The sequence below is a fragment of the Oryctolagus cuniculus genome, chromosome 20, assembly GCF_051225735.1.
Source record: "Oryctolagus cuniculus isolate XC-2025 breed Fujian yellow rabbit chromosome 20, ASM5122573v1, whole genome shotgun sequence".
NCBI lineage: Eukaryota > Metazoa > Chordata > Mammalia > Lagomorpha > Leporidae > Oryctolagus > Oryctolagus cuniculus.
In genome coordinates this window covers 20,898,650-21,020,545 of record NC_142886.1, presented here as the reverse complement: position 1 = coordinate 21,020,545, position 121,896 = coordinate 20,898,650, and the positions used below count along the sequence as shown (strand labels likewise).

Here is a 121,896-nt window from a genome sequence, read left to right as displayed (position 1 = left end):
GGAATGTTATGGGCGGAGAGATAGATTGAGACGAGACTTTTACTCTGCCCATCTGTCCTGCTCAGCAGAGCTATGTGTAATGTCTGGAATTGTTTTGTTTGCTTGTTTGTAGTACACTTCTGTCTATTGAAGGCACTCATCAGTAAGTGCGTTCTGGCTTCTCAGAAGAGGCCTCCTCCCTTCGAATGGAATTAAATAGGTGCCAACAAGCATTCATTAACTGTTGACCATATGCAGAGCATTATTTTAGGAAGTGAGCAAAGATTCAAATGACAAAAAATTTGAGAGTCAATTTAGGAATCAGAGACTCAGTGCATCTCAAACATTAACCTGTGTATGACCAATTCTGTTAATCTAGGTGGGGCCCAAGTTTCTGCTTTTCTAACAAGCTACCCAGCAATACTGATCCTGTTGGCCCATTCTTTTTTCAATTAAATATTTATTTATTTTAATTTCATTTGAAAGGCAGAGAGACACAGAAAGAGAGAGAGATTTCACCTTTTGGTTCATTCCCCAAATGTCTGCAACAGCCAGGGCTGGGCCAGACTGAGGCCAGGAGCTGGGTCTCCCACTTGAGTGGCAGGGATCCAAGTAGTTGAGCCATTACTGTTGCCTCCCAGAGTGCATTGGCAGGAAGCTGGGTTGGAAGCAGAGGAGCAGGTCTTGAACCAGGCACTCTCATAAGGAACGTAGGTGTCCTCAATGGTGACTTAACCACTGTGCCAAACGCCTGTCCCCGCCATGGCCCGAGTTTCAAAGGTCAAGTGTTAGAGGAAAGGGAGGCCCCACATCTCCCATTCTCTCCTAGTTTTCACGTTTTCCCAGAGAGGAGTTGTTGAGTAGATCAGTCATATTCCAGGAAATTCACTGATTCACATTTAACAAGAGCAGAGTGATGATCCTCCAATCAGCTTCCTCTCCTACTTCGTGTTGCAGGAATAGGTGAACGGATCAGGGCCTTCTGTTGGAATCTGGCCATCCTTCCTCAGGTTTCTCTTCCTCAGGTGCATAGCAAGTGTACCTTTTCTTACTTGGATTTCTTGTCTGATGTGGTAGAACAGTGGGCAGGAAGATTTTAGTGTGTCATGGGGAGGGAGAGGTGCTTGTGGGCCTTTTGTGTAGATCCTTCCTCTAATTTTTTTCTTTTGGTATCTTTTCTGGAGGGGAGGGAGTTGTGAGGGTTTGAGAGGTAGAAAGACAGAAACAGAGCTCCTATCTGCTGGTTCACCCCGAGATGTCCAGGTTGAGCCAGTGCTGAAGCTAGGAGCCAGGAACAAAATCCAGGTCTCCCAAGTGGGAACCAGGGACCCAAATACTGAGCCATCATGCTGCCTTTTAGGGTATGCTTTAGCAGGAAGCTGGAGTCAGAAGCCAGAACTGGACATGGAGCCCAATGTGGGATGCTAGGCTAAACACTGGCTCCCAAATTTTGTTTTAAAAAGAGCTTCACACTAAGAAATCGGGCATTTATTCAGGTGGTTGTACTATTTTGATTTCTCACCTGAACGTCACAGGGAAGAAGGATGAACAAGCTGCAGCAGGTCTCTAGTCTTCTCAGTCCCTTGGCCCAGTGTCATCAAAACCTCTCCATTCCTCATAGGCCAGCCCTGAGCACGCATCAGTGAGTCCATGCATGGAATAGCTCTTTACTGCTGAGATACGCTGGAAGATTTCTTAGAGAAGATGTGTGTGGCACTGTTTTGAAGGAAGGGACTTTGCGTGCCAAACAGCTGAAAGCACAGTGTTCTGCTGGCTTTTACGAGCCCCAGACGCTGTCTGCCTTGGTCTTGATATTCTTTATGCAGCTTAGAGTCTCTGACCTCTTCACTGCCCATGATCTTAGAAGACTGAAGCTCTCTTCCTTTGCACACTCACTCTTGGATCTTGCATACCTTCCAGGCAGATGGCTTGTTCTGCCTTGTCTCTTCCTGTAGCTCGATTTCTTAAGCATATGTAAGACATGTATTTGAATCTCCTTTATACCAATCTAAGCTTTTCAGGGTCTGGCCACCTGCCAACAAAAGCAAAGCTATTTTGGAGATGTGTTTCTAATTGCATCGAACTCCACAATTTACCTGAGAAAATCCCAGCACTTTCCATCATCAGTCTCTAATCCATATTCAATTTTGAAATATTCCTTTATGGAAAATTGAGATATTTTATTTTATTTATTTATTTAAAGATTTATTTATTTATTTGAAAGAGTTACACAGAGAGAGAAAGAGAGGCAGAGAGAGAAAGAGAGAGAGAGAGAGAGATCTTCCATCCACTGGTTCACTCCCCAGATGGCTACAATGGCCAGAACTGTACTGATTTGAAGCCAGGAGCCAGGAGCTTCTTGCCGGTCTCCCACGTGGGTGCAGGGCCCCAAGGACTTGGGCCATCTTCTACTGCTTTCCCAGGCCATAGCAGACAGCTGGATTGGAAGTGGAGCAGCCAGGACTTGAACCAGCGCCCATATGGGATGCCGGCACAGCAGGTGGCGGCCTTACCCGCTATGCCACAGCGCCAGCCCAAAAGTGAGAGAATTTAAACTACCTCACGCATACATGTAGCTAGCATAAGGTTCTTATTTTCATGCATCCCACCTTCTGCCCCCTCCACATCTACCCTAACAACAACTTTATAATCCCATAGCCTAGTTCAGCCTGGTCTTAGAAAAATAGTGCTCCACCTATCCCTGCTGTCTCCTATCACTGAATTCATTCTCCAACCTCCCCATCTCCAATATTGATTGTCACCTTTCTTGGCAGCCATGGTGTTAGTTATTTGAATCTATTGGCATTCCTTCCAAAGGAGACTCTTCCTTGCTCTGTTCCATGTAACCTGGTACAACTGTCAATCACAGGCTGTCTCATTTCCAGCACTGCCCCCTCTTTCCACCTGCTACCACCTATTTCAAGCTTGAGCCAATTGCATTACCCTAGCATCCTTCACCATAGTGATGGGTTTAGGCAGAGGCATGCAAACCGAGTAGAGATAATCAGAATTTCCTCTGAGATTTCTATGTCTGTTCCCAGACATTAGGAGAGAGCAGGCCAATGCTGCCGCTCACTTGGCTAATCCTCTACCTGCGGCACTAGCACCCCGGGGTTCTAGCCCCGGTTGGGGTGCCGGATTCTGTCCTGGTTGCTCCTCTTCCAATCCGGCTCTCTGCTGTGGCCTGGGAGGGTAGTGGAGGATGGCCCAAGTGCTTGGGCCCTGCATCCGCATGGGAGACCAGGAGGAAGCACCTGGCTCCTGGCTTTGGATCGACGCAGTGCGCCGGCCGTGGCAGCCATTTATGGGGTGAACCAACAGAAAAGGAGAACCTTTCTCTCTCTCTCACTGTCCAACTCTGCCTGTCAAAAGAGAGAGAGAGAGAGAGAGAGAGAGAGCGAGCGCAGTCCTTTTTCCATCTGGTTACTTATTCTTATTTGGTTATTTATTTATTTGAGAAACAGAGAAACCTCTCCTCTGCTGGGAGAAATCTCCCAAATGCTTGCAATGGTGAGAGCTGGGACAAGCTGAAGTTGGGAGCTGGGAACTCCATCCAGGTCTTCCACATGTGTGTCAGGAACAAAACCATTTGAGCCATCACCCACTGGCTACCAGGGTGTGCATTAGCAGGACTCTGGAATCAGGATTGGAGCCAGGACTTGAACCCAGGCACTCTAATATGGGATGCAGGTGTCCAAGCTGATATCTTCACTGCTAGACAAAACACCACTCCTTCTGTTTAATTTTGGAAGGATAATTTTGGCAGATACAGTGTTTCTGATTCAGTTTTTCCTTCAGTATTTTGAATATGCTTTTCTATTCCCTTTTACTCTGCTGAGAAATACATTTATAATCTTACAGAAACTCCATTTTATGTGACAAATTGCTCCTCTCTTGCTATGTTTTAACAAAAAAAATTCATTTTATTTATTTGAAAGGCAGAGTTACAAAGAGGCAGAGGCAGAGAGAGAAAGAGAGAGAGAGGAGAGAGATTTTCATCTGCTGGTTCACTTCCCAAATGGCCATGATGGCCAGAGCTGGGCTGATCCGAAGCAAAGAGCCAGGAGCCTTTTCTGGGACTCCCACGTGGGTGCAGAGGCCCGAGGACTTGGGCCACCTTCCACTGCTTTCCCAGGCCATAGCAAAGAGCTGGATTGGAAGTAGAGCAGCTGGGACTCAAACTGGCGCCCATATAGGATGTCAGCACTGTGGGTGGCAGCTTTACCCGCTTGTGCCATATTGCCTTTGACTTTAGGTGTTTGATTATGTGTTTTGGTGTGAATATTTTAAAATTTATCCTGATTTGAAGTCTTTGAGAGTTTTTTTAACCTAGAAACCTTTTATTTAAGGTATACAACTTCATGCATTTCATATATACAAATTTATCAGCATAGTGATTCTTCCCATGCTACCTTCTTTCCTTCTTTCACTCCCACCTTTCTTCCTCCTCCCTCTCCTATTCCCATTCTTATATTTTACAAAGACCTATTTTCAATTAACTTTATACATATAAGATTAACCCTATACTGAACTCAACAAAATAATATATATAATATAGTATATAATATGTAATATATATATATATAAATCTGTTCCTCAACAGGTGAGAGAAAGGGCTGTTCAAAATCATCGCATCTCAAAATGTCAATAAGAGTCTTAACATTTTAAGTAGTTGATTAGAAAGGCACAGAGAGAGAGAGAGAGAGAGAGAGAATCTTCCATCCACTGACTCTCTCCCCAACTGCCCACAGTTGCCAGGGCTGGGCCAGATCAAAGCTAGGAGAGCAGAACTTGATCTCCATCTCCTATGTCAGTGGCAGGGACACAGTTACTTGAGTCATCACCTGGTGCCTCCCAGGGTTCACAATAGCAGGAAGCTCGAATCAGAAGCAGAGCCAGGACTCAACCCAGGCACGCCTATATGGGATGTGGGTGTGCCAAATGGCATCTTAACCTCTGCCCCAAATGCACACCTCTCTTTGAGTTTTTGACTATGTTTTCCATTCGTATTTGTATAGTTTTTGGCCATCATTTCTTTTTTTAAAAGATTTATTTTATTTATTTGAAAAAGTTACAGAGAGAGGTAGAGACAGAGAGAGAGGTCTTCCATCTTCCGATTCACTCCCCAGATGGCCACAATGGCTGGAGCTGTGCTGATCTGAAGCCAGGAGCCAGGAACTTCTTCTGGGTCTTCCATGTAGTGCAGGGGCCCAAGGACTTGGGCCATCCTCCACTGCTTTCCCAGGCCATAGTAGAGAGCTGGATCGGAAGTGGAGCAGCCAGGTCTTAAACCGGTGCCCATATAGGATGCCGGCACTGCAGGCCAGGGTTCTAACCCACTGCACCACAGCACCGGGCCCTTGCCATCATTTCTTTAAGTAAGTTCTCTGTTCATTTTTTTTCTTTTTCTGTGATTTCCATAAGATGTATATTAGTCACTTGACAGGGTCCTATGAGTCGCCTAGACTCTCTTCACATTTATTTATTCTTTTTCATTTTGCTCCTCTGGTTTTAGAACTTCACATAATCTCTTATTTCTTCTGCATGATCAAGGGTGCTGTTGTACCTCTCTAACAATTTTTCAGTTATCTTTTAAGCTCCAAAATTTCTGCTTGGTTCTTTTTAAAATCATTTCTATCTCTGTTGATATTCTCATTTTGTTCTTGCCCCACTTTCATGATTGTATTTAGTTGCCTCTCTGCCTTCTCTTTAAACTCACTGAGCATCATCATGATAGTTATTTTAAATTCTCTGTCAGGGGCTGGAGCTATGGCACAGTGGGTTGAACCACCGCCTGCAGTGCCAGCACCCCAGATGGGAGCCAGTTCGAGTCCTGGCTGCTCCACTTCCAATCCAGTTTCTGGCTAATGTGCCTCAGAAAGCAGCAAAAGATGGCCCAAGTGCTTGGCCCCTTGCATCTACGTGGGAAACCTGGAAGAAACTCCTGGCTCCTGGCTTGGCATGGCCCAGCCCTGGTCACTGAGGCCATTTGGGGAGTGAACCAGTAGATGGAAGATCTCTCTATCTCTCCTTCTGTCTCTCTGTAACTCTACCTTTCAAATAAATAAATAAATCTTTAAAAATATTTTATTCATCAAGCAACTCATAGATTGCATAAGAAATGGATTGATTACTGGAGTTTTATTTTGTTCAAATATTTATTTATTTATCTGAAAGTCAGAGTTACACAGAGAGAGAAGGAGAGGCAGAGAGAGAGGTCTTCTGTCCACTGGTCCACTCCCCAGTTGGCCACAATGGCTGGAGCTGTGTCGTTCGAAAGCCAGAAGCCAGGAGCCAGGAGCTTCTTCCGGGTCTCTCACGTGGGTGCAGGGGCCCAAGGACTTGGGCCATCTTCTGCCACTTTCCCAGGCCATAGCAGAGAGCTGGATTGGAAGAGGAGCAGCCGGGACTCAAACCGTCACCCATATGGGGTGCTGGCACTGCAGGTGGCAGCCTCACTCACTATGCGACAGCGCCAGCCCCTGGAGTTTTGTTCTGATACTTTATTTGGGCCGCATTTCCCTGTTTCTTTGTATGCATTTTAGCATTTAGCAGGATTTGTGTCCATCTTCCCCATTCTTTGGTTTCACGCTGAGAAGACCTTTCCCAGACTTGTTGGAGAGCCGAGGATGGCCAAACCTTTTCTGATCTCTTGCTCCTCCTAGTGTCTTCCTCTGGAACTGTAGGTTCAACCTGCCATTCACCTGTTGTCCGTGGCAAGATTCTGTCCTGGTCCTGTCAGCACTCTGTCAGGTGAGACAGAAGCTATGAAACCAAGGTTTGATAACCGAATAGGGCATTTGAGGCCCAACAAGAGAGATCTCTGAGTAGGTGGCTGGTTCCATGTGCCTCAAATTACATTGACTGTTATAAATGTTTGAATGTATAGCAGCTGTGGAATGTGGGCTCATAATCAGGACCCCTGAAGATGGCCAGGTTTGCTCTCTCTTCTCTTACATCAAAGATCCTTCACATCTGCTGAAATGCATCCAAATTCCTGCAGATTCTGCTACGGTGGCAGCAATCTGTCACCAGTCAAGCTAATTATCCCTTATTTATTTCTTTTCCTTACATTTGGCCCCAGCCTTCACACATTAGGCTACTGAGGCTTTGTCAGTAAACTCAGGACTGATGGGTGGGACCAGAAGGGATATAGTTGGGTACAAGAGAAAAAAAATTTAGATGAGCATACAGTTTTATTTCTACACGATCTCTTTCATTGGAAAGGAAATTACCTGAGCTGTCAAGACCAGAAATCCAGAGCTATTTGACATTTATCCAATAAGTCAAAGTTCAGGCTCACTGTACGGATTAAGGGGCCAGCATAAGTCTACCATCAGGAGAGAGACATGTGAAAGAACACATTATGCCACTGAGGGAATTCATTAATAGTTCCCTGTCCTTCTGCACTGCTATCTTCTCTTCCAATCTTCCTTGACTTTCTATTTTCCAGCAACTAAGTTGCATTACAGTTGGTAGATTTTCTCTGTCTTCATCAAAACCCTTCTGTTCTGAGAAGTAGCAGTATTGCATTGTTTTGAGTTAGCTGTTATTTGATTCCCAAATTAGTAGCATCATCATGGTGGTGTTAGCATGTGGGAGAAAGGTGGGAAAGTTTGGAGAAGAGTTCAGAATCCGAATGAATTGACCCAAATTGGGGGCTGGGAGAGCAGCTGAAAGTTATTGTGCAGATTGAGGCCTACGAGACAGCTAGAGCTGCAAGCACACAAAAGTAGGCCAAGTGTTCAGGTGCAAGTCTAGTTCATTACCTGGGAGACTTTGGGGAGTACCATGCTCAGGATTTATTTTAAAAATTTTTGTTTTTTGACTATGGTTGCCTGTACCAATCCTCTTCAGTAATAATTTTTGAAAATCCAGAGAAAAGTGAAATTTTTATTTATACTGCAGAGGCAGAGAAACAGAGACAGATAACTCCTATCTACTACTGGTTCACTCCCCAAGTGCCCCCAATGGCTGGAGAAGGGCCAAGCAGAGCTGGGGACTGGGAACTCAATCTAAATCTCCCAGATGGGTAGCAGGAATCTGATTACTTGAGCTATCATTGATGTCTCCCATTGTGCACATTAGCAGGAAGCTAAATGGGGAGTGGAGCCAGGACTTTAACTGAGAAACTCCAATATGGGAAGCAGCTGTTAAAAACTGGTATCTTAATCGCTAGGCCAAATACCCATTCTGGTTTTTTTATTTTTGGCCCCAGTAAATCTGGGCTCTAGAATTCCTCTTGAGCACTAAGAAGGTAATCCAGCTAGCCATGTTTCTGGAAGCCCAAAGAGGCGCCGGTAGAATACTGCTTAGTGAAACAGAGGCTGCTGCCGGCAAAGGTGGCTTCTGCTGTTTAAGGACACACTAGGCTCTCCCAAGATGTTCATTTTACTTGAAAATAGATATACAAAGAGATTTTTCCATCCACTGATTCAAACCTCAAATGCTCAGGGCTGTGGGCCAGGCTGAATCTGGGTCTCCTATATGGGTGGCAGGGACCCAAGTACTTGACCATCACCTGCTGCCCCCAGAGTGCATAGGAGCAGGAAGCTGGATTAGATGCAGAGGAGCTGGGACTTGAACCAGGTGCTCTAATACAGGATGTAGACAGCCCCAAGGACACCTTAACTCTGTGCCAAATGCCCACCCCTACAAAACCTGTCAGTTCCCCACAGCTCTCCATTCCTCAATGCGGTTTACAAGGATCTTGTCCCTCATTTCTGCTCTAATCTTCTCTCTCCCAGTCTTCTATATATTTCATGCTCCAGCTGTTCTGAACATTTTTTTTTCTTATTCTCTCTTGCCCTTTTAGCTTTGGTTCATATTCCTCTTTTCACTTATTTTGTCTTCCCTATTATTTTAAAAGTTTTTTACGGGCTGGTGCTGTGGCATAGTGGGTAAAGCCGCCGCCTGTAGTGCCGGCATCCCATATGGGTGCCAGTTCGAGTCCTGCCTGCTCCACTTCTGATCCAGCTCTCTGGCCTGGGAAAGCAGTAGAAGATGGCCCAAATCCTTGGGCCTCTGCCTCTCTGTAGCTCTGACTTTCAATTAAATAAATAAATCTTCATAAAAAACTTTTTTATTAATATAAACAGAACAGATTCCATGTATTTTTTTAGTACAATTCTATTTCCCTCCTTTCCTCAACTCCCCTCCTTCCTTCCTTTCTTATTTGTTTTTTTAAATTTTTTTGCAAAGACATAATTTAAATCCACTCTATAATCACAGGCTTAATGCACCACCAACCATAATAATCAATAAATAAAAGTTCCACAGGGGCATAAACAAGAGCTAAAAACAATCAAATCACAAGATGTCCATTTCATTCCTATACATTTTTTTTGTATTCAATGTTAACTATCACATGTCAGAGAAAACATGTGATATTTGTCTTTTTGTGACTGGCTTATTTCTTTTCCCCCCATCTATATATCTATCTTTATTTTCTTTTCAGATTTTACTGGTGTATAATTGGCAAATAAAAATTGTACATATTTAAGATGTACAATGTGATGTTTGACCATCCATGTTGAAATATCACTACAATTAAGCTAATTAGCATAAATATTACCTCACATAGTCACATAGTTTTTTTATTTTTTCAATTTTTATTGATATGAAGAGAATAGACTTTATAGGTATAATTCTAAGAAGACGATTCTATTTCCCTCCCTAGGTCTCCCTCTCTCAGCCCCCCTCCTTTCTTCCTTTCTTATTTTTAAAATTTTTGCAAAAATATAATTTCAATCCAGTCTATAATCACAGGCTTAATGCACCACTAAGGATAATATTCAACAAGTTTATAGGAGTGTAAACAAAGGCTAAAAACAACAATCAAATCAGAAGATATTCATTTCATTCCTAGACATTTTTTGTATTCTGTATTAACCACCACATATCAGAGAGAACATATGACATTTATCTTTTTTTAATTTATTTTTTTTGACAGGCAGAGTGGACAGTGAGAGAGAGAGAGACAGAGAGAAAGGTCTTCCTTTACCATTGGTTCACCCTCCAATGGCCCCTACGGCTGGCGCACTGCACCAATCCGAAGCCAGGAGCCTGGTGCTTCTCCTGGTCTCCCATGTGGGTGCAGGGCCCAAGGACTTGGGCCATCCTCCACTGCACTTCTGGGCCACAGAAGAGAGCTGGACTGAAAGAGGGGCAACCGGGACAGAATCTGGCACCCCAACCAGGACTAGAATCCGGGGTGCCAGTGCCACAGGTGGAGGATTAGCCTATTGAGCCGCGGTGCCAGCCGACATTTGTCTTTTTAGGACTGGCTTATTTCACTAAGCATAATGGTTTCCAGTTGCATCCATTTCGTTGCAAAAGACAGGATTTCATTTACTTCATGGCTGAGCAGTTTTCCATAGTATATATACATATATACACCACATTTTCTTTATTCAGTTTTCAGTTGATGGACACCTGGGTTGATTCCATACCTTAGCTATTTGAATTGAGCTGCAGTAAATATGGGGGTACAGATATTCCCTCGTCTTCTGGTTGGCTAATGCCTTCTGGCTTCTCATCATCTCTGCTTAAGCATCCTTTTCTCCAGGAAGCCTCCTCTTCCTCCACGTGCTTGGTGCTATCTCCTTACACTCTCAGACTTCATGGCTTCCTCCATCACAGCTCTGATTACCATGTAGTTTAATTATTGGAGTTTTCCTCTGTGTCTAGACTTAAATTATGAGATTGTGTCTTATTCATAGTGATTTCACCATAACTGAGCCTGTTGTAGTTGGTACAGGAGGTTGCATGGTAAATATTTTTTGAATGAGTGAATGAATAGCATGAAAATATCCATATATCCACAGCTCTTTTCAGGTTAAACCACTCCTATATCATGTCAACATGTAATCAGAAACTTCAAGATCTAAAGTTCTCTCTTGGCCTGTATTTTCTGAAAACCCATCACTGGGAATGATGGTCTCCTTACATGCCTGGTGCAGTGGATACAACTAATAGAACAGAGGGAGTGAGCCAAGTGCTTGATGGCTCTGACTGTAACCACAGCTTGAGATGTCAAAGGTTTCCATCTCTTACAATTTAAAGAACCCATAAAATCATTGGGTTTCTTATGCAAATATCTAGAAATGACATTTGACAGCCTATGCTTGCATTATATAACCAACAAATATTTATTTACATACTCATGTGTTGTCCTCTGCCTTGGACAACCAAAACTTGCCTTAAGGAGCTTTTATTCTTGAGGTTCACTTAATTCTCTGTCAAATAAAACTTGCTGAATCCTTCATTACTGATCTTAGTGTAATGTCAGAGGGAAAGACCATATTAGACTTGTAGATTTTGGTCAGCATGTGGATTTCTGGAAAGTGGATTTGCTTATAACCTGGAGAACGGAAAATTCTCCCTGTGTCTGTGGCCCTTGTATGGGTTCTGAAGAGACCATAACTAAACTGATAAAGAATATCTTTCCAGGAAATTTATATATTTTTGTCTTTTCTCTCATTCCTTATATGAGCTCAGCTGAAGTAATTTATGGTAGAACTCAGGAATTTTTCCTACTCCAAGAGGGAGAATACAAGTGGAAAAGGAAATGTAGCTGGAAAATGGAAAGTTCAGAAACCAAGGCAGCACAGGTGTCATGAGGGAGCCGAGCGAGAGGACTGCTGCGTGGGACTTGACAGTCTTCCTCAGGAAGGGCAAGGCACAGAGCTGCAGATGGATTGGTTCATTTTCATCTCATTTAAAAGGCAGGAAGAGAAAAAAAGACAGAGACGGGTAGAGACAGAGATCTCCCGCCTGCTTGTTTACTCTCCAAAGTGCCTGCAACAGCAGAGGCTGGGCTGGAGCTGCAGTCAGGAGCCTGGATCTCAACCGGGGCTCCTACACGGGTGGCAGAGACCCCTGTACTGGAGCTTTTACGTGCTACCTCCAGAGTGCACACTGGCAGAAAGCTAGAGTTGCAAATGGATTCAGGTCGGAATCCATGACAGTCCCATCTGGGATGCGGGTGTCCCAAGCAGCATTTTAACCAATGTGTCAAGTGCGCCCCCGGCACCCAATAGTCTGTCTTTTACATAAACCTTATCGAAGGGAGGGAGTAGCAGGAAGTCTCACACACTGCAGATGGGAATGTAAAATAGTACAGGCACTTAGATAATCTTGTATTATATTCTAAATCTGAGTATGCTCATAGACATACCCCATGGCCCAGACACCCTACTTCCAGGTTTAAACCTTAGAGGAATGCATGCTCAGAGACACGGAGGCACAGGTTCAAGAATGTTGTACCAGAATTATCCAAAATATCCTAAAATTAAAAACTCCAAGTGTTTATCAATGGCAGAAAGAATAACTAAATTGTGGCATATTCATCTAATCAAACACTATTCAGTGATGAAAATGAGCAAATTACTGCTGTAAGCATTTAGATCAGTTTGAAGCAAAGTTGAACCATTGAAAAATCTAGATGTGAAAAAAAGACATCTTTTATGATCTCAGTTGTATAAATCATCTCCCTTCCTAAAGGCAGACTTAATGAATGGTGTTCAGGAATTCATCAGTACATGGTAAAAATATAAAGGAAAACAGGAATACCATTATCATTTAAGTCTGGACCTTATCACCTTCAGAGAGGAGAGGGGCAGTTAGGATAAAGAGATGTCAGTATAGCCATGCTTTATTTTTGTAACTGCCTATTGTGGTAGTTAGATGGTGTTCATTTTTGTAATCGTTAACTAATATATACATGAAATTTTTGTAACTTTCCTGTGTGTGTGTGTGTGTGTCTGTATGTATGAGAGAGAGAGAGAGAGAGAGAGAGAGAGAGAGGGAGAGAGAGAGAGAATCCTCTTGCTTACAAACAATATGGTAAAAAGTCAGCCTTACATAGCTTGGAGGAAGTCAGGTTTATAGCCTAAGAGTATGAGCCAGCTGTTGAATTCACATCAGCTGCCTGACTTTGGGCATTTTAGCCTTGCTAAGACTCAGTTGCCTATTCTGTAAAATGGGACTAGTAGTAACATCCATCTCATAGGCTTATCATGAAAGTTCAAGTGAAATTATTTATATGCTCTTTATCCTAGTGCCTGATGTTTGGTTCAGTACACAGCAGTGACACCTAAAAGACAAACATTTATTGCTAAATAAATTTTTGCTTTGCTTATATAATTTGTTGGGTGACTTAGTCCGTTCCTGACACTATAATAAAAATCCATAAATTTGGTAACTTATAAACATGAATTTATTTCTCACAGTTCTGGAGGCTTGCATCCACATGGGCAAAAGCTGCAGGAACAAAAAGGGCCAAGCAGCTTTCTAAAGATTCTCGCTTTAATTAATTGATTTTATTTTAGAGGCAGAGGGAGAGAGACAGATGGAGAGAGATCTTTCCTCTGCTGATTCACTCCCCAAATGCCTGCAACAGCCAGGGCTGGACCAGGCCAGAGACAGGAGCCTGGACCTCAATCTTGGTCTCCCATCTGGATGGCAGGGGCCCAAGTACTTTAGCCATCAATTGCTGCTTACAGGATGCACATTTGCAGGAAGCTGGAATGGAGAGCAGAGCCAGGACTAGAAACACGCACTCCAGCATGGGATGTGGGCATCTCAAGTGACCACTTTTTGCACTTCGTCAAACACTCACCTGTGAAGCCTCTTACATATTGAGGCTCTGCCATGGTGATCTAATCACCCCTAAAGGCTCACCTCTTCATCCTATCACATTTGCAATTAAATGTCAACATAAACATTTTGTGAGACACATCCAGGCCACAGGGTTCGGCCCCTGGACCTGAAAATTCATGTTCTTCCCACCTGCTTGTCTCCTCTAACACTCATTCCATCCTAGTCTCAAAATTCTGAAACTCATTCCAGCACCAACTCTAATGTGTCAAGTCCAGAGTTTCATCAAAATCAGACATGGGTGAGACTCAAAATTTATCCTTGCCAATTGCTCTCCAGTTATGAACAAGTGAAATCAAACATGTGATATACTTCTAAAATACAATGGTGGCACAGGCCTAGGATAGTCATTCCCATTCCTACAGGGAGGAATAGGAAAGAAGAATGGGATAATAGGACCCAAGGGAGTCTAAAACTCAATAAGGCAAACAGCATTCAATCTCAATTCATAGGATATTTTTCTTTCATTATTTATTTTTATCTGGGGGATGCAGGCAGGAGAGGTGGAAAGAGAGAGACATGTGGACAGAGGCAGCATTCTCATCCTTTGGTCTACTCCCTAAATGCCTGCAATGGCTGGGCTGGGCCAGGTGGAAGCTGGGAGCCAAGAATACTGTCCAGGTCTCCCACATGGGAGGCAGGAACCCAGCTATTTGACTCATTACCTTCTGCCCCTCTGAGTACACATTAGCAGGAAGTTGGAATCAAAATCAGAGCCAGGACCAAACCCTGGCATTCTGACATGGGCTGTTGTCCCGTCTGGTGGCTTAACTGCTAAGCCAAACATGATTTTCTTTGACTCCATGTTCTGTCTTCCAGATGCACTGGGATGGGGGTTGGGCCCCTGAGGCCCCCAGGCAGGCCCATCAACCACCGTGGTTCCCCAGGGCACAGCAACTTGGGGTCTGGAGCCTGCGGCTCCAGGCTGGTGTTAGTTATGTGCTGGTGTGGTTGTCGTTACAGATTTGGGATCTCAGGAGCGGCCCTCCCTCATGACTTCACCAGCTGTTTCCCTGGTGGTCCCCAGTGGTCTGCAGTGGTTCTACCTCTTTGGCAGTTCTCTGCCTGGGCCCCAGAGTTCTCCGCGGGCATCATTTGAAATCCACATGGAGGCAGCCTTGCTCCCTCCCCCCAGCTCTTACACACTGTAAGCCTGCAGAGTTGGCATGGCACAGATGCCACCAAGGCTTAACACTGTGCATACTGGAGGGACAACCCTGCTTGTACCTGGGTACACTTGAGCCACAGCTGAGGTGGCTGAGGAGTGCTGTGCCTGGATATGTGGAGCAGAAACCTGGGGCAGTTCTGGGATATGTGCCCGGAGTTACCTTGGGTGCCCAGGGCCATTCATCTGGACCCATTCTTCCCCAGGTCCTGGTATTTGGCCCTGTGAAAGGCGGGGCAGCTCCCGTTTTCCCGAAGATGAGCCTGTGGCTTCCTTTTAACAGTAATAATCTTCCTATCAAAGAGTTGGTTGGCTACATCTTCAGTGTTTTCTCCTAAAATGGCTTTTTCCTTTTTAATTTTTTACAATCTGGCAGGTCTGATAATTTTCCAAATCTTCAAAATCTGTTTCCCCTTTCATCTTAAATTCCATCTTTATTTTTTTCTTTTTGCATTTTACTTTAAGTAGTCAAGGGAAGCTATGCAGGACCTTGAATACTTCGCTTAGAGACTTCTTCTGCCAAGTATCCTAGTTCATTGCTTTTAGGTTTGGCTTCGCTCAAAGCACTAGGGCACAGATGCAACTCAGCCAAGCCCTTCACCTTTGCAACAATGATGACCTTTTCTCCAGCTTCTAACACTTTGCTCGTTACTGAGACCTTCTAAGAACAGCCTTTGTGGTCTACATTTATAGCAACATTTTGATTATCGTTAGTTAAACCATATTTTGGAAGATTCAGGCTTTCTCTACAGTTCTCTTCTGAGTCCTCACCAGAAACACCCATCATGCTCACAATGTAGACTTTTCTGGCCTGCTCCTCCAAACTCTTTCAGCCTCTGCCTATTACTCAGTACCAAGGCCACTTCCACGCGACTTAGGTATTTTTTCATAGCAATGCCACACTTCTTGGCATGAATTTTTTTTCTCCTTTTTTGACAGGCAGAGTGGACAGTGAGAGAGAGAGAGAGACAGAGAGAAAGATCTTCCTTTTCCGTTGGTTCACCCCTCAATGGCCACTATGGCCGGCGCACCGCGCTGATCCGAAGCCAGGACCCAGGTGCTTCTCCTGGTCTCCCATGCGGGTGCAGGGCCCAAGGACTTGGGCCATCCTCCACTGCACTCCCAGGCCATAGCAGAGAGCTGGACAGGAAGAGGAGCAACCGGGACAGAATCCGGCACCCTGACCAGGACTTGAATCCGATGTGCCAGTGCCACAGGCGGAGGATTAACCTATTGAGCCGCAGCACCGGCTTGGCATGAATTTTTATCTTACTTTGTTCCTGATGCTGTAACAAAATACCACACACTGGGTAATTTATAATTAATATTGTTAAGATGTCCATCACTCTGTGGCACAATCTACAAATTCAACACAATTCCTATTAAAATACTAATTACTTACAGAGGTATAAAAAAACACTCCTAAAATTTGTATGGCACCACAAAAGACCCCAAATAGTAAGAAACCCTGAGAAAAGAGACAAAGCTACAGGCATCACAATACCTTATCATAAACAGCATAGCACGGTCATGAAAACAGACACACAGGGGTGGCATCTGGCATATGGATTACGTCATCACTTGGGACATACACATCTCATGTCCGAGTTCTTAGGTTCAAGTGTCTGCTTCCTCAATTCCAGATTCCAGCTAATGTGCAGCCTGGGACACAGCAAGTAATGGCTCAAGTATTTGGGTCCCTACTCTCCACATGGGAAACCTGGATCGAGTTCTGATCCAGCATTTGGGGAGTGAACCAGAAGATGGAATTAACTCTCTGTCTCTTTGCCTTTCAAATAAAAATTATGAATCAATTAATGTTGTTCAAAAACATATAAGCCAATGAAACAGAATACAGAAACCACAAATAAACACATATATTCACAGTCAACTGATTTTTCACAAAGGGTACAAGAACACACATTGGAAAAAGGTCAATCGCTTCAATCAATGGCATTGTGAAAACTAGATACAGGTCTGCAGAAGAAAGAAAACTAGACCTTCCTTCCTTCCTTCCTTCCTTTCTTCCTTTCTTCCTTTCTTAAGATTTATTTGTTTTAAATTCAGAGTTACACAGAGAAGGAGAGGCAGAGAGAGCGAGGTCTTCCATCTGCTGGTTCACTCCCCAGATGGCCGCAACAGCCGCAGCTGCATCAATACAGAGCCAGGAGCCAGGAGCCTCCTCCAGGTCTCCCACACTGGTGCAGGGACCCAAAGACTTGGGCCATCCTCCACTGCTTTTCCAGGCCATAGCAGAGAGCTGGTTCGGAAATGGAGCAGCCGGGACACGAACCGGCGCCCATATGGGATGCTGGCACTACAGGCAGCAGCTTTACTCGCTATGCCACAGCGCCAGCCTCCCCTAATTTTTACTATACACAAAAATAAACTCAAAGTGGATCAAAGACATAACTGTAAGTCCCCCAAACTGTGAAAATACTAGAAGGAAAGAGAGGAAACTCTTCAGGACATTGTTCTGGGCAAAGAATTTTTTTTGAATATGACCCCAAAAGCACTGGCAACAAAAGCAAAATTTGACCAATGAGATTACATCAAACTTCTGCACAGCCAAGGAGGCTACCAACAGAGTGAAGAGAGGACCTACAGAATAGGAGAAAAGATTTGTAATCTATTTATCTGACAACAGATTAGTATCCAGAACCTATAAGCATTCAAACAACAGCAGAAAGAAAGTAGTCTGATTTTAAAATGGGCAAATTACCTGAATAGACATGTCTCAAAAGAAGGTATATAAATGGCAATTAAGTTTATAAAAAAATACTCGCCAGTAATCATCAAGGAAAAGCAAATCAAAACCATAGTGAGATATCATGGCTATCATTTCAAAGACAAAACAAAACAAACAACAATAACAAAAGCAAACCAAAAACCCCATCCAGAACATCCAGAACCAGAAAACAAAAAAGCAAATGCTGGTGAGGATGTCAGGAAAGGGGAACTCTCATATACTGTGAGATATGCAAATTAGTCCGGCCATTGTAGAAAACAGTGTGGAGGTTCCGCAGAAAATGAAAACTAGAACCAAGTATGACCAAGTTGTCCCACTTCTGGGTATAAATTCCAAGGAAAGGAAGTCAGCAGGTAAAAGAGATAGCTTCACTCCCGTATTCACTGCAGCATTATTCATGACAGCAAAGATATGGAATCAACCTAGGTGTCCATCAACACACGAATGGGTGAATGGACTCAACTCAAATGCCCATCAACCAATGACTGGATAAAAAAAAGTGGTATATGTACACTATGGAATATTACTCAGCTGTTAAAGAGAATGAAATCCTGTTTTGTGTAACAAAATGGATGCAACTGGAAACCATTATACTTGATGATATAAGCCAGTCTTTCCCCCAAAACAATTATCGTGTTTCCCCTGATCTGTGGTAACTAATACAGTACAAAAAATGTAATGTATAATTATTTGCATTGCAGTCTCTATAAAATTATTCTTGTACACCAACTGTTGAGAAGAAATAAGTTAAAGTTTAAATGAACTTAATTATTGTCTTGTAACCCACAGGAAGTATTTAGTTGGTTCTATTTCATTGACGGAAATATGAATAACTAACCAAAAAAACTTGTATTTGGGTGAGATGATCATTTTTCCATTCAATTATTGTTTATAGCAATTGTGTATATTCCCACTAAACTAGGATCATCTTGCCTTTTACTTGTTAAACTTCTTATTTGATGAAGTAGTAAGCCTTTACAATGTAATGTAAATTTAAAATGTTATCTCAAAAACTAAAAAAAAAAAAAAAAAAAAGAAAGGAAGAGAGAAGGAAGGAAGGTGAGATGCAGGGAGGAAGGAAGGGAATATCATTATGTCCTTAGACTTGTATCTCTAAATAATATTGAATCTGTTTAAAATTATAATAAAAAATGAGAGAAAAATAGAGCAGGTGCTGAGTAAACTTTACTCCTGGGTGGATTATTTGTGTAGTAAAAAAGTTGAAGGGGCTGGCACTGTGGTGTAGCAAGTAAAGCCACCACCTGCAGTGCTGGCATTCACATATAGGTGCCAGTTCAAGTCCCGGCTGCTCCACTTCCAATTCAGCTCTCTGCTATGGCCTGGGAAAGCAGTAGAAGATGGCCTAAGTCCTTGGGTCCCCGAACCTGCACGGGAGATGCAGAAGCAGCTCCCGGCTCCCGGCTTCAGATCAGCGCAGCTCTGGCCATTGTGGCCAGTTGGGGAGTGGACCAGCAGATGGAAGACCTCTCTCTCTCTCTGCCTCTCCTTCTCTCTCTGTGTAAACTCTGACTTTCAAATAAATAAATAAAAAAAAAAAGTACTGAGAGAAGGCCTGAGTTTTACTTGTAATCCTGCTACTAACTAGCTTTGCACATTACTTCCCCTTTCTGGCTGCTAATGTTTTCATCTGTAAAATGAGAAAAATGAGCCTGATGACATTTAAGGCTTTTTCCTGTTCCAAACTGCTCTGCCTAATGCTAATTGTTCTATTTTAAGCTACAAAGGGTCCTTGAAACTTTTATAGGAGTTTTGTATATCAGCTAAATAGAATGGATTAAGAATGCTGCCCCATTCTTTTTTTTTTTTTTTTTCAAAAAGATTTATTTATTTTTGGAAGTCAGAGTTACACAGAGAGAGAAGAAGAGGCAGAGAGAGAGAGAGAGAGAGAGAGGTCTTCCATCCGCTGGTTCACCCCCTAAATGGCTGCAATGGCGAGAGCTGAGCTGGGCTGATCTGAAGTAGACTTGGGCCATCTTCTACTGCTTTCCCAGGCCATAGCAGAGAGCTGGATCGGAAGTGGAGCAGCTAGGACTCGAGTTGGCACCCATGTGGGATGCTGGCACTGCAGGTGGTGGTTTTTACTGGCTATGCCATAGCACTGGCTCCAAGTGCCATTATTGAGCCAGTTAATTCTCACTGAACAACTCTAAAGAACGAATATGTATCAACCAATTCCTAGGTGCTGGACATCGAACAAAACTAATATATTTTACCCTCATGGAACTTAGAGTATTCTGGAGGGAAAATAGGGGTTAAAAAGTAGACAAAGGAAAATATTTACAATCAGTGACAGGTACCATAAGGGAAAAACAAACCCCCACACAGGGCAGGACACTTACAGAGGGAGGCTGCACTTGGAAGAAGTAAGTATCACAGAGAAGTTAATTCAATAACATTCAACAAATGTTCATTGAGTTCTTCCTATGTTTTAGGCACTACGCTTGGTGTTAGAATAGAGCAGGGAAGAAAACAAAGTTTTGGAAATGAAAAGGAGGCAGAGAGAGATTAGCGGCTGTGTGTGTGTGTGTGTGTGTGTGTGTGTGTGAGTGTGAGTGGTGACTGGAATAGAGGCGCATCTCAGGCCAAGGGGAAGATCCTGCAGTTAGCAGCGATGTCTTCCAGGAACTGAAAGCAGACCCCCCTTGCTGGAGCAGAGAGACGGTAGTGAGCGTGACTTGACTCAAGAGGTGGACAGGAGCTACAATACAGGAGGTCTTAGGCCATGCAAAGGCATTATGGAGATTTAAACGAGGATGGTCTATGGAAAGTACCCAGTGTGGATTTGAACTGCGCTGGCTTACTCTAGCATTTCCAGCTGTGCTAGGCCAGCAGGTTGCCTGGTGATGGGGCCCTGATTCAGGTAGCTTTGTCCTTGAATCTGGAAGTGCAAGAACTTCTGCAATGTCTAGAGTGTGGTTCCCTCACAGGGCTGCTGTGATACTAGCAGGACCATGGCTGTGATGGGTACGTGTGCATCTCTTGCTTGAGGGATGGGGCTGTGGCCTGTCTGAATCCTTAAAATTAAAAAAAAAAAAAAACAACAGGAGGGCCAGTGCTACAGCGTAGTGGGTAAAAGCTGCTGCCTGCAGTGCCAGCATCCCATTTGGCCACCACTTTGAGTCCTGGCTGTTCCACTTCCAATCCAGCTCTCTGTTATGGCCTGGGAAAGCAGTAGAAGATGGCCCAAGTGCTTGAGTCTCTGTGCCTGTGTGCGAGACCTGGAAGAAGCTCCTGGCTTCAGATTGGCCCAGCTCTGGCTGTTGCAACCATTTGGGGAGTGAACCAGTGGATGGAAGATCTCTCTGTGTCTACCTCCCTTTGTAACTCTGCCTTTCAAATAAATAAATCTTTAAAAAAAATTCAGGATCCATAAAAGAAGAGGTCAAAGGATTGGAAAAAGAGAGGTCTGAAAAAGCCCTGGTAAGCATATTTGGGCAGGTTTTCATTATTCCACAAAGGACGTTTTTGCTTAACATATGATTACTGCCACAGGAACTGGTCAAAGAAGAGAGACAGAAAACTTGATTGTTACAATGGGATGTGAGAGGTGCTGCCATAGAGATGTGCCCCAGCTATTACGGGAGCATCCAAGAGAGGAACCTAGCTCACAGGAGTGAGGGGAGGGTCTGGGAAGAATCCCAACTCTGGAATGGAGACAAAGTTGGAGAGTAAAGTAGAGGCCAGATTGTGAAGGACATTGTAAACCATGCCGAGGAGTTTGGACTTCATCTTGAAGACACGGGAAAACCAGTCCACAGTTTTCAGCAAGGGGGTGATGCATTATTATTTCAATATTGAATAATAATAACTCACATTTGTCAATCTGCTTGTTTTTGCTGTGTGTCAGACACTCTTTTGGGATCTGAGAAATATCACACACAATGACTCAATCTCTTCTGGAATATTTTGAGTTAAGAACTATTATTAGCACCATTTTGAAATGAGGAATCAGCAGCACAGATAATGCAGGAACTTTTCCCAGGCAATGTTCCTACTTGACAACTAGTAAGTGACTGAACTGAATCCAAAACCAGACTGTTAGTGTCATAGAAAAGTGCTCGATTACTACGCTATCTCCCTGAATCCTTGCCACTGCAAGGGTGGTTCCTGGGGCTGGAAGTATTAGCATTGCCTGGAAGCTCGTTAGAGATCCTCCCAAGACCTGAATCAGAATCTGAATCTAATAAGAGTCTCCAGGCGAATTGCATGCTTACTGATGGCTGAGAAGCACTGGCTAGCCCACATGATTGAACTGGGCCAGCTGATGAACTGCACACCAATCACCCCATCTACAGAGGAACACTGCTGCAGTTTCAGTTGCCTGGCAAGTGTCAAGATGCAAAGAGCAACCCCATCCCTGCTGCCGACTCATTTTTCACATTTCAGTAGAAAGAAAGAATAAAGGTTAAAAAAATCACATTGGGTGGGCGCTGTGGCACAGTGGGTTAAGCTGCCACTTGGACTGCCTGTATTCTATATTGGAGTGCTAGTTGGATTCTTGGCTACTCTATTTTCTTTTTTTTTTCTTACTTTCTTTTTCTTTTTTTTTTAATATTTATTTATATGAAAGGCAGAGTTACAAAGAGAAAAGGCGGGGGGTGGGGGTGGGGGAGAGAATCTTCCACCCATTGGCTCACTCCCCAAATGGCTGCAATGGCTGTGGCTGGGCCAGGTGGAGGCCAGGAGCCAGGAGCTTCTTTCAGGTCTCCCATGTGGGTGCAGTGGCCCAAACACTTGGGTTATCTTCTGTTGCTTTTCTAGGCACATTAGCAGAGAGCTGGATCAGAAGTGGAGTAGCTGGGACTCAAACTGGTGCTCATATGGGATGCTGGCACTGCAGGTGGAGGCTTAACTTACTGTGCCACTACACCGGCCCTGGACTCCACACCTGGGAAAGCAGTGGAAGATGGCTCAAATACTTGGGTCCCTGCCACCTATTTGGGAGACCAGGATGGAATTCTAGGCTCCTGGCTTTAACCTAGCCCTCCCCTAGTTATTGTGGGAGTGAACCACTGAATGGAAGATCTCTCTATGTATCTTTGTTTTTTTTTTTTTTCTTTTCTCTTTCTATTTCTTGCTGTCACTCTGCCTTTCAAATAAATCAATCAGTCTTTTTTTTGGACAGGCAGAGTGGATGGTGAGAGAGAGACAGAGAGAAAGGTCTTCCTTTTGCTGTTGGTTCACCCTCCAATGGCCGCCGCGGCCGGCGTGCTGCAGCCGGTGCACTGCGCTGATCCGATGGCAGGAGCCAGGTACTTATCCTGGTCTCCCATGGGGTGCAGGGCCCAAGCACTTGGGCCATCCTCCACTGCACTCCCTGGCCACAGCAGAGAGCTGGCCTGGAAGAGGGGCAACTGGGACAGAATCCGGCGCCCCGACTGGGACTAGAACCCGGTGTGCTGGCGCTGCAAGGCGGAGGATTAGCCTAGTGAGCTGCGGCGTCAGCCTCAATCAGTCTTAAAAATAAGACCATATTGTGCAGGGCATCACTGTGTTGACTAATACAAGATGTTTGCAAGTAGAAGGCGGCCTAACAGCTGCCACATGGAAATCTTTGGGCTACATCTTAGACTGAGGAAGGGGGAGCTTCTGTTCTCCAGAATCAATGTTAGCTACTGTTTGTAGTCATCACAGTGATGAAGATTTGAGGAAATGATCAGCGAGCATTTCTAGGACTGAGGGGCTGAGGAAGTCCCTCCACCTGTGTTTAATTTAGCATTTTTAAAAACTGCCTATTCTAGATGACCTGACCTCCTAGATCCTGTCTAAGACTTCAAGGTGAAAGAAGACACTGTGTCAAGAATTTAGTAGGTGAGGCAATGTTCTGGCATAGTGGGTTAAACTATGGCCTGTGACACCAGCATCCCATATGGGCCCCAACTCATGTCCTGGCTGCTCTCCTTCCAGGCCAGCTCCCTATGAATGTGCCTGGGAGGCAGCAGAGGATGACTCAAGTTCTTGGGCCCCTGCCACCCACATGGGAGACCCTGATATCCTTCCTGGCTGCTGGCTTCAGCCTGGTCCAGTCCCAGTCATTGCAGCCCACTGGGGAGTGAACTAGTGCATGGAGGATCTCTTTCTCTCCATCTTTGTAACTCTGCCTTTCAAATAAATAAATAAATAAATAAATATTAAAAAAGAATTTGGGGGCTTAGGGAGGGGTTAGCTGTCAGGACTCAGCCCCCCCCAGAGAGCAGTGTGTCTGCATTCCCAGCCCAGGAACCTCCATCCAGAAGCCTCTTTATCTGACCTTATCTGAGATACTTCCCAGGTAACCTCCATCAGGACTTTGTTCCTGGGGGTCTTGCCTGAGGCAGTTTTCTCTATTTGGGATCAGTATTTTCTGCTCCAAGCCCTTCCCTCTGTTCTCATGGGCCATAGGTCCACAAAAGGCAGGAACCCTTTTCCAGGGCTCCCTGGTGGTAGGATGGTTTCTGACATCTGTGCTTCCATTTGACCTCTGCCTGGTACCATTCCAGGAGGAAAGATGAAACCCTGGGGAGCCAGTGCCTACCCTTGTGCCTCTTGCTGGAACTGTCCCAGAATATTAACAAGAAATTTGATTACAACGTTCTGCTTGGCTTGCTGTCCTAACTGTCCACCTCAGCACCTGGAATCTTGGCACACATCTGTTTGGTTTCCCTGTCTGAAAGTAGGTATAGGACTATTCCACCCAACACCCTTCGGTTAAGGGCTCTGGGCTCCTGAAATGAGAGCTTTTATTATATCGCGCGTATTCTAGTTTTTCTTTGAATTCTAGAAAGATTAAATTATTTCAAGAAAAGCAGAATGGATAATTCAGATGCACACGAGGATACATTTGATAGTTTATAGAAACCTCTAAAATCAGGTATTTTTTCTTGGCATACAGAATAAAGTGACTAATTTCGGACAGATGGAGCATGATTATGATTAGCTATGCGTAGATGTGGGACACTAAGCAATGACCCACTTCATAGCTTTAAATTATACAGATGAGGCTCTTGGCCCCATGGTTGTTTAATTATTTTCTTGGAAGATTTTGCACTTCCTTATTTAGGAAGCCTAATGAATTTTACAATTACTCTTTCCTCTGAAGTCACAAGTGATGATTCCCTGTCTGGATTGGTAAAGAACTCACAGCCAGAAATATTATTGGTGTGTAAGAAACTCAGGACAGAGTTCTCTCACTAACCCCTTAACCACTTTTGCGTATACTCAAGAGCTGACTGAAGTGCTTGCACTTGTGGGCCTGGAGAAGGAATGCTGCACATTTTTTTTTACCCCTGCAAGGTTTATGTCTGTATTACTTTAATAGTCCCTGCCTTAATTTAGTTCACTTCATCACTCATCTGGATTGTTTGGAATCAATATTTAATATGCATCTAATTTACTGTCCACACTGACATCTGAATTCTCATTCTCCAATATTAAACCTCCATCAACTAATTAGTCCCTTCTGGATCAAGTCAAAATTCCCAAACAAATAAGGTGTGTAACAAACTGAGCGCAAGCATCCCCTCCAGCCTCATCTGCCGGCACCACCACATTATGTGCTCAGGGCACAAAGAAAAGGAAATGTGCTCATACACTGTTCCTCTTTGAACAAAATCCCTCCCACCTGTCATTCCATAACACCTACTAACCCAGCTAAAGCAAAACGACCATTCTCTTCCTTCTACAAGGAAAGTCATACAAGCTCAAATTTCAGTCATTGTGTTTCACGCCTACTTCAATTTTCGGTTGCTGTGTTCAGTATGTTAAAGGCAGAATGGCAAAATTAAACAGTGGGTGTTGGCAGACTTGGGCTCCACTGATGATCATGTTTATAACTTTCAGTGACTTATTGAACTTCCTTAAGCTTCTATTTCTGCTATTTAAGTTGGCGATTTCATAGTAACTACATCAGGTGTTGGGAGGATTAACTGTAGTAATTTTTCTTTTTTTAAAAGATGTATTTATTTGAAAGGCAGAGGAGAGAGAGTGAGAAAGAGAGAGGGAGGGAAGGAGGCAGAGAGGGAGAGAGGAAGAGAGGGAGAGAGGGAGAGAATGAACAGGTGGAAGCCAGGAGCTTCATCTGGGTTGCCTATATGTGTGGCAGGGGCCCAAGCACTTTGGCCATCTTTGCTTTTCTAGGCATATTAGCAGGGAGCTGATCAGAAATGGAGCAGTCACGACACAAACTGGCACTCATTTGGGATGCTGGCATCACCAGCATCAGCTTACCTGTGGCAGCCCCACTGTGACAACTTTTCTAAAGTGTGGAGGGCTGTTCCTGGTGTGTCATGGTATTCAATGTGTAAACTTCAACTATTATTTCTATTTTTGCTGACATTTTCTTTAACTCAGTTATATTTTAACTTTGTTATATTTTAGCTTAACTGACTTGTATGCCTAGAATTATATTAGCTTGGTGAACTGAAAGATCTATGTAATGATATTACCAACTCTACTTCATTTATTCCTTTAATATTTATCACTGTTATATGGCATGGAGTGTGGCTGAACAAATTATACCGAACTGTAATGTGGCAAAGATCCATGAAATTATAATTATATCAAGAACTATTAAGCCAGGATCAAGTTTTTGTATTTTGGGAATTCTTAGAGTTGTTCAGGTATTTTTAGTACTGAGTTTGAACAATAAGCAACATTAACATCACCAAATAGTTTAAAGACGCGTCTTTTGTAAAACTCTTCTACCTATGTTTGCTATACATGTATGGGGAAAATACTTTCATTAAACTTATACACACAAGGTTGATTTTTAAAAATATTTATTTATTTTTAATTTTAATTTTTTTGACAGGCAGAGTTAGACAGTGACAGAGAAAGACAGAGAGAGTTATAGACAGTGAGAGAGAGACAGAGAGAAAGGTCTTCCTTCTGTTGGTTCACTCCCCTAATGGCCGCCACAGCTGGCGCTGTGCAGAGGCAAAGCCAGGAGCCAGGTGCTTCCTTCTGGTCTCCCATGTGGGTGCAGGGACCCAAGCATTTGGGCCATCCTCCACTGCACTCCCGGGCCACAGCAGAGAGCTGGACTGGAAGAGGAGCAACAGGACTAGTACCTGGCACCCCAACCGGGACTAGAACCCGGGGTGCCGGCGCCGCAGCGGAGGATTAGCCTAGTGAGCCACGGCGCCGGCCAAAATATTTATTTATTTCTTTGAAAGGCAGAGTTACAGAGAAAGAGGGAGAGATTTTCCATTTGCTGATTCACTCCCCAAATAGCCTCAATGGACAGGGCTGGGCCAGATGGAAACCAGGGGGCAGGAGCTTCATTTGGGTCTCCCATGTTGGTGGCAAGGGCCCAAGTACTTGGACCATCCTCTTCTGCTTTCCCAGGTGCATTTGAAGGGAGCTGGATTGGAACTGGAGCAGCCCAGAATAGAAGTGGTACCCACATGGGATGCCAGCGTTGCAGGTTATGACTTAACTTGCTGTTTCATTGGCCCCCAGTTGTTTGTTTTTTTTTTTTTTAAAGATTTATTTATTTATTTGAAAGGCAGTGTTACAGAAACAGAGAGGGAGACACTGTTTTTTTTTCAAAATACCATTTTGGATTTATTCTAATTTCAAATTTGACTTATTTCAATTTTGACTATGAATTGAAATCAAATTTCTTCCCATTCTGTTTCAAATAACCACAGGTATTGAAATTTCTAATCTTGCTTTTGAGATCTGACAGACTCTCATAGCTAAGTACAGTATTCTGGTAGGAGAGGTAAAATATTTACAGAAGAAAATCGGAATGACTTGTTTCATCTTTGAGGCTATGCAAGTGTACAAGTGTATCTTATATTAAAATGCAGATTTAAATATGTGGAGAATAGAAACCTTCTCCCATCATCCCACACTTTCACAGCAGCTTTATTGTTCGCCTTCTGTAAACCTGTAACACCTATGACATCACTTTTTAGTTTGTGTTACAGTATTGGTTTACATGGCCATTCTGTACCCATCACTCCCCACCCCATCCCACCCTGCACACAGTAACAGCTGAGAGACTCAATAAATGAAAATCCAGGAGACAAATTGTTTCTTTGACATATTTGTCCATGAATCACAAAGCAGTTCTCAGGTTTGTATATAGCATATATATTTTTAAAAGCCCCAAATGGGGGTTGGCATTGTGGTGCAGTGGGTTAAACCGCCTTCCACAGATGCTCCGCTTCTGATCCAGCTCTCTGCTAATACGCCTGGGTAAGCAGTGGAGGATGGCCCAATTGCTTAGGCCCCTGCACCCATGTGGGAAACCTGGAAGGAGCTCCTGGACTTTGGCATTAGCCTGGTGCAGCCCTGGCCGTTGTGGCCATCTGGGGAGTGAACCAGTGGATAGAAGACTTCTCTCTCTGTCTTTTCCTCTCTCTTTGTAACTCTTTCACATAAATAAAAAATAAATCTTAAAAAAATCCCTCAATGTTAGCACACACACAATTTGTTTTTACATTTCACATGAGTATTATGTGCAACCTGATATTATATGCATTGATACTCTTCATCTGCATGTAACTGCAGAATAACTTATGGCATGGACTGCTGTGTGAGAAAAAACTGTTTTACCAAGTCTACTTTTTTCTGTTATTAAGGTTTATTTGATCTAATACTCATGTGTGAAGTGACATTGAGTCTTAGTCTTTTTATTTTTATTTTTTATGTATGTATGTGTGTGTGTGAGAGAGAGAGAGAGAGAGACAGAGAAAGAGAGAGAGAGAGAGAGAGAGAGAGAGATCCCATCTGTTGGCTCGCCTCCCAAATGCCTGTGATGGCTGGGGCTGGGTTGGGACCAAAGCCAGGAGCCAGATATTCAATCCAGGTCTCCCATGTGGGTGGCAACCACCTGAGCCATCACTGGCTGTCTCTCAGGGTCTGCACTGGCAGGAAGTGGAGTCAGGAGCTGGAGCTGTGAATTGAATCCAGGCACTCTGATGTGGGTCACTGGTGGCTTAACTGCTGGGATACCTGCCTACCCTGACTCTTACTCCTGACACCCAGAGAAAAATCACATTATATGTCAAATTTACATAAAACCATAACAAAGATAGAGACCTGTTCATTTAACAGAAAGTGGGCAAACCCATACATTTTCCTCTTCCAATAAATATATGGTAAATGTTTCTACATAAAATATATTCTATATATGGGTCTAAGAAAATAAAATTATTTCTTTATGTTCACATATTACAGGTTTAGAAAGAAATAAAATGTAAAGTGTGGGAAACCTCAGCAGGAGACAATCACTGGAGAACACAAAGAGCATAATAACTAGGAGAGCAGGGAGGGCAGGTCTTGGATCAGGGTTACCAGGCAACCAATCCCAGGAGAAAGTAACATGACAGGGGACAGGGATACAGAATCATCCAGTCGTCCAAATTCCTGGACAATTAGGTGTTTGAGAAGAACTGGAAATGATTCATGGAGGCTTAAGCAAATTTTCTAACAGCTCAACAGAGAAAGGATGAAGATAATGAGACTCTTGGCTAACAAACATTATTAACTATTTCCCGCCTTCTCTCTACTCACATATTCCCCTGCAACTAAAATCCCATTAACCACTAATTACCAGCATCTGCAGAATAATATACTTTTCCCTAAGTTCTTCTCTTATTCTAATCTTGCTTTTACATGAATAGAATTTTCCAGACAAATGCCTCTGTGTGTGTATGCATGTGGGCACATACACATTTGCTTTTCTATGTATTTGGCTGAGGGTGTGAGACAGAAAGGGAAGAGAATACAATTCAAAGTTTCCAAGTAGAACAATTTCCAAAGGACCATGTAATTGTGGAATCTGGGAGAATCCCACTGTTGTAGGGGTCCAGTGTATGGGGTGGTGGTTTGGGTGGACAGATAAAATTCAAGAATAGGCTGGGGCAAAATGAAATGATATAAATTTCATCCCAAGGGCAAAAAAAAAAAATAGAGTCAGTAGAGATTTTAGAGCAAGAAAACATGATTGAAAGAAAAATTACCCTAGCAACAGTGTTCATGCAAGAAATAATGAGTCTTAGAATTAAAGACAAAGCAGTAGAGATGCAGAGGAGCCACCTGATTCAAGAAGGCTCCTGAAAAGCACGCATAAGTTTTGGTGCAGACTGTATGTTGACAGTGAGGAAGAGGGAGAGGCAAGGTTTCTTATTTAGGAGTGAAAATCTTTCAGTTGGGACCAAGAACAACAGGCTGGAGCCATCCAGTAGGCAGATGCATACATGTTCCTGGAGCTCAGGAGAAAAGTCTGAGTTAGACTACTTTGGCAAGCCAGATGACATAGATGGCACTGCAACCACAGGGAGAACGAGGTCTTCTAGGGGAGGAGAGAAAAGCACTAAGATGAACTAGAAGAGGGATGGGACTGTGGATGAGAGAACGTGCTTGGGTAAAACAGGAGAAGAGAAGGAAATACAAGGGATGAGGAGGGATGGGTGTTGGGGTGCAACAGTTAAACTGCTGCTTGGGATGCCTGCCTCTGCTTTGCTTCCTATCCAGCTTTCCTGCTAACGCGCACCTTTGGGAGGCAGCGGATGATGGTTCAAGTCTTGGGTCCCTACCACCCATGTGGGAAACTCAGATTGAATTCTGGGATCCTAGCTTTGACTTGTTGGGGGCATTTGGGAACTGAGCCAACAAATGGGAGATATCTTTGTCTCTGTCATACTGCCTCTGAAGTAAATAAATAAAACTTAGGGGGAAAAAAAGGAGACAGGTAAGAAATGTTCTGAGAGACAGCCAGGGTGCTAGGGGAAGCAGTCCTATGGAGACAAGGAAAAGACACTCTTGAGAAATTGGGGGTTTCTGATGTTGCTAGCTTCTGCATCCCACATTGAAAGGTGTATTTCCTTCTTGAGCATAGATGGGTTATGATGCATAGAGCAAATCTACACAAATATCAAGGACAGGTATCATGTATGAGGGGTCTCCAAAGAGCTCATGGAAAATGTGTTATGAAAAAACTATGCATGGATTTCCAAACATTTTCTGCACCCAAATAAACTTATCTTTTAATTCCATTTCCCAGGAAATTTTGGAGGACCTCATAGACTATATATTCTAAGCACATGGCAATTAGATTAGAAGCTAATAACAAAAAGATAAATGTTAAAATTCCAAAGACAATGGAAAAATAAGGAAATGGGAAGAGTGGCTGCCTGGTTTGAATTGTTTACATTGTGTACATGGGTCAGGAAGTGGGAATATTGCACTGTAATACTGAAGTTGAAATATCGTACTGCACTCCATAAAAATGTAAAAATAGTGCATGCCACCTCTCTTTTCTTCCAAACATGTTCTCCTTTGGTTTCTTACTATTGCTTACCATTCAACTGAAGCTATTCTTGTTGGGGACACCCTATTTACCAAATTCAATCCCTGCTTCTTGCCTCGTTTGTATGCTTGACACTGTCCAGTGCTCCTCTCTTCCTGAAACAATTCTGCTTTGCTTCGATGCTCCTACAGATACCTAAGCACATGAGCAGCTCTCAGCTGGGGAGTTTCGTGGGAAGCTGCTACTGGTTTCCAATGCACAGGAAACCTTGATTTACAGGCTGTCTCGCAAACACTTCACACACAACGCAGGCTAAAAACATAGATCATTATTGCCCTTTCATTTCACCTAGTTACTTGTTATTCCTTCTCTGATTAATGGCACCTTGTTTGATAAATCAGTAACTTGCGAAATATTTTTAATTCCTCCATCTTACTCATCATGTTCATCTATTAGTTACCAACTCTGCTGTGTTTCATCTAAGTATCTAACTACATATCACCCCGCCCAGCCACTTACCTTTATATTAGTGTAGACATCATTGAGTTTGCAACAACCTTCTTCATGTATTCTCGGCTTCCAGACTCCAACTCACCATCCTCAAATAAACTTTCTAAAAACAGAAGCTTGATCACATTTCTTCCATTGCCTGCAAGACAAAGATGGAGATCCTAGGTCTGGTTGACCACGTTTTTTATTGTTTACAGATCCCGGATCTGTCAAAATTCTTCCTAATCTCTCTTCATAAAACACAAGGAAGGAGCTGGTGCTGTAGCGTAGTGGGTAAAGCTGCCGCCTCCAGTGCTGGCATCCCATAGGGGCGCTGGTTCGAGACCCAGCTGCTCTACTTCCAATCCAGTTCTCTGCTATGGCCTGGAAAAGCAGTAGAAGATGGCCCAAGTCCTTGGGCCCCTGCACCCGTGTGGGAGACCCTGAAGAAGCTCCTGGCTCCTGGCTTTGGATCAGCACAGCTTCGGCCATTGTGACCACTTGGGGAGTGAACCAGCGGATAGAAGACTTTGCTCTCTCTCTGCCTCTCCTCTCTCAGTGTAACTCTGACTTTTGAGTTAAATAAATAATTTTTTTTTTTTGACAGGCAGAGTGGACAGTGAGAGAGAGAGACAGAGAGAAAGGTCTTCCTTTGCCATTGGTTCACCCTCCAATGGCTGCTGCGGCCTGCGCACTGCGGCCGGCGCACTGCGCTGATCTGAAGCCAGGAGCCAGGTGCTTCTCCTGGTCTCCCATGGGGTGCAGGGCCCAAGTACTTGGGCTATCCTCCACGGGCCACAGCAGAGAGCTGGACTGGAAGGGGGCAACCGGGAAAGAATCCGGCGCCCCAACTGGGACTAGAACCCAGTGTGCCGGCGCCACAGGTGAAGGATTAGCCTAGTGAGCAGCAGCGCCGGCCAAATAAATAAATCTTGTTAAAAAAAAATAAAACACAAGGAAACAAGACCAGCACAACAAACAGCTTGATGTTTCACACTCCTGTTTATGGGATATGCTATTCCCTTTTTGAAAAGGCCTCTCCACCAGGCCCCCAAATCAGTTCTCCTGAAAAATTTCCTCCTGGAAACATTCTCTTTCACAACTCTGTTCTATGCTACTTCTTCTTCTTCTTCTTCTTCTTTTTTTTTTTTTTTTTTTTTTTGACAGGCAGAGTTAGTGAAAGAGAGAGAGACAGAGAGAAAGGTCTTCCTTCCGTTGGTTCATTCCCCAAACGGCCGCTATGGCCCACGCGCTGCACCGATACAGTGCCAGAAGCCAGGTGCTTCCTCCCAGTCTCCCATGCGGGTGCAGGGCCCAAGAACCCGGGCCATCCTCCACTGCCCTCCCGGGCCACAGCAGAGAGCTGGATTGGAAGAGGAGTGACCGGGACAGAACCGGTGCCCCAACTGGGACTAGAACCCGGGGTGCTGGTGCCGCAGGCGGAGGATTAACCTAGTGAGCCATGGCACTGGCCTTGTTCTATGCTACTTCTGTCAGGACACTTATTATTTTATGCAGAGCACTGCAAGTACAAATCCCAGTTCAAAACTGGAAGTGGACAAAGCCATATACTTTTATCCCACGGAGATTGAAGCATTCTGAATTCCCAGTTAAATTTATAAGCCCCTCTCGCCTTGGCCCTGGGCTGTGTTTTGATTCTGGAGCAGCCTCCAGATTATCCAAGTTTTGCAGAAGATGTAAGCACCCACCCTTCCTTGCTCCTCCCGGTTCTGTCTTGTTCCGGATGCTGCCATCATTTTGCTTTTGCAGAGCCACACTGGAGCTTGAGAATCTGAGGTTTTCTGCAGCTTCCTGTACCGCAGAGTCACTCTCTAACTGCAAACTACCTGGAGAGCACCTACTGCCTCTCTGGGCATTCCTTTCTCTTCCTCTTGTTGGCATTTCACTTTAGAAGCATTCCTGTCTTGTGAGCACGTTTTGCCTCAGAGGCATGAAATGTGCAATTGGCTTATTTTAAATAAATGGCAACGATTCTGGAATTCTGTTAAGTCCTGTCCCATTTGCCACTTGAGTCAGGGTGAAAAAAGTAGATCCAGATTTAGGCCAGTAGTTCCAAACTCCAGTCACTCATGGGCTATACCTGAGGGGCTTTTAAAACTGGAGATGTTCCCAACTCCCAACTATTTCTGTCTCTATAATTTTTTAATATTTATTAACTTATTTGAAAGGCAGAGTTATAGAGAGGTCTTCCATCTGCTGGTTCATTCTCCAAAAAGGCTGTAATGACTGGACCTGAGCCGACCTGAAGCTGGGAGCCAGGAGCTTCTTCCGGGTCTCCCAGGCGGGTGCAGGGGCCCAAAGACTTGGGTCATCTACTGCTTTCCCAGGCCATAGCAGAGAGCGGGATCAGAAGTGGAGCAGCGGGACTCGAACCGGCACCCATGTGGGATGTCGGCATTGCAGGCGGTTTTTTTACCCGCTAAGCCACAGCGCCGGCCCCTCAAATTGGAGCTGTTCCCAACTCCCAATTCTATGACATCGGAATTTGGTTTTTGACAATCACAGGAGATCAAGGTGAAATTCTCGAATCCTTCCATGATAAGCCCGAGACTGGTCTTCGCTCAATCTCCTCTTCCTTTAAATTTCCTAATTTTTTTCCCCACTATCCCCCGCCCCCCCCCCCCCCCCCTTTGGCTCTTCTCGGGCTCTGGGGTGCCTCCCCAGCCTCAGCCTGTTCCTCGCAGCAGCCTTTGCATCCCCCGCCCCGCCCCTCTCTCACCTTTGGGTCACGCCCATCTCCTTTTCATGTCTCTTCCTGTCCGCTCTTCCAAGCTCCACCCCCGTCTTCCGTAGTTTTTGTCCCTCCTCACCATCCGTACTATCTTCAACCAGCCGCTTCCGTCGCCCTAGTCATTACGTTTACTCTGCGCCGGAAGAGGAACCCGGGGGTGGTTAAGAGCGATGGCGGCGGTGGACATCAGAGGTAGCGTATATTGTTATTCTTTGTTTTCTGGTTTCCTACGAATTGGTCTGGTGATTTATAACTTACGGAGGGAGGCAAGGTTCCAATTCTTTTGTGAGGTCTCGCAATCTTTTCTAAATGGTTTGTGTGGACAGCCTGAGGCTGTAATCTGGGGAAAGTTGCCGACTCTTGCCGGTTTCGGAGTTTTTTAAAAGCGTCGTAGCGAAAGGTTTGGAAAAAGCTTTGGGGTTTGTGCCCCAGACCTAGAGCATTGCCGTGCACACATATCCTTGCAGCAACATTGGGCTTATTTAGATGTGAGAGAATGGCTTTTGGGCAGAGAGGAGAAGGATTAAGGAGACGATTTGATTCACCCCTTAGCACTTGACAAAGAGGCGGTTTATTCTTGAGATCACACCCCACGGATCCCTGGGCGTAAATCCCTAAGATCTATTGCAAGTTTTGTTTTTGAATCCGGAACGCCTTCCGTCAAACACCCAATTCTGAGTGTGCTTCTCCCCCCCGCCCCTCCGTCCGGGTCACCTACATGGGTGACAGGGACCCAATTACTTGGACCATCAGCTGCTGCCTGCCAGGTGCATCTGCAGGAGGCTAGCTTGGAAGTGGAGGTGCTGCTAAATCTGAGGTGCTCCAGCGTGTGATGTGGGCATCCCAGGTGGTGGTTTAACCTGCGCAATGCACACGCCTCTCATAGTTCTTTTTAAACACTTAAAATTCATATAAAAGGAACAAATTTCATGTGTTTCATATATATAATTTTAAGAGGATAGTTCACACTCTACCCCACCCCCCTCCCCCGCTCCTACCATCCTTCTTCCTTCCTTTCCTTTCTTTTAGTATTTTACAAAGATACACTTTCAATTTACTTTGTAATCTCAAGCTTAACCGTCCACTAAATAAAGAATTCAACACATAGTGAACATAGTGAGTGGAAAAATCACTGTTCATCTCACAGCTTTTTTTTTTTTTTTTTTTTTTTTTTGACAGGCAGAGTGGACAGAGAGAGAGAGACAGAGAGAAAGGTCTTCCTTTGCCGTTGGTTCACCCTCCAATGGCCGCCGCGGCCGGCGCGCTGCGGCCGGCGCACCGCACTGATCCGATGGCAGGAGCCAGGAGCCAGGTGCTTCTCCTGGTCTCCCATGGGGTGCAGGGCCCAAGCACTTGGGCCATCCTCCACTGCACTCCCGGGCCACAGCAGAGAGCTGGCCTGGAAGAGGGGCAACCGGGACAGAATCCGGTGCCCCGACTGGGACTAGAACCCGGTGTGCCGGTGCCGCTAGGCGGAGGATTAGCCTAGTGAGCCGCGGCGCCGGCCCATCTCATAGCTCTTAATGTTACTTTAGTATCTGTTGTCATTTTGAGGCAGCAGAGGAGTGTGGGCTATACACCCTTAGCTTGCCTGGATTCAAATCTCAGCACCACCGTTTAGCAGCTAGGCGATCTTAGACAAGCTACTTAGCCTCAGGCTTCAGGTTCTTAAAATGTAAAATTGTATGAATACTGCCAGACTCTTGAGTTATTGTGTAGTAAAGAGGTTAGAACAGGGCCAGGTATACATTCAGGGTTCAAAAGTTATAAAGGTAGGACCTCCCTTTGCACTGATTTCATGTTATACTTATCCTTGTTTTCTTCTTTGAGTGGTTTACTAAAAGAAATAATTCATCTGATAAAACTGCTGATCAAGAAATTTGTGAAAATTAAAATAGCTTGGTGAGGAAAACTAGAGGGAGAACTCATTAACAATCACTTTGGACAGTTGACATTTATGATTCCTTCTGATTTGGGGAGCTGTATTCCATATTTAAACTCAGAATATCCAAGCCAAATTCATTATCATTACTTTCTAAAATGAATTGTTCTCTGAGTTTATGACTGGCCCTTAAGGAAATTGTCTTTCTTTCCCCTTGAAAAATGTTTTTTATCTCCTTGTCTCTGTGTACTGCTATTGCCTTCTACAGCTCATCACTTCATTCCTGTATTTAGTGACTTTCCATAATTGTTGATAAATAGCATCTATAATTAACTATTTGTCTCAGTAGAATATTCTACCAATGCTGAGCTGATCTGTAATATTATAATCCTATCATCAGTGACTGATTTTGACACAATATAGGCATACAAGGTAATTAAAAATTCATGGAAAATGGAACTAAAAGGTAAATTTATTTTGGTTCATGAAAATTTGGAAGGCATGCATATGAAGAGCCTTCAGAAAGCTCATGAAAATGTGTGTTATGAAAAATTGTGCATGGACTTCAAGGTTTTTTGCACCAAAATAAACTTAACTTTCAATTCTGCTTTCCATGAGCTTTTTGAAGTGTCCTCATAGTTTCTATGAAATGCTTTTATATATCCATTCCTAAGGAAATAAAAGATATGTAAGTACTTTTACTCTAGATAAAACTATATTAATAATTGGATAATAGTATTTAAAGCTGAGAGTGATTGTCTGTAGTTACTTTTTGTTTGAAAACATTATTTCCTGATCTGCTGTACAAGAGTACTTTAAAAAGTTCATGGAAAAATGTGCATTATCTTTTAATTTCATTTTCTGAGAACTTTTTGTAGTTCTCTCATATTTTTGATTGTGGCATAATCCATTTATGATGATCTGTCTAAACAGTCTGTGAATTATTTTGATCATCATCACTTTATCTATCTTATCCTTTATAACATACAAAACACATTTTACCTTTATATTATTACTTTTTGCCTTTTGATTCATTCATCTCAAAACTGCTTGTCTCTTTGAATTAGGTTTGACTTCTCATAGCTGCCCAAGTATTTGTAGTATAAGAGAGATTGAAGTTTTTCAAGCAGTTATATAGATATTTTAACTTACACATAGTACAGTTTAGTAAATACAGTGTTCTGAAACATCATCACAGTCAGTAGCCAATAAAAACTTACTAATTAAAGATGTCTGGGAGGGGCCAGCTCTGTGACATAGCAGGTGAAGCTGCTGCCTGTGGTGCCAGCATCCCATATGGGCGCTGGTTTGAGTCTCGGCTCCTCCACTTCTGATCTAGCTCTTTGCTATGGCTTGGGAAAGCAATAGAAGATGGTCCAAGTCCTTGTGCCGCTTTACCCGCATGGGAGACCCGGAAGAAGCTCCTGGCTCCTGGTTTTGGATCAGCCCAGCTCTGGCTATTGCTGCCATTTAGGGAGTGAACCAGTGATAGAAGACTTCTCTCTCTTTGCCTTTGTCTCTCTGTAACTCTGCCTTTTAAATAAAATAAATAAATAGGTATCTAAGAGCCAGCATTATGGCACAAATTAAGCTGCTACCTGTGACAACGACATTTCTTGTGGGAGTGCGGGTTCGAGTCCCAGATGCACCACCTCTGGTCCAACTTCCTGCTGATAAGCTTGGGAAAACAGTGCAAGTACCCCCAGCCACTCATGTGGGAAACCAGATGGAGTTCCAGGCTTCTGGCTTAGGCCTGGCCCAGCCCTGGCTGTTGTAGTCATTTGGGAAGTCAACCAGTGGGTGGAGTATCTCTGTCTCTATCTCTCTCTCTCTATCACTCTACCTTTTGAATAAATAAAGTCTTTTTTTAAAGGTATCTAACTCTGTTTTTCATGTTTTCTTTTTAGTTCGAGATATAATTCTCTAATATAATAAAGTATGTATGTAATTAAACTAAACTGTTTAGGTTTTCATCAGTCTCATTTATGGTAAATGGCTTCCCAGCATATTTCTGTGCCTCTTAATGATATCAAATTGGTAGCTATGAATGTTTTCTTTGTTATGCATGCTGTTTGAACATTTTGAATTAGTTTCCAGTATATGAAAACTCATGCTTTGCAATTTCTAAAAAAACTGTTTAGATTTCAAAGCTTAAGAGTTCTTTACTTAATCACAGAGACAGAGAGGGATCTTTCATCCCCTGGTTCACTTCCCAAATGCATGCAATAGCCAGCACAAGGCCAGACTGAAGCCAGGAGGCTGGAACTCCATCCAGATTTCTGATGTGGGTGGCAGGGGCCCAAGTTGTTGAACCATCATCTGCTGACATCCCAGGGTGTGTATTAGCAGGAAGTAGGATTGGAAGCAGAGCTAGGACTGGAACCCAGGCACTACAGTATGGGATGTGGGCATCCCAAGAGGTATCTTAACCTCTGTGCCAAATGCCTGCCCCCAGTCAAATTATTGTTTATTTTTTTTTTTAATTTATTTATTTATTTGAAAGTCAAAGTTACACACACACACACACACACACACAGAGAGAGAGAGAGAGAGAGAGAGAGGTTTTCCATCCTCTGGTTCACTCCCCAATTGGCCACAACAGCCAGAGCTGTGCCGATTTGAAGCCAGGAGCCAGGAGCTTCTTCTGGGTCTACCATGTGGGTATGGGGGCCCAAGCATTTGGGCCATCATCTACTGTTTGCCCAGGCCATAGCAGAGAGCTGGGTCAGGAGAGGAGCAGCCAGGACTAGAACCGGTGCTGATTGGGATGCCGGCATTGCACTGCAGCTTTACCTGCTACACCACAGCGCCGGCCCCTCAAATTATTCTTTAAATGTGTAGTATACTTCATATGTTCATACCTCTGTGTATGCGTTCCTCTCTCTCTTCTTTAACATGCATTGCTAAAACTTTCCTCCTCAGTCCTTGAGAAATCATTTACGGTCTCCAAGGCAGAGTATTCTGTTTCCTCCTCTGTGCTCTGAGAACACATTTACCCCTGGCTTTATGTAGCAGTTGTGTAGTGTTGTCATTGCTTTCTTGGCATACTTCTCTTTTCAGTTAGTCAGTGAGAGTATGTAGACAAGGATCAGTGTCATCCTGATTTATAATGCTACTACATTGGATGCATAATAAATATTTGTTGGATTATGTTCTTTCTTTTTTCTAATAATTTATTGTTTTCTTTCTTTCCTGTAGATAATCTGCTGGGAATCTCTTGGGTTGACAGCTCTTGGATCCCCATTTTGAACAGTGGAAGTGTCCTGGATTACTTTTCAGAAAGAAGTAACCCTTTCTATGACAGAACATGTAATAATGAAGTGGTCAAAATGCAGAGACTAACATTAGAACACTTAAAGTAAGTTATTTTAAAGAGGTAGCATCTTTGCCAACTGCAGAATTTGCACTGAATGGTTATTTAAAGCTGTGGATCATTTAGTGCTGAGTAAAGCTTGAGGAAGAAAAATTGGAATTTTGTTTGGGTTTGGAAGAATTTTTATTTGCAAGAGAGTTATTAATATTTGGGTCTTATCAGTCTTTTTTTGAATAGCTTCATAATGTCCATTTAAAATATAACGGAATCAAACTGGCACTCCAGTAAGGGATTTCAGCACCATAAGTGGCAGCTTAATTCCCTGTGCCACAGTGTTGGCTGCTCAGTGGTGGCTTAAATGGCTTTTGTTATGAGGTCGAGAGCAGCTATTAAGACAACTTACTGTTTCCTTTAAACAGTTCATCAGGTCAAAATATTTTGGGGAGCAAAGATAAGATTTTTTGATGTTTTGAGGTTGGGTAGAATTTGTAGTTGAATCTTCATTTTTTGATTACTTATGTGTATTTGTCGATCTTGGTTAGGAAGCATCGTGGTACTTTGCCTTTTTGTACTTTTGTGACTAAAAATACTCAGATTTAAGTTCATGATGAATTTTTTGATGTCTAAAAACCAAATCTTGTCTGGCGCCGCGGCTCAGTGGGCTAATCCTCTGCCGGCACACCGGGTTTTAGTCCCGGTTGGGGCGCCGGATTCTGTCCCGGTTGCCCCTCTTCCAGGCCAGCTCTCTGCTGTGGCCAGGGAGTGCAGTGGAGGATGGCCCAAGTGCTTGGGCCCTGCACCCCATGGGAGACCAGGAGAAGCACCTGGCTTCTGCCATTGGATCAGCGCGGTGTGCCTGCCGCAGCACGCTGGCCATGGCGGCCATTGGAGGGTGAACCAATGGCAAAAGGAAGACCTTTCTCTCTGTCTCTCTCTCTCACTGTCCACTCTACCTGTCCAAAAAAACAAAAACAAAAAATAAATCTTACTCTTTGTGTACATTTTTGCCTGGGAAAATAGCCCATTTTATTCAATAGACAAGTTTTAACACAAAACATACGCAGTTTTAATCCTACTCGAAGTGTTACACTTTTATACAGTAATTTGAATGGCATATAAAATTGTTTGTAGGCGTGCATAGATCTGTTGGTTTCTGTGTTCTGTCTCAGTCAGATGGTTGGAGTTGAATACATTCTTTTACATGCCCAAGAACCCATTCTTTTTATCATTAGGAAGCAACAGCGGCAGTCCCCAACTCAAGGTAAGATATGTAAACTTTGGGCATTATTATCTTCATAAACTGTCGTGCTTTGTTTACTTCATGCCCTATAAGTTCTTGTTTTAGGGAGATGGATTCTGTTTTGTGGATTCCTAAGACCACATACATATTCATGACTTTGCTGGGAGGATTCGCCCAGCTCACAGTTGTAGTCAGCGGCTAAGAATAGTTAACAGCTGTACAGTAAGGAAACACAGCCTGGTGAATAATAGAAAATGACTGACCAAGTGTGGTCTTTAGGAATCTGTGTGCAGATTTCCTACTTTTGTGAAGAGCCGCATTGAACATGCCCTCTGTTCAGCAGTGAAATGCAGCCACATGTAAAATGTCTGCTCTGTGTCTTGTAAGTCTCTGTTTGAGACTCTGAGTTGAGGATTTTTATTGAGGACTGATTATGAAGGCCTCCTGAGCCCACCAGAATTCTAGACTCCCTGAAAAAAAAAAGGAGTCTACAGTAATTACGTGCTTTGTACAGTTTGGGCAGGTTGGTATACTAGGCATAGCTATCACTTAGGAAGTGTTTCAAAAGCCATTTTTTTAAAGATTTTTATTTATTTATTTGACAGAGTTACAGATATAGAGAGAGACAGAGAGAAAGGTCTTCCTTCCATTGGTTCACTCCCCAAATGGCCGCAACGGCCAAAGCCAGGTGCCTCCTTATGGTCTCCCATGTTGGTACAGGGGCCCAAGCACCTGTGCCATCCTCCACTGCCTTCCCAGGCCAAAGCAGAGAGCTGGACTGGAAGAGGAGCACCCGGGACTAGAACCCAGTGCCCATTTGGGATGCTGGTGCCGCAGGCGGAGGATTAACCTAGTGCGCCACAGCGCCAGCCAAAAGTCAAGTTTTAGCAGCTGTACACTTGTACTCCAGGACTTTTCCACAGTGCCCAAACAAAACTGTGCAAGCATTAACGGGGTAACTCACTGCACCAAAGCCGTCTCTTATTGTGAGCATAGCTGTTGGGGTTCCACTTGAGCCTCAAGCATCCCAAGTAACTTTTGTTCTTATCTCAGTCTGCTAAGTTGATTCTGTTACAAAATACTAGGCAGATAGAGTTATATCAAATTCAGAGGATCATTTGAGTATCCTTTTTGACACATTCAATCAAAAGTCTTACCTGGTTATACTACTAAATGAAAACTTACTTGAGACGTAGCACACTGATGAGTATGGAATCCAGATTTGGTTTTGTATTCAAGAGGTACACACTTACTCTAGAGATAAGTAGAACTTGAATCTTAGAATCAGTCAAGACCATGGACAAAATCATCCTGAAGAGAAGAGTCAACGCAGAGAAGCCAGGTAGTGTCATCCTAGCTGCAGCACCCTCAGCGAGATACTTAGGAGCAGCGCTTACCCCGGTATTGGTTTCAGAGAATGACTTACCAAAGAAACTGGTCCCAGAATCCAAGTTTAGTTTCATGATGGAAGATTTAGAGAAAAAGAGAAACTTAGAATAAAGACAAGACCAAGGACATGATTTCCATGGTGGGAGGGTTCAAGGTATAGAGGCTGTATGGCACTGGGCTCACTAGCAGCCGTCTTATTCCTTAGGACTCAGCACTGTGGCACAGAGGCAGGTTCAGTGTATCTGGTATACTCACCCTGGATCCCAAATCTGTTTTGCTGTAAGGTCTTATTTCTCAAAGTGTGATTGACTGATAACAATATTGGCATAGCTTGGGAGCTTGTTAGAAATGCATTATTGCTGCTGAAGAAGAACCTATTTTTAGCAAAATCCATTTGTATCTTAAAGTGGTTTAAAGTGATCGGATGTACTTTGAAATTTTAGAAGTACTGCTGTAAGGCAACAATTGGCACTTATTCTGTGATGGGCCAGAGAGTAAAGATTTTAGGCTTTTTGGGACTCTTTAAGTCTCTGTAATAGCTACTCAGCTGTTGCCAAAGCAGCCTTAAATAACATGCAAATGTGAGTGAGTGTATGTGTTTTCCAGTGCAGCATTAGTTCTTTTTATGAGAATCTGTTTAGCAGTTTGGGTCCATAGCAGTATTCATAAACTTTTTTTCCCCTCTTTAGTTATCCCACTAGCTGATTATTATATCATTGCTGGAGTTATCTATCAGGCACCAGACTTGGGATCAGTTATAAACTCCAGAGTGGTAAGTGTCTTCACACTCTTTAAACACTGAAGTAAACTTAATTGAACAACTTCTAAGAGTCAAACAGGAGTTCTTCTCCCCATTATGAGCTTTATATAAGGGATCTCAATGTCTTTAGAGTTTGATACTTGCAGGGGCTTGGCTGTGGGACAGATATACCAAAGACCCAGTAAAATGGTAATTCAGATTCTAAAAAATAAGAAATCACTGTCTTTGCAAATGTAGTATCTTGGAAGTATTTACTTTGGAAATACTGGGTGACCTAATGAGAAATTTAGAATTTGTTCTCTTTTTCACAAGCTTACTGCAGTACATGGCATCCAGTCAGCTTTTGACGAAGCTATGTCATATTGTCGATACCATCCTTCCAAAGGGTATTGGTGGCACTTCAAAGATCATGAAGAGCAAGGTAGGTAGAACACATCGAGCCTCCTGAAACACCTTTAATCCTCTAGGAATAAAGCTGTTTTCTTGAGAAAATGGGTATTTATGTATCCTAGGTGAGTTTTACTTTTTTGTAGGATGGTGATGTTGCAGCTGTGATTCATGTAACTAGATGTAATAATTGTTCTTACATAGGAACAGATAAAAGTTTAATCTGTTAGGTAACTGGTAATCTTTCTTAAGGTGATTCAAGGTTTTAAAATATTTGGAACATAAGGAAGAAAAACAAGGATGAAGAATGAGCAAAGATGATGTTTCCTACTTACCTATCTTGGATTTTGGGACTGTCTATCCCTACATTTTTCTAAGTAGGGAAGAGGAATTGTTGTTCTCTGAGCCGTATCTCCAGCTGACTAGTCTGTTTTCTGATCTTTCTGTGTTATAATCTGCCATGGTGCTGGGTCCCCTAGTTTCCATGGCTGCTAATTTGCTCATTTCTTCACCATGTTTTACCAACAGAAATACCTCCAGAAATGTGTTGATAATATTATATCTGTAGTTTGCATTTCCTTCTCTGAGAAATAACAGCTCGTAATAAATTAGTGAGGGAAAGTAGACTTTATATAGCATTCAGACCTATGAATGTGTTCTAGTTAAATTTACTCTTACATAGTAGGTCTAGGCAGCAACATCTGATGTAGGGAAGTTTGCCTTAGTTGAATAAAAATGGCCCCAACAGCTGTTTTCCCTACCCCAGTGAAATGCATTGATGCTTGTTTGGAACCCTTAATTTAGAGACAGTTTCCCAGTACACTGTCACTGCCAGGGGAAGTGCCACATGTGAATCATTGCTGTTTCGGGTTCTTTTCTTTCTCACTTAACGAGAAAGTCATTTTGTGTGTGTATGTGCAAATTTTAGTCTTAATAATTGAGCATGGTAACTTGAGTTTGTGAAGCTTGCATTTTCCATTTGTTCCTAGTTCGTTTTTTGGAAACAAAAAGCATTTAATTCGCTTAAAATATACAAAAGGTAATTTCAAACCAATAATCAAGATTGTGATTTAGGTAATTATGAAGAAGTTTAGCTTTGAAACTTACCTCTAACTATGCTTATATACTGAAACTAAAATATCTTTGAGACACATATATCAACTTTTTAAATGTTAGAAATTAACTTCATTTAATAAGGAGAGTTAGAACATATATATTATGGTTAGCTTGCTGGGAAATTGTCTTTGGCATAGCAACTGTTTGAAAAAATGAAGTTTTGAATATGTTCCTGGTGGGTAAAGATTTGTAAAATTTAAGACGCAAAACTAGGCAATGTTTTCATTTGGATTTAATATTTTAATAGATAAAGTCAAACCCAAAGCCAAAAGGAAAGAAGAACCAAGCTCTATTTTTCAGAGACAACGTGTGGATGCGTTGCTTGTAGACCTTAGACAAAAATTTCCACCCAAATTTGTGCAGGTAATGAGAGATATATAGTTAATTTTGATTTGACACTTTTTCCTGACATACTTATCTTTAGTTAAGAATTGTTTGAAGTATCTCTGAGTTAAAGGAAAGGTTAAGACAGACTTAATGGAGGAAACAGGTAAAGGGAATGGAATTAACACTGCTCTATGTTCCTTATTAAATCTTTACAAACTATGAGGACTGACTGTGCAGAGGTAATCTTCCCATCCAAAAGGCTGCTGAAAGTGTCACAGGTGGGAATGCAACTACGTGCTGCCCTTCTAGCCTGACGTAGTAGACACTTAAACTCCTTAAATCATGCTTTTGTAACAAAGAGAACATTTACGGTGTAGAGGGTTTGGTAAGATAAAGGAGTCAGGAATAATAATAGTTACACATACTGGTGGTTTAGTTACAGGTAATCACTGTGGGATTATGGGGGAGGGGTTCAGCAACAGTTGCAAATCCATCTGCCATTCTCCTGAACGGACTTTCAGAGTGAAGTAGTTCTGAGATGGAACAGATAGGCGTTAGCCTCAGTTCTTATGGATCTTTACAGGACTGTGCACATGCAATATCATATGTACTGTATTTCTTGGGTACTAATTAAGGGGTTTTTCAAGTGTAGTTATAAATTAAATGAGTTTTTTTATACCATGAGATGGCCTTACAACAGGCCTTCTCTCCCCTAACTGCACTTTAGTGAGAGGTATGTGCTATTGGAACGGTGATGTGTTATTGAAGGAAGCAAGGACACAAGTTAGAACACTGGGCAGAAAGCCAGTTTGGGGAAATCTCAGAAGTTACACTTAAGGATGGAACAGTGTCTGCTGAATGAACAAACGCATCATGAGTCACCACTATGGAATTTGAGAGGTTAGGTGTAGTTAACCATTCATTGACTGTATATGTATAGTGTAGAACACTATAGGATGTGACTTCTTTTTTAAAGATTTATTTATTTGTTTGAATGACAGAGTTACAGAGAGGCAGAAGCAGAGAGAGAAAAGCCTTTAATCCTCTGCTTCTTTCCCCAAATGGCCACAACAGCCAGAGCTGAGTTGATCTGAAGCCAGGAGCCAGGTGCCAGGAGCTTCTTCTGGGTCTCACACGCAGGTAGAGGGGCTCAAGAACTTGGGCCATCTTCCACTGCTTTCCCAGGCCATAGCAGAGAGCTGGATCAGAAGTGGAGCAGCCGGGATATGAACCAGTGCCCATATGGGATGCCGGCGCTGTGACTTTAGCTAGGTTTATCCCAAGATGGACGTCCTAATTAAATTTGGTCAGAAAGGTATGCCAGCCCATTCTCTTTCCCTATCTTAAGCCATATCCTACTAATTTGACATTATTCGTCAGAGAAGATTAGTCATGTATGTTAGGTAGGTAATGACATCATCCTAGTGTTCCACATAGTTCAGTGCTAGCCATATAAAAATCCCTCTCCCCTCAGCGTTATTGCATGCATTTGCTCTATTTTATTTTTAGAAGGATGACACACAGAGAATATGCACTCAAACACACACAAAGAAGGAGAAAGAGAACATGCTCAAATGTGCTTACTCATTACCCAGATGCCTGCAGCAGCCTCTGGCCATTGGGAACCAGGAACTCAATTCACATTTCCTACATGGATGGCAGGAACCCAAGTACTTGAGGCATCACCTGCTGCCACCTAGTGTATACGTTAGCAGGAAGCTGGAATGGTGAGAGAAGCCAGGACTAAACCCAGGCACTTCAGTGTAGGACTGTGGGTATCTAAACCTTCATTTTAAGTGCTAAGCCTAATGTCTGGCTCCCCCCACTTTTCTACATAGGAGAAATTACTTATTCTCTTATAATTCCCTTATAATACTGTATAATCCCTGTATAATACTTAAAACCAGATATTTTCACAGGACATGATGTGGCCGTTAGTGGTTCCCATGATCACACTCCTGTGTGGAGATTGCTAGTAGAGCTCATAGAATTCAAATAGTTGTACTCTAAGATTTATTTTTGTGATACACTAAGGGTCTACAGCCAGACTGAAAGGGAAAAAGGCACAGGTGGAGTCTGGAAGATTTCTCTTTGTGCAGACTTCCTTATATGTTCTGTTTCCATGAAGGCTACACAGAATCTACTTTTCCTTCAACAACAAAAACACAGCAATAGGTATATGATGTTTCTGTCCAAGGAAATCCATTAGTGAATGAGTGCCTGAGTTTTTTTGAGGAAGGGGGATTTGTCATATAGGTACCTTTTAATATATACTAAAATTGTACAGTCCCTGAAGGGAAGCAAACATTCATCGTAAACCATGTTCATTAGATAGTCTAGGCACAGTGAGCCACTGTTATCAGGGAATTGTGGGAACCTTCCCAAAATTCAAGTTCCTAGGTAAGAGCCAAGGGCCAGCCTTGCAAGTAGGCTTTTCTGAGGAAAAGAGCCTTGGAGTTTCTGTGTTACCCTCTTCTGCACAGTGAATAATAGTATGGAGCTCAGTTCTGGTCTTAAGTGTCCTTAGGCATTGGCAGCATGAATCTGGAACGTCTAATAGGAGATAATTTTGAAGTCTTTATTCATGGGAATAGGTAAGAAAGCTTAGCTTGGGCATCTAAATTCTGAAAGAAATTCAGCAAACAGATGGGAGTCCTTAACTCTAGAAATGAAGGAATTAACTTCTTTCTTCTGAAGTGACATGGAGCTCTATGAGTATTTTAATTGTATAAGGGGAGGAGCCTGTGCTGTGGTGTAGTGAGTTAAGCTGCCACCTGCAGTGCCGGCATCCCTTATGGTTTATGGTTCAAGTTCTGGGTGCTACACTTCCAATCCAGCTCCCTGTTAATGTGCCTGGGAAAGCCAGGGAAGGGTGTCCAAGTCCTTGGGCTCCTGTCTTCAGCCTGGCCCAGCCCCGTCACTGCAGCCATTTGGGGAGTGAACCAGCGGATGGAAGACCTCGCTTTCTCTTTGTCTTTCCCTCTCCCTCTCTCTAACTCTGCCTTTCAAATAAATAAAGTAAATCTTAAAAAAAATGTATTGAGGAGTGGGCATTTAGCCTAATGTATCCAGATCTCACATCACATTGGCATGAACCTAGGTTCAGTTTCTGGCGTTGGCTCTTGACCTGAGCTTCCTGCAAACACCGACCTGGGGAGATAGTGGTGATGGCTCAAGTAATTGGTTCCTGCCACCCACAAGAAGACCTGAACTGAATTTCCAGCTCTTGGCTTCAGGCTTGGTCCAGCCACAGTGGTCACCTGCATTTGGGGAATAAACCAGTGGATAGGAGCTCTGTCTGTCTCCCAAATAAATAAGTAAATTTTAAAAAATTAAAATGCATATATATGTATACATGCATATATATAAATATATGTGTGTGTGTGCATTGTCTTTATGTATGTAAAGGTATAATAAATTTGAAGGTAGGTTGAAAGAAAGTCCATGGTATTGGCATCTTGTTTTTAAACCTGGGAGGCAGAGGATCATGGATTGAGAGTAGGTGTTAGGTTGTAAGCCTTGGGAAGGGGGAAGCGGGTATTTTAAAGCTTTTAACTTGGGTGATGAACAAGTGAGGTGACAAGGTCCAGTCAAGGAAATTGCTGTACAGAGTGCAGGCCTTGACCTTATTTCTGACCTCTGATGCCCCTGTCAGTTTTTCCTTTTATGCTCATAAGAAAATATCTTTCTTCCTCCTTATTTTTTTATACCTACCATCTTGAAAAGTTGGAGGGTTCAAAATGTTGTTCTCTTAAAATTCACGTCCCCTAAGCTGAGAAGCCTCTGGGGTCTTGTAAAGTTCCAGTTTTTCCTTCCATTCGATTCTATGTAGCTACTCTGTGTAAAGCACTGTAGCCTTTGTTCAGAGATAGAGGTCTTTGTTGGATGTTCAAAGATTTTTATGGTTGACTGTTCTAGTTTTAGGTTTGCATCTTTTCTGGAATGAAGGCTAATTGGAAAATGAAAAAAATTTTTTGTGGACATGAGTTGTAGTTTTTAAAGTCATATATAATGTAATTTGGGTAACGTATTATTTTAATAAATTATGAAGTAAAAAAAATTTTTCTGATCTAACCTGTTGCCTTTTTCTTCTCCCATTTTCCTCTACTTTTAAAAAATTATAGCAAAAGTCTGGAGAAAAGCCTGTCCCAGGTATGGTTCATCTGATATTAATCTATTGAAATAAGACTAATTAACCTGTTTATCTCAGTAACAGCTATTCCTGGGAGATGAGCTATGGTCACTTTCCTTTTAGATTGTCTCATTGTAGTTAGGCACTCTTAACCTTTGAGATTCACTGAATTGCCAACAAGGGATATATTATGATTGTGATACTGATTTTTAATAGCTGAATTTGAGTGAAAAGTAAGTGTTAAGTAGATTGTTTTTAGTTCAGATCTCAGTATGAAAAAAAAATAGTTCATCATGGAAAACAGGTGTTGTTAATGGGATAGAATAATTGGGTATCTTGTTTATAAATAATGTCTAATTTAAATGCCATATGTCTTTTTTCCCCCAGTATCAGAAATTTTTGTACATTAACAGGTTGTTAGATTTATAACTGGATTCTTACATCTGTCTGAAGAAACAGCTAAAGTTAGAACTTGAGATAAGCAGTTTAAAATAATTTTGAAAGAGTAAACCATTCATATAAACCTTTCTCTAAATTTATCTCATTCTTCTACCCTCCCTCCAAAAAAAAATTCTGCTTTTGTTGTCTAGTGGATCAGTCAAAGAAAGAGGCAGAACCTGTACCAGAAACTGTAAAATCTGAGGAGAAGGAGACTACAAAGAATGTCCAACAGACAGTGAGCACTAAAGGCCCCCCTGAGAAACGAATGAGACTTCAGTGAGTATTGGACAATAGAAGTTTGCAAGACTCCTTATCTGTTATACCTCAGTACTGTGGAAGGCTTTGAGCTTTAAGGTCCTTTTACAACCCTGTCATTTATCTGGAACGGACTTGTTTAAGAAAGAGTATATTCTCATTTTGCTTTCTGTGTGAATATATTTTTCCCTTAAGACAAAATAAAGGTATTTGTATATATAATGCTTATCATGATATTTTTCCTTTATTGATTTTAAGTTTTTCCCAATACACTTTGAAGATACCATGGATTAATTTTACAAGTAGTAACTAATCATATTTCCTTTATTATAAGTTGGATATTCTTTAGTGTTAAAAGAAAAACAGATACAGTTTGGAAGATAGGTGGAAAACTTTATCTACGTCACCCTACTATAAATACCTTAAAAGTGTTGGGACTTTTCTGTTCTTTTTTTTTAGGAGATTTATTTATTTATTTTTAAGAATTATTTTATTTATTTGAAAGACAGTAACAGAGAGGTAAAGCCAGAGAGAGGGGTGGGGGGTGGGTGGGGGGGAAGAGAGCTTCCATTCCACTGGTTCACTCTCCAAATGACTGAAACAGCCAGAGCTGAGCTGATCTAAAGACAGGAGTCAGGAGCCTCTTCTGGGTCTTCCATGTAGGTAAAGGGGCCCAAGGACCTGGGCCATCTTCCATTGCCTTCCTAGCCCATAGCAGAGAGCTGGATTGGAAGTGGAGCAGCTGGGACTCAAACCGGTGCCCAAATGGGATGTCGACACTGCAGGCTAGGGCTTTAACCTGCTGTGCCACAGCGCTGGCCCTGTGACTCTTCTTTTAGGCATATTTTTCAGTGTGTGAATACTTTTTAAACCTTCATTTTAAATTAGTTTGTTCATAAAATTTTATTTCATTGCTATATATATTGTAAGAATTTCCCTATGTTAGTTTTTTATGGGTTATGTATTTTAGTGAATAAATAATTCCTATAGGTGATTATATCTCAAATTTTAAAAACTTTTCCTGGGCTGGCGCTGTGGCGCAGTGGGTAGAGCCACTGCCTGCAATGCCTGCATCCCATATGGGCACTGGTTCGAGACCTGGCTGCTCCACTTCCGATCCAGCTCTCTGCTATGGCCTGGGAAAGCAGTAGAAGATGGCCCAAGTCCTTGGGCCTCTGCACCTGCATGGGAGACCTGAAGAAGCTCCTGGCTCCTGGCTCCTGGCTTCGAATTGGTACAGCTCCAGCTGTTGCAGCAAATTGGGGAGTGAACCAGAGGATGGAAGACCTCTCTGTCTCTCTTCCTCTCTCCCTGTCTCTCTCTGCCTCTCCTTCTCTCTCTGTGTAACTCTGACTTTAAAATAAATAAATAAATAAATCTTAAAAAAACTTTTTCCTGTGTTATATTTGAGTTTTTCCCTATTTGCATTATTTAAAAGCAGATTGTAGCTGTTACATTTGTGTGTAATAACCTTTTCAATATTTGGTATTGATTTGGTTAAGCATAGAATTCCAGTGGTCATAATCTGTATGTTTTTATTGTTCTTAGTCCATATGCTAAGTTGCTCTCAGAAGGGTTGCACAAGTTACCAGTCAAATGGCAAAGCATAAAAAAGGTTGCTACAGTTCGGGTGTTCTCTGAAGACCCTTCTGTTAGGGACTTGGTCCTTAAGCTTTCATGTTGATGGCTTAATGTTAAACATTCATGGGTTGAGGGTAGAGACTTTATCCAGTTGTGATTGCTGAAGGCGGGGCCTTGGGGCATGATTAGATTGGATTAAGTTGCTGAGGTGGGTCCCCTGCCATAAACAGACACCTGGGAATGGAGAATCCAGCTCCTTCCCTGGCTCTCCTTGTGATGACGCCTCTGCACGTGCTCTGTCATTGCCAGCCTCCGTCTTTGTTAGCTGCCAGACTAATGGGCCACTCAGTCCTGGAATGTGAATACCACTGAGTATTGTCATTTATGTTTTTAGTGCTGATTAAGTAGCAGTACAACATAATGTTACGTTGTTTAAAGAGGCTGACCAGTTTCTTATCTTTTTTGTTTTATGTAATATTTGATTTTCTGTGCATTTTTATATGTATTGTGTGAGATTTTTGTTTTAACTTTTTGGATATAATTTTAGGTATGCAGAAAAGTTGTAAGGCTATTACAAAGAATTTCTATGTCCCTTTTACCCCAACTTCTCATATATTAATGTTTATCGTATTTTCTCCTTTAGTTTCCTTCTGTCTCCCTCTAAGACTTGCTGTCATTTGCTGTTTATTCTCTCATATACTTTTGCCAATGGTGACAGTAATGTTTACAAAAGAAAATTATGCACTCAATTCAGGTTTTCTGTATCTTTAGTTGTTAGTCTTCTTTAATCTGGAACAATTCGTTAATCTTTATTTTTCATAACAGTAATATTTAAGAGTTCAGACTAATTATGTTGTTAAATGTCTCTCAATTTTAGTTTGTTTAATATTTTAAATTCTTAACTCACGGACTTTTCTTGGTAATACCACAGGAAAGATACTCTGGGGGGCACCTGCTATCCATTTTCCTCATTTTCTGGTGATGTTAATTTAATGGTGATCACTTTGTTAAGGTAGTCTGTCAGGTTGCTCCATTGTAAAGTTACTTTTCCTTTTGTAAGTTAAAAACATTCTGATAAATATATCTTGCTATTCCTCGAACTTTTGCCCACTAGTTTTCCATTGGTAGATCTTGCCTCAGTCCTCAGTCATTATTGTGATGTTCCCAAATAGTGAGTCTCTAATTCCATTCTTCTTTTTTTTTTTTTTTTAAAGATTTATTTATTTGAAAGAGTAAAAGAGAGGGAGAAGAAGAGGCAGATAGAGATCTTCCATCACTTTCCAGGTGGCCGCAGCAGCCGGGTCTGTGCCAGGCCAAAGCCAGGAGCCAGAAGCTTCTTCTGGGTCTCCCACATGGGTTCAGGGGCCCAAGGACTTGGGCTATCTTCTGCTTTCCCAGGCTGTTAGCAGGGAGCTGGATCTAAGTGGAGCAGCTGAACTGTGAATTGGCACCCTTAAGGGATGCTGGCATCACAGGCATTTGCTTTCTCTTTAACCCTCTATGCCACAGTACTGGTTCCTCCAGTATTTTTTTTTTTTTTTTTTTTGATGTTTGTTGGCTTTGGTAATATAAATACTTGTCTATATCACTGTGTACTCCTAGATTCTTGTTTTATGTGTTATTCAATGGATCACATTTCTGTACTATCATTATTTGCATTGATGCTCAAATTGTCAAAAATTGGGCCGATGGGAGCTCCTACCTGATTCCTGTGTCCTTTGGATATGACCCCATCATTTACTGAATGTTTTCTTTGTGCTTTAGCACAGTAAGATATTCAAGATTTGTCATAACCCTGGAGCCAGCCATTTCTCTAAGGATCCTTCTTGATTTTAGTGGAGAATAGCATTTGGAAACCAAGGTCTCTGTTTTGGGTACGCTCATTGCTACTGAGATGTTGTTGCTTCTAGATCCTAGCAGATATACACATACTTCTGTGTGTATAAATGAACATGTTATATTTCTATACACATCTGTGTGACTGTTAACAAGCATCAATTCACTCTGCTATTTATAATTTGAGTTCACTCTTCTTTTCTGTATTGGTAACTTTTGCAAGTTGATGAGAGTTCAGGTTCCCTTTATGCACAGTATGTTTACTTATTTGCTTAATCCTAAGTAAAATGTAATTTTAGAATTTCTGAACTATGCCTCTGTAGAAAAGAATCTTTTAATTAGAGTTTAGTATTTGCTTAGAGTTCTTTTGGTCTTTAGCCTAAAGACATAGTTCAGTACTGTATTAAAAAGTTATTTGGGTTAATTTTTTTTCCCCTTGTCAAGGTGGTTGTTAGTTTATTAGAAGGTTCATTTCATTTGTTTTTGTTTGAAATTCCATTCATATGGTTTCCTTTTCATGTTTTGGGATGTGTGAAATATTAACATGATTTTCAATGTCAGAACTGTCCAAAAGAGATTTTAAGTTTAATACCTCTTCCTCCCCATATCTTTGCTTTTTTGCTTTCCGCCTCATTGCCACTTATTTTTTCAGGATACCTAACCTAATTAGTCTCTAGTTTACCTTTACTGTATTTTTTTTTTTTTTTAAGATATACTTATTTATTTGAAAGTCAGAGTTACACAGAGAAAGGAGAGACAGAGAGAGGTCTTCTATCCACTGGTTCACTCCCCAGTTTGCTGCAACGGCTGGAGCTGTGCTGATCCGGGGCTAGGAGCCAGGAGCTTCCTCTGGGTCTCCCACATGTGTGCAGGGGCCCAAGGACTTGGGCCATCTTCCACTGCTTTCCCAGGCCATAGCAGAGAGCTGGATTAGAAGTGGAGCTGCTGGGTCTCAAACTGGCGCCCATATGGGATGCCGGCACTGCATATAGCGGTTTACCCGTTAACACCACAGCATTGGCCCCACCTTCACTGTATTTCTTTTTGCACAAATGAGCATATATTTTCTTATTTCCTTTTCTTACAAAGAAGGTAGCATATTATATAAACTTTTGTAATTTGCTAATTTTTTAGTTATTTCAGTGTGAAAAATATTAACTCCTTGTTTGTCATACTTACAAGTATTTTCCCAACTCTTTTTCCTTTTTTTCTGTCAAAGCTCCTTTCCTTTCAGCTAAATTATTGTAAAATACATAAAAGTATAAAAGGTAATTGGGTAAAAATTGTACCCATGTAACTCACTATGAGGATTAAGAAATTGAGCATTAGGCCAGGTGTATAGCACAGCAGTGAAGACGCCACTTAGGATACCTGCATCCCATACAGGAGTACCTGGGTTTGAGTCCTGGTTTCTTTTGATTCCAGTTTCCTGCTATTATGTACCATGGAATGCAGTAGATGATGGGTCAAGTAGTTGGATCCCTGCCACCCACATGGGAGATCCAGGATGAGTTCTGTGCTCCTGGCTTTGTCTTGACCCAGCCCTCTCTGTTGCAGGCATTTGGGGAGTGAACTAGTAGATGGAAGGTCTTTCTATGTCTCTTTCAAATAAAATGAAAATGTAATAAAAGGGGGGAGGTGCACAGTGGTTAAGATCCTACTTGGGATGCCTGTGTCCCATACTAGAGTGCTTGGATTTTAGTTGAGTCTCTGCTTCAGATTCTAGCATCCTGTTAATGTGTACCTTGGGAAGCTTGGATTGGATTCTTGGCTCCTGGCTGTTGCAGGCATTTGGGAAATGAACCAGTGGATGGAAGATCTCTGTGGGTTTGTCTTTGTCTTTGTCTCTCTGCCTTTCAAAAAAATAAGTAAATAGAATGAATTATACCATATGGACCTTAAAAAAAAAAAAAAAGGAATTGAATGTTGTCCGTACTTTAGAGGCTCCTTCATACCCCTCCTAAATACAGTACTTGTCCTTCTAATCTGAAGTCACTTTTGTCCTCAGTTTTATGGTAATCACTTGTCTTTACAGTTTTATTTAACAACTGAAAATATCTGTGCTGTATTGCATTATACAAACATTACAACTTTTGGGGCCTGTGTTGTGGCACAGTGGGTTAAGCCTCAACCTGCAATACCAACATCCCATATGGGTGCTGGTTGAGTTCTGGCTGCTCTTCTGATCCAGCTCCCTGTAATGTGCCTCGGAAAGCAGCAGAAGATGGCCCAGTTGCTTGGGCCCCTTCCCTGATGTGGGAGATCCAGATGGAGTTTCAGGCTCCTGGCTTCGGCCTGGCCCAGACCTGGGTGTTGCAGCCATTTGGGAAGTGAACCAGCAGATGGAAGACCTCTTTCTGTCTCTCCCTTTCTCTATGTAACTCTGCCTTTCAAATAAATAAATAAATCTTCACAAAAAGAACATTGTGACTTTTAATGGTGATTGACATTTGGATCGTTTGTGGTTTTGATGACTACTAAAATTGCTTTTGCAACTTTTATGAACTTGTTATAGGACATATTATGAATATTCCAATTTTGTGAATATCGTATGTGTGTTTTGGTGTGTGTTGCTGGCTGAATTGATTCCCATCCCAACCCAAACAAAGTATATAGAAATCCTAATCCTACAAATCTCCAGTACTTCACAGTGTAACTTTAATTGGAAATAGGCCTATTGTGGATGCTACTAGTTAGAGTGAGGCCATGATGGAGTAGGGTGGGTCTCTGATATTACTGAGGTGTTTATAAAAAGAAAGTCATGTGAAGAGACAAGGGAGGCTACCATGTGAAGATGGACAATTCAAGTGATACATCTACAAGCCAGGGAATGCTGTCTTCCCAGCAAATCAGATTCTAAGAAGAAGCGAGGAAGAATTCTGCAGGTTTCAGAGGAGATACGGCTTTGCCAGCACCTTGATTTTGAACTTCCTGCCTCCAGAACTTTGACAATAAACTTGTTTTAATCCACCCAGATTACTGTGCTTTGTTAGTAGGTCTGCTAAACTAACACATTTTGCATGTACCCATTTTGCTGTTTTATTGAAATGGATGGGTCATAAGTATGCCTTTATTCAACTTTAGTTGTTGAGAAAATGTTTTCCAAAGTGATTATACTGTTTATATTCCAGCCTATAATGTATAAGACTTTGGTTTCCATACCTTGTTGACCCTAGATAATGCCAATTAAAGAAAAATTTAGTTATCTTGATGAGTGTTTAGTGGTATCTGGTTGAGACTACAATTTACATTTCCTTTGATGACTTCTTGTATATCTGTTTTTGTGAAGTGTATTCAAGGTGTTTGTATGTTTTTTTTCCTTTGGGTCATCTGTTTGCAGAATCCTAAGAATTCTTTGAATGGAAGTGAGTTGTTATTTACAAATGTTGTGTTTAAATCTCTATTTTTCCCACTCTGTCTTGCTTTTTTATTTGATTGACAGTGGCTGGGCTGGGTGTTTGAGCTAGTGATTAAACCATGATTAGATCCCATATCAGACTGCTGGGTTTGAGTCCCAGCTTTGCCTCTGATTCCAGCTTCCTGCTAATGCTCATCTTGAGAGGCAGCAGGTAATGTCTCAAGTGGTAGGGTCCTTACCACCCATGTGGTAGATCTAGGTAGAGTTGCCTGCTCCTGGCACTGGTTTGACTTAGCCCTAGCTGTTGTAGGCATTTGAGAGTGAACCAGTGGATGGGAGCTATGTCTCCATCTCAAAAAACAAAAGACAAAAACCCTTAATTTTAATGTAGCTCAGTTTGTGTTTTCAGTATTTTCATTTTTCTTTTCTTTTTAAGATTTATGTGTAGAGTGACAGGGAGAGACAGAGATCTTCCATCTGATGGTTCACTTCCCCAGATGGCTGCAACCACTGGTGCTGGACCAGGCTTGAAGACAGGAGCCAGGAACTCCACTGGGTCACCCATGTCGGTATCTGGGGGCCTATTAATTGGGCTGTTACTGCTTTCCCAGGCACATTACCGATGAATTGGATTAGGAACAGAACAGTCAAGACTTGAACCAGCTGTCAGATTTGGGAAGCTGGCATCCGAACTTGCTGTGCCACAATGCTGGCTGCTCATTTTTTTCTTAATGATTGTGTTCTGAATGTTTTTTCTACACTGAGTTTTTGAAGATATTCTCCTGTGTTGTAGAAACCTTATTATTTTACATTTCACATGAAGGACTATAATACGTTAATTGGGACCGACTTGTTGATCAATTTGAGGAGAATTGGTGTTTAAACAATATTGAGTCTTCATTATCACAAGCATGGTTTAATTCTCTATATTTTTGTTTTCTCATCAAAGTGTTGCATTTTGAGAGTACTTCTTGCATGTGTTTGGTTAAATTTATCCCTTGGTAGAACATTAAAAATTAAAAAAGAATTGTTCAGAGTTAGAAAGAAAAACTCCCATTCATGGTTTCACTCTCCAAATACCCACGAAGCCAGAAGCCAGGAACTCAGTGCAGGTTTCCCACCTAGATGTCAGACCCAATCACTTGAGCTGTTATTGCTGCCCTCCCAGGCTCTGCATTAGGAAATTGGGGTCAGAAGCTGGAGCCTCATGTCAAACCCAGGTGTACAAATTCAGGACTACTGTGGAGCTCCCCTCCCTCTCTCTCCCTCCCTCCCTTCCTTCCTTTCTCTTTCTTTATCCCTCTCTCTCTCTCTCTCTCTCTCTATTTCCTTCCTCCCTTCCCCTCTCTTCTTTCCACCCCCCCCCCTTTTAAAAAGATTTATTTATTTGAAAGGCAGAGTTGGGCAGGGTGTGGGAGATATATTTTCCATCTGCTGTTTCACTCCCTAAATGGCTGCAAGGCCAGGCTGCAGCCAGGAGCTTCATCCAGGTTTCCCATGTGGGTGGCAGAGGCCCAAGTACTTGGGCTGTCTTGCTACTGCTTTCCCACATGCAAGCAGGGAGCTGGATCAGAAGTGGAACAGCCTGGACTTGAACCAGTGCTTATGGGATGCTAGCATTGCAGATCGTGGCATGTGTCTTAAGCACTAGGCTAAGTGCCCATCCCATTTTTTTTTTTTTACGTTATGAAAGTATTTAAAACGTGTTAATTTGTTTGCTATATTATATAGACATACACTTGATTTTTGTATAATTGATCTTGTATCTTGTCCCCTTACCAAATTCAGTTATTTATTCTGGTAGCTGCATTTTCTACATCCATGAATATGTCATCTCTGAATAAAAATAATTTTACTTCTTTGTAATTCATATACCTTTTTCAGTTGTAAAATATACAATTTATCATTTTGAGTTTATGCTTTGAGGGCTGGCATTGTGGTGCAGTGGGATAAGCCATTGTTTATGATGATGGTATGCCATGTTGGATTGAGTCCTGGCTGCTCTGCTTCCAATCCAGCTCCCTGCTGATAAGCCTGGGAAAGCAGTGGAAGATGGTTCAAGTACTTGGGCCCCTGCCACCCTTGTGGGAGATCTGGATGGAGGTAGGACTCCTGACTTTGACCTGGACCAGCCCGGGCTGTTGAGGCCATTTCGGGAAGTGAACCAGTGAATGGGAGAACTCTCTCCTCTCCTGTTGCTCTTTCAAATAAATCTTAAAATAAGTATGTTTCAGTGAAATAATATTTATATCGCTATGGGACCATCACCACCATCCATCTCAGTTTCTTGCTTGAGCTTGTTTTTCAGAGAAAAGGAAGGCAACTTTGCAGCACTGTACTTAGTGCCAGACCAGCACAGGCAAGGGGAGGAGAGCTGCAAGGCACTAGTTGGAGTTAGATTTTTGAATATAAAGTATATGAAAGTATATATTGCTTGAACAGAATGTTCCTTTGTACCTTGTTTATTTGTTACTGGCAGGAAGAGTCAGGGCTTTCCTGCCCCCTTCCTGTATCCTGGACACTTCCCTGACTCTGGCTGTGAACATCTGGGCAGGCTCTTCAGGGAGGCAGTTTCTTTGGGGGAACTGCAACTTTCTACTGTCTCCTTTATTTGTCACACATACATAGAGGTTTTTTTTTTTTCTCTGAGCAACTCCCTGGTTATTTGTCAGTAACCTAAGTGAAGAGACTGATTCTATCAACAATGCTAAACTGAAGCTGTGCCCACTAAATAACTTCTTCCCCCCTGCACCTGGCACCTTCCATTCCTATTTCTGACATTATTCATATAACTACTGTAGTTCCTGATGGAATAGTTTAATTTTTCTCTATGGTTCATTTCACTGTAATGTCTTCAAGGTTCATCCATGTTGCAGCTTGTTTAAAACTTCCTGTTTAAGACTGAATATTGCTACACATGTACACACATGCAATATGTACATACATATATAGGTCACATTTTGTTCATTTGGATATTTAAGTTTCCATCTTTTGAATATTGTGAATAATGCTGTTAACATTGTTACAGAAGTATGTATTTGAATCCTTCAAAAAAAAATGTTGGGAATCTTCAGGAAGTCTGGAAAATGGATACTATGAAAGAGCTGTGGCCTTTGACTTTTTTTTTTTTTAAATGAAAGTAAGTAGTTACAGTGCATCTAAACAGGATCCAGTTTGAGGCAATAAGAAGGGTAAGACATTAGTTTGAAAAGAGCCCCCATCAGAGCAGCATGAATTCTGCTAAAACTGAAGCAAGAACAAATATAAAATTTATGGTGTAGCTTAAGTGAAAGAGTGGCATATTCTATGATACTTCACTAAAAGTTTATGGTTGCAGTGTCCCAAAGAAGTCAGCAGTTTACAAATGGATAGCTAGTTTTAAGAAGCTGAAGATGAAATCTGCAGGAGTAGATAATCCACATCCATTTATGAGGAGAAAATTTATCTTGTTCATGCCCTAATTGAAAAGGATTGGTGGAGAAGGGAATTAAACTGGAAAAAAAGAGATGTCTGCACCTCAATGTTTATTGCAGCTCAGTTCTCAATAGCTAAGATGTGGAATCAACCCAAATGCCCATCAACAGATGACTGGATAAAGAAATTATGGGATATATACTCTATAGAATACTGTACAGCAGTAAAAAAAAAAAAAAGAAATCCGGTCATTTGCAACAAAATGGAGGAATTTGGAAAACATGCTGAGTGAAATAAGCCAGTCCAAAAGGGACAAATGTATGTTCTCCCTGATTGGTGACAACTAATTGAGCACCTAAAAGGCAACCTGTTGGAGTGAAATGGACACCTATGAGAAACAATGACTTGATCAGCCCTTGTCTTGACTGTCGAGGAACAACTTACTTTTTTATTTCTTTTAGTATAATACCATTGGTTGAACACTTTAATACATAATTATTCTTAGGCATTTAAAATTAACTGAAAAGTGATCTCTGTTAAATACAAGAGTGGGAATAAGAGAGGGAGGAGATATATGGTTTGGCACATGCTCACTCCGACTTACCTCCAGTGGTAGAGCTAGAAATGTGCCAGGGGATTCCAATTCAATTCCATCAAGGTGGCATGTACCCATGCCATATTACTTGTTAAAGTGATCAGTTGGCTGGCACCGTGGCTCAGTAGGCTAATCCTCCACCTAGCAGTGCCGGCACACCGGGTTCTAGTCCCGGTTGGGGTGCCGGATTCTTTCCCGGTTGCCCCTCTTCCAGGCCAGCTCTCTGCTGTGGCCAGGGAAGGCAGTGGAGGATGGCCCAAGTGCTTGGGCCCTGTACTCCATGGGAGACCAGGAGAAGCACCTGGCTCCTGCCATCGGATCAGCACGGTGCGCCGGTCACAGCGCACCAGCTGTGGCAGCCATTGGAGGGTGAACCAACGGCAAAAGACCTTTCTCTGTCTCTCTCACTGTCCACTCTGCCTGTCCAAAAAAAAAAAAAAAAAGTGATAAGTTTAAGTACATAATTGATCAAAAAGATAGATTAAGTGTCAGAGATTACAAAAATAAGATTAGTATCTGCAAATAATGAATGATAGAATTAAAAAGGAGAGAATGATCCTACAGGGGAAGCAGGATATATAGCAGACTCATAGAATGGCAAATGCCCTAAACAGCACTGCAGCCTCAGAATCAGCCCTTAAGGCATTCAGATCTGGCTAAAAGGCCCATGAGAGTTTTGCAGGCCTAGAAAGCCAAGACACTGTGGCAAAAACAAACAAAAAACAAAAACAAAACAAAACAAAAAACCCACAAACCTAAATGAAAGATCTCCATGAATTAGATCCCAGCAGAAAGAGCGGTTCATCGGAGAAGGAGGAGGTATCTTTCTCTGAAGGGAGGAAGGAACTTCCACTTTGATATGGCCTTGTCTAAATAAGATCAGAGTTGGTGAACTCAAAAGGCTTCCATAGCCTTGGCAGCTCATGACAAGAACCTCGGGTGATTACTGACGTCATAAATAAGAGTGTCAATTCTTAAATCAACAACGGGAGTCACTTGTACCTGCTCCCCATGTAGGATCTTTGTCCTTAATGTGTTGTATGTACTATGAGAATTAACGGTAAAACTACTACTCGAACAGTACTCTATTTTGTGTGGCTGTGTTGCTGCAGTCTGTTGAAATCTTTAGTTAGTATATACTAAATTGATCTTCTGTATATAAAGATAATTGAAAATGAATCTTGATGAAGAATGAGATGGGAGAGAGTGGGAGATGGAATGGTTGTGGGTGGGAGGGAGGTTATGGGGGAAAAAGCCACAACAATTAAAAAGTTGTACTTTGTAAATTTATATTTATTAAATAATAAAAGGATTGGTGGGGGCTGGTGCTGTGGCGCAGCAGGTTAATGCCCTGGCCTGAAGTGCTGGCATCCCATATGGGTGCCAGTTCTAGTCCTGGCTACTCCTCTTCTGATCCAGTTCTCTGCTGTGGCCTGGGAAAGCAGTGGAGGATGGCCCAAGTCCTTGGGCTCCTACACCGTGTGGGAGACCGGAGGAAGCTCCTGGCTTCTGGCTTTGGATCGGCGTAGCTCTGGCTGTTGTGGCCAATTGGGGAGTGAACCATCGGATGGAAGACTTCTCTCTGTCTCTGCCTCTCCTCTCTCTGTGTAACTACGACTTTAAAATAAATAAATAAATCTTTTTTAAAAAAAGAAAAGGATTGGTGATTAACAGTGGAAGAGATAGTCAACACCTAATACATGTCAGTTGGTTCAGCTTATACAATACTGACTTGAAAAGTTGACCAAACTCTCAGTTCAATAGATGCTAATACTGTTGCACTTTTTATCAGTAGAGGAGAGCAAGTACTTCAATGGAACTTTTAAACAGGATCAAGTTCCTGAAGCATTTCTTTGAAGGATTGGAACAGGACGTGAAACATAAGTATGATCCTGTAGGCAAAGTACGGTTAAGGCAATGGCTACCAAAAGGTGGAAGAGCAAAGGTTGTGACAACACTTTTTTGGAATGCTTAGGGCGTTTTATTTGTTGGCTTTCTGGCGGGCCAAATTACAGTAACATCTACTTTATTAGAATTTTGAAAAAGCCAAAGCTTTAGCAAAAACTTGGAAAAGTTTCCAGAGGACAGTCATCCACAACAGTGTTCTTATTCTGTTATTAAATGAGTGGAATTCTGCAAAAGTTTCAGTGAGAAGCCATTAGGCATCCACCATGCTGTCATGCCTTGGCTCCTTCTGACTTACTTTTTGTTTCAAAATCTTAAGAAATCTTAAGGAAACCCATTTTTCTGCAGTTAGTAATTTAAAAAAAGACTGCACTGACAGGGTTTAATCTCCAGGACCCCCAGTTCTTTAGGAATGGACTAAATTGCACATATCACTTACAAATGTGTTTTTTTTTTCTTCCAAGATTTATTTGAAAGAGTGATGGAGGGAGAGCTTTTTTCTATTAGCTCACTCCCCAATTGACTGCAATAGCACATGGCTTGGCCAAGTTGAAACGAGGAGCCTTGAACTCCACCTGGATCTCTCACGTGAGTATTTGGGCCATTTGCTGCTGCTTTCCCAGGCACATTTGCAGGGAACTGGATCAGAAGCAGAGCAGCTGGGACTCGAACCAGTATCCGTATGGGATGCTGGTGTCTTGGGTGATGGCTTAACACACTGTTTCACAGTGTTGGTCACTCCATGTCCCTTCATGTATTCCCAGAAGTAGTAATTCTTTTATTTATTTATTTATTTTTGGGAAGTCACAATGCAGTTTTCCATGGCAGTGGCACTATTTTATATTCCAACCAACAATGTACAGGGTTCCAGTTGCTACCTCACCACCACATGTGAGTTTTTTATTAACCATCCTAATGTTAGGTAGCATCTTACTGTGGCTTTGATTTGCATTTCACTCATGGATAGTGATGTTGAGATTTTATTTTTTAAAGATTTATTTATTTGAAAAAGGGGGAGAGATCTTCCATTTGGTTGTTCACTCCCCAAATGGCCACAACAGAGCCAGGAGTTCTATCTTGGTCTCCAGTGTGGGTGCAGGGGCCCAAGCACTTGGGCCATCTTCTGCTTTCCTAGACATATGAACAACGAGCTGGATTTTAAGTGGAGCAATTGGAACTTGAACTGGTGCCCATGTTTGATGCTGGTGCTGCAGATTGCGACATACCCACTGTGCCACAGTTCCGGTCCTGAGGCTTGTTTGCTTGTTGATTCCTGGTATATCTCCTTTTGAGAAATATCCATTTAAGTGCTTTGAATGAGAAAGTTGATTTTGTTTTGTGTTGAGTTGTAGGAATTCTTTATATATTTTGGATATTCCTATCATATATATTACTAGCAAATATTTGCTATTTATGAGGATTATTTTTTACTTTATTGATAGTATCTTTCATTTTAATTACTTTTTAATATTCAATATGATTTGCAGATACAAGTCTAAGAACATAATGATATTTCCCTCCTCCCTCCTTCCTTCTACCTTTCTTTATTTTTGAGATAATTTTTTAAAATTTATATTACAGTAAAAAGGCTTAATATTTCACCAAGTAAGAAGTTTAGCAAGTAAAAAGACCCTAGCTTAATAGGAATATAGAAAATTGCAATAAACAATAATTGAATGTGTAAATGACCTTTTCACCCATATATAGTTTTTTGGTGAATTATTCATAATTTCTTTCAGTGAAATACAACCAATGACATTGAAACATCTAAATATTTTCTGTGTTGTTATGAGATAATTAAGTTCATTTACACTTTTTTTAAAAAGATTTATTTATTTTATTTGAAAGTCAGAGTTACACAGAGAGAAGGAGAGGCAGAGAGAGAAAGAGGTCTTCCATTCACTGGTTTACTCCCCAGTTGGCCACACAACTGCTGATCCAAAGCCAGGAGCCAAGAGCTTCCTCCAAGTCTTCCCACATGGGTGCAAGGGCGCAAGGACTTAGGCCATCATCTGCTTTCCCTGGTCATAGCAAAGAGCTGGATCAGAAGTGGAGCAGCTGGGACTCAAACTGGCACCCATATGGGGTGCCGGCACTGCAGGCAATGGCTTTACCCTCTATGCCACAGTGCCGGCCCCTCATTTACACTTTAAGCCATTTTTTTCTCAACAGTTTATGCACAGAAATAATTTTACTCAGAGTGCAATTCAGTTGATTATACATGATGTCTTTTTTGTACTCTATTGGTTGCCACAGATCAGGTGAAACATGCCTTATTTCATCATGTATAATGGTTTATAGTGGCATCTATTTTGTTGTGAAAGACAGGATTTCATTTTTTTTTATGGGTGAGTAGTATCCCATAGTGTGTGTGTGTGTGTGTGTGTGTGTGTGACATGTTCTTTACCAGTCACTGGCTGATGGACATCTGGATTGATTCCATATCTTAGCTATTGTGAATTGAGCTGCAATTACCATGGGGGAGTACAGATAACACTTTCATATGCTGATTTTATTTCATTTGGGAAAATTCCCTGTAGTGGGATGGCTGGGTAAAATGGCAGGTCTATATCAGATTTCTGAGGTGTATCATACCGTCTTCCACAGTGGCTGCACCAGTTCACATTCCCACCGACAGTGGAATAGGGTACCTTTCCCCCCACATCCTCAGCAGCATTTGTTGTTTTTTTGGTTTTTGTATGAGAGCCAGTCTAACTAGAGTGAGTTAAATCCTCATGTCTATTTTTGTGTTACTACCAGGCTGTTTTTTTTTTCCTTTTTTTTTTTTAAACCATGAAACTTTTTATTTAAGGTATACAAACTTCATGCATTTCATATATACCAATTTAGGAACATCGTGATTCTTCCCACCCCACCCTCCTCCCACCCATACTTCCCTAGATGTCCATCATTTGGTTATTGGATAAATAAAATGTGGTGTATATACATGATGAACTATTACTCAACCTTAAAAAAGAATGAAATCTTAACATTTGCAACAAAATGAATGGAACTGGAGATTATGCTAAGTGAAATAAGCCAGACCCAGAAAGCAAATTTCACATATTTTTTCTTACTTGTGATGGTTAATACACATAGATAGTATAATGTATATTTCATATCATTTGATATAAAGTTATAAATATTGTTCCACTGCGTCATACCATGTACGTGGCAATGTATTCTTCTTTCCCCATGTTATGATCATTGTCATGAATGCTTTAGTGTGATATTATTAGTTTCAAGAAAAATAGTATATATGTGTATATATGTAATCTCTACATTTGAAGGAATATGGCAAAATGTTAAGAAGAAAAATAATAAATTAGGGGAGGCACAGACCAGGGAGGCTGGCACCAGCCCCAGCAGACCAGGTTAGATGGGAAATCATGGGTCCACAGAGCTATAAATAGCAGTGGGAGGGAGAGCTTGGCGAACTGCTTGTGAAATTCCACATGGGAAAAAAGAGAAGGTATAGAGGATTAAACAGAGAGTTCAGGCACACCCCTACCCATCTCCCTCCACCCCTTTCCCCAACTGGACCTGCAGCAAGATGGGAGAAGCCATATTGTTTGTTTACATTTTCTAATGTAAGCAGGATACTCCTGCTTTTGGCTCCTGTGCACATGCCCATCAGTTGCAGGGGCCACCTTACCACAGCCCCCAACCCAGGAATGAGGACCACAGCATTTCAGAAGAATTTAATCCTCACCATGCAAGCTGTACAGCAAGGAGAAGCCCTGAATTTCAAAAACTTGAGCCTCTTCTATCCACCATTGGGAAGCAAGCTGGGCCCCAGTAGGCAGGGCTCTATGCACCGTAGCTCATATCTGCCTCTACTACGATCGAGAAATGGGCTGGGCTCCAATAGGCAGGACTGCATGCTTCTATTTTAACACACAAATGCATAGCAGCTCATAACAGGGAAACTTCACCACAGGTGAGGCAAATCATAACAGGGAAATCTCCAAGGATTAGGGGTGCAGTTTGTTAAGCAAGTCAATATAACCCTGAACACATCATAGACTAAAAGTGGGGCATCCCACAACTGTGAGGAAAAGGCAGGTCACATTAACGGAAGTAAACAACCTCCTCTAACAACAACAACAACAAAAAAAGCCAGAGGAAAGATACAAAGCCCCATGGGGACCTTACATCGGCTACCTCCTCCACCCTGAAATACTGAACAGAGCTCCAAGGCCATGTCAATCACAGAACTCTTGGAACTAATTAAAAGTGTAGACGTCCCACTCAATCACAAAGCCACAAAGAGAAAAGCAACCAGACTCTGTCCCCCCGCAAATACACAAATGCCAAAAACAGGAAAAACCCTAAATAAGAATAAGGAAGACGCTGTGAGCCCCCCAAAGGAACACTACAACTTTTCAATAATAAAAGGTGAAGATGAAGAGATTGAAGACATGCCAGAAATGGAATTCAGAAAATTAATTGCCAGAATACTTTGAAAAATCAGAAGCAAATTCGCGATCTAAATGAAAAGTGCTACCAAGAAGTTGAAATGTTAAAGAAATCAGAATGAAATACTAGAAATGAAGAATTCAGTGAATCAAATAAAAAAGACTGTGGAAAGCCTTAATAACAGAATAGGTGAGACAGAAGATAGAATATCAGAACTAGAAGACAAAGTTCTGCAAATATTACAGTCAGGCTAAAAAAAAAAAGAAATTAGAAAATTAAAAAAACATGGTTGGAGATCTACAAGATACTATCAAATGACCCAATATACAGATGCTAGGAGTTCCAGAAGACATGGAAAGAAAGGATTAGAAGGCCTTCTTAAAGAAATAATAAGAGAAAACTTCCCCAATCTGGAGAAAGAAAGAGACATTCAAGTGTAGGCAGTACGAAGAACTCCCAATAGACATGACAAGATCTTCATCACTACACATTGTAGTCAAACTCTCTACAGAAAAACATAAGAAAAGATTCTAAAATGTGCACAAGAGAAATTCCTGGTCATAGTCAGAGAAACTCCATTAGACTCACAGTGGATTTCTCATCAAAAATCCTACAGGCTGGGAGAGAATGGTGAGATATATTACAAGTCTTAGAAAAAACCTGTCAATCCAGAATACTATACCCTGCATTCCCTCATTTGTGAATGAAGGAGAAATAAAGATCTTCCACAACAAACAGAAATTGAAAGAATTTGTAACTACTCACCCAACCCTAAAAAAGATGCTCAAGGATGTGCTAACACACAGAAACAGGGACATCACTACTAAAGAAGATGAATGCAGAAAATGACCCTGTAAAGATACAAAGGAAATCCAAAATACACAAAATTAGGACTATTTACAGAAACATGGTAGGGCTAAATCAGTACTTAACAATAGTCACCCTGAATGTAAATGGTTTCAACTCTCCAGTTAAAAGATAGGGACTGGCTGAATTGATTAAAACAGAAAACCCATCTATTTGCTGCCTACAAGAAATTCATCTTACCAACAAAGATACACACAGACTAAAAGTGAAAGGATGGAAAAAGATAATCCATGCTAACAGGAACCAAAAAAGAGCTCGTGTAGCCATCCTAGTATCAGATAAAATAGACTTTAACACAAAAACTGTAAAAAGAGACAAAGAAGAACACTATACAATGATTAAAGTATCAATTCAAGAGGAAAATGTGATTATTATAAACGTATATGCATCTAATTACAGGGTACCTGGCTACCTAAAAGAAATATTAATGATTTAAAGGGAGATATAGACTCAAATACAGTGGTAATGTGGGACTTAAGTACCCCACTTTCAGCAGTGGACAGATCAACCAGACAGAAAGTTAACAAGGAAACAACAGAGTTGATTGACGCTATAGACCAAATAAACCTAGCAGATATCTACAGAGTCTTCCACTCTACAATTACAGCATACACATTCTTCTCTCCAATGCATGGCACTTGCCCAAAGGAAATTAAATCAGCAAATAAAAGAGTTATCTGCACCTCATTTTTATTGAAGCTCAATTCACAACAGCTAACACATGGAATCAACCTAAATTCCCGTCAATTGCAGACTAAATAAAGAAATTATGGAGGGGCCGGCGCTGTGGTGCAGTGGGTTAATGCCTTGCCCTGAAGTGCCGGCATCCCATATGGGCACTGGTTCGAGACCCTGCTGCTTCACTTCTGATCCAGCTCTCTGCTATTACCTGGGAAAGCAGTAGAAGATGGCCCAGATCCTTGGACCCCTGCACCCACGTGAGAGACCAGGAAGATGCTCCCGGCTCCTGGCTTTGGATTGGTGCAGCTCTGGCTGTTGCGGCCATTTGGGGAGTGAACCAGTGGATGGAAGACCCCCCCCCCCCTCTCTGCCTTGCCTTCTCTGTGTAACTCTAACTTTCAAATAAATAAATATATCTTTAAAAAAAGAAATTATGGGATGTGTACTCTATGGAATACTACACAATGGTAAAAAAAAGTGAAATCCAGTCATTGGCAACAAAATGAATGATTCTGGAAAACATCATACTTAGTAAAATAAGCAAGTCCCAAAAGGATAAATACCATATGTTTTCCCTGTGATAACTAACAGAGCATCTAAAAGGAAACCTGTAGATGTTAAATTGACACTTTAGGAAGCAATGACTTGAATAGCCCCTGTCTTGACTGTCAAGGAACAGTTTTTTGTTTTTTTGCTTCTTAATACCATTTGTTGAACTCTTTACGTAACATAGAATTAATCATATGTGTATAGAGTCAATTGAAAACAGATCCCAGTAAAAGATAAGAGTGGTAATAAAAGAGGGAGGAGCTGTATAGTTCTGCATACATTCCTATGGGCTTACTTTTATTTTTTATTTTAGATTTTTTATTTGTTTATTTGACAGGTAGAATTACAGAGAGTGTGTGTGTGAGAGAGAGAGACAGAGAGAAAGGTCCGTTGGTTCACTCCCCAAATGGCCGCAATGGATGGAGCTGCGCCAATCCAGAGCCAGGAGCCAGGTGTTTCTTCCTGGTCTCCCATGTGGCTGCAGGGGCCCAAGCACCTGGGCCATCTTCCACTGCTTTTCCAGGCCACAGCAGAGAGATGGACTGGAAGAGGAGCAATCAGGACTAGAACTGGTGCCCTATGGGCTTACTTCTAAGTGTACAGCTAAAAACATGCATTGGACTCCAAATCCCATTAAGCTAGGTGGTAATAATGCCATCTTAAGTATTAAAGTGATCATATTAAGTGTTAAGTTGATTGTCTAGATAGGATTAAGTGTTAAAGAGATCATATAAATAAGATCAAATGTCTGGTAATAATAATACAATTAAAAAGGAGAGAATGTTCAAACATGGGAAGCGGTCCACACAGCAGACTTATAGAATGACAGTTGTTCTAAATAGCACTCTGACCTCAGAATCACCTGTAAGGCATTCTGGTCTGGCTGAAAAGCCCATGAGAGCATTTCAGGCATGGAAAGCCAAGACACTGTGGCAAAATATGTTCTACATGAAGGATCTCTGTGAGTGAGATCCCAGTGGAAAGAAGGGGCCATCAAAGAAAGATGTACTTTTTCTGAAGGAAGGTGAGAGCTTCCACTTTGCTTATGGCCTTGTCTAAATACTGATGGAGATTGTGGACTTAAAAGGCTTTCAAAGCCTTGGAAGCTCATGTCTAGAGCCTCAGGTGATCACTGACGTCATACATAAGAGTGTCAATTATTAAATCAACAACAGGAGTCACTGTGCACGTGCTCCCCATGTAGGACCTTTGTCCTTAAAGAGTTGTACTGTGAGAATTAACTGTAAAACTTGTTCTCAAACAGTTTTGTGTGTGTGTGCAAATTGTTGAAATCTTTTCTTAGTATGGAGTTGATTTTCTGTATATAAAGTTAATTGAAAATAAATATTAATGGAAAATGGGACTGGAAATGGGAGATTGAGTAGGAGAAGGAGTGGGAGGGCCAGTATGGTGAGAAGAATCACTATATTCCTAAAGTTGTACTTATGAAATTTGTAGTCATTAAATAAAAAATTTCTTTGGAAAAAGTATCTTAGAAAAATTTTATGTATATGTCAATGAACGGAGGTTATAACTATCACAAGATGGTGTTTATAATTGGGTGATGGACAGTATATAGGTGGATGTGGTAGCTTCCTATCCCTCTTGGAAACCGTAAATTATCTGAGGCACTGCCTAGAAACATTTGCTATCCTTGCTTTCTGTTGTACCATAATTTGTTTCACCTTTATTGTCCCTTTGCTTGTTCATTTCAGTTTGGCTTTGTAAACTTTTCTTTGGCAGTGTCCTTCCACTACCAATAATTCTCTCCTCTTTCTACTCATCTCACAGGAAATCTCAACCCTTCTTATGACTTCAGTTAGGTACTGATGTTGGAGACACACAAGGTATGTATCTGAGTAAAATTTATTTCACTCCTCCCTCCCTCCCTTTCAATCTGCAGAGGTCAGAATGTCAGGGATAAAGACTTTGAAGTGGGAGTATGTTTTAGTGTGTTAGAACAACAAGGAAACCAGCTGAAATGGATTTTGAAATGAGGGTAAAATAAGCAGGTGATGTATCAGAGAGGTAAGGAAGGGAGAGGAAGGAGAATTGTTGGTAGGAGGTATGCCAAGAAAGATCTTGTACAGCATTATATAGATTTGTACTGTGAATGTTGTGGGAAGCCATTGGATGATTCTAAGTAAAATCATTGTTTTGGGGTATAGGGCTTCCAGCTAGGCTTTTTTTTTTTTAACTTTTATTTAATGAATATAAGTTTCCAAAGTACGAATAATGGATTACTATGGCTTCCCCCCCATACCGTCCCTCCCACCCACAACCCTCCCCTTTCCCACTCCCTCTCCCCTTCCATTCACATCAAGATTCATTTTCGATTATCTTAATATACAGAAGATCAGCTTAGTATACCTTAAGTAAGGATTTCAACAGTTTGCTCCCACACAGAAACATAAAGTGAAAAATAATAGATGATTTTTTTTAAATGATGATGAAATCAGATCAGACCTATTGTCATGTTTAATCCCAGTGAGAGTCAAGTTGGGAGTTGATAGTTTCTTTTCTTTTTTTTTTTTTTTTTTACAGAGGATCAGTTTAGTATGCATTAAGTAAAGATTTCAACAGTTTGCACCCCCATAAAAACACAAAGTGAAATATATTGTTTGAGTACTCGTTATAGCATTAAATCTCAATGCACAGCACATTAAGGACAGAGATCCTACATGAGGAGTAAGTGCACAGTGACTCCTGTTGTTGACTTTACCAATTGACACTCCTGTCTATGGCATCAGCAATCCCCCTATGCTCCAGTCATGAGTTTCCAAGGCTATGGAAGCCCCTTGAGTTCTCCGACTCTTATCTTGTTTAGACAAGGTCATAGTCAAAGTGGAGGTTCTCTCCTCCCTTCAGAGAAAGGTACCTCCTTCTTTGAAGACCTGTTCTTTCCACTGAGATCTCACTCACAGAGATCTTTTGCCAGAGTGTCTTGGCTTTCCATGCCTGAAATACTCTCATGGGCTTTTCAGCCAGATCCGAATGCCTTTAGGGCTGATTCTGAGGCCAGAGTCCAGCTAGGCTTTTTGCAGGTTCTTCCTTCCATGTGTGAAAACAGTTTAAAGGTGGAGCATAAAAATGTATTGGAAAGCAGGATTTATTTAGAGAAAAACAAAAGTGCAAACTCAAGAACTAAGTAGTGTATGAATCAATAGTCAATACGTAAAAAGCTTTCTAACAAAGAAAAACCCCTTACTTACGAAATACATCCAATGGTGTAACAGCCCTCAGCCAAAGAAAAAGCCCCTTTCATCAAGATTAGGCTTTCCTTTTATACCGTTCAGATGCATAGCGGGTGATGTTTGGGGTGGAGCCCAATTGAATATTCAAAAGGGTGCAGAGTTTGGGGTGGGAGCTCAAGCTCTGCCCATTTCTGTACCCTTTTAGGAAATATTGAAAGTTTCATGGCATCAGGTGGGTGATTGGAGTGCCCCATGGCAATTTTATTATAATGACATTATAATGACCTAAATGTTATGATATGGGGACACATTCTGGAGCCATGTTGGATACTTCCAGCTAGTGTGGTTCCAAGATAGCAACATTGTGAAACTTGTGGTTTTCACTACATAGGAAAGGGATGGGGCTTGGTGGTGCTTGGAAGGGGGCCTCGACTGAACAGAAAGGAAAGCTTGGGATAAGCACAGACAGGGAGAAGAGTTTGGATACGGATTACAGAAGGGCACCTCTCATGTGGACTGTGCTGGCTGGCATATGGGTGTCTGCAGCTGTTACAGAGGTCAGCCACAGCAATCAAACTGGATTTTCTGGATTTGTCAATCAGGGACTTGTGCTGCTGCTTGCATTGTTTGGAGCTGTTCTGTAGTGGTTTAGTGGGGGCCGTCAGATCTTGGCTCCTTTCCCTAGCTGCCTATGTTCCTGCAAAATATTAATATGATTTACATTATTACAATATCTCTGATAGGTGGGAATTTAATATGGTGAATACGGGTAACAAAGAAGACATGTTAGGAACCTATGGTAATAAATAAGATGGGAAACAATAATGGCTTTGACCAGAATAGTAATGGTAGGAGTAGAGAGAAATGATCCAGTCCTGAAGGTTGAAACAACAGCATGTATTGAATCAAGGATGACTGAAAGGTTTTTGTTCTGAGGATACTGAAGGGTAGAATTGGCATTAAATAAGGTGAAAACTCTAGAACAAGCAGGTTTAGGGATGAAGGTGGGAGAGCAGTGTTAACGAACTCAGCTGCAACATACTACTTTGAGATGCCAATTAGACATTTAAGTGTAGATGTCTTCTAGGTAGTTGGAAACAGGAATCTGCATTTTAAAGAAATCCCAGACTGGAGGTACACATTTTAGAGTGATCATAATATTTATGGCCTTTACTATGTTGAGATATGTTGTGATCAATATTAGATTGAGTATATGGGGAGTTTTTTGGCCACTGATATTTTTTAATTAGAACAGTTACATAATAAGTTTTTCCAATGTGATATCTAACTCTGGTAAAGTATTTAACAATATCTGAAAGCAAATTCTCAATGCAAAGTCAAATATTACGATTGATTATGAAATAAATGGTTAAATAAAAAAAAGATCTCCAAATACTGAGTCCTGGAATAATCCAACATTTGGATTTGCAGAAATATGAAAAAATAGCATGTGAATAGGAGAAGTAGTAATTAGTAAAATGACTAAAAACCAAATGAAAAAAGCAATTCAAAGAAGAAGAATTGGACAATACTGTCAAATGTTGCTAGTAGATTGTTTTAACGAATATTCTTCTCTTTGCCAAGAATGTATATAATCTGCCTCCCAGCTTGTTTATTTTTCACCTCTTGGATCAAATGTGTTTTCTGACTCTCAGACTAGTTTGCCATTTTCATAGTACCTAATTTTCTCTTTCAAAAGTGCTTAACATAATTGTATTTAATAATTTGTTTAATGTCTGGCTATCATATTAGATTTTAACTTCGGTGAGCAATAATGTGTGGTCCTGTTGGCAAAACAAGGGATTCTTTTTTTTTTAACTTTTATTTAATGAATATAAATTTCCAAAGTACAGCTTATGGATTGCAATGGCCCCCCCCCCCCCCATAACTTCCCTCCCACCCGCAACCCTCCCCTTTCCCTCTCCTTTCCCCCTTCCATTCACATCAAGGTTCATTTTCAATTCTCTTTATATACAGAAGATCAGTTTAGCATATATTAAGTAAAGATTTCAACAGTTTGCACCTGCATAGAAACACGAAGTGAAAAATACTGTTTGAGTACTAGTTATAGCATTAAATCACAATGTACAACACATTAAGGACAGAGATCCTACATGAGGAGTAAGTGCACAGTGACTCCTGTTGTTGACTTAACAAATTGACACTCTTGTTTATGGCATCAGGAATCACCCTAGGCTCTTGTCATGAGTTGCCAAGGTTATGGAAGCCTTTTGAGTTCACTGACTCTGATCATATTTAGACAAGGTCATAGTCAAAGTGGAAGTTCTCTCCTCCATTCAGAGAAAGGTACCTCCTTCTTTGATGACCTGTTCTTTCCACTGGGATCTCACTCACAGATATCTTTCATTTAGATTTTTTTTTTGCCAGAGTGTTTTGGCTTTCCATGCCTGTAATACTCCCATGGGCTTTTCAGTCAGATCCAAATGCCTTAAGGGCTGATTCTGAGGCCAGAGTGCTGTTTAGGACATCTGCCGTTCTATGAGTCTGCTGTGTATCCCGTTTCCCATGTTGGATCGTTCTCTCCCTTTTTTATTCTATCAGCTAGTATTTGCAGACGCTAGTCTTGTTTGTGTGCTCCCTTTGGCTCTTAGTCCTATCATTACGATCAATTGTGAACTGAAATTGATCACTTGGACTAGTGAGATGGCATTGGTACATGCCACCTTGATGGGATTGAATTGGAATCCCCTGGTATGTTTCTAACTCTACCGTTTGAGGTAAGTCAGCTTGAGCATGTCCCGAATTACACATCTCTTCCCTCTCTTTTTTTATTTTTATTTTTTGACAGGCAGAGTGGACAGTGAGAGAGAGAGACAGAGAGAAAGGTCTTCCTTTGCCGTTGGTTCACCCTCCAATGGCTGCCGCGGCCGGCGCGCTGCAGCCGGCGTACCGCGCTGATCCGATGGCAGGAGCCAGGAGCCAGGTGCTTTTCCTGGTCTCCCATGCGGGTGCAGGGCCCAAGCACCTGGGCCATCCTCCACTGCACTCCCTGGCCACAGCAGAGAGCTGGCCTGGAAGAAGGGCAACCGGGACAGAATCCGGCGCCCCGACCGGGACTAGAACCTGGTGTGCCGGCGCCGCTAGGCAGAGGATTAGCCTAGTGAGCCGCGGCGCTGGCCCCTCTTCCCTCTCTTATTGCCACTCTTATATTTAACAGTGATCACTTTTCAGTTAAGTTTCAACACTTGAGAATAACTGTGTATTGATTACAGTATTCAACCAAAAGTATTAAGTGGAACAAATAACCAAAAAAATACTAAGAGTGATAAAGTATTAAGTTGTTCATCAACAGTCAGGGCAAGGGCTGATCAAGTCACCGTTTCTCATAGTGTTCATTTCCCTTTATCAGGTTTCCTTTTTGGTGCTCAGTTAGTTGTCACCGATCAGGGAGAACATATGGTATTTGTCCCTTTGAGACTGGCTTATTTCACTCAGCATAATGCTTTCCAAATTCCTAACAGGGATCACTTTTCATTTAAAATTTAAACACCTAAGAATAATTGTGTGTTACTTTATCCATTTTAGTATTTTTTTTGTTCTAGTACTATTGGTTGAACTCTGTAATTAAAACAAGGGATTCTTTTAGGTCCTCCCTTATAAGCTCTGTCTTTGATTTGAGAATATAGGTCTTTGGCCTCATCATGTAAGTTCTACAGTATAGTTAAGTACAGCTGTTCCACTGCTTAGTCCTTGATGTACTTGTAGTCATCATCACAGCAGTCACTTGGTTCCCCTGCACATTTATGTAAGTAGGGAAGTTCATCACAATCAACACTGAGTGGTAATTTAATTAATTGTGATGTTACTATATGCCCATTCACCATTGGATGGGAGTTTAGCAGTGTCTTTGAGGCCATGGATGTTCCCAAACAAGTCTCAGATTCAAATTTCTCCTGTTGGGATCACCCCAGGTATCAAGTCATCCTGTATCTGTCAAGATCCAGTTCAGAAAAGAAGAGAAGTTATTGTAGGAAATATTTGTAAAGGTATTAGACAACTGAACATATAAAAAGAGAACACTGAAGGCCGTGGAGGTAGGATTTCCCAGGGGGATGGGGTTATTATAACCTAGATGCTTTTAAGAAAATGGGCCTCAGAGATCTAGATCTGGAATGTGGAGAACAGAACATTTCTTAGATGGTGCTGGTAAGTTAGGAACTTAGGAAAGGGGTGCTGTGGAACTGATAGCTGGACCTCTTAATAATGCCGAGGTAGTAGGTACCTTAGAGACTTGGAAGGAGGTCCCCTAAAAACTGTGGCTTTCATTTTGGAGGGAGGGTACTATATACTTGATGCCATTTGTGGCATGGTCTGATACTCATAAACCTTGTAGTAGAACATCTGAGAAAGGGGCATTGTCAGGCTGGTGTTGGTTGCCTGGGGAACTGGAGAATGGTCTAGTCTGTCTAGTTCTATTGGTTCTTTTAATGGTAAGCCTATTGGTACTTTTTTGAAGGGGCTAGGTGGCTCTGGCTTTATGTATATGGTGTAAGCCAAATGTTACCACCAGAGCAAAGAACCATTGCTGGGATATACAGAGGGCAACAGCAAACAAATAGGAAGTAGCAAGTCTCCTGTTTGCTCTTTTTGTCTTTTAGCCTCCGTCTAATGCCCTTCTGGGCAAACTTTTAAGAATTGATTAATTTGAGAGGCAGAGAGACAGAGAGACAGACAGAGAGAGAGAGAGAGAAAGAGAATTCCCTCATCTCTTGGTTCACTACTTACTTGCTCACAACATCCAGGACTAAAATGGATGAAGCTGGGAGTAAGGACCTCATTTGAGGTCTCCCACATGGCTGGGAGGAACCCAGCTTTAGCCATCATTGCTGCCTTCCAAGGTCTGCGTTAGCAGAAAACTGGAATCAGGACTTGGAGAATGCAATTAAACTTAGGTACTCTGATGTGCACATCTTATAAAGCAGGCTACATGCCTGCTCTTAGGCAAGATTTATTAGGAAGCCAGTTCATGGTAGAGAAATATAATGAGCAGAATGCTACCTCAGCTTCACAGACCAAGTGTGAATACTAGATTTGGAGTTTAAAAATAATTGTTAATCTGTAAAAGAACTGTTAGCATGATCATAAGTACTAGTAAGTGATACTCCTCTGTGTGAATCCCTCCTACTACATTGTATTTAATGTACTTGCGCTTCACTAAGTTGATTCCATGACATAGTGTGATTTGTGACCCGAAGTTGAGGAATACTGAAGAGTTGACACTGTGTGAGTGGAAACATGGTTAGAGAAGGTTTGGAGGAGTTTGAAATAAAAGAATTGAAGACTTGCTGAGGAAGTCCCAGTGAAGTGAAACTAGTTGACATAATTATTTGGAGTGCTATGTTCTTTTAGGATTGTGCTTGGAGTGATGCATTGGTGACAAAGACTGATCTGTCGCAAAGATGCTTTACAACAAATTTTCAATTGTAAATTCAACATATTTCTGACAATACTTAATGTAGGTTATTATATTTTTGTAAGTTCTGTTCTTTAATAACACTCTCCCAGTTAATCTGTTTGCATCTTAATATTCAAACAGTATGACAAATACAAAGGCTATGTTGAAGAGAGACACGGAGTGGAAGACTGGTGTTAGGATTTCACCTATATTAATTAGAGTTATTTTCCCTGAAGGTTTCATCCATGATCCTATTTCCCTCTTGTGGCATCTGGTAGCTACCTATTAGTTTTGGAATCCACTCAGACTTATTCCTGCTTTCTTGACATCAAAATGCTAAGGACATTTGCTCATACCCTGTTACAGTTGATGTATGTCTGTATTCACAAAATTCAGGCCACCAGTATGTGTTTACAGATTTGTGGTTTTTTCTTTTTAACATTTTATTTTGGAATACTGTTAAATTTACAAAGCAAAAATGGTGAAGTATTAGTGCAAAAAGTTCCCATATACCCCACAACTCTGTTCCCATATTATTAACATCTCATATTAGTAACTTGTCACAGTTAATGAACCACTTAGCTATCCTATTTTTTTAAAAGATTTATTTATTTGAAAGGCAAAAGGCAGAGTTACAGAGAGAGAGAGAGAGAGAGAGAGGTCTTCCATCCACTGGTTCACTCCCCAAATGGCCACAATAGCTGGAGCTGGGCCTATCCGAAGCCAGGAACCAGGAGATTCTTCTGGGTCTGCGTCTCGAACTGGCTCCCATATGGGATGCTGGCATACCACATAAGTGGACCCTACCCTATTTATTTTAGATTTATTTATTTATTTTGATGTCAGAGTTACACATAGAGAGAAGGAGAGGCAGAAAGAGAGAGGGAGAGTGATCTTCCCTTCACTGGTTGACTCCCCAATTGGCCACAATGGCCGGAGCTGCGCCAATCCAAAACCAGGAGCCAGGAGCTTCCTCCGGGTCTCCCATGTGGGTGCAGGGCCCAAGCACTTGGGCCATTTTCCACTGCTTTCCCAGGCCATAGCAGAGAGTTGGATTGGAAGTGGAGGAGCTGGGACTTGAACTGGTGCCCATATGGGATGCCGGCACTGCAGGCGGTGGCTTTACCCGCTATGCCACAGCACCGGCCTCTACCCTATTTTTTTAAAATACAAATTCCTTCTACCTCTCCCATCTCTGCCAGCTGTAGTAATCAAGTAATCTATATTTTGTATTCAGATTGAGGCTTTTTTTTCTTTTCCTCCCAAATAGGAGAGAGACAATTGGTATTTGTCCTTCTGTGTCTGGCTTATTTTACTCACTGTGGTGTCCTCTAGTTTCATAAATTTTGCTGTAAATGACAAGATTTTTTTCTTTCGTATGGGTAAATAGTATTGCATCATGAATATATGTACCACCTTTTCTCAAAAATTATTTTAATTTTTATTTCAAATATTAATTTATTAATGATACTAGGTAAAAGTGGTGAGTGACCAAAATTAGCTTTTACCTGAGCCAAAATTTATATTTTAAACACTAATGAGGTTCTAATTCCACACCAGTTGTGGTCTTCTGAACATTTTGATGAATACATATAGTGAATGCTCATGTATTTGCCATTCACTTTAGACAGTTATCCACCTATTACCAAACTTCTTTATCCAAATGGTACCTCTCTCTTATATATGTGTGTGTGTGTGTGTGTGTGTGTGTGTATAAGATAAAAGGCGCTGGAATCTAATACAATATACATATATACATATAATATTTATTAGAATCCAGTTCCTTTTATTTTTTTCAAATGTGATCCCAATTCAAGAATCACTGTAGCCTCACTTTCTTCTTTCTTTTTCCCACCCTTCCTACCTCCCTCCAACCCTTTCCCAGCTCCTCATTTTATTCTCACTTTTAGCACTGCAGCATTGATGATCCACCTCTGCCTGGACACAGATCCGTAAAGGTCAGCCTGGGACCCTGAACAGCTCAGAGGGAGGAGTCAGTCTGGAAGTTCCTGCCCTCTTTAGCCCCAAACACATGGCTGCATAACGACTGCTCCATAATGACAGTGGGTGGGACCCTGATATATACCAGGATCACTCTTCCACTGCTCTTGCTTGGGGTATCTCTGTCCATTCATGGCCTCTCCCAAGCCAGGCCCTCTCAGCATTTCAGCTCCCCGGAAGTGGTGATCCCCTTGAAGGTGACCAGCAGGGGTAGAGGTGCAAAGGCTCCAGGATGGCTCTCCTACCGCCTGCGGATTGGGGGCCAGAGGCACATTGTCCACATGAGGGTCAAGAGGCTGTTGGTTTCCACACACCTCCCTGTGTTCACCTACACAGAGCAGCATGGCCTCCAGGAGGATCATCCCTTTGTCCTTGATGATTGTTACTATCATGGTTACGTGGAGGGGGCCTCCGAGTCTCTGGTTGCCCTCAGCAGCTGTTCTGGAGGTTTTCAAGGAATGCTACAGATAAATGACCTCATTTATGAAATCAAACCCATCAGGCACTCTTCCACATTTGAGCACCTGGTGTATCAGGTAGGCAGTGATAAGACAGAGTCCCCACACATGAGATGTGGGTTGACAGAAGCATCAATAACACGCCAAAAGGAGTTGCATGCATCATATAATTCTACTCTGAAACAAAGTTCTAATGTGGGCTGGTGGACTCACTGGAGATTTGTTGAGCTGGGAGTGGTTGTAGACCATGTTAGATTTCTTTATTCCCAAAGTAATGTGTCAGTAGTGTACAATGAAGTATCTCACGTTATCAATATAGTGGATGAATTTTATTACCTTATGCAAGTTGATATAACATTGATTGGTATTGAGATCTGGAATAAAAGAAATCCTATTTCTACAAGTAATGATCTAGGGGAAGTTTTGTGGGATTTTGCTGTTTGGAAGGATTCACATCTCGAATCCCGTCTTCACCATGATGCTGCACATCTTTTCATAAAAGAAGTACATGACCAAACAGTTGGTATGGCCTTTATTACAGGGATATGTGATCCCCCTTTTAACTGTGCAGTTAGTGTTTTTGAAAGCCAAGACTTATTTCTTTGTGCACTTACTGTGGCCCATGAACTTGGTCATAATTTGGGTATGAGGCATGATGATCAGTGGTGCGCATGCGAAGTAGAGTGGTGCCTAATGTATGCCTACAGAGAGAACACAACTAAATTCAGTAATTGCAGTTATGCGCAATATTATGATACTACCAGGAATCCTGGAATGTGTATTCACTCTCCTCCATATACAGGGTATGTCTCTGGGTTGAAGTTCTGTGGGAACAGGGTGGTCGAAGAAGGAGAGGAGTGCGACTGTGGATCTGTACATCAGTGTGAACGTGATCCCTGTTGTCTTTTGGACTGTGCTCTGAGGCCTGGCGCTGCTTGTGCTTCTGGCAGTTGTTGCAAAGACTGCAAATTCTTGCCACCAGGGACTTTATGTAGACAGCAGGTCAGTGAATGTGACCTTCCAGAGTGGTGCAATGGGACATCACACGAGTGCCCGGATGATGTATATATACAGGATGGCACCCCCTGTATGGGTGGTGCCTCCTGCTATGCAAAGACATGTAATAACCCTGATGTTCAGTGCAAGGAGATTTTTGGCCGAGAGGCAAGGAGTGCGTCTGAGATTTGCTACAGTGAAGTGAACACCCAAGGAAATCGTTTTGGCCACTGCGGTATCGTAGAAACAACATATGTAAAATGTATGGCTCCTGATATCATGTGTGGGAGACTTCAGTGTGAAAACGTCCACAAAGTTCCCAATCTGAAGGAACACTCTACCGTGCACCAGTATCACTTCAATGATACCACTTGCTGGGGCACTGATTATCACTTAGGGATGTCCATACCTGACATTGGTGAGGTGAAAGATGGCACGGTGTGCGCTCCAGGAAAGATCTGCATTGGCAGGAAATGTGCCAGTGTGAATCCTGTGCCACAAAACTGCGAGCCCCTGCATTGCAGCCTGAGAGGAGTCTGCAATAACAGACAGCACTGCCACTGTCGCCACGGGTGGGCACCTCCCAACTGCAGCTATGAAGGCCATGGAGGGAGCGTGGATAGCGGTCCACCTCCTACAAACAGGAGGGAAGGATTAAGCGTGGTAGGAAATGTGGGTTACACTTCGGCATTACTTGTGATTCCTTTGATAACTCTTCTTTTCTATTACTTCACTGTACTTTCCAAGAAAGAGAAACACACACACACACAAGTTGAGAACAAAGAAGAAGAAAATGAAGCAAAGGGAACAGAAGAAAATAGAGTGGAAGAAAACAGGGTGCAATAACAGAGAATGAAGAAGAGGGAGCAGAAGAAAAGGAAGAGGAAGTGGAAGCCAGAGGCTGATGCTTCCTTTAAAAGGATCTCTAATTTTTGTTTTCATAGTGGAGAAGCTGGATGTGGCTGTTTAACCAGAAATTTAATGCTCTCGTGCCAGGACCATAAGTGTTAGACATCACAGCACAGGACTCCTGCATGTTCCTACTTGCTTTTCAGTGTTTAACACAACATTAAATGTTCACTTCCCCAAAGTTGTCTCACTATGTTTCTTGAACAAAGGCCTAGAGAAACCACACTTTAAAGCTGCATGCTTTCTCTCTCTCAGTTCTAAACCTCCTCTCATGTCTTCACTCAGTTTCTGGGCATGTGTGTCCACAAGACTCACTTCTGTTTGGCACAGTTGGCTGTGGACAAGGGGAAGGAAGAAGTAACCTAAATGACAAGTGGTAGGAAAAGAGAGATTTCTTTCCTTTGTACTTAACATTTCTGACAGCATCATTTTTAGCTGAGGCCATTCAGTTTGGAATCCATTTGTATGGGAATCCATTTGTATGGTCACTGCTGGAACCCCCCACCCCACCCTATTCTTCCTTAGAAATACCGACAGCAGTTGATACTCTCAGTGTCCATGTTGCACATTGGATTAGCTGGGTGTTCCTCCTGTTAGTTCCTGAAGCTCCAGTACCAGCTGGTCTCCATGCTCTCCTTGGAGATCTCAGCCCCTCTTTTTCAGGGACTTCCTGTAATCAGCTATGCTCTAATGTACACAGTCTCGTCCCTCTGTTCTACTGACCCTAGAGATGTTGGGGCTTTCTGTAGTTACTCTCTGGCTGTGTTAAATTGTGGTTTCCTAAGCATACACTGAGTTGGAGTTTAGAGTGAGGGTTACGTTAGACATCACAGCTGTGTAAAAGAGGGAAAGGAATTCAGTGGTACAGTTGAAAATTGAGCTAAATTGCTGCCTTGGCCAGTCAGGCAGTGAAATGTTGTATAACAGAGTTGTCTGGTTTGGGCCAAGGGGGTCTGCTCCTCACACCCTCTCCTTGGTCAGTCAGTGGGTGTGGCTGCCCTGGGAAGGGACAAATGTCTGTAACTGAAGCTGAAGAACACCTGAAGTCTGGAGACTTGTCTGCTTATGGGGAGCTCTGCCACTGATCAGCAAGAGCTTCAGGAAAGTGGACCCAGGTGGCTTATTCCACAGTGCAGTATTTGCACAGCACTGATTCACTTTTGAATTTATGTTCTGTCAGCAACTCGTAGATGATTCTGGGGGGCCCCTCTTCCTGTGGGGACATTAAACGAGGGAAGTTGATTATGAGCCATGTCTCCATGCTGTGCTTGGTTGTGGGGATGAAAGTATACTTAGTGTCTATCTGTTTCACTCTACTCTCATTTCCCTCTCTCAGCTGGTGAGTATTCTGATGGCTTTGGATGCTTACCATGTGTCGTGATGCAGGACCTTATCGCCAACCTGAGCATCTAGTCACCATGCCCTTCTAGGCTGAGGTTGCTGATTTTATCCATTTAGAGCCACCACTGGGCTAGGGAGTACTGAATGGTTCCTGAGGAGATCACCTGGATTTTATGTGTACACCCTGTTGTGCCCATCTTATACAGCAGTACTGCCTCCTGTTGATGATTACTGTCAATCACCCCTTTCAAGGATGTGACCCTTCTTTTGGTATCTGATTTAAAGACACAGTGAGTTCAGAATTCCCTGGTGTCAATGTTTGTGTATAATAAGGCATTATGACTTTCAATTAGCCCCTGTTTAAAAATATGACTCCTTGTAGGGCCAGAACCTCCAACCGTGTATAGCCAGAATTACATAGGGGCAGGTAGCACCCACTATCTCAATGCATCTTTGGGAGTTGTGGTGAATGCTCTTTCTTTGTACACTCTTTTAGGGTTCTGATTCAGTGCATACAATTCATCATTAGATCAAGTGATTCAGCTTTAGCTTCAGCTGCACCTTCAGTATATGTTTCCAATGCTTTATTGGGCTGGGATATCCTGTATTATTTTATCTGAGCTATAACTTTTATACCACAGTCTTGTACAATTCCATTGCTGTAAAGTTGGTACCCTGCTCTGGTATGGTATTACACAGGAACACCAGATAGCTGGATGAGATATTCCAAATGCCTTTGGCTATTACTGGTGCTTATTGAGGCTCAGTGTTACACCTGTAGTGAGGTGAGGCACATTTACCACCAGAATTTGTGTGTTCTGCTGTAGGGATGCTGGCCTTTCCAGAATGATAGGGTCCTAATGGATTCAATTTCCTACTAAGTGTTTCTCAAGGAAGGGTTCCAAATCTGGGGTCAGACAGGCCATCATTGCTGTTTGGCTGGACACTCAAAGCAGAAGTGGCTAGATTTGTCTTAATATGTAGGAATCCATGTAGAGGCAGTCCTGAGTAGTCCAGTCCCTGACCATTCTTTGATACAGGATCTACTCTTACCAACACTGAGTGGCCTGTGCCAAGGATGGCTGATGCCAGTTGCTGGGCTGTTTTGTCTATGCCATTTATTGCATCTTCCACACAGGATCCTTTTTGTTGAGCATCAACATGTGATTCAGTGGTCTTTCACACTTACATTCCATGTAAGTATGTTTCTACCCTACTTCTCCTGGTCCCCCATCTTCCAAGATAATTTGTTGCAGTCACCTGTACCACTGGCCTGACCATTTGCTATTTCCCATTATTGTATATATGATCCTGTTGAACCTCGTCAATCCCCCCAAAGTTAGACAGCTACTTATACAACCCAAGTTCAGTACATTTGGAGTATTTCCCCTCACAGTTCTTCCTATCCAGCTCCTCTATTGAGAAAAACTGTGTCTTAAAACTGCTTGCAGCTTTAGGCTTGTTCACAAATGATGCACTGACATGTCCATGACTCCAGGATGAGCTGTTCCATCTTCTCCTTCAGCTGGTTATGTGGGATTCCTGTTTTTGCATCAAGAAGTTTGAGCTGAAGGAGGAGTATCAGTGCTGTGGAATTTGACTTACCTGCTCAGATACCTGTGCATTTGGGTTCTCTTATATTTGAGTTGGAATTTGCCACTTACCATTTTTTCTTTATTATTGGCTCCAAACCTCATGATGTGAAGGGATTGACAGAACCCTTTTGTGATGGAAAATTTTAGGTCCCATTCTGTGGTTCACAGAATTCTCAGATGCTTCCCCTTAGTTCCTATGTTCTTGGAACCTGTATGTAACCCATTCCCATGTACCTTGATGGGATCCGTATCTTGCATCTTACAGAGTATATGGCAAATGTGATGTGATTTTCAGGTGTAATTAATATACTGCTAGTTAATTTCAGTTAATTAAAGGTAGATTTGCCTAAGTGGCCTTGAGCTACCAGGTAGGTAAGTCCTTTAAAGAATATCTAGAGGTGAGACTTGAAGCAATCGTGTTTCGTTCTTTCTGGCTGTGCAGCAGCCAGCTGCCATGAGTTCTACAGCTGCAACGAATTGAATTCTGAGTATTCTTGGAAGCAAATCTTCCCTCAAGTGTCCTTTGATGCCAATGAAGCTCAGGTGACATCTTACTTGTTGTCAAGTGCCTATTTCTCTAGGCCATGCCCACAGTTCTTTCCCATTGAACTTGTGAGATAATAAATATGTGTTGTTTTAAGCTGCTGAGTTTGTGGTAATTTGTTTTATGATATAGAAAACAAATCCACTTCCAACACATGACACATTTCATTTGTTTTTTACCACTTTACCAGTACCACACCATCCCATGTGATGACAAACGACAGTTTAAAAAAGTATTTTTAAGCATTTGATGTGGCGAGTGGGAAGGGGAGAGGGAGAGCTCCCAGGTGCTTATTCTCCAAATGCCTACATCAGTGGCTACTTGCCTGGCCGAAGCCAGCAACAGGAGACTAAATCCATGACTCCCAGTGTGTGTGTCAGGAGCAAGGTTACATGAGACATCAGTGCTGCTTGCCATTGTCTGCATTAGCTTAAAGCAGGAGTCTCAACCTGGAGCCTGCACTTCAACCCAGGTACTCTGATGCACCATTTTAGCCATTAGGCTAAACATTAGCTCTTAGCTAAGCTGTTTAGGCATGCAGACCATTTGGAGAAAAATAATGTGCAGATTGACATCCCCAGTGTCACAGACCAAATATGAATTTTAAATTAGGGGTTCGAAATTGTTAATCAATGTATGAACTGTTAGCCATATGGTGCTGTTAGCTCCTTGGTGACAGGTAGAGGCAAGTGACAGTCCTCTGTGTGAAGCCCTGTTTATACTGTTCTCTGTTTCATGTGCTACTTGGTGCACTAATTCGATTTTGTGAACCAATGTGCTCTGTGAACTGAGTTTGAGAAATGCTGAGTTAAGTTGACGTCAAGTGAGTGCAGACATGGTAAGAGAGTGTTTTGAGGAATTTGAAATAGCTGAATTCCTTACTGTTGCAGAGGAAGAATCTCACAGTGGTTGGAGTTCAGTCATGTCAAAGGAAGGGCTGTGAAATTATGAAATCATGAAATTATTGGGATTGAAATGTTCTTTCAGGTTTGTCCTTGGAATGATTTATTGGTGACAAAGATCTTTTGCAATGCTTTTCTATTATAACCTCTTCATATGGGTCTTAATTGTCTCCCAATTCTTTTGTTCTCATTTTTTTTCTTATTTAAAAGAGTTATAGAACAGAAAAAGAGACAGGTCTTTCATCTGCTGAATCTCCCTAGGCCACAACAGACAGGGCTGGTGCAGGCCTAAGCCCAGATCCAGGAATTTCATTTGGGTATCCCTTGTGGGTGACAGAGGCCCAGAACTTGAGCCATCACCTGCTGCTTTTCCCAGGTCATTAGTGGGGTGCTGGATCAGAAGTGGAGCAGCCAGGATACAAACTGGTGTCCATATGGGATACTGGCCTTGCAGGCTGTGGCTATATCTGCTAAGCTACAATGCTACCCCCTGGCCCCTTCCACATCAACATCCTAAATGGTATGACATATATGAAGGATATGATGAAGATACACAAGAAAAAAATTGGTGTTTAGAATTTGCCTAATTAGAGATGCTTTCCCTGAGATGTCCTTGAGTAATCCTGTTTTCTTCCTGCAGCACCCGATAGCCACTCATTAGTTTTGGAACCCTAACCAGGCTTGCCCTTGCTTTCTTGACAGACAATATAATGCTAAACATTGTTCATAGTCTATGTAGCTAATGCCATTTCTATCTACAATCATAATATTGTGGCCACCAGGGTATATAACAATATGTCTCAAATTTGTTTTAACTTTGTATTTAAAAATGAACATTTTAAAATTTTATTTTAAAGATTTATTTATTTATTTGAGAGGGAGGGAGGGAGGGAAGGAGAGAGAGAGAAAGAAAGAGAGAGCGATTTTCCTTCCACGGATTCACTCCCCAAATAATTGCAATGGGCGGAGCTGGGCCACTTTGAAGCCAGGAGCCATCAGGAGCTTCTTCTGAGTCTCCCATGTTGGTGCAGGGGCCCAAGAACGTGGACCATCTTCCACTGTTTTCCCACGTGATTAGCAGGGAGCTGGATCAGAAGTGGAGCAGCCGGGACTTGAACTGGTGCCCACAGAGGAGTCACCTACTAAACCACAGCACCAGCCCCCAAAATGTGAACTTTTAATTCAAAGAGTTGACAAAATAGCTTTTTTAGTTGTAATACTGAGATTATTTAGATTTTTAAAATTTTAAATGTTTTAAATTTATTTGTTTAAGGTGAACAAATTTCATGTATTTCATACGCACAGATTTAGGAGCATAATGATACTTTTCACCCCACCCTCGCTCCTGCCCATGCTCCCACCCATACTACTCCTTCCTTTTTTCTTTTTCTTTTTATTTTACCTAGAAACTTTTTACTTAAGGTATACAAACTTCATGCATTTAATATATACAGATTTAGGAACATAGTGATACTTCTCACCTTACCTTCCCTCCCGCCCACACTCCCACCCTTCTGCCTCCTCCCTCTTCTATTACCATTCTTATTTTTTTTTAAGATTTATTTATGTATGTATTTGAAAGTCAGTTATACAGAGAGAGAGGGAGAGAGAGAGAGAGTGCGCGAGAAGAGGAGAGGAGCGAGAGTGGTGTCTTCCATCTACTGGTTCACTTCCCAGATGGCCTCAACAGCTGGAGCTCAGCCGATTCAGAGCCAGGATCCAGGAGCTTTTTCCGGGTCTCCCACATGGGTGCAGGGGCCCAAGGACTTGTGTCATCTTCTATTGCTTCCCCAGGCCATAGCAGAGAGCTGGATTGGAAGTGGAACAGCTGGGACTTGAACCAGCACCCATATAGGATGCCAGCACTGCAGGCAGTGGCTTTACCTGTTATGCCACAGCACCAGCCCCAAAAGCAAGGAGGAGTCCCATTCTTATTTAATTTTTTTACAAAGACCTACTTTCAATTAACTTTATATGCATAGGATAAACCTTATGCTAAGAGTTCAACAAATAGTATGAAAAAAAAAAAACCTGTTCCTCAACAATCGAGATAAGGACTGTTAAAAATCCTGGTATCTCAGAGTGTCAGTTTCAATTGCATAGATTATGTTTTAGGTACTCTATATTTGTCTTTTTGGGACTAGCTTATTTCACTTAGTATGGTGGTTTCAAGTTGCATCCATTTTGTTGCAGATGTCAGGATTTCATTTTTTTTTACCACCATGTAGTATTCCATGGTGTACATATACCATAATTTCTTGATCCAGTCTTTATTTGATGGACATCTTGGTTGATTTCATATCTTAGCTATTGTGAATTAAACAGCAATAAATATGGAGGTACAGACAACTCTTTTGTATGCTGATTTCATTTCCTTTGGGTAAATTTCCAGGAGTGGAATGGCTGGGTCATATGGTAGATCTATATTCAGATTTCTGAGCTGTCTCCATACTGTCTTCCACAGTGGCTGTACCAGTTTATGTTTCTACCAACAGTGGTTTAGAATAACTTTTTCCACACATACTCACCAGCATTTGTTGTTTGCTGATTTTTGTATGAAAGCCATTCTAACTGGGATGAGGTAAAACCTTGTTGTGGGTTTATTTGCATTTCCTTGGTCACTAGTGGTCCAGAGCATTTTTTCCTGTTGTCTGTTGGCCATTTGCATTTCCTCTCTTGAAAAATGCCTTTTTAAGTCCTGTGCTTATTTCTTAAATGAACTGTTTGGTGGTTGTTATTGTTGTTGAACTTTTTGAGCTCTTTATAGATTCTGGATTTTTTTAAACTTTTATTTAGTAAATATAAATTTCCAAAGTACCGTTTATGGATTACAATGGCTTCCCCCCCATATTTCCCTCCTACTCGCACCCCTCCCATCTCCCGCTCCCTCTCCCATTCCATTCACATCAAGATTCATTTTCAATTATCTTTATATACACAAGATCAATTTAGTATATAAGAGTAAATATTTCATCAGTTTGCACCCACACAGAAACACAAAGTGTGAAATACTGTTTCAGTACTAGTTATAGCATTACTTCACATTGGACAACACATTTGGGACAGATGCCACATGAGGAGTAAGTACACAGTGACTCCTGTTGTTGACTTAACAATTTGACACTCTTGTTTATGGCGTCAGTAATCTCCCCAGGCTCTAGTCATGAGTTGCTAAGGCTATGGAAGCCTTTTGAGTTCGCTGACTTCGATCTTATTCCAACAGGGTCGTAGTCAAAGTGGAAGTTCTCTCCTCCCTTCAGAGAAAGGTACCTCCTTCTTTGATGGCCTTGTTCTTTCCACTGGGATCTCACTCACAGAGATCTTTCATTTAGGTTTTTTTTTCTTTTTTTTACCAGAGCGTCTTGGCTTTCCATGCCTAAAATACTCTCATGAACTCTTCAGCCAGATCCGAATGCCTTAAGTGCTGATTCTGAGGCCAGAGTGCTACTTAGGACCACTGCCATTCTATGAATCTGCTGTGTATCCCGTTTCCCATGTTGGATCGTTCTCTACCTTTTTGATTCTATCAGTTAGTATTAGCAGACACTAGACTTGTTTGTGTGATCCCTTTGACTCTTAGACCTATCAGTGTGATCAATTGTGAACTGAAATTGATCACTTGGACTAGTGAGATAGCATTGGTACATGCCACCTTGATGGGATTGTATTGGAATCCCCTGGCACGTTTCTAACTCCACCATTTGGGGCAAGTCCAATTGAGGATGTCCCAAATTGTACATCTCCTCCCTCTCTTATTCCCACTCTTATATTTAACAGGGATCACTTTTCAGTTAAATTTCAACACCTAAGAATAATTGTGTGTTAATTACAGAGTTCAACCAATAGTATTAGAACAAAAAAATACTAAAAGGGATAAAGTATTACATTGTATATCAACAGTCAGGACAAGGGCTGATCAAGTCACTGTTTCTCATAGTGTCCATTTCACTTCAACAGGTTTCCCCTTGGTGCTCAGATAGTTGTCGCCGATCAGGGAGAATATGATATTTGTCCTTTTGGGACTGGCTTAATTCACTCAGCATGATGTGTTCCAGATTCCTCCATTTTGTTGCAAATGACTGGATTTCATTGTTTTTGACTGCTGTATAGTATTCTATAGAGTACATGTCCCATAATTTCTTTATCCAGTCTACTGTTGATGGGCATTTGGGTTGGTTCCAGGTCTTGGCTATTGTGAATTGAGCTGCAGTAAACATTAATGTGCAGACCGCTTTTTTTGTTTGCCAATTTAATTTCCTTTGGATAAATTCCAAGTAGTGGAATGGCTGGGTTGTATGGTAGGGTTATCTTCAGCTTTCTGAGGAATCTCCAGACTGACTTCCATAGTGGCTTCACCAGTTTGCAATCCCACCAACAGTGGGTTAGTGTCCCTTTTTCCCCACATCCTCTCCAGCCTCTGTTGTTGGTAATTTGTGCATGTGAGCCATTCTAACCTGGGTGAGGTAAAACCTCATTGTGGTTTTGATTTGCATTTCCCTGATTGCTAGTGATCCTGAACATTTTTTCATGTGTCTGTTGGCCATTTGGATTTCCTCTTTCTAAAAATATCTATTGAGGACCTTGGCCCATCTCTTAAGTGGGTTATTTGTTTTGTTGTTGTGGAGTTTCTTGATTTCTTTGAAGATTCTGGTTATCAACCCTTTATCTGTTGCGTAGTTTGCAAATATTTTTTCCCATTCTGTCAGTTGCCTCTTCACTTTCCTGACTGTTTCTTTTGAAGTACAGAAACTTCTCAATTTGATGCAATCCCAAATGTTAATTTTGGCTTTGACTGCCTGTGCTTCTGGGGTGTTTTCCAAGAAGTCTTTGCTGGTACCTATATCTTGCAGGGTTTCTCCAGTGTTCTCTAATAATTTGATGGTGTCGGGTCGTAGATTTAAGTCTTTAATCCATGTTGAGTGGATTTTTGAGTAAGGTGAAAGATAGGGGTCTTGTTTCATGGTTCTGCACGTGGAAATCCAGTTTTCCCAGCACCATTTATTGAATAGACTGTCCTTACTCCAGGGATTGGTTTTGGATCGCTGATTAAATATAAGTTGGCTGTAGATGTTTGGATTGATTTCTGGTGTTTCTATCCTGTTACATTGGTCTATCCATCTGTTTCTGTACCAGTACCATGCTGTTTTGATAACAACTGCCCTGTAGTATGTCCTGAAATATCTGGTATTGTGATGCCTCCGGCTTTGTTTTTGTTGTACAAGATTTCTTTAGCTATTTGAGGTCGCCTGTGTCTCCATATGAATTTCAGCACCATTTTTTCCAGATCTGAGAAGAATGTCTTTGGTATCTTGATTGGGATAGCATTGAATCTATAAATTGCTTTTGGGAGAATGGACATTTTGATGATATTGATTCTTCCATCCATGAGCATGGGAGATTTTTCCATTTTTTGGTATCCTCTTCTATTTCTTTCTTTTAAGGTTTTGTAATTTTCATCATAGAGACCTTTAACGTCCTTGGTTAAGTTTATTCCAAGGTATTTGATTGTTTTTGTAGCTATTGTGAATGGGATTGATCTTAGCAGTTCTTTCTCAGCTGTGGCATTGCCTATGTATACAAAGGCTGTTGATTTTTGTGCATTGATTTTATATCCTGCCACTTTGCCAAACTCCTCTATGAGTTCCAATAGTCTCTTAGTAGAGTTCTTTGGGTCCCCTAAGTAAAGAATCATATCCTCTGCAAAGAGGGATAGTTTGAATTCTTCCTTCCCAATTTGTATCCCTTTAGTTTCTTTTTCTTGCCTAATAGCTCTGGCTAAAATTTCCAGTACTATATTGAATAGAAGTGGTGAGAGTGGGCATCCCTGTCTGGTACCAGATCTCAGTGGAAATGCTTCCAACTTTTCCCCATTCAACAGGATGCTGGCTGTGGGTTTTTCATAAATTGCTTTGATTGTATTGAGGAATGTTCCTTCCATACCCAGTTTGCTTAGAGTTTTCATCATGAAAGGGTGTTGTATTTTATCAAATGCTTTCTCTGTGTCTTTTGAGATAATCATATGGTTTTTCTTCTGCAGTCTGTTAATGTGGTGTATCACATTGATTGATTTGCAAACATTGAATAATCCCTGCATACCAGGGATAAATCCCACTTGGTCTGGGTGGATGATCCTTCTGATTTATTGTTGCATTCTATTGGCCAGAATTTTATTGAGGATTTTTGCGTTTATGTACATCAGAGGTATTGGTCTGTAATTCTCTTACAATGCCGCATATTTTTCTGGCTTAGGAATTAAGGTGATGCTGGCTTCATAGAAAGAATTTGGGAGGAACCCCTCTTTTTCGATTGTTCTGAATAGTTTGAGAAGAAAAGGGATTAGTTCTTCTTTAAATGTCTGGTAGAATTCAGCAGTGAATCCATCTGGTCCTGGGCTTTTCTTTGTTGGGAGGGCTTTTATTACTGTTTCAATTTCTGTCTCATTTATGGGTCTGTTTAGGTTTTCTATGTCTTCCTGGTTCAATTAAGGTAGTTTGCATGTGTCCAGGAATCTATCCATTTCTGATAGATTTCCCTGCTTGCTGGCATACAGGTCCTTGTAGTAATTTATGATGCTTCTTTTTTGTTTCTGTGGTGTCTGTTGTTACGTTTCCTTTTTCGTCTCTGATTTTATTGATTTGGGCCTTTTCTCTTCGTTTTTTAGTTAGTTGGGCCAATGGGGTGTCAATTTTGTTTATTTTTTCAAAAAACCAGCTCCTCGTTTGGCTGATTTTTTGTAATTTTTTTTTGGATTCAATCCTGTTAATTTCTTCTCTGATTTTAATTATTTCTCTTCTCCTACTAGCTTTGGGTCTGGTTCGCTGCAGATTTTCTAGATTTTTGAGATGCAGTGAAAGCTCATTTATTTGGTGTCTTTCCAATTTCTTGATGTAGGCACCTATTGTTATAAACTTTCCTCTTAACACTGCTTTTTCTGTATCCCATAAGTTTTGGTATGTTGTGCTGTTATCCTCATTTACTTCCAGAAAGTTTTTGATTTCTCTTTTGATTTCTTCTATGACCCATTGTTCACTCAGGAGCATGTTGTTCATTCTCCATGCGTTTGCATATGCTCTAGGGATTCCTGAGTTGCTAATTTCCAACTTCATTCCTCTATGGTCTGAGAAGCTGCATGGTATGATTCTAATTCTTTTGAATTTGCTAAGACTTGCTTTATGGCCTAGTATGTGGTCAATCCTAGAGAAGGTTCCATGTACTGCTGAGAAGAATGTAAATGCTTTCTGTGTAGGATGAAAAGTTGTGTAGATATCTGTTAGATCCATTTGGGCTATAGTGTCATTTAAATCTACTGTATCCTTGTTGATCTTCTGTCCTGTTGATCTGTCTATTTCTGAGAGTGGAATATTGAAGTTCATCAGTACTATTGTATTGGAGGCTAAGTCTCCCTTTAAGTCCCTTAACAAATCTTTTAGATAAACCGGTGCCCTGTAATTAGGTGCATATACATTGATAATTGTTATATCTTCCTGTTGAATTGATCCCTTAATCATTATATAGTACCCGTCTTTGTCTCTCAACAGTTTTTGTGTTAAAGTTTATTTTGTCTGATATTAAGATGGCTCTTTTTTCATTTCTGTTGGCATGGTATATCTTTTTCCAGCCTTTCACTTTCAGTCTGTATGCATCTTTGTTGGAAAGATGTGTTTCTTGTAAGCAGCAAATAGATGGGTTTGTTCCTTAAGCCAATCAGCCAATCTGTGTCTTTTAACTGGACAGTTCAGTCCATTAACATTCATTGTGACTATTGATAAGTAGTAACTTTGCCCTGCCATTTCCCAAAGATATTTTCTAATATATGCTTTGAACTTCCTGTGAATTTTTACTGTGAGTTTTCCTTCCTTTACCTTCTTTCATATTGATGACCGTGTTTCTTCGTTTCTGTATGTAACAAATCTTTAAGCATCTTTTGCAGAGCTGGACGAGTGGCAACAAATTCTTTCAATTTCTGTTTGCTATGAAAGGTCTTTATTTCACCTTCATTCACAAATGAGAGCTTAGCAGGATATAATATTCTGGGCTGGCAGTTTTTCTCTCTTAGTACCTGGGCTATGTCTTGCCATTCCCTTCTAGCCTGTAGGGTTTCTGATGAGAAATCTGCTGTGAGTCTAATGGGAAATCCTCTGAGAGTAATCTGATGTTTCTCTCTTGCACATTTTAGAATCTTTTCTTTATGTTTCACTGTGGTGAGTTTGATTATAATGTGTCATGCTGAGTATCTCTTTTGGTCATGTTTACTAGGAGTTCTATGAGCTTTCTGTACTAGGATGTCTCTGTCCTTCTCCAAACTTGGGAAGTTTACTGCTAATATCTCACTAAAAAGTTCTTCTAATCCTTTCTCCCTCTCCATGCCTTCAGGAACTCCTAGAACCCGAATGTTGGGTTTTTTAATAGTATCCTGTAGATTCCCAACAATATTTTTTAGATTTCTAATTTCCTCTTCTTTTCTTTGGTTTGACTGTATCCTTTCCTGTGCTCTGTCTTCTAAGTCCGATATTCTCTCTTCTGTTTCACTGACTCTGTTTTTAAGGCTCTCTAATGTGTTTGTGATTTGATCTATGGAGTTCTTCATTTCATTTTGATTTCTCTTCACTATCAATCACACTTTCCTGTTCTACTAGTTTCTGTGTTTCATTTTGATTCCTCCTTAAGATTTCATTTTCTTGAATGAGATTTTCTGTCCTGTCCAGTAAGGATTTCCGTAGCTCAAACATTTGTTTTTGAAAACTTCTAATTGTTTTTATCATAAATTTTTTGAAATCCGTATCTTGCATTTCTTCCATCTCATCATCTTCATAATCTTGGCTTGGGGCGTCCTGTTCATTTGGGGGTGCCATAATGTCTTCCTTGTTCTTGTTTCCTCGTTTTCTGCGTTTGTTGGTTGGCATTGTGGAGATATTCTTTGGATTCTTCTTCCCTCGCTGTGGTGTTTTTTTCTTGTTATACTATGACTGTATTAAGTGGACTGTCTGCTTTTGATGGAGCCTTAGAGGCTTGAGATGGGTGTGGCCTGAGAGCTCTGTTTGGTTCCTCAGGGTTAAGGGTGTGCCAAAGGTGACAGTCCCAGGTTAGGCATTGTAAATCTCTTCCTTCCTCCCTCCCTCCCTCCCTTCCTCCCTTCCTCCCTTCCTCTTTCTTTCGATTCAGAAGGGAAGTAATTCTGCACAGCTGAGCAGAATTGAAGGTAGTTAGCAAGCGAATGATATATCCACAGGAGCCAGAGATTGGAAGCTCTTTCCCTGTTCTGCCCTCAGTGTGGGCTCAAATTCTCCTGCAGTCTCCCACTGGGTTGCCAAGGTTACTGAATTGTAGTGTCTCTGGAGAGTACTTACGTGAATTCCATGAGTTCTCTCCCCCACTGTCTCTTTTTTCACAGTCTCAGTTCATTAGCACCACACATTCACTAGGTTCTAATCTGTTATTTCACACCACCACAACCACCACCACCACCCCCCCCCTGCCACCCCCAGAGTCAGGTTTTTCTGCTTGGCTGAGGGCAGGTGCAGTCCTGAGGTCATGCTGCTTATGACGTATGTCCAAAATGGCTCCTGCTCTTTTTATTGCTCGCCTTTGAGAGGTGAGCAGAGAGAGAGAAACTCGTGTCTGTACTGGTCACTTTTTTTCCCTCTCTCTTCTAGTTAGCCTGGTGAACTTTTCCCCACGGGGTTTCAAGTCTCGTTCCCTCTAGTCTCCTCTTTCCGCTTTCCCGCCGGTGTCTCGAGCTACTGATGTTCAGCTCACCTCGCATTCAAGTGCTTTTGCGTTGATTCTGCCACTGGTGTCCTGAGCCGTGGTCTCCCACGCCCTCCATGCAGGTTCACTGTGAATCACTAGTTATGGAAGAGTTTACTCTGCTATTTCTTCCCCTACTCTTCCTTGAACCTGCAGTATCTCCACTTTTATTAAACTGTCTCTTCCTGGACTATCAGTGTGCTCCCTTCCTATTGCGCCATCTTGCCACTCAATAGATTCTGGATTTTAATCCTTTGTCTGTTGCATAGTTTGCAGATATTTTCTTCATTTTGTCAACTGCCTCTTCACTTTGCTGAGTCTTTCTTTTGTAGTACAGAAGCTTCTTTTATTTTTATTTATTTATTTATTTTAAAAATTTATTTATTAGAAAGTCAGAGTTACACACACACACACACACACAGAGAGAGAGAGAGAGAGAGAGAGAGAGGTCTTCTATCCAATGGTTTACTCCCCAATTAGCCACAGTGGCTGGAGCTGCACCGCTCCAAAGCCAGGAGCTTCTTCCGTGTCTCCCACGCGGGTACAGGGACCCAAGAACTTGGGCCATCTTCTGCTGCTTTCCTAGGCCATAACAGAGAAATGAATCGGAAGTGGAGCAGCCGGGTCTCCAACTGGCACCCATATGTGATGCTGGCGCTTCAGGCCAGGGCATTAACCCGCTGTGCCAACTGGCCCCTTTTATTTAATTATTTTTAAAGATTTATTTATTTATTTGAAAGTCAGTGTTACACATGGGGCTGGCGCCATGGATCACTTGGCTAATCCTCCGCCTGAGGTGCCGACATTCCATATGGGCACTGGGTTCTAGTCCCGGTTGCTCCTCTTCCAGTCCAGCTCTCTGCTATGGCCCGGGAAGGCAGTGGAGGCTGGCCTAAGTGCTTGGTCCCCGCACCTGCATGGGAGACCAGGAGGAAGTACCTGGCTCCTGGCTTTGGATCGGTGTAGTTCCAGCTGTAGCGGCCATTTGGGGGGTGATCCAACAGAAGGAAGAGCTTTCTCTCTGTTTCTCTCTTTCACTGTCTGTAACTCTATACCTCTCAAATAAATAAAATCTTTTAAAAAAAGAAAGTTACACAGAGAGAGGAAAGGCAGAGAGAGAGTACAGAAACTTCTTAATTTGATGTAATCCCATTTATTAATTTTGGCTTTGAATTCTCATGCTTCTGGTGTCTTTTTCTAAGAAGTCGTTGCCTATGCCAATGTCTTACAGGTTTTCCTCAATGTTCTCTAGTAATTTGGTGTTTTCAGGTCATAGATTTAGGTCTTTGATCCATTTTGAGTAGATTTTTGTGTAAGGTATAAGGTAAAAGTCTTGCTTCATACTCTCACATGCCAAGATCCAAATTTCCCAGCACTGTTTAAGAGACTGTCTTATTTTAGGGATAGATTTTAACTCCTTTGTCAAAGATAAGTTGATTGTAGATGAGCAGATTGATCTCTGGAGTTTCTATTCTGTTCCTTTGGTCTACCCAATTTTTTTTTTTGGATGACTGCTCTGTAGTGTGTCTTGATAACTGGTATTATGATACCTCCAGCTTTGTGTTTTTTATAAGATTGCTGTAGGCATTTGGGGTCTGCTGTGTTTCCTGATGAATTTCAGCATTGTATTTTCTAGATCTGAGAAGAATGTCTTTGTGGTTTTTTTTTGTCCTTGATATTTACATTGAATTCAAATCAAATCTGTAAATTGCTTTTGGTAGTATGGACATTCTGATGATATTGATTCTTCCAATCCATGAACATAGAATATTTTTCTACATTTTTTTGTATCTTCTTCTATTTCTGTTGCAGGGTACACTGATTAAAACACAGTGAGACTTTGAAGTCAAATTGGGAGTCTTTATTATCCTCGTGGCAACTACCTTTCTCACAGAGCAAGTCCAGAGAAGACAGCCCCGAGTTGTAATTGTGTGGCAGTTTTAAAGGCAGAAACCCCATCCTCGTGGCCTTTGTTGTTATCAGACAAGCAAGAAAAGTGAAGTACAGAATCCAGAAATATGCCATTTACAGCCAGATGAGCACACCACATGGTTACAGCTGGATAAATGAACCCCATTTATAACTTGTTTGTCACAAGTGGACAGTTTCTGCTCTGGCGCAGTTAGGTGAGCTTAGCCACACAAGGTATGCTATATCCTGTGGAAAAATGTTCAAGTTACAACTTTCTATTTTTTTAAGATTTTTATTTATTTATTTGAGAGGTAGAGTTACAGACAGTGAGAGGGAAAGACAGAGAGAAAGGTCTTCCGTCCATTGATTCACTCACCAAATGGCCGCAATGGCCAGAGCTGTGTCGATCCAAAGCCAGGAGCCAGGTGCTTCCTCCCGGTCTCCCATGCGGGTGCAGGGGCCCAACGACTTGGGCCATCTTTTACTGATTCCTAGGCCACAGCAGAGAGCTGGATGGGTAGAGGAGCAGCCAGGACTAGAACCGGCGCCCATATGGGATGCTGGTGCCGCAGGCAGAGGATTAACTTACTACGCCACAGTGCCAGCCCCAAGTTACAAATTTCTTAAGTTGCCCTGTCACATTTCTTTGTTTAATGGTTTGTAATTTTCCTTTTTTAGGGTTTTTTTTTAGTTAACAAATATATGCTTTTTTGATACACAAAATTTGTTTTTTAATTTTCATTGTAGAGATCTTTGACATCTTTGATAAATTTATTCTAAGGTACTTAATTTGTTTGTAGCTATTGTGAATGGTATCTATCTTAGAAGTTCTTTCTCAGCCATGGCATTGTCTGTGTTTACAAAAGCTATTGATTTTTGTGTATTAATTTTATATCCTGCCATTTTACCAAACTCTCTCTGAGCTCCAATAGACTTAGTGGAGTCTTTTGTTTCTCTTGTATATAGAATCATGTCATCTGCAAATATGGATAGTTTGACTTCTTTACAGATTTGTATCCTTTTGATTTTTTTTTTTTTTTTTTGCCAGATGGTTCTGGCTAAAGCTTCCATGACTGAGTCGAATAGGAATAGTGAGAGTGGGCATCCTTGTTTGGTACTGAATCTTAATGGGAATGCTTCCAACTTTTCCCCATTCAATAAGATGCTGGCTGTGTTTTTGTCATAAATTGCCTCAATTGTGTTGTGTAACGTTCCTTCTACACCGAATTTGCTTAATGTTTTTGTCATGGAAGGATGTTGTATTTTATCAAATGTTTTCTCTGTATCTATTGAGTTAGTCATGTGGTTTTTGTTCTTGAGTTTGTTAATGTGATGTATCAGGTTTGTTAATTTGCAGATATTGAGCCACCCCTGAATACCAGGGATAAATCCCACTTGGTCTGGATAAATAATCTTTCTGATGTGTTGTTTGATTCGATTGGTGTGGAATTTGTTGAGTTTTGCTTTTATGTTCATCAGGGAAACTGTTCTTTAGTTCTGTGTTGTATTTTTTCCTTGTTTAGGAATTTAGGTCATGCTGGCTTCATAGAAGGAATTTTGGAGTATTTCTTCCCTTTCAATTATTTTGAATAGCTTGGGAATAATTGGAATTAGTTCTTCTTTAAATATCTGGTATAATTCAGCAGTGAAGCCATCTGGTCCTGGGTTGGCTTTTCTTTATTAGGAGGGTCTTTATTACTGGTTCAATCTCCATCATGGTTATTTGTCTATTTAGGTTTTCTATGGTTGCATATACATTTATTATATCACATCTTCCTGTTGAATTGATCTCTTAATCATTAGATTGTGCTCTTCCTTGTCTCTTTTAACAGGTTTTGTGTTAAAGTATATTTTGTCTATTGTTAGGATGGCTTCACTGCTATTTTATTGCTTTCCATTAGCATGGAATATTTTTTCCATCCTTTCACTTTCAGTCTGCATAGACCTTTTCTGGTGAGGTTTCTTGTACATAGCAAATAGTTTTTTCTTGTTTTTTATTCATTCAGTCAGTCTGTAGCTTTTCCTGGAGAATTTAGGCTATTTATAATCAAGATTACTGTTGATAAGTAATGACTTGGCCCTGATGTTTTTACATAAATATCCCTATTGTTTACTTTGGATTTCCTTTGTACTTTTATTGGGAGATTTTCTGCCTTTACATTCTTCCATAATGATGACCATCTGTCTGTGTTACTATATGAAGCACATTCTTAACACCTTTTTAAGGCTGGAGAAGTATTGACAAATTCTCTCAGTTTCTGTTGTTTTGAAAGGTCTTTATTTCACCTTCATTGATAAATGAGAGCTTTACAGGCTACAGTATTCTGGGTTGACAGCTTTTTTCTCTCAATAGTTGGATGATGCCTCTCCATTTTCCTAAGCCTGTAGGGTTTCTGATGAGATGTCAACTGTGAGTCTGATTGGAGATCCTCTGAATGTACTCTAGCATTTCTTTCATGCACATTTTATTTTTTTATAGAAAAATTTTATTTAATATATAAATTTCAAAAGTACAACTTTTGGATTTTAGTGGTTCTTCCCCCTATAACCACCCTCCCACCCGCAAACCATCCCATCTCCTACTCCCTCTCCCATCCCATTCTTCATTAAGATTCATTTTTAATTTTCTTTGTATACAGAAGATTAACTCTATACTAAGTAAAGATTTCAACAGTTTGTACCCACACAGACTCACCAAAGTATAAAGTAGTGTTTGAAGACTAGTTTTACTGTTAATTCTCATAGTACAACACATTAAGGACAGAAGTCCTACGTGGGGAGCAAGTGCACAGTGACTCCTGTTGTTGATTTAACAATTGACACTCTTATTGATGACGTCAGTGATCATCCGAGGTTCTTGTCATGAGCTTCCAAGGCTATGGAAGCCTCTTGAGTTTACAAACTCTGACCTTAATTAGACAAGGCCATAATCAAAGTGGAAGTTCTCTCCTCCCTACAGAGAAAAGTGCCACCTTCTTTGATGACCCTTTCTTTCCACCGGGATCTCACTCACAGAGATCTTTCATTTAGTTCATTTTTTTTTTTGCCAGAGTGTCTTGGATTTCCATGCCTGAAATGCTCTCATGGACTTGTAGCCAGATCCAAATGCCTTAAGGGCTGATTGTGAGGCCAGTCTCTGCACATTGTAGAATATTTTCTTTATGTTTTACTGTTGAAAGTTTGATTACAATATGTCATGGTGAAGATCTTTTCTAGTTTTGTCTGTTAGGAATTCTATGTGTTTCCTGTACTTGGACATCCCTTTCTTTCTTCATAATGGAGAAGTTTTCTGTAATTATTTCACTAAAAAGGCCTTCTAATCCATTCTCTTTCCTTGTCTTAGGAACTCCTGCAACTCTTATGTTGGGTTGTTGGATAGTATCCATCCCATAAATCTCCAATGCTGTTTTTAATTTTTCTAATATCTTTTTCTTTTTTTGTCTGAATGAAAAATTTCCAGAGATTTGTCTTCTAACTCAGATTTGTTTTCTTCTGCTTCATGAAGTTTGTTGTTGAGGCTTTCCATTGCATTTTTTATTTGATCCATTGGATTCTTCATTTCTAGAATTTCCTTTTGGTTTCTCTTTAAAAATATCAATTTAATGGGCAAAATTTTTTATTCATGTCATGTATGCATTTCATTAATTCATGCTTTTGCTTCTGATTGCTTCTGAGTAGTCCTTTGATTAATCTTTTGAATTCCATTTCAGGCATTTCATCAATCTGTTCATCTTCACATTTTAGTGTTGGTGTGATGTCGGGTTCCTTTGGAGGTGTCATGTTGTCTTTCTTAGTCTTGTTTCTTGAATTTCTGCATTTATTTTTAGGCATTTGTGCAGATACTTGTTGTGTTTTTATCTCTCTGGTGGCTTTTATCTGTGGCCTGTGCCGCTGAGGCTCAATTGAATGTCTGCTCTCTCAGTGAAAACCCAGAGGTGTGTGATAGGTATGGTCAGGGAGCTTCTTTCACTGCCCCAGGTTGGGGGTGTATCCAGGGTGACACTCAAGTTGGGCTTGGTAGATCTCTCTCTTTTAATCATAGGGGAGGGTTTGATCAGCTCTGTTAGTGTATAGTCTCACCTTCACCTCCCCTCTTTCGAGGTGATCAATGTCTGGACATTAGTCCCAGGGGATGCAGTAATCATCTCTGTTGCCACAAGCACAACACAAATGATCCATACGTCCTTAGTGCGAGCATGGATCCCACAACAATGACCCACCTCAGGCAATCAGGGAGCCCTGAGCACATAGAGCCCACCTACAGTGACTGCACAGAGACCCAGCCACATCCTGCACCCTCCCACACAGCCATAGTGTTTCTACACTCCAACACACAAGGCTACCAATGGTCAAGGTCCCCAAGGATTTGGTATTGTGATGCTTCCTGTTTGGTTTTGTTATATCAGATTGTTTTAGCTATTTGGGGTCTCTTGCATTTACATGTGAATTTTAGCATTTGGTTTTTCTAGATCTGAGAAGAATGTCCTTGATATTTTGATAGGGATCACATTGAATCTATAAATTTCTTTTTGTAGTACGGATATTTTGCTTGTATTAATTCTTCTAATCCATGAGCATGGAAGATTTTTCCATGTTTTGGTATTGTCTTCTATTTCTTCAATATTTTGTAATTTTTATTGTAGAGATATTTCACTTTCTTGGTTAACTTTATTCCAAGGTATTTAATTTTTTTGTAGCTATTGTGAGTGTGGCTGATCTTACAAGTTATTTCTCAGCCATGGCATTGTCTGTGTATACAAAGGCTATTGATTTTTGTGTTATTTTTTTTTTTTGACAGGCAGAGTGGACAGTGAGAGAGAGAGACAGAGAGAAAGGTCTTCCTTTTGCTGTTGGTTCACCCTCCAATGGCCGCCGCGGCCGGCGCACTGCGCTGATCTGATGGCAGGAGCCAGGTACTTATCCTGGTCTCTCATGGGGTGCAGGGCCCAAGGACTTGGGCCATCCTCCACTGCACTCCCTGGCCACAGTGAGAGCTGGCCTGGAAGAGGGGCAACTGGGACAGAATCCGGCGCCCTGACCGGGACTAGAACCCAGTGTGCCGGCGCCGCAAGGTGGAGGATTAGCCTAGTGAGCCGCGGCGCTGGCCTTTTGTGTTATTTTTATATCTTGCAACTTTATCAAACTCTCTTATAAGTTCCAATAGACTCTTATCACAGTTTTTTGGTTCCCTCTATGTGTGGAATCATGTCATCTGCAAACAGATTTAGCCATGTTAGCTTTTATTTGAGCCAAAATTTATGTTTTAAACAATATTAAGATTTTATAATTCATATAAAATGTGTTTATCTGAACATTTTAATGAACCTATGCTAAGCTTTCCTTATCAATGCAAATTTGTTTGGACAATTGAAATTAAAATGGGTAAATCTGAGTAATCATGAGCCATGTGAAAACCAGAAAATAACAACATTGATTGTCCAGTATATCTGTTTTTGAATTCTGTACATGATACAGGTGCTCTGTGTGGTGAGAATTTGATGTGATTGGAGGTACCTGGGCTCTGTGCCTGCTACCAAACACATGTGCCACTCCCCATTGTTTCACCAGTATGGCTTCCTTCCTCTGAACATCATGGGCTTCTGTGTAGTACATTACTTATTATCAAATAAACATTTGTTTTGTTTGTGGGAGGTTTCCGTTCATGAGCCCTTTAAGTGTTTGGAGAGGGCGGTTTATGACTGCTAAATAGAACTGAATAGAGTCTACCTAAGATGTCCATGGATGAGAATGGGTGAAAAAGTGTGCTGTTCACATACATGCTGCAGGTGTAAGAACCCAACAGTTTTTGAGTGGAAGAAAATTTTGGTCAGATGTCAATATATCTTTTTTTTTAACTTTTATTTAATGAATATAAATTTCCAAAGCATAGTTTACAGATTACAATGGCTCCCCGCCCATAACTTCCCTCCCACCCACAACCCTCCCCTTTCCCTCTCCTTCCCCCCTTCCATTCACATCAAGGTTCATTTTCAATTCTCTTTATATACAGAAGATCAGTTTAGCATATATTAAGTAAAGATTTCAACAGTTTGCACCCACATAGAAACACAAAGTGAAAAATACTGTTTGAGTACTAGTTATAGCATTAAATCACAATGTACAGCACATTAAGGACAGAGATCCTACATGAGGAGTAAGTGCATAGTGACTCCTGTTGTTGACTTAACAAATTGACACTCTTGTTTATGGCATCAGGAATCACCCTAGGCTCTTGTCATGAGTTGCCAAGGTTATGGAAGCCTTTTGAGATCAATGGAAAAATGTACTTTTATTTTACACATTTCAGACATATTATATAGTGAATCCTCATATGTCCACCATCTACATTTAACAATTACCCACTTATTTTCAGTCTTGTTTATTCCTTTGGAAACTCCATCTCCCAATATGTATACTTTAGAACAAATAAAAGCATTTTAGTTTTTAAATGTGATCCCAATTCAAGAATCACTTTAGCCTCACTGTCTTCTTTCTATTTCCTAACTTTTCCACCCTTTCCCAGCTCCTCTTTTTATTTTCACTTTCAGCACTGCAACGCTGTTGGTCCACATCTGCCAGGACACTGACTCATAAAGTTCAGCCTGGGACCCTGAACAGCTCAGAGGGAGGAGCCAGACCAGAAGTTCCTCATACTCTGCACTCTTTTATCTGGACAATGGCTGCATAACGACTGCTCCATAATGACAGTGGGTGGGACGCTGATATACACCAGGATCACTCTTCTGCTGCTCTCGCTTGGGTTATCTCTGTCCATTCATGGCCTCTCCCAGGCCAGGCCCTCCCAGCATTTCAGCTCCCCGGAAGTGGTGATCCCCTTGAAGGTGACCAGCAGGGGTAGAGGTGCAAAGGCTCCAGGATGGCTCTCCTACCGCCTGCGGATTGGGGGCCAGAGGCACATTGTCCACATGAGGGTCAAGAGGCTGTTGGTTTCCACACACCTCCCTGTGTTCACCTACACAGAGCAGCATGGCCTCCAGGAGGATCATCCCTTTGTCCCTGATGATTGTTACTACCATGGTTACGTGGAGGGGGTCCCTGAGTCTCTGGTTGCCCTCAGCACCTGTTCTGGAGGTTTTCAAGGAATCCTACAGATATACAGCCTCCCTTATGAAATCAAACCTATTGGGCACTCTACAACATTTGAACACCTCTTGTATCAGATAGTTCATGATAACACAGAATCATCATATTTGAAATGTGGGTTAACAGAAGAGGCAATAGAACATCAACTGGAGTTGCAAGCATCATATAATTCTACTCTGAAACAAAGTTCTATTTCAGGATGGTGGACTCACTGGCGGTTTGTTGAACTGGCAGTAGTTGTGGACCATGTTAGATTTCTTTACTCCCAAAGTAATGTGTCAGTGGTGCAGTATGAAATATTTCATGTTATCAATATAGTAGACGAATTTTATCACCCTATACAGGTTGATATAACTTTGACTGGTATTGAGATCTGGAATAAAGGAAACCCAATTTCAACCAGTAAGGCTTTAGAAGAACTGCTATCAGATTTTGCTATTTGGAAGCATTCACATCTTGATCCCCATCTTCAGTATGACACTGTACATCTTTTCATAAATGAAAAATATAACGCAACAGTTGGTATGGCCTATATTGAAGGAATATGTGATCCCCCTTTTAACTGTGCAGTTAGTGTTTTTGAAAGCCAAGACTTATTTCTTTGTGCACTTACTATGGCCCATGAACTTGGTCATAATTTGGGTATGAGGCATGATGATCAGTGGTGCGCATGCGAAGTAGAGTGGTGCCTAATGTACACCTACAGACGGAATACAACTAAATTCAGCAACTGCAGTTATGCGCAATATTATGATACTACCAGGAATCCTGGAATGTGTATTCACTCTCCTCCATATACAGGGTATGTCTCTGGGTTGAAGTTCTGTGGGAACAGGGTGGTCGAAGAAGGAGAGGAGTGCGACTGTGGATCTGTACATCAGTGTGAACGTGATCCCTGTTGTCTTTTGGACTGTGCTCTGAGGCCTGGCGCTGCTTGTGCTTCTGGCAGTTGTTGCAAAGACTGCAAATTCTTGCCACCAGGGACTTTATGTAGACAGCAGGTCAGTGAATGTGACCTTCCAGAGTGGTGCAATGGGACATCACACGAGTGCCCGGATGATGTATATATACAGGATGGCACCCCCTGTATGGGTGGTGCCTCCTGCTATGCAAAGACATGTAATAACCCTGATGTTCAGTGCAAGGAGATTTTTGGCCGAGAGGCAAGGAGTGCGTCTGAGATTTGCTACAGTGAAGTGAACACCCAAGGAAATCGTTTTGGCCACTGCGGTATCGTAGAAACAACATATGTAAAATGTATGGCTCCTGATATCATGTGTGGGAGACTTCAGTGTGAAAACGTCCACAAAGTTCCCAATCTGAAGGAACACTCTACCGTGCACCAGTATCACTTCAATGATACCACTTGCTGGGGCACTGATTATCACTTAGGGATGTCCATACCTGACATTGGTGAGGTGAAAGATGGCACGGTGTGCGCTCCAGGAAAGATCTGCATTGGCAGGAAATGTGCCAGTGTGAATCCTGTGCCACAAAACTGCGAGCCCCTGCATTGCAGCCTGAGAGGAGTCTGCAATAACAGACAGCACTGCCACTGTCGCCACGGGTGGGCACCTCCCAACTGCAGCTATGAAGGCCATGGAGGGAGCGTGGATAGCGGTCCACCTCCTACAAACAGGAGGGAAGGATTAAGCGTGGTAGGAAATGTGGGTTACACTTCGGTATTACTTGTGATTCCTTTGATTGCTATAATTTTATATTGCCTTTTTGTACTGTGTAAGAAAGAAAAGGATAGAAATAAAGAAGTTGAAATAACAGAGGAAGCAGAATCCACAGAAACAGAAGAATATTGAGCACACAAAAAGGGATCAGGTGAAACAAAACTGGAAGAAAGGAGAGCAAAGAAAAGAGAACAGCAGGAAAGGGAGACAAAGTGGAAGCCCAAGGCTCATACTTCCTTCAACAGGATCTCTTTTACTTTGATTGTAAGGAAACTGGACTCATCTAACCATTTGGACAAAAATTCAATAACAACTCATGGCAATCCCGCAAGCATTAGATATCACAACACCGGATTCCTACATGTTTTTACATACTTTTCAATGTTTGAAGCAACATTAAACATTCATTTTCCCAAAGTTGTCTCACTGTGTTCTCAAGCAAAAGCCTAGAAAAGCCCTACTTTAAAGCTGCTCACTCTCTCAGTTCTAAACCTCCTCTCATGTCTGCACTCTTAATTTCTGGGATGTGTGCCCACCTAGCACATTTCTGTTTGGTACAGTTGGCTGTAAACAAGGGCCCATAAGAAATAACCCAGAGTGACAGATGGCAGGAGAAGGTATTTTTCTTTCCTTTGTATTTAGCATTTCTGACAGCATCATTTTTGGCTGTAGCCATTCACCCTCGTGGGCCTGGTTGTTTTTGGATTCCAGTTTTGTCGTTACTCTGTTCTTCCTTAGAAGTACCAGCAGCTGTTAGTCACCAACTCTCTCAGTGTCTGTATTGCAGATTGGATTGGCTGGGTGTTCCTCCTGTGAGTTCCTGAAGCCCCAGAACCAGCTGAGTATCATGTCCTCCTTAGAGATCTCAGTCCCTGTTTCACAGGGGGCTTCTTGTGAACACCTCTGCTCTGGTGAATACAATCTCTTGCCTCTGTCTTGCTGACCCTAGAGGGTTTTAGGGGCCTTCTGTAATCACCTTCTTTGTTGTAGTAAGTTGTGTTATCCAGAAGCACACACTGAATTGGGGTTTAGAGTGAAAGATCCTGACACCAACAGCTGCGTAAATGATGGTTATGAACTCAGTATTATGAATGGGAAATTGAATTACATTTTCGCATTGGCTAGTCAGGCAGCAAAATGTTGTTTGATAGAGTTTTTGGAGTTGTGTCAAAATGATCTGATCTTCTCATTCAGTCCTTGCTCAGTCATGAATATGGCTGCCCTGGGAAGGGTATGAGCCTGTTGGGGCATCTCTCTAAACTGAGGTCAAACCAAAGAGCTCATATCTGGGTTCCCTAATGGAGATCTTAAGCCTTGCCAGTGCTCATCAAGACTTTGCTGGAAGGCAAATCTAGGTGGCTTTTTTGGATACTCCACAGTGCAGTATTAGCACAGCTCTGATCTGCTTTTGCAAACATGTCCTGGCAACAACCTCCAGGATTCTTGTGGATGCCTCTGCCTGTGGGGCACATTAAAAGTGGGAAGTTAGTAGGAAGAACCACAGTCTACATTCTGTTTGCTAGTGGGGATGAAAGTATACTTATTGTTTCTCTAATCCAGTGTTCCCATTTCCCTCACCGTGATGGCAAGTATTCTGATAGCTTTAGTTGATTTCCATGTGTCATGATGCAGATCCTTATCACCAACCTGAGCACGTAGTCACTGTAGCCTCCCAGGTTGGGATTGCCGATCCTATGCATTCATACCTACCACTGGGTTTGTGAACCAAGAAGTTCCTGAGGAGATCACCTGGGTTTTGCACCTTCACCTTGGTATTCCTGTCTTATAACAGCAGCCCTTGATGATTAGGCTCAGTTACCCCTATCAAGGGTTGATCCCTCTTTTTGTTGCTGTTATGAAGACACACTGGGTTCAGAATTCCCAGGTGATAGTGCCATTTTATAAAGCATTATGATTCTAACTTTATACTCATAAGATTAACCATACACTAAGTAAAGAGTTCAACAAATTATATCTAGGAGAAAAAAAAACACCATTCCTCAACAGTTGAGACAAGGGGTTAAAAATCCTCACATCTCAAAATGTCGATTTCATTCCTATAGATTGCCTTTTAGGTACTCTATTAGTTATTACAGATTAGGGGAAACATATGATCTTTGTTTTTGGGACTGGCTTATTTCACTAAGTATAATGGTTTCCAGTTGCATCCATCTTATTGCAAACAACAAGATTTCATTTTGCTTTTTTTTTTACTGCTGTGTAGTATTCCATTGTGTATACATAACATAATTTCCGATATCAGGTCTTCTGTTGATGGGCATCTGGGTTGATTCTATATGTTAGCTGTTGTTAATTGAGCTGCAATAAACATGGAGTACAGATAACTCATATGCTGACAAATTCCAAGGAGTGGAATGGCAAGGTCATATGGTAGGTCTATATTCAGATTTCTCCATATTGTGTTTCACAGTGACTGTACCACATTACATTCCCACTAATAGTCGATTCAGGTACCTTTTCTCTCACATCTGTGCCAGCATTTGTTTTTGTTGATTTCTGTATGAGATCCATTCTAAGTACGGTGAAGTGATCTCATTTGTGGTTTTGATTTGCATTTCCCTGATGCCTAGTGATCCTGAGCATTTTTTCATGTGACTGTTGGCCATTTTAATTTCCTCTTTTGAAAAATACCTGTTCAATTTCTTTGTCCACATCCAGCTTCATTCTAATGTGATCAGAAAAGATGCATGGAATGATTTTGATTTTTTTGGAATTTGCTGATACTTGATTTATGTCCTAGAATATGATCTATCCTAGAGAAAGTTCCATGCTTCTGCAAGTATATGTTCAAAGGTTCTGTAGGTATTAATTAGGTCCATTTGGTCCATAGTGTCAATTAGCTCTGTTGTTTCTTTGTTGATTTTCTGTCTAGTTGATCTGTCCATTGATGAAAGTGGGGTGTTGAAGTCTCCAATTACTATTGTGTTGGAGTCTATGTCTCCCTTTAGATCCATTAGTATTAGTTTTAAATAGCCAGGCACCCAGGCATTGGGTACATATACATTTATTATAGTCACATCTTCCTGTTGAATTGATCCCTTAGTCATTAGATTGTGCCTTCTTTGTCCCTTTTAACAGTGTTTTTGTTAAAGTCTGCTTTGTCTAATATTAAGTTCAGTACACCTGGTCATTTCTGATTTCTGTTATCATGGAATATCTTTTTCCATCCTTTCACTTTCAATCTGTGTGCATCTTTGTAGATGAGGTATTTTTTTTGTAGGCAGAAAATAGATGGGTCTTATTTTTTATTCATTCAGTCAGTCTGTAGCTTTTCCTGGACAATTTAGATTACTTATATTCAAGGTAACTGTTAATAAGTAATGACTTGGCCCTGCCATTTTTTCCCATAAATATTCCTAATGTTTACTTTGGATTTCCTTTGTACTTTTATTGGAAGATTTTCTGCCTTCACATTCTTCCTCCATAATGATGTCCGTCAGTCTGTGTTTCTGTGTGTAGCACATTCTTAAACATCTTATGTAAGGCTAGAGGAATGTTGACAAATTCTCTTAATTTCTGTTTGTTATGAAAGGTCTTTAACCTTCATTTGTAAATGAGAGCTTTGCAGGGTACAGTGTTCTGGCTTGACAGTTTTTTCTCTCAATAGTTGAATGATGTCTTTCCATTGTTTCCTAGCCTGTAGGGTTTCTGATGAGATGTCAGCTGTGAGTCTGTTTGAAGATCCTCTGAACATTTTACGGCATTTCTCTCATGTGCATTTTAGAACCTTTTCTTTATGTTTTACTATGGAAAGTTTGAGTACAATGTATCATGGTGAAGATCTTTTCTGGTTATGTCTATTAGGAGTTCTATATGCTTCTTGTCTTGGATGTCTCTGTTTTCTGTAAATATTTCACTAGAAAGGCCTTCTAATCCATATTCTCTTTCCACACCTTTGGGAACTCCTAAAAGCCTATGTTGGGTTGTTTTATAGTTTCCCATAAATTTCCAATGCTGTTTTTAATTTTTCTAACATCTGATTTTTTTTGGTCTGACTGAAATATTTCCAGAAATTTGTCTTCTAGCTTAGATATTGTTTCTCCTGCCTCACCTAGTCCATTGTTAAGGCTCTCTACCATTTTTTAATTTGACTTATAGAATTCTTTTTTTAAAAATGTTTATTTTATTTATATGAAAGAGGGGGGCTTCCATCTGCTGATTCACTCCCCAAATGGAGCTGAGTCGATCCAAAGCCAGGACCCAGGAACTTCTTCTGAGTATCCCACATGATGCAGAGGCCTAAGGACTTGGCTCATCCTCCACTGCTTTTCCAGGTGCATTACCAGGGAGTTGTATCAGAAGTAGAGCAGCCGAGAGTCGAATCAGTGCCCATATGGGTTTACTGGCGTTGCAGGCTGCTGCTTTAGTCCACTGTGCCACAGTTCTGGCCCTAGAATTCTTCATTTCTACTATTTTATTTTTATTTCTCTTTAAAATATCAATTTCATGGGAAACTTTTTCATTCATGTCATGTATGGATTTCTTTATTTATGGATTTGCTTCTGATTGTTTATGAGTAATTTGATTAATCTTTAGAATTCCATTTCAGGCATTTCAACAATCTCTTCATCTTCATATTCTAATATTGAGTATTGTGTTCCTTTTGGAGGGGTATCATGTTTTCTTCCTTATTCTTGTTTCTTGAATTTCTGCATTTAGTTTTTGGCATTTGTGGAAATACTTGTTGCTTTTTTTCCTCTGATGGCTTTTATCTTTGAGCTATACCTCTGTGGCTTAGTGGAATGTCTGCTCTTTCAGCAAATACCCAGAAGTGTGTTCTTCATGTGGCCAGGGAGCTTAGGTCAATCCTCCAGGGTGGGGTAGTATCCAGGGCCATACCCAAGTTTGGTGTGGTAGATCTCCTCTTGTTCACATAAGGGGAGATATGGTCACCTTTCTTGGTGTGGTCACACCCTTCCCTCCTCTCTTTCAAGGTGATCAATGCCTGGTATTAGCTCTCAGTGGGTGCAGTACTCATCTGTGTACTGCATGAACTGCACAAAGGATCTGTGCAGTCCTCAGTGTGAGCACAGATCCTGCTGCAATGACCCAACCCAGGCAATCAGGGAACTCTGAGTGTATAGCCATACATAGTGATTGCCCAGAGACTCAGCTCTACCCTGCATCTACTCATGCAGTCAGAGTCCTTACTGTTCCATTGTCTTAGCATTCAGGACTCCCACAGTCACGGGGTATACAGGAGCCACTCTGCCCCTCTATCCTGTCCCATCCACAGAGAGGATGAGACTTCCCAGAGTCTGTTTGCCTGTAGGTGCTCTGCCTAGGAGGTTTGGGCCCCAGAGGCCCCAGAGCCTGTGATATGTTGAGAGGCTTGGGACACTTCACAGACATATGTGGGTGCCCTGCCCTCCCTCTTCCTTAAATCCTCCCAGCAAGACTCAAAGTCAGGAGGGAACGTGGATTTTTCCTTGGATCACACTGTGTGCAATAGCAGCCAGCCACCTCCCTACTCATGTCACAGTCATTCTAGGTACACATAGGGGTCTCTGCAGCCAGTGCTAATGTCAGAATGGCTCCCACTTCCTAGCTGCTGCTGGGTGTGCACACTGGACCAGCTGTGTTTGCCTCTGCTGACAAGATGGCTACTGTTACTGCCAGTTGCTAGATGTATCCACAAGAGCTACTACCTACTTAAATCCAAAATGGTGCTCACCCTCACTCAGCCAGTTGCAGGGTGCTGTTGTGGGGGCATGGGGAGAGGGATATGTACCATTTTTCTTTTTCTCTGGGTAAGTGGGCACCCTGCTCCCCTCAGGGCTCTGGGCTGGACTCAAAAACAGTGTAGTCCACTGGGTTCTTCTTCCAGCTATGTCACCAGTGGCACAGTCCACTGAAGTCTGATCTCACCTTGCTCTCCACAGCTGGTGCTTTCTCCTGTATTTATAATTTCAAAATCTTGATAAAATGATGTTCTTATCAATGTATAATGTGCTTCTTTGTGTCTTTTTACAATTTTTCATTTAAAGTCAGTTTTTATCTGAAATGAGCAAGATACTCTTGTTCACTTTTGTTTTCCACGGTTTTTCTTTTTCTAATCCTTTACTTCCAGTCTATATATATCTTCATCTATGAAGTGATAGTTTTGTAGGCAAGTATATGGTTGGGTTTAGTTTTTTTTTTATTCCGATCAAATTACACAGGAGACTTTAATTCCTTTAAAGTTAAAGTGAATATTGAAATAAATAACTACTGCCAACTTGGTGATTACTTACTGATTTTTTTTGACAGGCAGAGTTAGTGAGAGAGACAGAGAGAAAGGTCTTCATTCCGTTGGTTCACCCCACAAATGGATGTTACGGCTGGTGTGCTGTGGCCGGCGCTATGCCTATCCAAAGCCAGGAGACAGGTGCTTCCTCCCGGTCTCCCATGCGGGTACAGGGCCCAAGCACTTGGGCCATCCTCCACTGCCATCCCGGGCCACAGCAGAGAGCTGGACTGGAAGAGGAGCAACTGGGACTAGTATCTGGTGCCCCAACCGGATCTAGAACTCGGGATGCCGGTGCCACAGGTGGAGGACTAGCCAAGTGAGCTGCAGCGTCGGCCACCAATTGTTTTATATGTATCTGTTGCTTTGTTCCTGTCTTGTTATTTCTCCATATGTTTTGGTAGCTTAATGTCATGATTGGTTGGATTCTCTTCTGTTTCTCTCTTTGTGTATGTGACTGATAGTTAATTTTTTCTGGTTATACATTTTTCCTGATGGTGGTTATGATTCTGTGACTCCCTTCATTATTTATTGTTGGGCTAATCTAATGGTGATGAAGTCTCTCAGTTTTTGCTTGTCTGGAAAAGAGTCTATTTCTCCTTCACCTCCAAAGGGTAGTTTGCTTGATATAGTATACTTTGTTGGAAGATTTTTAAAAAATTTCTAGATTATGACTATATCATTCCATTCTCTTCTGGATTGTAGGGTTTCTGTTGAGTCTTCTGTTAGTCTAATAGATGTTCCTCTATATGTATTTTTGTATTGGTATTTGGTATTTTTCCTTCATTGTCTTTAGGATTATCTCCTGTCCTCACTTTGTCAATTTGAGTATGTCTTGAAGAATCTCGGTTTTGTTTTAGTCTGGTTGGGCCCTTTGAGCTCCCTGTATCTCCTTGTCTGTATCTCTTCTAACAGTTGGCAAATTGTCAACCATTACATTATCTCAGTGCATTTTATTTTCTATTTTTCCATGGTATTCCTATAATACAAATACATATACATTTGATATTATATCTAGTAGGCTTTATTTATTCTTTTTCCTTTATTTTTATCCAACTGTTTTTTTTCCCAAAAATCTTGTCCTCAAGATCAGAAATTCTTTCTTTTTAAAGGAAATATTTACTCATTTGAAAGTCAGAGTTACAGAGATGGAGATGGAGATGGAGATGGAGATGGAGAGGGAGAGGGAGAGGGAGAGGGAGAGGGAGAGGGAGAGGGAGAGGGAGAGGAGAGGGAGAGGGAGAGGAGAGGGAGAGGGAGAGAGAGGGAGAGAGAGGGAGGGAGAGGGAGGGAGAGGGAGGGAGAGGGAGGGAGAGAGAGAGAGATTGAGAAATCGGTTGATTTGTTTGATTTCATCCTCTGGTTCACTCACTAGGTGGCTGCCACACCTGGGACAGTACCAGGCTGAATTCAGGAGCTGGGAGCTTCTTCCAGTTCTCCCACATGGCAGGCAGGAGCCCAAACACTTGGGCCATCTTGCATTGCTTTTTCCAGGCACATTAGTATGGAACTGGGTTGGAAGTGGAGCAGCTGGGACATGAACCAGTGCCATATGGGATACTGGCATTGTAGGCAGCAGTTTTACCTTCCATGTCACAATGCTAGCCCACAGAAATCTTTCTTCTGCTGATCATTTTTACTGATTTTGCACTAGTTGGTGCAAGCCTGCATTAGTGGTATGCAGACGGGTCCTTCCCAGGTCCCAGGGGGTGAGCACAGGTGTCCTTGGTACTTACAGAACCATCAGTCATGGGATCAGAGCTACAGGATGCATTAGAGTCCTTCCCCAAGTCTCAAATTTCAAATGCAGATCATGCTAACAAATATAACGCTAGTAGTTACAGTATTGGATCTGCAAGGATAGAGGGATACTTTCCTCAATCCCGTGAGACAACTGTGGGTCATATTAGGTATTATGCACTCACAGAGCCCAGTTTGAAACAGAGGAAGGCAGAACCTCCTGGTCCCACCAGTGAGTTCAAGTTAGCCATGGCTCAGAACTACAGTATAGAGAACAGAATGCACCAGTTTCCACAGGGCATGAAAGGGTGTTGATTTGGCTTGTTCTCTGGCAACCAAGCACCCTTTGATATGCAATGCAAAAGGGGAATTCTTCGGGTCTGGACCTCTGGGCTTGGACATTGTCTCTGTCTAGACCAAAAATCCAAGAGTTTTGGGTCTAGACAATGAGTGGATTTCCACAGGATGTGCAAAGAGTAATCTTGGCTCTGACGCTTGTGCCTATGAATCCTGCAGCTGATGTCTGCCCTATGAAGTGCCCTGGTGTCGCTCCCCCTCTTCGTGGAGGAATGACACAGGACCCTGCACTGTTCTTTCGTCTGCTCGGCCCTCCCCGGGTCCGCTGCTGGCTCTTCCCGGGTTGGCTACTATCCCTTCCACCTCCGTGGAAGGGCAGTTCCCCCTGGCCGCATTCCCCACTTCCGCAGGGGAGCGGCACACCACCGGCCGGCTCTCTCGGGGGCTGCACAGGTGTTCCTTCAGCTAGATGTTCCCCTTAGATGTTCCTGGTGCATGCCGTCTCTCTCCTCCTTTATAGTCCTCCTCCGCCAATCCCAACTCGGCTGCCCACACGCCGAGTACGCTGCTCTCCAATCAGGAGCAAGTCCTACAGTTTATTAGTTGAACTGGAGGCAGCTGTGCGGAAGCTGTTTACTTCTCTCCCAACGCCATGTTGTGGGAGAGCAGATGCATAGAATAAGTCTTAATTTCAGTAACTTAGTCCAGTCCGTATTGCTCCCCACAGATCCCCCTTTCTTTTTATTTTTTGGCGTTGATACGCGCCTGTCTTCGGTGTCCCGCGGCACACACTCTGCTCTACTTGCTAGAGTTGCCACAGGCTTACAAGTCCTATCAGGCAAACCGAATCCGGGTCCTCTCTTCGCCATGTTGTGAGGAGGTTTTTAGGCGCTGATGCGTGCCTGTGTTCGGTGCTCTGCAGCGCATGCTCTGCTCTGCTAGAACTGCGTGCAGGTGCTTACAAAACCTATCAGGCAAACCGAATCCAAGCCTTCTCATTGCCTTATTGTGGGGGAGACTTATTAGTGTTGGTTCGTGCCTATCTTCGGTGACCTGCAGCTCATACTCTGGTCGAGCTGCTTGCTGGCGCTTACCGCCTTAAATCAGGCAGACCGAATCCAAGCCTCCTAATTGTTGCATTGTGGGGAAGCTTTACTGATGTTAATTCGTGCCTGTCTTCGGTGACCTGCGCCGCATAAGCTGCTAGCCGCCGCAGGTGCTCATCGTGCTCATCGCCTCACTTAATCAGGCAGACCGAATCCAAGCTCTCACATTGCAGTGCTGTAGGGAGGCCTTTCTATTTCTCTATTTCTCTATCTCCGGGCATTCCTATTTCTCCCATTTTACTTCTATCTTCCAGCATTCCCATTTCTCTCACTCCACTTCCAAACTTCTGTTTCTCTTATCCCTGCGGCTTTCCGGCACCTCGCCCCGCCGCGGGTTCCCGGCTCTGCGCCGCTTCAGCCCGCGCGCCTCTCTCATCTGCGCAGCTTCCCGGCTTTGCGCGGCTTGGCTTCGCGCGCTCCGCGGTCTCCACGCTTAACCCTTTCGCGTCTGAACCACAGCCTCGCGCCAGCCCCGTTCCCTATCTATTCACGCCCCGTGCTCTCTCTGCACGCGGCGGCTTCCGCGAGTAACACAGCGTAGCTTACGTGTCCGCCACTAGCATTCAATCTAAGTTCCCCGGGCTAGCCTGGCGAATTCAACCCAGCGTACGTCTCCGCCCCACGGTTTGGCTTCCCGTCCTTTGCTCCCCGGGCTAATCAGACGGATCCCAACCAGGCTCACGTTTCAGCTTCTGGTTTCAACATTTCGCCCCCTATTCCCGGGCTAACTTGAGAATCCCAAAGTGGCTTTCGTGTCCGCCTTGGCCTGCCCCCCACGGCTTCAATTTCCTTAACATTTTTCTCTACCAGGTATGTTTCCCCAAGCTTTCCTCCAACGATATTCCTCCCTCATTTCTCCTGGCCTCTCCCCACAGTCCGCGTCCGAGTCTGTTTGTTCTAGCTTTCACTTTCGCTTTCGCCCTTAGAGATTTCTCCCAGCTTCCCCCCGTAGTCCGTATCTGAGTCTATGCCTAGGCTTTCAATAGCTTCTTCCGGCTCCTTTTTCGTCCGGCTTTTCCCTAGGCTGTTTGCTAGTCTCTCTCTCCGATATTTTCCCAGTTCTTCCCGTTTCTTCCCTCCTAAGTTTCATATCCGTCCTAGGTTTCCTATCCGAGTCACGGCACCATTATGTCGCTCCCCCTCTTCGTGGAGGAACGACACAGGACCCTGCACTGTTCTTTCGTCTGCTCGGCCCTCCCCGGGTCCGCTGCTGGCTCTTCCCGGGTTGGCTACTATCCCTTCCACCTCCGTGGAAGGGCAGTTCCCCCTGGCCGCATTCCCCACTTCCGCAGGGGAGCGGCACACCGCCGGCCGGCTCTCTCGGGGGCTGCACAGGTGTTCCTTCAGCTAGATGTTCCCCTTAGATGTTCCTGGTGCATGCCGTCTCTCTCCTCCTTTATAGTCCTCCTCCGCCAATCCCAACTCGGCTGCCCACACGCCGAGTACGCTGCTCTCCAATCAGGAGCAAGTCCTACAGTTTATTAGTTGAACTGGAGGCAGCTGTGCGGAAGCTGTTTACTTCTCTCCCAACGCCATGTTGTGGGAGAGCAGATGCATAGAATAAGTCTTAATTTCAGTAACTTAGTCCAGTCCGGATTGCTCCCCACACCCTGGCTGTAGCTCTGGGATTTGTTACAGAGATGGGGCAGCCTGGTGTCTTCTAGGACCAAATGGAGCTTAGTAGGTACTGTTCTGCAGCGGCTTGAGCCTAGGGCTTTGGGTGGGCAGCAGCGAGGCTTCTTTATATAAAGTAAATCTGTCAGTCAGACCCCAGTAAATTTGCTAGCCAGGATTAATGTCAGTTTCCCAGGTTTTGAAATTCTTTTTTCTTTCTTTTTTTTCTTTCCTTTTTTTTTTAACTTTTATTTAATGAATATAAATTTCCAAAGTACGGTTTATGGATTACAATGGCTTCCCCCCCATAACGTCCCTCCCACCTGCAACCCTCCCCTCTCCCACGCCCTCTCCCCTTCCATTCACATCAAGATTCATTTTCGATTCTCTTTATATACAGAAGATCAGTTTAGCATACACTGAGTGAAGATTTCAACAGTTTGCTCCCACACAGAAACATAAAGTGAAAAATAATAGATGATTTTTTTTTCTTTTTTGGAATTCAAAGTCAAGTTTATTCTGGTGCAAAACCAATTTTGAAATCCATATGCATAATTTTTTCATAACATGCATTTCCATGAACTTTTTGAAGACCCTGTCATCTGTTTTGTGTCAGTGAAATTGTACGTATATTTGTGATTATTCTCTATTTATGGAAAGTGGTACCTGTTTTTCATCTACGGAGCATGTGAAACTGTATTTTTAGGCTGGTGCCACAGCTCAGTAGGCTAATCCTCCACCTTGCGGCGCCGGCACACTGGGTTCTAGTCCCGGTTGGGGCACCGAATTCTGTCCCGGTTGCCCCTCTTCCAGGCCAGCTCTCTGCTGTGGCCTGGGAGTGCAGTGGAGGATGGCCCAAGTGCTTGGGCCCTGCACCCCATGGGAGACCAGGAGAAGCACCTGGCTCCTGGCTTCGGATCAGCACGGTGCGCTGGCAGCAGCGCGCCGGCCGTGGCAGCCATTGGAGGGTGAACCAACGGCAAAAAAGAAAGACCTTTCTCTCTGTCTCTCTGTCTCTCTCACTGTCCACTCTGCCTGTCAAAAAAAAAAAAAAAAACCTGTATTTTTAAATAAACAAATACCTCTCACAAATTGTTTAAAAATAAAATTGTTAAATGTGAATTTAACAAGAATCTCATGTTTTGAAAACTACAAAACACCGATGAAAGAAATCAAGGATGACTAAGCCGTTAGCAAGGTGTACCATAGGCTGGAGGATTCAACAGAACAAAGATGGCAGTTCTTACAGGTTCAGCATTATTTCATCAAAGCCGCATCGACATTTTTCTCCCCTTCCAGCGCCGATGTGTGGACTCGGAGCCCTGGACGTCGCAACTCTCCCCGCTGTTGTCTGTGTGACATGCACTCCCCTTCCCGCACTGGCGCGCAGACACTGCGGCTTCCGCGGCACCCGCGGCTCAATAGATGATTTTTTAAATGATGATGAAATCAGATCAGGCCTATTGTCATGTTTAATCCCAGTGAGAGTCAAGTTGGGAATTGATAATTTCTTTTTTTTTTTTTTACAGAAGATCAGTTTAGTATACATTAAGTAAAGCTTTCAACAGTTTGCACCCCCATAGAAACACAAAGTGAAATATACTGTTTGAGTACTCGTTATAGCATTAAGTCTCAATGTACAGCACATTAAGGACAGAGATCCTACATGAGGAGTAAGTGCACAGTGACTCCTGTTGTTGACTTAACAATTGACACTCTTGTTTATGGCATCAGTAATCTCCCTATGCTCCAGTCATGAGAGTCCAAGGCTATGGAAGCCCCTTGAGTTCTCCGACTCTTATCTTGTTTAGACAAGGTCATAGTCAAAGTGGAGGTTCTCTCCTCCCTTCAGAGAAAGGTACCTCCTTCTTTGAAGACCTGTACTTTCCACTGGGATCTCACTCACAGAGATCTTTCATTTAGGTGTTTTTTTTTTTTTTTTGCCAGAGTGTCTTGGCTTTCCATGCCTGAAATACTCTCATGGGCTTTCAGCCAGATCCGAATGCCTTTAGGGCTATTCTGAGGTCAGAGTGCTGTTTAGGACATCCGCCATTCTATGAGTCTGCTGAGTATCTCGCTTCCCATGTTGGATCACTCTCCCCTTTATTTATTCTATCGGTTAGTATTAGCAGGCACTAGACTTGTTTATGTGCTCCCTTTGACTCTTAGTCCTTTCATTATGATCAATTGTGAACTGAAATTGATCACTTGGACTAGTGAGATGGCACTGGTACATGCCACCTTGATGGGATTGAATTGGAGTCCCCTGGTATGTTTCTAACTCTACCATTTGGGGCAAGTCAGCCTGAGCATGTCCCAAATTGTACATCTCTTTCCTCTCTTATTCCCACTATTAGGTTTAACAGGGATCACATTTCAGTTAAATTTCAACACTTAAGAATAACTGTGTATTAATTACAGAATTAAACCAGTCATATTAAGTATAACAGACAAAAAAAAAAAACTAAGAGGGATAATGTATTAAGTTGTTTATTAACAGTCAGGGCTATGCTGATCAAGTCACCGTTTCTCACAGTGTCCATTTCACTTCAACAGGTTTCCTTTTTGGTGTTCAGTCAGTTGTCACCGATCAGGGAGAACATATGGTATTTGTCCCTTTGGGACTGGCTTATTTCACTCAGCATGATGTGTTCCAGATTCCTCCATTTTGTTGCAAATGACTGGATTTCGTTGTTTCTTACTGCGGTATAGTATTCTAAAGAGTACATATCCCATAATTTCTTTATCCAGTCTACCGTTGATGGGCATTTAGGTTGGTTCCAGGTCTTGGCTATTGTGAATTGAGCTGCAATAAACATTAGGGTGCAAACAGCTTTTCTGTTTGCCAATTTAAATTCCTTTGGGTAAATTCCAAGGAGTGGGATGGCTGGGTCGAACGGTAGGGTTATCTTCAGGTTTCTGAGGAATCTCCAGACTGACTTCCATAGTGGCTTGACCAGTGTGCATTCCCACCAACAGTGGGTTAGTGTCCCTTTTTCCCCACATCCTCTCCAGCCTCTGTTGTTGGTAGATTTCTGCATGTGAGCCATTCTAACCGGGGTGAGGTGAAACCTCATTGTGGTTTTGATTTGCATTTCCCTGATTGCTAATGACCTTGAACAGTTTTTCATGTGCCTGCTGGCCATTTGGATTTCCTCTTTTGAAAAATGTCTATTGGGTCCTTAAGAGATGGGTCCTTGGCCCATCTCTTAAGTGGGTTGTTGGTTTTGTTTTTGTGGAGTTTCTTGATTTCTTTGAAGATTCTGGTTATTAACCCTTTATCTGTTGCATAGTTTGCAAATATTTTTTCCCATTCTGATGGTTGTCTCTTCACTCTCCTGACTGTTTCTTTTGCAGTACAGAAACTTCTCAATTTGATGCAATCCCAATAGTTGATTTTGGCTTTGACTGCCTGTGCCTCCCGGGTCTTTTCCAGAAATTCTTTGCCTGTGCCAATATCTTGAAGGGTTTCTCCAATGTTCTCTAGTAACTTGATGGTGTCAGGTCATAGATTTAGGTCTTTAATCCACGTTGAGTGGATATTTGTGTAAGGTGAAAGGTAGGGGTCTTGCTTCATGCTTCTGCACGTGGAAATCCAGTTTTCCCAGCACCATTTATTGAATAGACTGTCCTTGCTCCAGGAATTAGTTTTAGATCCTTGATCAAATATAAGTTGGCTGTAGATGTTTGGGTTGATTTCTGGTGTTTCAATTCTGTTCCATTGGTCTATCCATCTGTTTCTGTACCAGTACCATGCTGTTTTGATCACAACTGCCCTGTAGTATGTCCTGAAGTCTGGTATTGAGATGCCTCCAGCTTTGTTTTTGTTGTACAACATTGCTTTAGCTATTCGAGGTCTCTTGTGCCTCCATATAAATTTCAGCACTATTTTTTCCAGATCTGAGAAGAAGGTCTTCGGTATCTTGATTGGGATTGCATTGAATCTATAAATTGCTTTTGGGAGAATGGACATTTTGATGATATTGATTCTTCCAATCCATGAGCATGGAAGATTTTTCCATTTCTTGGTATCCTCTTCTATTTCTTTCTTTAAGGTTTTGTAATTTTCATCGTAGCGATCTTGAACGTCCTTGGTTAAGTTTATTCCAAGGTATTTGATTGTTTTTGTAGCTATTGTGAATGGGATTGATCTTAGAAGTTCTTCCTCAGCCATGGCATTGCTTGTGTATACAAAGGCTGTTGATTTTTGTGCATTGATTTTATACCCTGCTACTTTGCCAAACTCTTCTATGAGTTCCAATAGTCTCTTAGTAGAGTTCTTTGGGTCCCCTAAATAAAGAATCATGTCATCTGCACAGAGGGATAGTTTGAGTTCTTCCTTCCCAATTTGTAAATCCCTTTAACTTCTTTTTCTTGCTTAATAGCTCTGGCTAGAACCTCCAGAACTATATTGAATAGCAGTGGTGAGAGTGGGCATCCCTGTCTGGTACCAGATCTCAGTGGAAATGCTTCCAACTGTTCCCCATTCAATACTATGTTGGTTGTGGGTTTTTCATAGATTGCTTTGATTGTATTCAGGAATGTTCCTTCCAAACCCAGTTTGCTTAGAGTTTTCATCATGAACGGGTGT

The 121,896-nt window shown here is 41.9% G+C and overlaps 3 protein-coding genes and 1 long non-coding RNA gene across 8 annotated transcripts; 3 read left to right on the top strand and 1 right to left on the bottom strand.

Annotated features, from left to right (window-relative positions):
- Positions 1-422: 422 nt before the first annotated feature.
- Positions 423-34,163, bottom strand: LOC108175597 (uncharacterized). Of its 2 annotated transcripts, none has more exons than XR_001792283.4 (3): positions 34,043-34,163; positions 31,333-31,462; positions 423-2,011 (listed from the first exon to the last, which is right to left on the bottom strand). It is a non-coding gene; the product is annotated as an uncharacterized LOC108175597 (long non-coding RNA). The 2 variants fall into 2 exon arrangements; XR_016226548.1 differs by lacking the exon at positions 423-2,011 and adding an exon at positions 6,119-6,725.
- Positions 34,164-34,200: 37 nt separating this feature from the next.
- MED6 (mediator complex subunit 6) lies at positions 34,201-49,518 on the top strand. 4 transcript variants are annotated; one of them, XM_008248541.5, is made up of 8 exons: positions 34,201-34,246; positions 39,135-39,294; positions 40,482-40,510; positions 42,568-42,650; positions 42,951-43,059; positions 44,389-44,504; positions 48,593-48,620; positions 49,191-49,518. In XM_008248541.5, exons 1-8 carry the CDS (start codon positions 34,225-34,227, stop codon positions 49,319-49,321), a joined length of 678 nt encoding a protein of 225 aa, XP_008246763.3. In that variant the 5' UTR covers positions 34,201-34,224; the 3' UTR covers positions 49,322-49,518. The 4 variants fall into 4 exon arrangements, with proteins under 4 accessions (XP_008246763.3, XP_051682275.2, XP_089178340.1 ...); XM_051826315.3 differs by having other exon boundaries at positions 40,419-40,510; XM_089322214.1 differs by having other exon boundaries at positions 40,381-40,510.
- Positions 49,519-62,449: 12,931 nt separating this feature from the next.
- LOC100342245 (disintegrin and metalloproteinase domain-containing protein 20) lies at positions 62,450-81,656 on the top strand. Its single transcript, XM_089322212.1, has 3 exons — positions 62,450-62,573; positions 70,293-70,348; positions 78,997-81,656. Exon 3 carries the CDS (start codon positions 79,169-79,171, stop codon positions 81,410-81,412), a length of 2,244 nt encoding a protein of 747 aa, XP_089178338.1. The 5' UTR covers positions 62,450-62,573; positions 70,293-70,348; positions 78,997-79,168; the 3' UTR covers positions 81,413-81,656.
- A 22,413-nt stretch (positions 81,657-104,069) lies between these two features.
- On the top strand, positions 104,070-106,718 carry LOC100342493 (disintegrin and metalloproteinase domain-containing protein 20). Its single transcript, XM_051826309.3, has one exon. The coding sequence runs from the start codon at positions 104,217-104,219 to the stop codon at positions 106,431-106,433; it is 2,217 nt and encodes a 738-aa protein (XP_051682269.2). The 5' UTR covers positions 104,070-104,216; the 3' UTR covers positions 106,434-106,718.
- The last annotated feature ends 15,178 nt before the right edge of the window (positions 106,719-121,896 follow it).

What these genes read in the sequence shown, in the direction of transcription:
- LOC100342493 (XM_051826309.3), top strand. Translation starts at nt 104,217, where the DNA reads ATGACAGTGGGTGGGACGCTGATATACACCAGGATCACTCTTCTGCTG.
- MED6 (XM_051826315.3), top strand. Translation starts at nt 34,225, where the DNA reads ATGGCGGCGGTGGACATCAGAG. An exon ending in GGCGGCGGTGGACATCAGAG is followed by an intron (nt 34,247 to 39,134) that starts GTAGCGTATATT and finishes TCTTTCCTGTAG; the next exon opens with ATAATCTGCTGGGAATCTCT. An exon ending in TGGAGAAAAGCCTGTCCCAG is followed by an intron (nt 48,621 to 49,190) that starts GTATGGTTCATC and finishes TTTGTTGTCTAG; the next exon opens with TGGATCAGTCAAAGAAAGAG.
- LOC100342245 (XM_089322212.1), top strand. Translation starts at nt 79,169, where the DNA reads ATGACAGTGGGTGGGACCCTGATATATACCAGGATCACTCTTCCACTG.